This window comes from Heterocephalus glaber, unplaced genomic scaffold (genome assembly GCF_053883595.1).
Source record: "Heterocephalus glaber isolate CG9 unplaced genomic scaffold, H.glaber_assembly_v1.0 deba00001444, whole genome shotgun sequence".
NCBI classification, from domain to species: domain Eukaryota; kingdom Metazoa; phylum Chordata; class Mammalia; order Rodentia; family Bathyergidae; genus Heterocephalus; species Heterocephalus glaber.
The window spans coordinates 8,844,791-8,968,171 of NW_028258297.1; the positions used below are offsets into that span (position 1 = coordinate 8,844,791).

Here is a 123,381-nt window from a genome sequence, read left to right on the forward strand (position 1 = left end):
CTCCTTCAGCCTCTACTGCTAAACCTGCATTCCTTCAAGGCCTTGTCCTATTGGAAATAAAGATGGAAAAGGATGAAACCAGCATACACATGAGGCGCTGCCTTGTAGCCATTGTCCCTTCTTTACCTGGCAGCCACAGATGAGATGCAAACAGCATGCAGGCCTTCCACCGGGCCCTAGGAACCAACTCCTGGTCCCTCTGTGCACTCATTGATGACCACTAATAAATAAAAGCTCCAAATAACACTGCATCCTGTCATCCTGTGTAAGTTGGTAACAGTGTCCCCAGAGAAATATTCTTGGTGTTTATGAAGTTGGTTGAGAGGTGGGGGTGGGGGGAGCTTGTTTTCCAGGAACCAGGGTCAAAGACCAGCTCTTCCACCAGCCTCGCCCCTGGAAACCCTAAATACTGTCTCAGTGCTCACTCTGCACAGTTGGGCTTGCAAAGCTGTAATCACAGCGCTTCTGTGATATTTAACTGAAAGGCAACATCTTCATTAGGTAGTTATGCTCCAGGGACAAAACCCAAACAGAAGGCATGAAACAGAAGAGAGGAAGAGACAGGCACTGAATCGGAAGGGTTTTGCAAAAGGGCAGTGCAGGGCACACAAAGCAGGAAATGTGGGACAAAATGCAAAACAAGTGGTCTCAACAGCTCAGGCCAGCACTTTACCTTCTCAATTCATTCTAGAAAAATCAGCTTGGACTAAGAAGGGAGTAGGGAGCACAGTGTTTGGTAACAAAAATAGATAGGGCTGGCTAAGAAAACAGGGGACCAAAGAGATGTCATTCTAATCAGCATGAAGGGACCGGGACAATGACCAGTAAAACCAGGAGGCACCTAGGGACCCTGTGAGGCACCAACTACGTAGCCACGTGTTTCTAACGGAGAATCCGGGGCCTGACCACCGGACAGTTGCTTTGGCCTTCACCTCTTCTTAGGTCTGCAGCAGCATCTCTGGCTCAGACAAGGAGCAGTAGAGAGTGTATCCCAATTCGTCGATTTCCTCAGGGGTGAGCTCTGCAAATAAGTTCACCTTGGGGTTCAGGGCACTGGGCAGGACTCCAGCCTCTAAGTAGCGGATAAGTCCCCTCAGGGCCTGCAGGAAACGATCGGCCAGCACATCTGGAGACCAGTCAGCCTCCTCCTGGGCCAAGTGGAGGATGACATTGGTTAGCTGGCTGGCAGTGAGGTGGCCCAGAGCCGGGGTGGACTTGCATATGGCCTTGAGAATCTTGAGGCACAGAGATCGGCAGCCTGAGTCTGCCTGGTCCAAAGCCCACAAGCGTGCCGTCTCAGCTGGACGCAGGCTCAGCCGCCACAGGTTGTCATACTGGGCTAGCCTGTGTGGTCTGGCCACCAAGACAGTGTCACCAAGGGTCACCGATGGCAGGAAGTCAATGACAAGATGTTTGTCCCGCTCATACTGCACTTCTAGCGTCAGGGCCTCTGGGGGAGGTGCTGGTCGGATCACATAGTCCAAGAGGGACCCTATGGCTGGCCAATTGATAGAGCCAGCCACAACCTTCTCAAATGTGTCTGCCACTGTCTTTGGGGAGAGGTAGCCTCCTACTACACAGCGGTCCCAGTAACTGCTGCCACGAGGAAAGTACTCTGGGTTCTCACGACGAACCAGGAAGAAGCCAGGGACATTCATGATAGTATCCTCACCAGGTATGCAAGACCACAGGTTCTGCTCCAGCACAAGGGGCACGATGAGTTGGATATGGTCAGCTGTCACGACCTGCCAGGACAGAATTGAAAAGGTTATGAGGGGTTTATCCTGCTCAAGAGACATGCTCCCCACAAAAAACCTACCATCTTGCACTCTCCCAACAAGAATGGAAGCTAAGAATTCTTTCATGTCTCTGAAGCAATCTGCACAGAGGAAACCAAACAGGAGAGGGGGACAAGAATACAGGAAGGCCAGGTATGGTGGAGCACACCTGTAATCCCAGCACTTGGGAGGCTGAGGCAGAAGGATCCCTGAGAGAGTTCCCGGCCAGCCTGAACTACATAGCAACAGGGGCCGGGGATTTAGCTCAGTGGTTCTGCCACCTGCCTTGCAATTGCAAGGTCCTGAGTTCAAGCCCTGGTACCAAAAAAAAAAAAGTCTACATAGCAACTTCCTGTCTCAAACATTTTTTAAAAAGGAATACAGGAAGATTTCTTACAGCTTAAAAGTTGCATGACTCAACAATAAGAAAAGGATAAGGAAGACACCAGAGCAGAGTAACATGCTGCTGCCAGGTGCAGGATTCATAACAGGCAGGACCCCAGTTTTTCTGAGGCCGCGACACTGACTTCCTGGGCTGCATTTGGTCAGTCCCTACCCCACCCTTCATGAGAAGCATCTCATTACCTGTAGGTCATCATAGAGGCTGCCACTCAAGTACATCTCCCGAAGTGGCATGTCAGGCAGCTTGGCCCGTAGGAAGCTCCGGAGCTCAGCACATATGTCCACGGCAGCTTGCTTGGCCCGAGCCTGCTCTCCAGCAGGGATGGCTGCCCGGTTCCGGTAGTAAGTAAGAAGTTTCTCCTGCAGGGACATGCGGAGTCGTGACTTCTTCAAGTCTACCTGGCCCTTCCTGGCCAATGGCTTGGGCCGGGGTGGGCAGAATGTATCTGCCAAGGCAAGAGAGAGAAGCACGTGAGCTCTTCCCATGCTTGCTCAGTCCACAGCTGCCTCAGCCCCAGAAAGAAGGGCCTGGCACAAAGGGCAGTCCCTGCACAGCCTGGCATGTATGCACTCAGGAAATGCCTGTACAGTGCAAGGGTGGTACTGGAGACCAGGGTCCCAGGAGCTAACAGCCCTCCTCACCTGTGTCAAAGGCCGAAGAGTCTGTGGGAAGGGTCTGCAGGGACCGGCTCAGGCCTGTCTTCATGTCCCTGCTCAGCAATCGTGGGGAGCCCATCCAGTTTGGTTCTTCCCAGCTCCTTTTCCCTGAATGGCTCAGGCGAGTGGGGCTCGTAGGGGCACTGATTGCCCGATCGTACATCTGCGACGGCAGAGAGGACACAGGACATAGACCTACTTTCCTCCTCTCCTTCCTTCCAATTCCCTCCTCCCCAGCTTTGCCCTAGTAAGTTCAGCTACTGTTTCCTGGAACCCAGGGCCTTCACTCTTTATTAGATATCTAAATATTTTGAGACAGGGTCTTACTAAGTTGGCCTGGCTGGCTTCAAACTTGCAATCCTCGGGCCTTAGCCTCCCCAACTGCTGGGATTACAGGCATACACCACCATGCCCGGCCTCAAAAACAGTAAACAGTTATAGTTGTTTCCTTAGTATCCCAGGGGGAGGGCTTTCAGGACACCCTGAGGATACCCAAATCTGCTGCTCAAGCCCTTTAATAAAGGCTCAGTAGTTACATATAACCTATGCACATCTTCCTACTAAATGCTTTTTTTTTTTCTCTATTAAGGATTGAACCCAGGGCCACTCTACTATTGAGCTATACCCTCAACCCTTTTTTATTTTTTGAGACAGGGTTTTGCTAAGTTGCCCAAGTGGGACTCAAACTTACAATCCTCCTGCTTAGCCTCCCAAGTGCTGGGATTCCAGGTGTGCACCAACGCACCTAGCTCCTTTATATCTTAAGTCATTTCTAGATTACTTATAAAACCTAACACAGAATAAATGCTATGGAAATAGTTGCCATACTGCATTGTTTAAGAAAAATGACAAGAAAAAAGCCCCTACATGTTCAGTACTGATGTGTGTTTTAAAAAATAATTTCAATCTTCGGCTTTATTCAGAGGCTACAAGTATTGGGCATTGTTCTAGGTGCTAAGAATAAAGCAGCCAACTAAAGAAGCCCAAATCCTCACCCTCATGGAGTTTCTGGTCTATTAGGGAGACATAAACAATACATAATAAACAATATACACAGAGATAAATATTTTTTTAAAAATTGGGGCCGGGGATTTAGCTCAGTGGTTCTGGCGCCTGCCTTGCAAGCGCACAGTCCCAAGTTCAATCCCCAGTACCAAAATAAATAAATAAATAAAGCTGGAAAAGGAAATACAAGTTCATGTGTGGTGAGGTGCTGCTATTTTAAATAAAGTAGTTGCTGGGTGTGGTGACAAATGCCTGTATTCCCCACTACTTGGGAGGCTGTCAGGAGAACGGCAAATGTGAGGATACCCTGGGCAACTTAGTGAGACATTATGATTACAAAATAAAGAGTTGTTTCAAAATTTAAAAATAAGACTAGGGGCTGGAGATTTAGCTCAGTGGTTCTGCCTCCTGCCTTGCAAGTGGAAGGACCCAAGTTTGATCCCCAGTACCAAAAAAAAAGAAGACCATGGGATGTAGCTCAGTGGTAGCTCACCCCTGGATTCAATCTGTAGTACGAAACAAACACAGTAGTCAAAGAAGGCTATTTTGGTTACTTGACATTTTTTTGTTTGCTTGTATCCCCAGTGCTTTTTCAGGGTAGAGTCCTGGAAACAATCTCACTGAGTTCTCAGCATCTCGCCCAACAGTACCAAATCATCAAGTTACATGAGCAGCATCCAAGTCCTATTCCAGGGAGCTCCAGGCTGTAGAGGCTGCCCCACCCGCTCCTGGCCCTGCCCCTGGCTGCAACTTACCCGCTTAACTGCCAGCGTGGCGATGCCCAACATGGCTGCTCCACCCACCCCAAGCACCAGCCGGGCATTGGAGAGCACGAAATCAATGGCCGTGCCAATGCCATTGTCATCTTTCTTGCCTTTGCGCTCACCAGCGCCTGCCATCGCTCACCTGAGAATGAAGACAGAACATAGCCATCACCACCTGGGACTTCTGCCACCAAGGAGGGTAGCCCTCTGCCTTCACCTGTCTCTGCCGTCGAGGTCAGGGTACCCCTCTTGACTCTAGCACTGCGTACCCTCAGGGAGGTGGTATGGCCCATGATATATCTAGATACAAGGGGGAGGATACGATTGTATGCACTGTGGGAAAACCTCTCCATGGATCTACTGATACTCTACAAAGCTTTAAGTTCACCATCAGTCCTTTTTTTTGCATTACAGTGAAATACCTGCCCCACTAGGCAATGTCACCTTCTCTACCACTTCACAATGGCATAATGGCTGGTCAGGTTTCCCTCTGTTGGCCACTACTTTGTAACATGTTAGAACTGAGAAGGGCCTTGGGGCTTATCTAATCCAATCCCATTGTTCCTCAGTAAGAGGGTGACTTGCCAGAAGTCCTACAGAAAAGAAACAACACGTGTATCTCCAAAACTCAGCACTCCCAACTCCTTTTACAGTGTTTTCTCTACTGTATTATGCTTACCCTAACCCAAATCAAACTAGTCCTAAGTCTGTCTTCTGCAAACAAAACACAAAATAGAAGGGAACAAACACCCTGCAGATGGAGACATAACTGTAAGTCCACACAGGAGTATGGTGGAAGGGTCCTTTGTGGATGTCCCTACTGGGCAAATGCTTACTTCTTGGGGCAAGTGTGTAGGGAGACTACTAAAGCTCAGACAGAGGCCAAGAAAAAACACAAAGGATGCCACAGACTCAGTTGTGGACTGGAAAACAAAAACACCCAATGCTCAAATGTACTTTTTTTTTTGGTACCAGGGATCAAACTCAGGACCTTGCGCTTGGAAGGCAGGCATGGCACCAGTGAGCTAAATCCCCGGCCCCTCAAAGCACCTTTTTTTTTTTCTTTTTGTACCAGGGATCAAACTCGGGTCCTTGCATTTGCACAGCAGGCAGTGAAACCACTGAGCTAAATCCCCAGCCCCGCAAAAGCACTTTTAAGAACTCAAAATGTATACACCTAAAAGGTATACATGGGCACACCCAGAAGGGCAGTGTTCTGCCCAGCACTCCAGGGGGAACACCGTGCGCTCGCTCCCTCTCCCTCTCTCTCTCTCTCTCTCTCTCTCTCTCTCCCTGGCTATGAAGAAGTCATCCTACCATTTGACCCAGCTATACCTATACCTCTTCTTGGTATCTTCCCAAAAGAATTAAAAGCATCATACCACAGCAATATATGCACATCATGTTTATAGCAGCACAGTCTGTAATAGCTAAATCTTGGAAACAGCCCAAATGCCTATTAACAGATGAGTGGATAAAGATGTGGGTTTTTTATACAATGGAGGACTACTCTGCCACAAAGAAGGATGAGCTTCAGACATTTATAGCTAAATGGATGGACCTTGAGACCATACTTTTTTTTTTTGAGACCATACTATTAAGTAAAATAAATTTGACACACATGTTTAAATACCACATTGTTTCTCTGGTATGAGAAACCGAAAGTGGAAATACGGACTGAGATGTATAATGGATATTGGGAAATGGAAAGAAAGTGTTCAAATGGGAAGAGGAACAAGGGAGGAGGGAGGAGGAAAGGGACAAGAAAAAAGTGAAAATAGAAGGAAAAAATGGAAACAAAGCTTCTGTACAGAGGGGAGGGGGCTTGGGGGGGGATGGGATAAAATAAAATTTATTTTTTAAAAAAAAGAAAGATTCATCCCCCCCCACCCCCAAAAAGAAGTCAGTTTGATCAGAGCAGCCCTGGGCCTGACCAGATAATGAGGTCACGTGGGTCAGACCTGACTGCTGAGCTCAGCACTGCTACTCTCTCCCACCTCACATGTCCTCAGGAAATACATAGGAAGAACAAAGTTGAGTTGCACTTAGGGCCCCTGAATAGGACAACACAAGGGGATCTGTGACTGGAGGTATGGCTCAGTGGTAGAACCCTTGCTTAGCATACATGAGGCCCTAGGTTTAATCCCCAGCAGCCAAAAATAAAAATAAGACACAGAATCAGTGCAAATATCTTCCAGTATAAAATAATGTTCTTTCTCATATCCTGTGAGGACTGGGTATTGCTAGTTTCAAACTTCGTGCTCTCTGCCTACACTTCCCTACCTCCTCAAAAAATGAATGAATAAAAGAACAAATAAATGAAAAAGAAGTATTTCTGACCCTACTTATTCTAGCAACTGAGTTAACTAAGAGTCACTGCCAAGTCCAAAAAGTCTTTCTCTCGCACATGTTCACAACCTTGGTGGCATTTTCCTTTTCTTCACCTTTTGCAGTCCGCAGAAGCTTCAGGTTTAGGACCATAATGAGGGACTACCTGGCCAAACAAAATATATTTCTGCTTCAAATGCACAGAGCAGGCAAGGCCAAGAATATTTAAAATGGTACTTCCAAGTGGGATCAGGCAAGAGAGCCAGCCAGTCTTCTGCAGGGGCCATTGTGACAGATGGGACATCCAGACAGCAGAGGAAGAGCAGTCCAACCAGGAGAAAGCGGAACATTACACATTTCCCTACATAGAGTCATGACTTCTCTTTTTTTTCAGGAAATACAAAAGAACTGCACAAAGCTCTGGGTTCAATTTCCACCACAGAAAAAATAAAGCCACTTTTGCTGATGCATTTATAATAGGAAGAACCACTGCATACAGCATCCTTTAAATCATTCTTAAGGCCTTTTTTTTTTTTTTTTTTTTTTGGTACCGGGGATCAAACTCAGGTCCTTGCACTTGCACAGCAGGTGGTGAAACCACTGAGCGAAATCCCTGGCCCCTTTAAATCATTCTTGAATGAAGCAGCGGGACCAGAAGAGTACCCGCTCCTCCAAGCAAAAGCCAGAAGGGGCCTCCTGGGTCATTGAGCCCTTGGCCCTTCTGGGATGGCGTTAAGAACAAGGTGGTCCTGCATCTGCCTCCAAAGTGCAAGGTCCTGAGTTGGATCGCTGGTACTGCCAAAAAAAAAAAAAAAGAACAAGGTGGTGCCATGGCGCAATAGGAGAGAACATGGGCTTTAGGGTTGTAAGTCCTAAGACTGAGTAGTTGTCTTGAGCCCTGGCTAATCAGCTGCATGATCTCAAATGGGTTGCTTAACCCTTCAACTATGAAAAGGGGATAATCATAGGGTTGTGGTGAGGAAACATCTGCCACAATACTGTAAGCGAACACTTTATAAACTGTAAACATGCTCCACAAGTAAGGGCTATCATTAAGTCCTCTCAGATGTCCCTCCACTAGACAGAAGGCCAGCTTTCAGAAGGCAGTCGGAAACCCAGACTGTTCTCTGACCTACACTGCACCTTTAGGGACAGCTCAAATGCCTCTAAAACACTATGAAGCTCTCCTGGGCTTGAGATCAAAACTACCTAAGTAGAGCAGGCTTGGTAAAGGCTCTTCCTACTCTAACGCTACACTCCCACACCATCGAAGGATCAGGTGATATCACAGACCCGGTGATCTTGACAGAGCAGCCACAGGCTCCACCAGGGATACATCGTCCTTATTCTAAAACTTAATTGATCTTGTTCAGTGGAAACTGCCTCCCACCACATACCCTGCTCTCAGGCTCTGCTGCACTAGCCTGCGGCCTACTGGGAGACAAGAACACCACAGCTTAAGGAGGGAGGGGCCTGGCTCCTCAGGGCAACAAGAAGGACCACTTGTCTTTCTCAGTGGTGCACACCTACAATCCCAGCACTCAGGAGGCTGAGGCAGAAGGATCATGAGCCTAAGGCCAGTCTGGCCTGCCTAGACTATACTGTCTCAAAACCAAAAACACTGAAAAAAAAAAAGAGAGAACCACAATCGTTTAATAGGTAAAGTTTCAGATCTCCTAGGTAAAAAAAGTTTTGGAAATCCATTCCACAACAATGTGATTGTACTTAATACAACTGAACTGTACACCTGAAAATGCTTAAGATGGTAGCAGTGTGTCAGTGCACACCTCTGGAAGGCTGAGGTAGAGGATCCCAAGTTGTAGGTCCTAGGACTCCCACAGAAAGCACCCTGACCCACATCTGGCAGGAAGAAGTGCTACAACTGAAAAGCCAAAAAGAACATAAACAGGCCCTGCTGGGCTTCTCCTCTCAATCTATTACTATTAGATCCCACTCTGTCTAGTCATATTTCTACATGACTGTTTTCAATTCCTTGAACTGAAGAATAAAACAAGTAATCCACCCTGGGTTGGTGGGTCTTCATTTCTAAGGGCTTCCAGGAACTTATACTTGTGATGAAATAAATAAATCTGTCGAGCTTTTCTCTTGTTAACCTGTCTTGTTAGAGGAGTGTCGCCCATGGCCCTTTATGATGGGCAGAAAAAGGAGCCCTTGTGGTGGACATCTGACATACTCTCGCATCTTCATCACGACAATCCCATGAGGTCAGTAATATTGTGCTCTCCAATTTAAAGATGAAGGCTAGGAAGATATTAAATGACTAGCCCACAGCACTTACTACATCTATAAATTGTGCAGCCAGGATCTGAACCTAGGGCTTACGCTGCTGGGGAGAACTAATCTAGAGGAGTCCTAACAGTCTACAACTCCACCTCACCTGCTCTCCTCTCTAGTAACTACTGGACCACAAATTTCTAGAATTCCTCTTCCCCAATGAATGCATTGTGGTGCATTCACTGCTACATCCCCAGGGATCAATGTTTGACACAGTAAACATCTGTTGCATGAATGCATGATTAACCCTATGACATTTGACTTTTTTTTTTAGTGGATGGTGATGGCAAGATATAGCAACTCACAGTTACACAAATTAGGCATACAAAGATTTCAATAACTCAGCTTCCCTTTGAGGTGGGCTACCCTCCCAGGCCAGGCAGGCTCCTGCAGGCATCATTCGGCCCCTGGCTTTGTACTGCCAAAGTCAGGTCTGCTAATCAATGAAATTGGCCAGGGAGAATCAAAAGCCATTACAGAAGGCTCCTCTGCCTGCTTCCATCTTAGTCCAAAACAGCACCCTCTGCCCAAATAGCAACCACCACAGCTACCCTTCATCCTCTCGCCTCCTGCCTCAGCCAACTGGCCACCAAGCCCCCACTCCTATACATGTTGGGTTTATATGCAACCACTCTCACCATCCCAGGCCCTCGATCCATCTGTTCAGATTCACTGCCTCTCTTCTCTCACCAGTTTATTTTCCACACCACCATGGTATGCTCCAAGGCACAAATGTGGCCATGTCATTCCCTTCTTACAAAGCTAGGACAATCTTTGCAGACCTGGCCCAGCCTCAACTCCAGTCACTTGCCTTACAGGTGCACCATTCTAGCAATGCCAGGTTTCCAGACTACAAAATGCAGTTTCCACCTCCAGGCATTTGTTTATTCTTGTCCCCTTGCCCAGTGAGATTCTATTTCTCATTTGAGACATGCCTCAAATGCCTTCTTTTCTTTTTTTTTTGGTACCAAGGATCGAACTCTGGACCTTGCACTTGCGAGGCAGCCGGCAGAACCACTGAGCTAAATCCCCGGCCCAAATGTCCTTTTTCTACAGCCACCTATGATCCCCTCCTACCACAAAACCCAAAGCAGGGCCGGGGATTTAGCTCAGTGGCACCCTGCCTGTCTCACAAGCACAAAGTCCTGAGCTCAATTCCTGATACCAAAAAAAAACAAACCCCAAAGCAGAGCTATGTCTTCCTTCCTGCCCCCACAGCTCTCTACACAACCTTCTAGCACAGAGCTGCTCATACTGGGATTACTGCCCATTGATATCTTTGTAATACTGAGTTCTCTAATGGACACATCATCCATCTCTATCTCCAGAGCCTACCAGAAGCCAGGCCCATACAAGGCCCTCCAGGAAGGCTGCTGAATTAAATATAATCATTATGCTGCAGTGAGACTTCTTGCTGACACTGGCATCCAGAGTAAATAGAGCTAGCCTACCCCTTGCCAAGAACCATGCCCAGTCTGTGTGTGCACTCACTGTCTCACTGAATTCTCCTAATAACCCAAGAAGGTAGCTACTATTATTTGTATCTCACAAACAGGAAAATGAAGACCTGGAAAGGTTAGTGACTTGCCCTAATTTCCACAGCTATCTGTAGCAGTGCCAGGATCTGAACCCAACTCTGAAATCCGTACACTATGCTTGCTTTGTAGACTGTGTTATAACAGAACATAGTTGTTTAAGGAAACATATCTGACCCACACACAAGTACATGTACCTGAATCTACTAAAGAATGAGCTGGCTTGCAAGTGAATTCTAATGGCTTTAACCAATAGTTTTCTAACATTTTCATATATAAAATGTTCTATGAAATAAGATGGTGATACTAATCTGTTCTGGTGGGGCCTTAAATTCAGGGCCTATTTTTTTTTTTCCACAAAAGGACTCACTTCTTTTAATATGTCTGATTTCCTTCACTGAGAAAACTAAAGGAAAGATGCTGGTAACTAAAAGGTTCTCCCTTTCCTAGTTTTCCCTGCATCAGAAAAAAAGTGAAGCCTACAGAAACGAGGGCCTACTTACCTGAGGCTTCTTAATGCATCGGGGAGGTGGGGGTGGGAGAGAGCAGGAGTGTCCACAGAAGGCAACTTTGTTCTCTTTCCTTGCAGTCAGGGTGCAAATGTAAAGGAGAGGATCCTAAACAAGCCCCCCCAGTTTGCTGTGGAGGAAGACCAGGCCCTTCTCCAGCTGTTTCTCCCGGGCCTCAGGATCCTCTAGCCTCTGATTTTTCCGGAACTCACGGCGGATAGAAGCAAAGTAGAAGTCCCGATCAGTGTATCGAAGCTCTCGGCCCTGGCGCAGCAGAGCCCGGTAGAGATTCAGCACCGCCTCTCGGCTCCACGGGGCCATGGGGGACAGGCTGGGGCTGGTGTCACACTCTACACAGAAGAGAATGTACAAGGCTGGAATAAGAACTAACGACATGGAGAGAATGTACAGGTCAGGGGTTTTTAATCCAGTATTCAGACTTCCAAGGTTACACTTTGACTTCACTGCAGGGCTAAGACTGGATCTTAGTCTTCCAACACTCCCTCCTGGGAAAGTACAGGTTATGGCTCATCAGGGCTTGGAAGCTGGATTGCCAGGCTGGAATCCTGGCTGTGCCACTTACTTGCTAGATGACATTGGATAAAGTTCTTAATCTCTTAAGCATTAGCTTCCTCACTTATAAAACGGAAATAATGATGACATTACAGTAACAGCAACTACTATTTTGAGAACTTCCCACCTGTAAAGCACCTGTAATAGAACTTCATCACAAAGTATAGTCCAAAGTGGCTTAAGTCAAGAACTCAGCCATATTTGAATACTAGCACCACCACTCTCATGAGCAACATTACCCTGGGCAAGTTTCCTAACCTCTCTGTGCTTGGCTCATTTCCTCTGTGCAGTGAAAATAAATCATATTTTGTCCAAATGGTTGGTCTGACCATTAAAAGAGTTAAGACACATTTAGAACAGCACTTGGCACATACTGAGCACTCTAACAAAGAAAGCTATCATTAGTGCTACCTAGCCAGGTTTGTAAACGCTCAATAAATATCACATTTAGTTATACACAAACTTCTGCCTTTCTTCAGTAACAATAAACCCTTACACAAGCACAAATGTTATCTTATCATCTGTAAAGTGCTCTATCATAGATTATTACATTTTAACTAAAAATCTATGATGCAGTCAGGATTCATAATAATAACAGTGATTGCTTACTGAGGGCTTACTCATTACCAGGCATGTTCTAAGCATATTCCACTAATAACTCACTCTATCAACAACCCCAGTCTCATCATTAACTCCAAGTGGAGTTACTCCAAGTAACTTGCGGACAGGCACACAGCTCCTGACCCCCAACTCTGCGTGCACTGTACGTGAGTTACCGTGTGCTGGGGCCTTCCCAAGTGTGCAGCACTTCTGGGCGTCCCAGGAACTTTCCCAGCAGCATGGCTGGAACATAGGGACTCAAAACTGCTGAGTGAAAGAGGAAAAACTCACAATGGCCCTTTATGGAAGAAAGGATCACCCCAGCTTCACAAAGAAATGCGCCTGAATGGGGCAGGTATTTGGAGAAAAAGGATCTGACCCTTGGGCCCAAAGGCAACTCGCCACTGCGTCCGGCCTTGCTAACTTCCAGCACGAGTTTGGGCAAGCCTCGTCTCCGTCTCTAATGGCTTCCCGTGGATAGAGAAGCAGAAAACCAACAAAGGTGCTTGATGAGGTAGAAAGTGACCGTCACGGGAAGGCTGTTGCTACAAGGTCGCCGGGCGATGGGCGGCGGAGCCCGGGCGCCCCACCTTCCTCGACCCTAGGGGCGGGACCGAGCGGGGTGCGGCGAGCCCGAGGCCAGGACAGTCCTGCTTTGGAGCCCGGAGGCCTCTGGAGGCTAGGGCTGGGACACGAAGAGCCTTCCAGGGGAAAGCGCAGGGCCGGCCCGGGGAAGCCCGGCGCCGGCCGGTAGCCAGGACCTGGGCCGGGGGGGGCGGCCAGAAGCGTCCCTTAGAGACGACGCGCGAGCCCCCAGCCCTTGGCAGTCCCATTCCTCACTCACCCGCGGGCCGCGCGCGCTACCACTCCTCGGGATTCGCCTCTCGCCCAATTCCTCTCTCTGGGTCACCCATCAACATGGCCTCTTTACTTCCGGGACATGACCTAGCGCACGTACCCGAGGGCGGGACTGAAGGGAGCACGGAGAGGAGCGGAGGCGGAAGAACTTCCGGTCTTCTCCTTCTCAACCTCCCTCCTGAGGCGGGGCCAGAAGCTTCGTTGGCCCCGCCCTCGATCGGGCTCCGCCCATCAACATTACCACGCCTCCTGGTGAGACGTCACTAGGGCGGAGCTGTTGAGGCCATGCGGGCCACGCCCGCTGCGGAGTCTGGGGCAGAGGTCCGGCTGTGGGCACGTGGGGGTCCAGAGGGAGCAGAGAGGACCGGGTGAGCATTCTCGCTTTCCCTCCCAGTGCCACCAGCCGCCAGTCCCCGGACTGTCGTGGCAGTGTGCCCAGACCCCTGCCTTGACTGCTGAAGTCTTGTGGGTCCAGAGAAAATTCTAGCTTTCACAGCCTTTGCAAGTCCACTTTGACATTTTCGTTCCTCCAAGCCGTTCCACCCCTCAGGCCTCTTGGCTCCCAGCAGACTCCTACCCTTCCCTCAAGGTCTACCCCAAATGTCCCCGCCAGAAGTTCATTTCAGCCCCTTCCTCACCCTCCTCCGACATACTTAGGTTCTTCCTTTGGGCCCCATGGAATGTCTGTACCAACACATCTCTTAACCCTATCAACAGCAAAACCTACTTACTGGACCTGTAACATGCCAGGCACTGCTCATTATCCATTTGCTTCTGTGTCTCATTAGATTTGAGGATGGGGCAATATCTCTAGGAAATCTGAAACGACCCCGCCCCAAGCCTCAGGGTCTGGCTCAGTCAAGCCAGTGATGCCTGGGGCTTTGGAGTCTGGACAGCAGCTCTGTTCCACACTTCCTAACCTTCCCCAGTCCCAGGCTGCTGTGAAGACTAAATGGTCTCCAGCAGGAGGTAGGTGGCACTCACAGAGAACCTGTCCATCCATGCCTACATCAGGGCAAAAATCTGGGGCCTCTAAAGTCCAAGGCACTGCTGTAGACACCACAGAATGACCAAGGGCTTAGAAACCAGGAGGAACTGGTGAGAGGACTTGCAGTGGGGCCTGTCTCATAAAGAGACAGTTTTCCAGGGAAGAGTATTCTGAAGCAGCACTGATGGTGAGTCAGGTCCTTAACAGGGATGACTTCTAGAGCCCAGGAGCAATGCTATAACCTGAATGGTTAAAATGATCTTTAAAAATTAAGCTTCTACAATCAGGCATGGTGGTGCACACTTATCTTCTCAGCATTCAGGGAGGAAGAGGCAAGAGGATTGCAAGTTCAGGCCCAGCCTGGGCAATTTAGCAAGACTCTTGAGTCAACCTTTTTTTCAAAGACACAAGCTGGGCATGGTGGTGCATGCCTATAATCCCAGCACTCGGTAAAATGATCACTGCAAGTTCTGAGCCCAACCTGGGCTACATAGTGAGTTCAAGGACAGCCTGAACTACATAAGGTAAGGGCAGAGCCTAATTTAATTAACTTTTAAATTCTAGTCTTGGTCATCCCGAACTGTAGTCTCCAACCTCCCCCCCCACCACCACCAGGGATCAAACTCAGGACCTTGCACTTGCAAGGCAGAGGTAGCACCACTGAGCTAAATCCCCGGCCTTCAGCCTGAACTACATAGCAAGACGCTGTCTACAAAAAAAAAAAAAATTTTTTAAACTTAAAAAAGGCTGGAGATGTGGCTTAGTGCAAAGGCCCTAGGTTCAAGTACAGGGGGGAAAAAATGAAGATTTTAGTTTAAACATAAACTCCAATTTCCTCATGCTGAAAGCATAAACCTCTCCTGCCCCCAGCCCTCTGGGCCAAAGCTTGGCCAAATCTCCATATAAAAATGTAACGGCTGTTTGTTCTACTCTACCTATAGATTGTGATAAGGAAATAATGCCTAACCAGGCAGGCCTCTGCCCTTGACCCCTCCCCGATGTTTTTGCCATAAAATGTTCTGTTCAAGAAATGTAACTGTTTGTACTGCTACATATTTCTGCCCAATATATCAAAGTGTTCCGTTCCAACAGTTTAACTGTTTGTACGTGCTGGATGTTTCTACCTAAATTTCAAGAATGCTTTGTTAACGCCACCCCTCAGGTTGGAGCTTCTTTCCATATCTCTGCCCTAGAAGGCTCCTTTCAACTTCCTTTCTCCAACTATATATGAACTCACTCTCACTATAGCTTGGGGCCCAGAATTCTGAGTGCTTAAACTCCTCTGGGCCAGTCAGCTAATAAAGTTCGGTTTTTCTCAACTCTTTGAGCGACTTTGAGACTCTGCTGTCTTCAAATTGCTATAGCTGTAATAACACTGAGCTGTCTCATTTTCCCGCAATAATTAAGTGCTTCTGTGCCCTCCAAGAGAAGGTGCAGACTAGCTACCCTCCCAATTTGACCAAATTGTAAATAAACTCACTTTCCCATGTTTTATGGGGTTGTTTTGTTTTGTTTTTGCCATTTGAGACAGGGTCTCACTTTGTAGCTCAGGCTGGCCTTCAACTATGTAGCCAAGGCTGACCTTGAACTCAAGGCAGTCTTTCTGCCTCAGCCTCCTGAATGCTGGGCTTACAGCCTTGTGCCACCACACTTGGCTTGTTTTATGGGTTTTTCTCATAACTCTCCGTGCCTGGTAAGCAGCCAAACAAACCCAGACAGCACAGGCCCAGATCCAGGCCTTTGACCAGGCCACCACTATCAGTGGCTCCTGACTTCCCCAGTAACAGGATGTGTCTGGCTGGAATAATCATGGGAAGCAGGGTGGAAGCAGGGAGGCCAGGGAAGAAGCTGTGTCACACCTCAGGCCAGAGAGGACAGTGCTGAGACCAGGGAGGTGACTGTGGAGAGGAAAATGTGATGTCACCGGGTGGGCTCTGAAGAGTTTTCCCAAAGAAGAGATGAGGTCCTCATATAGTAGGCCCACATAGTATGACTCTTGTCACAAGAAAAGAATTTCAGGACAGATTAATAAGAGGCATAGACAGACTTTATTAGGCAGAGAAAAAGAAGTACATACTCACTGGGCATGCTGGCATATGCCTATAACCCCAGCACTTGGGAGGCTGAGGCACGATGGCCCCAAGTTCAAAAGGCCAGCCTTGGCTACATAGTTATTTCAAGGACAGTCTGAACTACATAGCAAGACCCTGTCTCAAAAACATAAATATAAACAAAAACAAATCAAACAAAACAAAGCCTTAAGGGCCAGGGATTTAGCTCAGTGACACCGCTGCCTACCTCACAAGCTCCAGGTCCCAAGTTCGATCCCCAGTATTAAAAAAAAAAACCCAAAAATGAAGCCTTAAGTGGCAAGACCAGGAGCTGAGCCTGGGTCTAGAGCTCTGAACCATCTGCAGGGCAAATAAATTCAGAACCAGGCCACACAAAGTGGATAAGAAGGGGTCATCCTAGAGATTGAAATCTAAGGCCAAAGAAGCAAAGGACACTGGGGAGGAAGAGTCAGAAGAGAGGGAGGGAGGGAGAAAGGGGATGGTTATTAAGAGGCATATTAAGTCACAAGGGTCAGTTTGACATTGTCCTTCCTATTTAGTAGCTGCTCGGTAGCTGGCTGGTTCAGTAAGAGGTGGGGATAGAAGTCAGAGACTGGGAAGTCAAAGTGGGAACAGTGATTTTGCTGAGAGGTGAAAGAAGACGCAAGGACAGTTAGAGGGGACAAAAGCCCACTGTGTTGCCTCTGCTTGGTTTGGTCTGGGGGGGGGGGCACTTGTTCCAGCAGGGCAGCAGGAAAGGGCAGCCCAAGCCGCTCATCAGGCAGAGAAGCCTGTGTCTTACCAGGCCTGTTCCTTTCCTTGGCCCAGCTGGACCCCTTAAAAAATTGAGAACCTTGGTAAATGCTTCTCACTCTGAGGTGGAGGAAAATTGCTAGTGGATGATACGACATTGCTCAGTCCAGCCCACTGCCACTGCTGGAGTCATGGAAGACTTGGCTATAACCAGAGCAGGGCTGTGCTAGGCTGAGAGCCAGCCGGGGAGCCAGAAATCACTGCCCCAGAGAGAGATGCAGCCCTCTTAACTTGTGCATAAAGTTAAATTCCCTGAAAAGGAGTGTAAGGTAGATGTCTAATACTCATATTTATTTTTAAGAAGGATTTCTACTAATTAATTTTATGAGTTTTATTACAAAATGTATACTTAACAGGAAAATAAAATACCAATAAAGTATTGAGTTGGGTTTTTTTTCAGTACCAGGGATCAAACTTAGGACCTTGTGCTTGCCAGGCAGGTGCAGTGCCACTGAGCTACATCCCCAGCTTGAATTTTTAGTATTTATTGAGAGTTTATAATAAACATTGACATTTTCTTTCTTTCTTTTTTTTTTTTTTGGTACCGGGGATTGAACTCAGGTCCTTGCACTTGTAGGGCAGGCGGCATAACCACTGAGCTAAATCCCCAGCCCTACATTGACATTTTCAACATCAACTGTTTATAAAATGTAAAAAAGATGGAAATAAATTTCCATATAAACTAAAATGAAAATAAAAATAAAACTCTACAACAAAAATCTTTAATTTGCTTCCATTCTGACACATAAGGCAGTCTTCACTCGTGAAAACAGCTTGTTCTATACACAAATATTGCTTATAGTGATAGCATGTTTTGTTTTCCTGACTTTTTGTAGGACGTACTTTACATCTCACTGGCATTACACTTCTTTTAGGAGGTTCTTATTATATTATACAATGTATACTTAACAGGAAAATAAAATATCAGTAAATTAGAGTATTAAATTTTTAGAGTGTTTATAATATACACATCAGCATTTTCAACTGGTTTTTGTTCACAAAAATCTAAAAAATAACAGAAATAAATTCCTATATGAACTAAAATGAAAATAAAACTCAACAAGAAAATTTATCTTTAGGGCCAAGGATTTAGCTTAGTGGTGCTGCGCCTGCCTCACAAGTGCAAGGTCCTGAGTTTGACTCCCCGTACCAAAAAAAAAAAAAGAAAAAGGAAAATTATCCTTAGTTCAATTATGATACCTAAGGCAGTCTTCACACATGCGAACAGCATGTTCCATACACAAATATCGCTTGCAGTGATAGCATGTGCGTTTTGTTTTTCTATCTTTTTTTGTAGGACACACTTGACATCTTGCTGGTCTTGCTGTTTGGTTAGGAGGTTCTTGTGATGTTTCACCTGTCTGTTCATCAGTCTGCTCCAGGATTCTTTTGCAATCTTTGGGCTGATACATAATGTTCTTCCACTGTTGTAATTGATCTTTTATCAATTCTAGTCCCAATTCTCTAAGAAAATCCCTCTGTGATATTTTGCACTTGTTATTTTCTTTGTAAACTATGATACTGTTTATGCCTGACATGTTTAGGATCAAGTAAAACACAACCATTGGCCAACGCTTTGTGTTTCGAGAGACATCATACTCACTGCATAGCTCGTCAACAACATTTACTCCACATTTTGTTTTTTTGTAAAATGTGACGATTTCTGGCTTCATTCGTGTTGAGGATTCACTATCAATCTTATCATCATGGTGTAACGTTGACAGTATCAACACTACTTTGTTTTTCTTTGCCATATAAGAGGCCAATGTTATGTCTTTTTGAAATCCAAAGATTGTACTATACATTTCTCTATTGTGAATTTGCAACATTTTTTCAGGAATCTCTGCTTGGTTCTTGTGAATAATTCCCGTGCTGGTCAATTGGTGTTCTTTTAGCAAATGCAACATCAATGAGTAGCTAGTGAACCAACTGTCAAATGTGACATTTCGGTTACTTTTGGAAATAGGTGCCACAAGTCTACTAACAACATCATACGGTTTATTACTGCATGAATAAAGACCTGGTGGCTGAGTTCCAGGATAAATTTCTAAATTCATGGTGTAAAATGTTTTTGCATCTACCAGGGCATATATTTTTATACCATATTTGGAAGGTTTATTTGGCATATATTGCCGAAAGCTACAACGACCATGAAATGATGCAAGTTGTTCATCAATTGTCATGTATTCAGATGGTGTATAAATTGCTTGACAATTCAAAACAAAGCTTTCAAAAAATGAGCGAATAGCAGCCAAATTGTCTGCGTTTTTTCTTTCTTGGCGGGTCTTTTTGTCATCAAAACGTAGGCAATTTCGAAGGAAAGAGAATCTCTGGAGTGTCATTGTTGTTCTAAAAATCTTAACACCACAGCCATCATTTCTCCATAAATCCTTTAGATTCTCACAATTATAAAGTCCTGCTATATACAACAGACCTATGAAGGCTTTTAGTTCAGATAGTGAGGTGTCATGATAAATATGTTTTTCAGTATTACTATTGTTGCATATAGAACGTTTTAGTTGTATTTCATTATTAGTGTACTTCACAATATCTTGTAGCATATCATCCGTTACAAACAATTTCCAACACTGAATCGCAGTGTTGGCATTCTGTCCAATAGGTTTCACCCCTGGCAAGAACCTAATAACATTTTCTGAACTAGTTCTAACGTCAGATTGTTCAGGTAGATGTGACCATTTTGTACCATTTCTACTAGTCAAATATTTGTCTTCCTCATCTGAATCAAGGCCTTCATTCTCTACTTCTCTATCTGTCATTTCTTGTTCCGTCTCACTGTCGAAACTTCTTTGGCTTACATGATCCAAGTCATCATCAGTAGCCGAATCACCTGATGACTCACTTTCAACCTCCCCCCAAAGTTGTAAAAGGGGATTTTTATGCGACATTGCACTGAATTGGGCTACTTCTACAAGAAAAATCAGAAGAAAACAATAAAACAAGTTATGAATGCACAAAAATATAACATGGAGCATAAAGTGGGTAAAAACTCACCTGTTGATAATTTGGCACACGTGCATACCCCTTGCAGTTCCTCTACTACCAAGTGGGCAAACACAAAGATTGCTTCCTGTACTCCCCCTGGAGCAGCTACCGTGATGTACATCCAGCTCCTCTTCGGCTAAAGTAAATATTTTCATTAGAAAGCTAAGGTCTAGGTGTATTTCATCCAACCTTAAGCACCAAGCGTTTACCGGCCACCCAGAGGAAGGCATTCCTCCTGCTACCAAATAGGGTCAAGCCTCAGCACCTCACCCCCGCGTGACTCCACCTCCACCGCCTTCCCATCTTGCTAATACCACATTTGCAGGGCGTTGGGCGGGACCCCCTCGTATTTGGGGTGCGGGGAGGGGAGACGTGAAGGAGCCCCCAAAGCCTGGTCAGGTGTGCAAACCCCATCCCGGGAGCGCCAGAGCCTAGGGGATGCCCGCACAGGGGCCACGCGTCCCGGCCTCCAACCCAGCCTAAGCCCTCGCCGACGCAGGACGCACAGCCCGGTGAGACACCGATACTCACGCCATGGCTTAACCACTGGGGATTGCCGCTGCAGAGCCTGATGCTGCCGCCGCCGCCGCTTCAAAGGTCAAGGCTGCCGCAGGCACTACTGCCTCTAACGCGCTAAGGTGGCCGCGCCCTGCGCGAGGGCCGAGGAGACACACTGGCTGGCAGAGAGATCTACGTCTGAGCCGCGCCGCGCGGCCCGCCACTGTGCCCCAGCGATGCGCAGCAGCTGCGCCACCGGACCGCAGCGGCCACCTGAGCTTTGCCGCAGGCCCACTCGCTCGCGTCCGTCTACCGCCCCAACTCTCGGCCTTTATGTCCAAGGCGTAGGTATAAAGGGAGAGGAGTTTATCTTCAATGTCTCACGAAAAGAAAAAGGTGCATTATTTTACAGGAGGCCTACGACCAAAGAATCACGTTTCTCCCTGTTCCGCCGTAGAGCCAGAGGGATCTGTCAGACACGCTTCGCTTCCGGTGTCAGTTCCGTGGGCGGGGAAAGTCTTTCATCGCCAGCGTTTTGGTTTTGATTTTTTTTCTTGGCACTGGGGATCTAAGGTTTGCTGGGTTTTTTTTTGGTACCGGCGATCGAACTCGGGTCCTTGCGCTTGCGCAGAAGGCAGCGAAACCACTGAGCTAAATCTCCGGCCCTATCGCCAGGCCAGCGTTTTATTGCGAAGGCCAAGGCCGCTTGGTTATCGCGCGAGACGCAGGAGGGAACGCGCGTCGAGCTCATTGGTCCAAGCGTGGTGAGACCTTATCAGGGACAAGTTCTGGAGGCCTGGAGCAGTGCCGTAACCTGAGAGGTTAAAATCAGGCATGGTGGTGGACGCCTGTCTTCTCAGCATTTTGGGAAGCAGAGGCAAGAGGGTTGCAAGTTCAAGCCCAGCCTGGGCAATTTAGCAAGACTCTAACTCAAACTTTAAAAAAAAAAACACACGCTTGGCGGGGTGGCACACGGCTGTAGTCCCAGCCATCCAGAGGCTGAGGCAGGAGGATCACTGCGAATTCAAGGTCAGCGTGGGATACATAGTGAGTTCAACGACACCCTGAACTATATAGCGAGACTGTCTCATAAATAAATACAAAGACATTCTAGGATATTTCAATACAACCAGTTCAAAATGATGTATTACCCAGAATTGAAGTGTAAAGTCCTTAAAAATGAGTAATAAAATCGAGAGTGTAATCTGTCAATGAAAGTAAATTGGAACCAAAATAAAATTCAGATTTTAAAATAAATAAATAAATAAATAAATAAATAAATAAATAAATAAAATGAAAATACTGGAGTTGTGGCTCAGGGCAAAGACCCTGGATTCAGTACAAGAAAAAAGTTTAAGATTTTTTAAAAACATAAACTCCAATTTCCACATGTTGAAGGCATAAGCCTCTACCCCCTAGCCCTGACACCCCAGCCCTTTAGGCCAAAGCTCTCACAATGACTGCTCTACTCTCTCTACAGAGTGGAGTGCTTACTGCCCTCCAAGCAGAAAAGATACAGAGCAGCTACCCTCCCAATTTGACCAAATTGTAAATAAACTCACTTTCCCATGTTTTATGGGGTTGTTTTGTTTTGTTTTTGCAGTTTGAGGCAGGGTCTCACTTTGTAGCCCAGGCTGGCCTTCAACTATGTAGCCAAAGCTGACCTTGAACTCAAGGCAGTCTTTCTGCCTCAGCCTCCTGAATGCTGGGCTTACAGCCTTGTGCCACCACACTTGGCTTGTTTTATGGGTTTTTCTCATAACTCTCCATGCCTGGTAAGCAGCCAAACAAACCCAGACAGCACAGGCCCAGATCCAGGCCTTTGACCAGGCCACCACTGTCAGTGGCTCCTGACTTCCCCAGTAACAGGATGTGTCTGGCTGGAGTAATCATGGGAAGCAGGGTGGAAGCAGGGAGGCCAGGGAAGAAACTATGTCACACCTCAGGCCAGAGAGGACAGTGCTGAGACCAGGGAGGTGACTGTGGAGAGGAAAATGTGATGTCACCAGGTGGGCTCTGAAGAGTTTCCCCAAAGAAGAGATGAGGTCCTCATATAGTAGGCCCACATAGTATGACTCTTGTCACAAGAAAAGAATTTCAGGACAGATTAATAAGAGGCATAGACAGACTTTATTAGGCAGAGAAAAAGAAGTACATACTCACTGGGCATGCTGGCATATGCCTATAACCCCAGCACTTGGGAGGCTGAGGCACGATGGCCCCAAGTTCAAAAGGCCAGCCTTGGCTACATAGTGATTTCAAGGACAGTCTGAACTACATAGCAAGACCCTGTCTCAAAAAAAAGGAAAAAAGAGGGCTGGGGATTTAGCTCAGTGTTTCCACTGCCTGCCTCACAAGGGCAAGGTCCCAAGTTTGATCCTCGGTACCAAAAAAAAAAAAGTAAAAAATAATAAAAGATATGGAGTGCAATCTGGGCATCATGATTGCCCAAACCTTTGATCCTAGCACTCTGGGAGACAAAGACAGGAAGATCACAAGTTCAAGGTTCATTGCATGAGCACTATGTAGGTTGGGCCTGAAAAGTCTGTAGTCTTCTATTAGGTAGAGATTATATTGCTTACACAACAGCCTGAGCTCCCTGCTAGACTCCTTAAACACCTCTAGACAAAGAGCCCTACTCAGAATCCCCTCCCAGCCAGCAGGAGCTTTACTTCCTTGCCTTTATATCTTTTACTCTCCTGCCTTATATCTTTTAAATAAATTTGCTGGCACCCTACCTCCTCCATCCAGTTTCATTTTTCATCACCATGGTACTCAACCCCTGCATTTCGGCATCGCTGCTGTATACCAGACAGTGGAGACAGTACTTTACAAATGTAGTGAGACAGTCAATTCCATAGAAGTCTGATAAACCTGAGCTCGTTTTCTTGTAAAGTTGAAGAATGAAATTGTGGACAAAAAGGAGGAGGCTAGGGGAGTGTTTATTAGAAATATTGGAAGTGAAGTAGCTCCCAGCTGAGAGGGGTCCCAAGTGGGTCACCAGGTGTCTCTGCAATCCAGAGCTTCTTTTGGATGAGTGGGGTACAGGAAATGCTCAGTTGTTTAGTAGCCACCTATTACAGCTGGCTCTGTGGATTTAAAATGACCCAATAGGAACTCAGGCTCTCTAACCCAGTTCTTATCAGTGCTGCTGATCACCCAACTCTCAGGCCCTTTTCCTAGATAGCTGCATATTCAAAAGCTAAGTAACTATTATTTACAGCAGTATCACTAATCCAGCATCCCTGTGTAGTAGGCATCATTATTCCAGTTGTACGGATGAAAAAGCCAAGATCCAGAGCGGTTCAGTCATTTCTCTGAGGCACTGAATTAAGCACCAGAGAGGCTTGCAGTGGAACCGAAATCTATCTTCCTCCAAACTGTTCTTTCCATTCTTCCAGATTGCCCTAGTTTGCTCTTTAAAGAGATAATTTTCTGACCCAAATAAATCTAATTGGTGATATTTCCAGCTAAAAGACCAAGTTACCATTCACATCCCTCCTGCCCTTCCTGATCCATAAAATGTTATTTTTAGGAAGGAGGGATGGAGGGAGCTCCTTTGGGGGGTGGATCTGCCCTTAAAATCAGGCCCCCAAGTCATCTTGACCTTCAGAATTCTCTTCTTTGTCTCAGAAGGCCACTTCCTGCCCCCAGTGCTCCCATGACAATGTGGAGTGGGCAGTAAAGGGGCATGTGGTGCCCAGCTGTGTCCACAGGGCCTTGTAGGCCAGAGGCCCCCCAGTCTCAGGACTCTGCTGGGTTTCATGGGACAAGCAGCGTTCTGGGGTCTCTTGGACTGATACTGCCATGAAGGACTCAACGGACAGGCTGAGCCCCAATCTGTCCTTAGGTCACTGCAGCACCCACTTGAGGGACTCAGCAGCTGACAGCAAGCTTTGACCCTTATTAAGCTCTTCCTGTGTGCCAGTGCTGAAATGTACCAATCCCCTAATCCTTGGCACACATCTATAGGGCTAAAAAGCCTGCCATGGTCCCTTTATTCCAGGAAGTGGGAGCTTTTTTTTTTTTTTTTGCATGCTTGCTAGCACGTTTGAGCAATGTCTGCCCTTCGTTTCCTTAAATCCTCGGTTAGCACAGACTGGGAAATGGAAGGGACCCCTCAGAGTGCCATTCAGCTCTGTGAGAGGAAAGGTAACACTCCAGTGACCACTCCTGGTGACCTCTTAGAATTAAATGAAGTAATCTATGTAGTATGCGATTTTTTTTAAAATGCAATAAATTTTTAAATAATTTATTTGGTTTTTTTTGTTTTGTTTTGTTTTTGGTACCGGGGATCGAACTCTGGTCCTTGGGCTTGCAGGGCAGGCAGCAGAACCATTGAGCTAAATCTCCGGCCAAAATAATTTATTATAGTAAAAGATACATTGCCATTAATCCCCTCAGAATACTGCCCCACACTTCAAACACACTTATCCCATTGTTCTTGCCACTTTCTGAAGTGGTTCTGGAAGTCTTCTTTTGTGTCTTTAATTGTGCTGTTATGGCTGCCTCAGTGTCCTAAATCCATTCAAAATGTTTACCTTTCACGGTCATTTTGACTTTGGGAAAGAGCCAGAAGTTGCAGGGTGCCATATCCAGTGAATAATGTGGATGAGGACACACCATGTTTTTAGGAGCCTGCGTTTCTGTTGAATGAAACGCAACAGCAGCATTCACCATATTTTTGACCACACTTCCTAAAGACACTCTGGAAAGACTTAGAGAACTGTTTCAGAAAGTGGCAAGAACAATGGGATAAGAGCATTCAAAGTGAGGCGGAGTATTTTGAGGAGGATTAAAGGCAATGTGTCATGTCTTTTATTGTGATTTTTTTTTTTATAGAGCCTTGCTATGTAGTTCAAACTAGGCTTGAACTCATGGTAATCCTCCTGCCTCATCCTCCCTAGTGCTAGGATTACATACATGTACCACCATGCCTTTATTGTGAATGTTTGTTTTTGAGACAGGCTTTCCCGGGATTATAGGTGTGTACGACCACACCCAGCTTGACATACATCCTTTAACACCCACGGCAGCCAACACTTCCAGGCAGGAGTTGTCATTCCCACTGACCAGATGCTAAGTCTCAGGGGCCCATCCAGGTCACATGATTAACAGCTGGGGACCTGGAGCTCCAGCACTGGGCTGCTCATCATACTCATCCCTGGCACACAGTAGGCATCCAACAGTGGTGGCTGCCATTAGTGTTCAAGGGTCCCTGCAGATTCCAGATGAGCTAAAGGGGTCAATGAGGTGTTATGGGGTGGAGAATACAGAAATGGGAGGGGAGCCTTGAAGGGGACACTGAGATCCATTCTGGCTCCACAGTGTCCAAGGTGACACTGGTATCTGGGGGGCCAGTCCAGAAGGCTGCTACATGCTCAGGAGAAATGACTTTCTGGAAAGAGGAAGGCAGCCTTATTGGTGAGAGGCAGGTGCTGGAACCACTGAGCCAAATCCCTGGCCCTTCTCTGGTGAGCACTGAGAAATACAGGCTGAGCAGTGGCCCAGGACCATGCCCTGGGGAGCCCCCTTATTGGTGGGGTGCAGGAGAGAAATAAGCCCAGGGAAGCAACTGGGAGGGAATGCCAGGGAGGGACAGAAAGACAATCACCATGGGACAGGTGAGTCACAGAGGGAAGAAGACTGAAGAAGGGGGCACGTGACTTGTGTCACATGTAACACATCAAAGGAGACAGAGTGAGCTGACACATTCACACAGCTGTCACCATCAAGCCTATCCAAGCCCTCAGCAGCCTCACAAACACCTGTGATGGTCTGAGCCATGAAGATCTCCATCCTCCAGTAGGGACCCAGGAGAGGAAGCTAGCCATGGCCCAGTACTTGGTGAAAGGCCTGATGGGAGCAGCTGAGATACCAAGGGTCACATTTGTGCCTTACATTTCTTTTGAGGAACCAGATTCTACTCCAATATGCCTCTAGTTTCACAGATGTCTTCAGAAATGTTCATATGACTCCATTAAAGTCAATGAGATCCAGGCCCAGGACTTTTAGGGAGAAGATATCTATTTCTTCTGTGCTGAGTATGAATCTGAGATGGCGTGGAGACCAGAGCTGCTGCAATCATCTTGTAGACAGGAGAGGTTCTACAGTTTGGATAAGTATCCCCAAAGGCCCATGCATGAAAGGTTTGTGACAATATTGGGAGATGAAACTTTTAGGAGGTGGAGCCTAGTGGAAGGAAGTTCGGTCATTGGGGATGGCCCCTGGAAGGGACTATTAGGACCCCAGCCCCTCCTCTCTCTTTCTCTCTTTGCTTCTTGGCCACCATCTCACCACAGGCCCAAAAGCAATGAAACAGCAATCGTGGACTGAAACCTCTGAGACCTTGAACCAAAATAAACCTTTCCACCCTAACCGTTGATTATCTCAGGTGTTTTGTTGCAGCAATGGAAAGTTGGCTAATGTAAAGGGTAAACCTTTGTGAGAACAGGGACATACAAGTTGGGAAGTGGAGCTGAATGAACCACAGAGAGAGGCAGATGACATTGTGACAATGAGCTCAGCCTCAAGCTGCAACAGAAGCCAGCCATTAGTCCTAAACTTTACTGATAGCAAGCCAGTAAATTCCTTCTCTGCCTTACTAGTTTGGGTTGGCTCTTTTGTCACTCACTAAAAGCAACATGTATCAGTTATGTATGACCACAATTCCGCTGTGTAACAAACTACTCCGCAGGTCAGGGGCTTAAAGTAATTGAGTTCATGAGCCTAGATCACTGTGCAGGCCAGACTTGACCTAGCAGTTCTGGTCTCAGATGGGCTACCACACACATTGGTCAGCTGGGAAGATAGGACAAGCTGGCCACACCTCAAAGCCACAGAGATTTGTGTTACTGTTAGCATTTTGTCTCTAGAAGCTCTTTGGAGTTTAGAACAGGTGCTTGAAAAGTGGTTTATGATACTGCTGCAGGGTTAGGCTGCCAATGCTGTGGAAGGATAGGGTTGCAAGGAATTAGGGGTGCAGGAGATAAGCCAGTTTTGTGCAGGTTGTCACTGGATTGGGTTTGCTTAAGTTTTCCTTGGGATTATGTGGGACTGCATAACCTTTGTTCCTTTTCTCCAGCCCCATTGTGATTAAATGTGAGTTAATGGATAAAGATGCTTGTTGGTTTGGGGACACTAGATAAAATCTGTAACAGACCTAAAGTCCCAAAGTAAACTACTCAACTCCTTGTTTGCCTGGAACTGATGTTCCGGAAACCACAATCTATAGAACAAGCTGCAAATGTCTGCTGACCATCAATATGTGACAGTCGACCACTAACCTTTGTCCCCTTTTCTTTAATTCTATATGTTAACTTCCCCCTCAACCCCCTATAAGAACAGCCTCGGACTCTGAGCCAGTTACTTCTCTAAGCTATTTTGCTTTGGGAGTGCCATCTGGCCGACTAATAAAGGTCTGTTTTATTTTCCAACTTGTCCGGTGTGTTCCTTCCTGGGTGTTCTTCGCTGCAGTCAGCTCCTCAGAGCGTTTGGTAAGGCCCTCGGTCTTACATTTAGACCCAGGCAACGCATTTTGGCAGCTGGTCTCTAATATTCTCGACCCTCATTTCAGTGAGATTGGAGTTCCTGTCTGCAGAGGTGTCTTTCCACGTTCTGGTTTGGATATGAAATGTCCCCAAGAGCTCATATGTTGAGGGTTTGGTCCCCATGGCAATAGGATTCAGAGGTAGGACCAGTGAAAGGTGATTGGATCTAGAGGGCTCTGACCTCATCGATGGACTAATCCACTGATGGATGGATAATTCAGTGGATTTTCGGGAGGTGGTAGAAGCCTGATTGGAGGAAGGAGGTCCTTGGTGTGCCCTTGAAGACTCTACTGGCATAAAATAAGCACTTAATGTATAATGTCTGTAAATATTGAAAGTGATTAGAATGATTCACCATAGCACATGACTTAAAAATTATAAACTTAGAAGGATAAACTTAAGTCATTTGTAGAAAAATGGACGCACCTTGAGACCATAATGTTAAGTGACATCAATCAGATACATAAGGCCGGGGATTTAGCTCAGCAGTTCTGCCGCCTGCCTGGAAAGCACAAGGTCCCAAGTTCGATCCCCCATACCAAAAAAAAAATCAATCAGACACATAAGCTTGAATATCACATGGTTTCTTACATGAGAAACTCAAGGTATAAAAACAAAACAAAAGATAGGTCATAGAAAGTAGGGTGACAGGGCCAGGGATTTAGCTCAGTGGTTTCGGCTGCCTGCTGCGCAAGCACAAGGACCTGAGTTCGATCCCTGGTAACAAAAAAAAAAAAAAAAAAAAGAAAGTAGGGCGACAGATCCTTCTCACATGGGAAGAGGACCAAGAGATGGAGAGAGGGAAGAAGGTGGGGAGAAAAGGATGGAAAATAAGTAATTTAGGGCTGGGGGTGTAGCTCAGTGGCACTGCGCCGGCCTTGCAAGTGCAAGGTCCTGAGATCAATCCCTGGTACCAAAAAAAAAAACTTAGATCCCCACAAGGAATGTAAACATTATGTACTGCAAACATGCACTAAGATTTTTTTAAAAAAGAAAAAGAAAAAGAAAACAAAATTTAAAAAAGGGCAACCCATGGGAAGAGGACCAAGAGATTGGGGGGGCAGGGCTTAAAAATTAAGATGTACTTGTACCAACTCCACACAATGAATGTAATCCTTGTGCGCTGCAAACATGTACTAATGTAAATACAAATGTTAGAGAGCTGTAAACTTGACCGAGTTTAAATGATGAGTAGGTCACCATCCCTCTTCTGGCTAGGTAGGAGTGTCTAATCTCCAATCCCTCCATTCTGTGGAATCCAATCCTGCTCCCTGTCCACCCCCAGCATCTACAGCAGCTTCTTCCTGGGCTTTGGGAGTGTGGCCAGCAGCCCAAGGTCCCTCCCAGCCCTCAGGTGATACCGTTAAGCACAGGAAGTGCTTGGCACTTGGCGACTGCTCAGGAGACATTAATCCCTGCCCGGGGCCAACACTGCTGACATTTCAGAGGTTCCCCAGCTACCCCACAGGGAACCCAGGCAGAGCTCAGAGTGCCTCTTCTGCCCACCTCTGAGGTGCTCCTCAGGACATACCTGGTGGCCCTAGAACAAATGAGTGCAACCAATTGGACAAGAGGAGGCCTCCAGGAAGCCCCTTAGATTCTAGGCTGGAGGCACAGTCATCGCACAAGTCCAAGGCCAGCTCCCTGGAAAGGAGATGGCTGCTCTTGGACAGGAAGCCACCTGCTCCTTCCCCTCCCTGTCCCTGAGCACCCACAAACCAGCCACACACACATCCCTCAGACTTCACAGCTGTTTTTATTATTAATATTATCTTCTCCTTTAAGCATCCCTTTAAGGGTGAAATGAAATCCAACCATTTACAGAGAAAATGATTTCAGAATGTACATATTGATTTTCCTTTACAAAAAAAATAATGCTATTATCATCTGTGTCCTTAAATTATACATTTCACAGGGCCCTGCCTTCTGCGTGGGCAAGTCCCATGTCCCCACGCTGACTCTCACCTCTGTCCCCAAGGCTCTCCTGTGCCCACCCTGGAACTGATGTGACCATATTTGGATGAGGCCAGCTGGATGCTTGGCATGGACAGGCCTCCTTGGGGCTAGAGGTTCCCAGGAAAGACATCTGGATACGGTGACAGGGCGGCAGTGTGCCAGTGTTCACATTCAGTTTGGTTTTCCTTCATGTGGGGGAGTGGCCCTGGCACCCCATCCCCACTTCCCAGTGTATGCTCTGGTTATATGGGAAACTCTTCCACCTCACAATGTGCCCCTCCTCCCTCCCCGCTGGGTCTAAACCCTGGTAGCCCTGAGCCTCTCTGTCTTCCTTCCCTGCTTCAGGCCTGCCCACTGCAGCTGCTCTAAGGCCAGCTCCCATCACGCCTGCACCAGACACATCCTCCAGCTCTCTTGACCCATCAGGAATCTCCCCAATGAGACCCTCAGAAAAAGTCCCGTTGGAGCTGGGGGAGGGGGGACAAAGCTGGGGCCCAAAGGGGCTGAGAAGGTAGAGGACTCTCAGTGGCACAGCCTCAGGGTGGGAGGATTCTCATTCCTCAGACTGAAAGACAGACAGACAGACAGACCCTGCGTCCCTTTTCATCTTGCTTTCTAGGCTCCCCAGTGGCTTCTTGCCTCAGTCACCTTGGGAAGTAGGCTCTAAGACCTGGGAAAAAGGACACCTGGGCCGGGGCTCCTAATCCCACAGGCAGGCATCTATGTACAGGGACACATAGATACAGACATGTACAAATACACACCAAGCATGCACCCATGCCCATAAATATACACGCACACACTCATAGAAATGGACCATTCCACAGGCAGCCTCCGCACACTGGCCTTGCAGGGAATGTCTGGGGGAAAACAGGGAGGGGCATTCTCTCCTGGTCACACACCTGCCACTGCCACAGCATCCGGCCCTGGGCAGACAGGGAGAGGAGCAAGAGCAGGATCGTACAACTATAGCAGCCATTTCTACCCCTCCCCCAGAAGTCTGCTTATTCCCCTCATCCACCCTCTTCTTCACTGATAGATCTCCCAAGTTGAGGTCTGGCACAAGGCAGTTTCCCAGTTTCCCTTGCAGCTATATTTATATGACCATGTGACTTAAGTTCTGGCCAATAAGAAGCCATCAGAAGTAATTGTGCCATTTCTAGCTCAGGCCACAACAAGAAAGGGTGTGCACTTCCTTGCCTTTCTCTGGTTTGGGATGCGTAAGTGGCTGGAGCAGACACTCTGTATCCAAAATTGGAAGGTGTGAATGAAGGGAAGTAGAGCTGCCCTACTAGTTCTAGATCACCTCCCTCTAGACAATTTAATTAGAACAAGCTTCTGTCTTACACAAACCTCCGTATTTCACGGTCTCTTAATTACAGCAGCTTAGAATCTACTCCAACAAATTACATTCCTTACCCCCACAAGGCAAACTAAGAGGAATGGGTTGACATATAACTGGCCTTAATGTCCCTTCTTGGGCCTAGGAGAGCCTCGTGGCTCCTTCCTGGCCCCTTCCCAGCCCCAAGGAGCGGCCTAAGTGATTCCTCCTGGGGTCGTGGTGAGCTTGGGGTGGTGGGTGCTGGCCACAGGGGGCGACAGGAAGGGAGAGGCAGAATGATGAAGGGTCTCAAGTCCATCTTCGCCTCCCCATGCCCCAGGGCACACCTGCCACACTGGCTGTCCATACAGTCTCCAGCGTCCACCACACCCTGAGGACTGACTCCTGCAAGCGGTTGGGCACGCAGCCCACACAACAGCAATGTACAGTAAAAAGGAACGTCAAGGCCAGTTTTGAAACCAGAAGGAGGCATCCCCAGGGTTTGCCTCATGCCTTTGTCAGCTTACAAGGGACAGAAGCCTGACAGCCTCGGGCACCGTCCTCCCAGCTGGGTGACATCCTGTAGGGCAGTGGGTGAGGCTTCCTCCCCCTCTGAGCCAGCACTTCTGAGGGCACCACAAGGTGTCCAGCAGCACCCCTTCCCTGCTAGGTGATCCCCTTACTCCCTCACCCAAATGCATCTATTGCAGAGCCAGACCTGACATGGCCCCTCCCCAGTGCAGGTCCAGAGCCCTGAGATGCCAAAGTAGACTTCCCTCCACCAGTCGCAGCCCCGCAGGGTGACCCTGGAGGTCAAACAGGCTTCCTTCCCTCCCCCTCCCCTCCCGGCTCCCAGGACCCATGGAGCACTCTCCAGTGGCACCTCCTGGCCACAGCACTCTTGGTAGCAAAAGGGCTGCATAGATGTCTGGGCTTGCTCCCTTCTCTTGGCAGCAAGGGAGGTGTTTTGTTTTGTTTTGTTTTGTTTTGTTTAGCTGAAAAACCTAATCCTTGATTCATAAGGGCTTGAGTAGGGAAAAGCCCACCCGAGCCCACCCACCCAGGCCTGGTCTCTCAAGATCCTCCGGCAGGAAGAGGCTAAAGGTAATGCCAAGGGTAGCCACCACCCCACCGGGCCAGGGACCCTGGAGATCCCGCAGCCTCAGCCTTCAACCGTGTCCAGTTTGTCCCTGGCTGCGGGTGGCCGGCCCTCAGTGCCCTTGTTCCTGCGCCCGCCCACCGCAGTGCTCTTGGGCGCCTGGTAGGGGTTGTCCAGCAGGTAACGGAACTGGTCGTAGTTCTTGAGCAGGTACTTGGGGGCATACATGTGCTCACTGGGGTCTGCGGGTGGGTACTCCTGTTGTGTGCCATCAAACCAGCCGCCGGTTCGGATCAAGCTCCGGATGTAATTGAGGTCCCGCTTGTCCTCATAGTCACCCCAGCGGGGAAAGTCACCGTTCTGGGCGGACACTAGTTTGAAGTAGATGCCCTCGGGCGTGAAGCACCAGGAGCAATGCCAGCCAGCAAAGTGCAGGGGGCTGCCCAGTGACCACTGCACCAGGATGTGGCCCGTGCGGTTTTCGTATTGGCGGAAGTTGGGCATGGTGTAGTATTGGCGGCGGCGCAGGCGGATGCCATCCAGCCCGTACACGGCCTGCAGCATATCCACCGTGCAGCCAGACACCACCTCCAGGGTGCCCGGCTGCTTCCAGAAGAAGCCGTAGAGCGACTTGCGCATGTGGAAGGCGAAGGGCTCCGTCCAGCCATCATAGAGCTTGAGGAAGAGCACACCGTCGCGTGCAGGGATCTCGTCGGCATCATCGATGATGAAGACGTCGTCTGGCCGAAGGTTGCGCAGGCGCGAGACCCCGTCCTGGGTCAGGAAAGTCCGCAGGTAGTCGTCAGCAATCCAGCCGTCCTGCCGGCCCCCGGGCGGGAAGTGGTCCAGGAAGACGTAGAGCACCTTGTGGCGGATGTACTCGAAGGTGCCGTTGGTCAGCATCTCGCGGAACTTGAGCGGCCGCGGCTCCCCGTAAGCCGTGAAGTTGGACTCGCACACCACGAAGGCGTCCACCACGTCGCCCAGCTCGTGGAAGCGCACATCGAGCAGGTCGAACTCGTGGTTGATGTTGATGGCGTTGATGACCCGCCGCGGCACCTCCCTGGGCACCAGGCGCTCCTTGGTGGGCAGGTTGGAGTACTGCACCACGGTGGGCACTCCGCAGCTGGGCCCGTGCCAGCCCGGGAGGCACACGCACTCCACCCACTTGCGCCGTGCACCCCGGCTGCTGCCCGCGTGCTCCCGGGCACTCAGCACGTGCCGCGGGGGGCGCCGTGCCGGACCCCGGGCTCCCGAGGAGCCGTCAGCGCCCTCAGGCTTCTCCTCTGGCCGCCCCGAGGGCGGCTTCTCCAGCATCTTGGTACCTGGTTTGAAACACACGCCGCCGGCTTTGGTGCGCACGAAATACTCGGTGGTGTCCTCGGGCAGCACGAAGTCCACCCGATGGAGCTCCTCGGTCGCCCTGCTGGGGGACAGCGGCTGGAGCAGGGGCGAGTGAGAGTACAGCGGGGTTCGCAGCAGGCCAGGGCCCCCCGGCTCGGGGCTGGCCTGGGGGGTGACAGGGGCATTGTTCCAGAAGAAGCTTGACACGAGGTTAGGGCTGAGGGAGGCCAGTTCCCGCGGAAAGGTGACATAGGACAGGGTCTTAAAGAAGTGTAGGAAGGAGATGAGGCAGAGACCGGCCATACAGAACACGAGAAAGAGCTTGTAGCGTCTCATCTTCATCCTGCGGGAGAGGGAGCGCAAAGGTCAGGGCAGCCTGAGGCGCTTCTCGAGGGTCATGGTGCCGGGTATGGTGGCACACACCTGTATTCCCGGCATTTGGGAGGCTGAGGCAGGAGTGACACCAGGAATCTGAGCCTAGCCTGGGCTAGTGAGTTCAGGGCCAGCCAGACACGGTCTCAAAAAAAAAAAGATAGATAGATAGATAGATAGATAGATAGATAGATATACACACATATATATAAATATATGTATATACACATATATATAAATATATGTATATGTATATGTATATACTTGAGGTTAGCGTTATGGGTGACACGGCCTCAGAAGCTTTGGTGCCACCACCCATCCTTTGTTGATATTTTTGTGGGGGGGTTTTGGTACTGGGGATTGAACTTGGGACCTTGCGCTTTCGAGGCAGGCGGTGGAACCACTGAGCTAAATCCTCAGCCCAACCACCCCTCCTTTGAGAAGCTCCTGCATGAAGTCCCTCACCTCCTGCTCCCACACCCCTTCCCCCAGAGACCTCCAGCCCCCATAAGCACCTCTGCAGCCTGAGACTCCACTTGGCCGCCCCCACCTGAAGGGACCAGCTGCATAGCTAGGCTTGAACCTAGGAGCAAAATGCCTTCCAGAAAAGCTCAATCCTCGCAGGCCCCAGGGAGCGGACCCCAGACACTGCCATGCAGGTTCTGTCCCTACACTGCAGTTGAGTCAGGGTGCTGTCTGTCTTATTTGTGGACACACTGACAAACATTGTCATTATGTTTTCACTGGGAAAAAAATTCACCGTTTTCAAGACAGCACATTTAATTGTAACGTATTTTAAAAATGAAATTAAGTAAAGGTTCCCCTTCATTACCCCTGCCTTGTACTAGACTGAGCTCCAGGCATAAACAACCCAAGGGGTGATACTCGATTTCCACACAGTTTTTGGCACACCAGACACGAAGTCCAATCAAGCTGTTTTCCTCAATCAATGACAGATTTCAAAGATTTTCCTATCAGTGCAAATAAATCTACCACTTCCTTTTAAATCCCACCTAATACCCCATGGTTATTTTGAATGAATCGCTATTCACGAGTATGCATGATATAAGCATTTCCTAGTCATTTATACAGTTTATTAATTAGTTTATGGCTGCACAGTAGAGATACTTGTATATTCCTTTTTTCCAATTTAAAGAAACTTTTAACTAGAATATTGGTGAGTTATTAGATAAGTTGCAAAGATAGTACAGAAGGTCCCTTGCATCCCTCTTCCAGCCTCCCATCCCCACCATGGTACATTGGTCACAAGGAAGCAGCTGAGCCTGCCAGTCACCGAGAGCCAAACTCCATGCTTTACTGGGATTTTTTTGCTTTGGTGGGGTTTTGGTGCTAGGGACGGAACCCAGGCCCTGGAAGATGTTAAAAAACACTGTACCACTGAGCCACACTGCCAGCCAAGGATGTGTTTACCTTGTGAAAAAGCTTGTGCAGGACCCAGTGCTTCTGACGGGGCAGGTGGGCCAGGTTACACGCATCTGACTAATGAAAGAGCCAGCAGGGCTGAGTGACATCAGCCATTTCTGGGGTCAGGGGAGACACACTGGGTTACAGAAGAGGCTAGAATAGAAAGCTGGCTTGTGCTTACTTCTCTGGGTCATTTGGGTGCCCTCCTGCCACACTGCCCCCTCTCTTCCTGAGGGCAGCAGGGGAGTGGATCCATATTGCCTTCAAACTGCCACACTCCTCACTCACCATGCAGAACCTCAGTTTCCACATCTGCGACATGGGTGCAGAGTCCCTGGTGTGCGAGAGTGCTCAGGAAGCTTTTGTTGCTTTCAGTGCTCAAAGCTGGAAGCCCACAACACAAATTCCTCTAGGCTACATGTCGTAAGGTGCAGAATCATGAAATGTTTGACCTAGAAGTCGGACACTGAGGACCACCTCATCCAACAATTTGGAGGTAACACTAGAGCTGAGGATGCTTCAGGGACCTATTTGCAGTTACAAAGCTGTGACCCTCATGGGATCACCATGGTGAGCAGGGGGTGTGGAAGAGTTGAGTTGCAAATCCTGAGGGTCAGGGCAGTGTCCAACTCTTCCAGTTATGCCCCACAAGTACCCAAGGGCAGCTGTTGAAGCTGACTGTGGGCAGGGAGGACAATGGGGGTGGGGTGGACCTCTGCTAAATGCCAGCTGTCCTGGGGCAGAGGTGGGGTTGGTCCCCATTGATTTGGGGTGCCAGAGTTGCTCGCTGGTGACATCAGAAAGTGGGTCCCCTGGGCTCCTTTCTCTAAGCTGGTAAGGGCCTGGTGAACTGAGACCAGTTACACCAGGCTGACAGGATGAGCAGACGGGCACTGGGACAGGCCACACCAGGAAGAAGGCAACTCAGCACCACAAGGTCTGCACAGCAGGAGCCTCCAGAGTGACACCCACCATAGACAAGGCAGGATCTGGGGCTGCCATTCAGACAAAATCCCCTGGCAACAGCAAATGCAAGAGGGGCAAGTGAATGCCCCGCTTGGTGTGTAGATCTGCAGTGGTCAGACCGGCCTAGCCATCCCTGGGCTCCCTGGCTTTCGGAATATCTGGTTACACGTGGCTAGCTGTGCCCTTCCAAGTACAGGCTCATCAGTGCCTGGAGCACTCCTCTGACTCACTAGGGCCTGCAGAGTGAGTTTCACGGAACTAAGCACATATCCCTTATTTTTCAGGCTGCTAGGAAACTAAAGAGCACATGGAGTGGGAGGGCCATGCAGTCAGACCAGCTGCTGAGATGAAAGCTTCACTGGGGCAGTCTCTGCATATCATGGGGAGATAGACGCTGCTGCCTTTAATTGGCCTTGGTCCTCACATCTCCAAAAAGAAACAAGATCTCGATAAGCTATATGAGCTGAAGTCCCAAGCTCGGCAGATTATGAACCAGTTTGGCCCCTCAGCACTTATCAACCTCTCCAATTTTTCATCCATAAAACCGGAACCAGCCAGCACCCCTCCACAGGGCCCCATGGCCAATAGCACCACTGTGGTAAAGATACTGGGCACTCCTGGGACAGGAGGTCGTCTTAGCCCTGAGAACAATCAGGTTTTGACCAAGCAGTTACGGGACTTAGTAAGAGAACTGGATCCTAATGGACAGCTGGATGAAGATATGGAGGAGATGCTGCTGCAGATCGCTGATGACTTCATCAAGAGCATGGTGACAGCTGCCTGCCAGCTCGCTTGGCATCGCAAGTCCAGTACCCTGGAGGTAAAGGATGTCCAGCTGCACCTAGAGTGCCAGTGGAACATGTGGATCCCAGGATTTGGCTCTGAAGAAATCCGGCCCTACAAAAAAGCTTGCACCACAGAAGTGCATAAGCAGAGAATGGCATTGATCTGGAAAACAACCAAGAAATAACACACAGAAAGGTCAGGGTATGGACCTGTCCAATGTATTTGGAGATACTTGAGCTGAGACCTCAGTCATCTCATCATTGGAGTTTTTTTTTAAATGCTTTACAGAGAAGCATATATTTTTTATGAACAGTGCAGCAATATCTATAATGACTGAGAGGATCTGCCAAAAGAATAAAGCCTCCTACCCTCCCACAAAAAAAAGAGGACATGGAAGTCAGCCCAGATTAAGTCACCAGCGCCTTGAAGTCCACATTTTCTTGGGCTCCTTCACTAATATCTCATATGTTTTTCTTATTTTGGTTTTTTGAAACAGGGTCTCACTATGTAGTTCATGCTGGCCTCGACCTCCAGGTGAGCCTCCTGCCTCAGCCTTCTGAGTGCTGGGATTACAGGCGTGCACCACCAGGCCCTGCTTCATGTGTTTTTTCAACTCTTATTCTCCTCAGCCAAATTCCTTTTACTTTGGTAAATGCTTCAGTACACTTTTTTTTTTCCAAGGGAGTGTACAAATAAAACGGAATAGATAAATTAGCACCAGTACCCAGGACCCATTTCTGCCTCCCAGCCCTCAGGTAGGCTATTAAACCACTCTGCTTTTCCAGTAAATGTCTCAGTAAAATGACAAGATTTTCCCTAAAAGACATCACGACAATGGCCGAGCCAGGACTTGCACACATGAGTCTGGTCTCCAAGCCAGAGCCTCTCCTGCATTAGGTCAGGTGGCCCAATTGTGGGTAACATGTCTGCTTTATTACACTGTGTCATTGAGAAACCCTCAGGTGTGACAATAACCATCACTGATGTTTACAAGCCAGCTAGTGTTCCGAGTGCATTAGGAGCATGAGCTCACAGGAAGCAGGTACCCTCTTTACCCCCATTTTACAGATGAGGAAACTGAGGCTAGAGGAAAGATGTAACTTGCATTTCAGATGCACCTTGTCAGGATCCGATTCAGTTCCACAGGGCCACTGAGGGGACTCCAGCCATTGGCAATGCTCCCCTGAGCCTCTCCATCTGCCACATTCAACACATCTGGGATGGCAGGGACCCCCTGAGGAGCCCACCTGTGACCAGAGCACCCCGGAACAGAAGAGTCACAGTTGTGTTTAATTCACACAGCACCCCACTGGAGCTCACCCAACCTGCATTGTTCACCTGCTCAGCAAGTGCTTCCCGAGTGCCCACTGTGTGGCGACACTTCGCCAGGCCCAGGGGACACCAGGAATCAAGCTGACCAAGCCCCCGCCCTTGGGAAGGCTGCGACAACCCAAACAGGATTGTACTTTAGAAAGAGTCCTGCAGCCAGGTGTAGCGGTGCATGCTCCTTGTTACTTCCCAGCCTGGCAGAGGACAGCGTGCCCACAGGCAGGACAAAGCAGCAGCAAAGGCTTGGAGTTGTGCCCTGCCAGGACCTTGGCTGGGCAGGTGCTGCCCTTCTCACAAGGAGCAGAGCTTAGGGCCCACAAGGGGACCTTGGCAGCAAGGAGCCTCTGAGGCAGACGAAAACTGGGAAGCAGCACCATGCTCCTCTGGGCTCCAGGAAGGGAGGATGGAGGCTCCCTAGGAGGCCCCCAAAGGACACAGCCCATACCCCAGTGAGTTGTACCCAAGGCCAGGGGCCTGAATCTGCTGTCTTGAGTGGGTGGAGGTGACGGGGACAGGACAGGCGCTGCCTGGAGACAGGTTCATCCTTGACACAGGAGGTGGAGGCTGAGTCAGGACCGCAGCAGCGTAACCCTACAGCTACACCCCAGAAGCTGAGCTGAGCTGAGTGACTGTCTCCCCTCTCCCCACCTCTGGAAAGAGACAGACAGACGAGAAGAGATGAGGGGAAGTGGCCCACGTGACTGTGAAGGTAAAGATGTCCCATGGCGGGCTGTCCATCAGCTGGAGACCCTGGGATGCCTGAAGCGTGGTTCAGTCCAAGGCCAAGGCATCAAGACCAGGGAACCTAGTGGTGTCATTCAAAGTCCCAAGCTAGAGGGCTGAGAACCCGGAGGGGGTCCCTGGTGTTAAGTCAGGAAATCCCAAGGCTAGAGAGCCTGGAGTCCTGATGTGCAAGGGCAGAAATGTCCCAGCTCCAGGTCCCAGGAGAAATTTGTACTTTCTCTGCCTTCTCGCACCCACAGTCCCCAGGCGGTTGGACTGCTCCCCATCGTGAGGGCGGACCACCCCCACTCCATCCGCCCCTCACGCCGTCTCCTCCCAGACATCCTCCCAGACACACTCAGAAGTAATGCATGGCTCCTGCTCTAGGTGTTCCTTAATCCAGCCAAGGTGACACCTAGATGTGACCATCACAATGACCCAGCCATGACCTCAGTCAAGAGTCAGGCTGAGTGCAGTCAGGTGCGGTCTGCAGGCTGATGGAGAGAAGTCAGCCAAGCAGGCAGCAGCCTTGGGGCTCAGACTCACAGTGACAGCTGTCACTGAGGTGACGGGAAGTGCCCATGGAGCTCTCCGTGGTCCTGAGCTCGCCTGCGCTGACCAGGGTCCTAGCTTGCCCTTGGGGTGCCCTGCCAGGGCCCTGCCAGCCTCCTCTGTGGTTCACATGGCTCATGTCCTAAGGGTCACTTCTGCTATCTGCTACCCAGTGGCCCCATCCCCCTGCTCTCACCCCAGACACCCAATCTCCAGAGTCCTTAGCTCTGGGATAGCAATGTGGCATTCAAATCCTCCAACCAGAAGAAGGGGCCTGTGGCCACCTGTGGATACAAGTGGACAGTCCAACACCCAGAGGTACTCAAGGCATCCTTGGGGTGTCCATGAGGGCTCTCCAGATCCCAGTCCACCTCAGCCTCCACTCCTGGCCAGGAGCTAGCCCATCTGCAGCCCCCAGCACAAGAGCACCTTTGGGGATGGACCCTCACTGACCCCCAGGAATCATTTTTTCTGACTGAAAGGGGACCTGACTTTGAGCTGACATCACCTGCCCCATGCTCACCCTCCAGCCCATACCAGGCCTATGCCAGGCCACCCGAGGGCTCTGCCCACCTCCAAGAACAAGCTGAGGAACAGTCTGTAGCAAATCCTGCTGTGTCCAGCAGCTCCTGAGGCACTAGGGAGGCTATGATGGCTACAGTGGCCAGATATGAACCCTGTGTATGCCCTTGAGAGATTACATCACCACCCCACGCCTCAGTTTCCCTTTTCATTAGTCTGTGCAATGGGCTGGGAAAACTTCCCAGGTACATAGTGGATGCTCAGGAAGCCCTGGCCTTCATTGTTTCTGGAAGTCCACAGGGTTTGGTTTAAACCCCAGTGCTGTGACTTAACTGTATCCCCTTGGTAAGTTACTTAGCATCTCTGGGCCTCAGTTTTCTCAGATGTAACAGGAAGCAGTCATCTCCTTTGCAGTCTCTGAGCCATGATGTCTAAGCATCCTGCAATGAGCCTGACACAGGTGGATGCTCTATAAATGTCTATTTTTTCTTTCCTTCCATTTGGGTTTCCTGCCAGTCAGATGCAGCTGGCTCTGCTGAGCATGCCTTGCCCCTAGATGGCTGTTAAAGAACTGAGCCAATTGGGGGCTGCTTACCACTGACTGGCATCCACCACCCTACACAACAGTTCTCAGAAACTCAGCAGGTTTGCAGGACCTTCGCTCAGACCTGGGGCATCTGGAACCGCACAGGGGGTCCAGGGTCCTCCCCAAGATCCTTGGGGCCCTCTGGTAAGAATACTGTCCTGGTGTCACCCAGGCTAGTGCCCCCATGCCACTCACATTGGTCTCTGCTTGTCCTGTATTTCTTTTTTCCTGATCTGCACCAGCCTCCCTGTAGCCTCTGTTACTGTTTCCTGTTCCTTCCTTGGAGTACAGCAGGGCAAGTTGGCATCTCAGGGCTCAGAGGACAGTACCACCTCCTCTGGTCTGTGAGACTGGACAAGGGTCACTCCAACTTGCGGTTTCATGACCCCGTGTGGAGTGACAGGCAGAGGGGGCAGGTACAGAACATGGCAGATTCTAGAGTTCCAGAAAGATGCAAGAAACAGCTGGTGCTGGGCTTCTTCCTTCAGCTTACCCCTTTTCACGATTCCTTTGGTTAATACCCAGCAGTTGGGCTCCACTAGGGCCACCCCTATGCACAGTGATCCACTCTACAGCCAGCAGGGTATCCAGGCTACTAGTGGACATTCCCAAGGCACTGCTGCTTTGAAGGCTGGGATCTCCAGGGCCCGGTTCATAGGCCAACCCTGGAGCACATATGTGTATCCGCTGAGTGACAGGAACACGTGAGGTCAGGTGACCCACTGAAGTCACATGAATTTATGGGACTGACACATGGAACTGAGACTCCCCGAGCTCCCTGCATCTGCTGCAGACAGACCTGAAATCCAGACGGGCTGCTGATTTGGGGATCCTGCCTCAGCTAAACACGAATGGGCTGGCTGAGGGAGAATTTGGGGTGCCATGATCCCAAGGCTCCAGGATCGAGGGAGGGAGTCTGGGAGGGAGGAGCAGTCTTAGTCAAGGACTGCATCTTCCCAGGATGGCCAGAGGGTCCTTGACAATCCTATTCACCAGAGGGCAGGTGCTACTGAGCCATCTACATATGATAAAACCAAGGCCACAGAGGAGAGGCAGAGCCACACTGGGAGCTGTTCTCCCTCCAGCCACTGGGAAGACCAGGTGTCCAAGCCACTGAAACACCCAACGTTCCTAGGTGAGAGTCTGGGCCCCATTGGGTCTGCCTGCTCAGCTCCAGGGTGGGAAATTTCTTCTCAGCCTCTTCCCCCACAGCGAGCTACACTCCTGCCCTCTCCTCCCTCTACACCCGTCCCTGCTCAGCCAGATCCCAGCACCTGCGGGCTGCCTCGGAACTTTCCCAGAGTGGCCAACAGATGCCTGGGAAAGTTGGTTCCCAGGCTTTGACCCACCCCCCTGGAACTCTGCCCCTCCCAAAACCACTCACTGGCCTACGCAGGATGTCAGCTTCTGTCCCCAGAGGCCCATGGGCAGTGTGGATATAGAACATTCCACCGGACAGTGCTGGAATCTAAATAGATTAATCACTCCAGGCACCAGGCAGTAGGACACTGTGCTCAGAAGCCTACAATGGATCCCACTGTCCAGCAACGAGACTCACGTCCATTTAGACCCCTGCCTTCCATGATATGCCCCTGCCTTGCCTTATTCCTGTTAATAGTGACAGATGTCACTTATGCTTGACACATTCCAGGCATCGGCTGGATGTATGACCTTTATGTATGCTTTACCCTCATAAGTACCCTTGGAGGTAAGAATTATCATCCCCATTTTAAACATGAAGAAACCAGGGTTCTGACTACTCCTCTCCTGATCTGTGCTAACCTACTGTTTTCCAGGGCCTGAGACCCACATAGCCCCATACCATCTGAGCAGGGTGGGGTGGGTGGAGAAGACACAGCACACTCCATCAGCCCATGTCTGCAGATGACCAATGCGTTCAGCTGTAGCACTTTGCAGGAGGTGGGGAAATGTGCCTGGCCTATGCTGTCCAATACAATAGCCACTAGCCACAAGTGGAGAGCGAGTCCTTGAACTTGGGGGCAGCAGCCAAGGAATTCATTTATGATATAACTTGTCACATGTACTGGCAGCTGCTGTATTGGACCACGCAGGTTTAGACTGTTCTAAATGGGAGAGAGAGAGAGCCAGCCCAGCCCATTGGAGGAGCCCCACCAGAGTGATGGGCCACAGGAGGGAAGAGCCAGGCCAGCAGGAAGGGGAGGGCCAGGTATGGGACAGTGCCGAGCTGATGACAAGGTCCCAGCACAAGGGTGCCCATGGAGCACCAAGTAACTAAGGCAGGGAGGGAAGCATCTCTGGGGAACCCTGAGGAGCCAGGCAGGAGGCCAGAAATGGCGCTTCCAACCTTGGGAGGGGAGGCAGGGCTGCAGTGGGGCCCAGGCAAAGTCTGAAAAGGAGGAAGAGGGAGTGGGGCCGAGGAGAAGCAGCAAGTCCAGGAGGTCAGCAGTGCGTAAGGCACAGTGAAGCAGGGAGAAAGCCAAGTGACCCGGGCTCTGGGCAGGACTGATGTACACTGCCAGGCCAGCTGGGTCACGAGGGGACGGGTAAGGGGTGGGACACAGAGGGAGCCTGCTTGTCAGGGGTTCTCAGTCCCTCCCCAGTCCAAAGGCACTCCATGGTGTCTGTGCCCCAGGCCTGTGATGAGGACTACAGGCACTATCTGTACAGGAGGAGGGAGGGCAGGGCATTTAAGGCGGAGCCAGGACTCTGGGTACAAAGTCTAACAAGAGACTGGTCGCACTGGAGCATGCCTGTAATTCCAAGCTATCAGGGGCTTAGGCAGGAGGACTCCAAGTTCGAAGTCTGTCTGAGCAGTTTAGCAAGATCCTACCCCAAAATTAAAAAAAAAAAAAAACATTTTTCAAAGGGCTGGGAGTGCTGCGCAGTGGTGGAGTGCTTGCCTAGCATGCATGAAGCCCTGGGTTCTGTCCCCAGTACTCACCCCAAAATAAAAAGTCTGACAAGCTTCACCATGACTGTATCCCTCACCATAAGGAGAAGAGGACTGAGTCCAGGGAGTGCAGTGACTTGGCCAAGGCCACAGAGTACGAAGTGCCATATGAGTATCAGAGGGCAGAGGACAGATAACAGATGCCTGCCTGGTCCAGGGCTGAATGGACATGGTTCAGAGAGGCCCTCAGAGTTTTGCCCACCTCAGCCACACATAGCCTGGAATGGAGAAGTGCAGACTTGTCCCAAGGGAACAGCATTCTAGACAGAAGGAGCAGCCAGGTCAGGAGTGGGAAGGGGCTCTTGCTGAGACCCCTTAGTACCCCAGAGAGGGAGCTGTGGGGTGGCCCAGCCCAGAGCAGGCAGAAGTGAACAGGATAAAGCAAAGCAAAGAGCCTGCTGCAGGGCTCAGGCACAGGGACTAGTGTCTCCCGGGGATGTGGCTCTCCCTCGTGGGGACAGTCCCCTCCAGTGCGGCCACACACAACACAGACTTGCCTGATGCTGAGCTGGAAGGCACTGAGAGCCCATGGAGACTGACAGGGTACAGGGAAGGTGCCCCAGGGCTGTGAGAAGGTCTAGGGGACACAGGTGTTTCTGCCTGATGGGGGGCGGACAGAGCAGAGTGACCTCTGAGCTGGAGTCTGGGGCACAGCAAGGAGCAAGACAGAAGGATGAGTCCCTTGCAAAGCTCGGCACAGCAGAGGGGATAAAGGACAAATGAAAAAACCAGCTCAGAGAGGGGACACCAGGTGTCAGGGAAGGTCCTTTGAACACAGGACCTTCAAGCAGAGGAGCCACTGTGCAGAGGGAGCAGGACCCTGAGGCACCCATAGGCACCAAAGCCAGCATCCTGGGAACCCAGAGGCCAGTGTTGCAGAAGCACAGCTGGGGGCACTTGGACCCTTGGGAAGTGTGGGAAGGACACGCCCCTTGCTTCTGAGGCTGCCTGGGCATCTGGATCACCACCCCACGCAGCTAAGCCTCTCCCCAGGCAGTGGGCAGGCTTGCAGTGGACAGGAACATTCCTCCCAGGAGATGCCTCCATCCTCCTCCCCTTCTCCATGACAGCTGGCACTCAGAGTGCCCTCTGCTGCCGGATGCCAGGTGCCCCTCATCTTCCTCCATTCATCCTGACAGACACAGAGGCCAGAGGACCTGCCTGACTTGCAGCTGGTGGCTGGCACAGCAGATTCACACCCATGCACCACCCAGGGACTTCTCACTCAGGGTTTCAGAGGCAAGGTCCCCTCTCACCCCAGGCATCGTCTGCCACACTGGCCGCAGGGATTTTCAAACCACTTCTCAAAAAGGCTAAAGTTTCCCAAAGCGCTGAGGGGTCCCTCTGAACAGCTCTTCCCACTCCTACCAAGCACCAACAGATCAGGTCACCCTCAACAGGGCCCTGTGTTAGGACACCAGCAGCCTGGCCTCAGGGACAGGCAGTCATGCCCAAAAGGATAGGTAAACACCCAGGCAGGCCCTGGGCTCAGGTGACTCTGGTTCCGCCCTGCAGTGCCCTGGATCTGGCACCTTTGCAGCAGATCTGCCCTTCCCCCTGTCACCACACCCATGCCCATCCTGGTGCCCTCCTTACCCACACCTTCCTCCTTCCTCATCCCACCCCCTCCCCCCGGCCCTGATCACCAGGAACTCAAGTGGACACACTGTCTACTCAGGTGGTTTCTGTTCAACTGCCATCTGCCTGACCTTGGCCTCCAGCTGGCCTAGCCCACCGAAGCCTGGGTGCGGATGCCCACCCAGGTCCCTGGGCCCACAGCTGCCCCCACCAACCTGCAACTAGCTGGGGGAAAATCATGGGACACTTCTGAGGCCTACACCAATGCTGCCCTCTGGCAGGTGTGCTCGCTGGCCCCATGGTCTGAATGCCCACCATTCCACCCTGCATCGGGCCACGCTCTGGGCCCCTCCTGGCATCACTGCCCACCCTCCTGTCACCTGATACCTTCCATGAGGCCCCTGGCAGCACCACCATATTTGGGGAAGTGGGCTGCATCTAGTCCCAGCTGCTGCGTGTTCCAGACTCTACCTGGCTTGTATGGCAGACATTTCCTCCCCGAAGGCTGTCCGCTGCCTTCCAGGCCAGTGCAGGTGTCAGTTAGGGACTACCTCCCAGCCCAAGGCTAGCCCGGCCCTGCACCTGGACTGGTTCCTGGCTCCACCTCTTCCCAGCTGGGTACCTTGCCCCATGCCTGAGCCTCAGTCTCTTCATTTGTGAAACTAGTAACTAAGCAGCAGGAGAGGTAGTCTCACCCTCGGAGCTGCTGCAGCCAGGTGGAGCACTTGCGTTTCCTGGTCAGGCACTGTAAACCACAAGTCTGCCTCCTCCTAGCCTCACCCTGCTGCCTCTCTGGGCAGAGGGAGTGTCAGGCAGATCTGTGCCTTGACTCCGGGGGGCACTGCTGGACCTTCTCAGTGGGATGTGGATGGGAATGGAGGGGCCCTTGCAGGCAGAAGAGCTCAGATATAAACTACCTCTGTGCAGAGGGACCCAGTGTTTCAAACAAAGCAGGGGAGCCACATGTGGTGGTGCATTCCTGTAATCCCAGCACTCTAGGAGGCTGAGGCAGGAAGATTGGAAGTTTGAGCCCCACATGGGCAACTTAGTTAGACCCTGACTCAAAATTTAAAAATTGTAATAAGGGCTAGGATGTAGCTCAGTGTGAAGGCCCTGGGTACAATCCCCAGTAGTGGGAAGAAAAAAAAAGCAGGAAGTAGAGACCTGAGAGGGACAAGGGGCCTGAGTCCATGCTGCCTCCCCTGAAAGCAACTAGTGTCCAACAACCTGCTGAGGCAGGTACTGGGGCTCTCCTTGAGCCACAGCAGAGGCTGAGCTCTGTGGCTGGTCATGGATGAGAAACTATGGTCTGGAGGAGCCCCCCGGAGAGTGATTGTACCGTCTGGCTCCAAGCCCCAGGGTCCACCCTTGGGAAGGAATCCATTGCTGGGATGAGAACACAAATCAGACCCCAGCCCAGAAGGCAGGTGAGCCCAAAGTGCTGAGCATTCATGCTGCAGGGAGGGGACCATGCACTGCAGGGAACGCTGCGCAGTGTGCTCCCAGGTTAGGCCTCCTCCCTCCTGCACACTTGGGCCCTTACCTGCTTTGGGGCTCCACCTTCACCCCTGCCTGCACAAGAGTTCCTGGACCTCCCCCACTTGCATCTGCCTGGAGAGACACTTCCCTTTGCTTGTCTGCCTCCAGCCCCAAATCCTGTTCCCAAGTGGTTGACAGGATCAAAGTCCAGGAAATGAATAGACAAATGGGGTCCCCTGGGGCAGACCAGCCTGCCCCTCTCTGCCTCAGTGTCTGCATCTACCAGAAGGGTTAGCATCTACTCAGATAGACTGCCGAGAGCCTCCCCCAGAGGAAGAGCTGAGAGGGCGCCTGATGAGAGGGAGACTTCCCAAGGTAAGGGCAAGGGCTGGTGTGACCAGAGAGGAAGGCAAAGAGGAACAAAGAGGTAGCCAGAGGGGCCCCAGGGTAATAGGGAGGCAGCTGGGCTTCCCACTGTTACTCAGAGGTGATTAATGATTAACAGCTTCTGATTAGAGTTAGGAGAACCCGGCTTCCACTCAACAAGGTCCACACAGCCAGTTCTTCAACAACACCCACTGAGCCACACCCCACCTGGGTTCTCACTGGGGCTCCCAGGAATCCAGAGGTCACCAGGGACCTCCCAGACCCCAACCAGTGGCCCTGCCTTGCCTGGAGTAACAATGAGAGAGAACAAAGCAATCCAGGGGGCCAAGACCATGACCAGCTCTGCCCTGCCTCAGTTTCCACATGAGTGAAATGGAGATCGGGTGCCCTCTCCTCCAGGCCCAAGGAGACGAGGCATCTCCCAGGCAGAGTGGAGGTGGGTAGTGGTCTGAGAGGGTGTGTTCCTGGACAGCTTACGGAGAAGACTGGAGACAGGCGAGGTCAGAGTACTGGGGTTGAGAGGCTCCCAGCCAGTGGTGGGGGAGATCGCTCTGCTCAGCCTCTCCTGAGAGAGCATGAGGGGTGCAGTTCAGGGGCAGCAGCCTCCGGGGCTCTGGACTCAATCCCCACCTTGTGTCACCTCATCTCCCGGGCCTTGGCACTGCCACCTGCAAAGTGAGGCCATCCAATCCTCAATGCAGACCTGTCCTCTGAGCTCCATGCTGGGCCTGTGCCTCCTCCACAGGGCCTGGCCATGTGCCTGGTGAGGCCCACGTGGTGCTGCCACCCCTCCAAAACCCTCCCTGGATCTGGCACCATTGCTCCTCTGCTGGCCCTAAGGTCCTGCTCCCTGGCCTCCTTCCTGCTCTGTAGCAGTCGGGGCACTGAAGCCCCTCATGCCCCGTCACACTCAGAATGAAACCCAGGCTCCTGTGGGTGCCCATGAGCCCTGTGAGCCTGGGCCCTGCATCTTCATTGACCTCAGCTTCTCTGTCCATGAGGCTCCCCTTGGGCCTGGGCTTAGCCTCACGCCGGGGGTTCTCACTGGCTGCAAGGCCCTTCCCTCTGATCTCCGAGGGCTGGCGCCTCCCATCTTTCTGATGTCACCGGTCCATCCTTCAGAGAGGCCTTCCTGGTCCCCCTCCTGTGCTCATCCCCGTGAGACTGCTACCTCCTGTCCTTGTTTAAGCTTCCCCCACCCCCAGCCTGGATACTCAGGGGAAATGTCAACCACAGGACAGAAAGGTCACTGCCATCCCCGTGACAGAGCCTGGTCTGGAGCAGGCACTTCCTAAACAGCCGCTGAATGAGGACCAAATAGTCCAAAGGCACAGAAACCCTGCTGAGAAAAAAGGGACCACACACTGGAGTGACAAGCACCATCTGGCTCGGGATGCCTGGGATGCAGGCCACTGAGAACCCATCCCTGACAGTGCGCCATCCCATGCCCTGGCAGCCCAGAGAAAGACCCCTGCCCCCAGCCAGCTAAGATCAATGCAATCCTGCCTAGCCGGCAGTGCCAGCCCCTGCTGCCCAGTCCAGGGACAATGCACAAAGGCCACTTCAGTGTGGAGTCTCAGCTCGTCTCCAGCCCAGAAGCTGGGGGTAGGGAGGAGGGAGTGCCCCTCCCCTCCCTTGTCTCTTGGGGGCTTCTCCAGAATGGAGGCAGCTGGTAGAATCACCCTATGGCCAGGGAACCCCTGTGCCAAGCGTTGTGGGGTGGGGCCATGCACTATGGCCGGGCAAGGGTCAGTCTAGGGTACAGGCCCAGGTGGAGGGTGTAAGATGCACCAAGGGGCTATGGAGGGGAGGCTGCAGACTTGGTGGAAATGACCCAGGCAGGGCAGCAAGAAGCACAGGGCGCAGGGGCTGTGGGTCACATGGAGTCCGGCTCCAGTCCTTCCGGGCACCTGGCATGGCCTCTAGAACTCCTCCTTAGCAGGCCAGACATACTCTCAATTGGTCATCCAACAACCTGAGCTGATAACCTCTGACCTGTGCCTGCCTCTGACAGCTTTGGCATTCCTGACATCCCTCCTGCTGGGACCAGTCAGAGATGTGACCAGCCAGCCACCCAGGCCAGGGCCACCCTCAACCATCCTGCACACTGACCCCCTCACCCATCACCCCCTGTCTATCCCACTGCCAGTGCTTCAAACAGTCCCCCATCCTGGAGCGCGGCCTAGACTGGCCCACCCCCTATCAGCACTCACCCAGATGACAACCACAGCCCACCTAAGGACACGTCCCCAGAAGCCCTGCAAGGCCAAGCTGCACTGCAGTCCCCTTGCACCCTGTGCCCTGGGGATAAAGTCCAAGCTCAGAGGAGGCCAAGCTCCTGCAAGCTCCTCTTCATACTTGTTCCTTCAGCACTCACCCAGGCCAGAGCTGTCCTGCTGCCTGCTCCTACAGCCCCTTTTCCCATACCCCTGCATCCCAAGGCCAACACTAAGGAAGGGCTCACCTCAGTGTGCTGAATGAATAAATGATCCTCCCCAAGTCTGCAACCCCAAAGGTTCCATCATGCTGCCAAGCTCTCAGGCCTCATCTGGGGTTCAGAAAAGTGGCCCCGGGTCCTCATCCCACATTCCAAAGAAGTAGCTCATCTGCATGGATCCTAAGGGTCCCTTTCCAATCCCATGGGGATGCTGGTGGTGCAGAGAAGAGACACAGGAAATAACTCTAGCCCTCAGGACACTCAGACGACTCCAAGAGGGCTGGTAGGAGTCATGGGAAGTGAGGAAGAAGGCTGAGTGGGTCAGGGTCCTCCTCACTGATGTCCACATCAAAGCTCACCACCATGATTCACTGCCCAGCAGGCCTAGAACACAGCAGGTGTTCAGAGTGGCTCCTGATTGAAGGACCAAGCTCAAAACCCCAGGGCCACCACGGGGAGGAGAGAGGGAGGGGTCAGGCCTGAGCATCGAAAGGAACTAGGATCCTGACAGAGCTCATGCACAGCTGGTCGGCTCTGGGGCTCTGGCACCTGGTGACCGCCTGCCACCCACAGGAAGCTGGAACAACGTGGCCTTTCTCTGCTCTCCTCCCAAGTACTCTACCCCACTGGGGCAGCTCTGCCCTGCGCCTGGGGCTGCAGCTGAGACCCAGGCTGGGTCTGGAAGAGTCTCTGTATAGACCCTGAGCCATCTGCAGGGCTGTGTTGAGGGTGTGCTGTCTCCCTGGAGGTGAAAGCCCAGCATGATGCTCCAGCTTCCACTGCCTCAGCCAGCCCACCTGCTCCCTCGGCCAACCCTGAGACTCAAACCACCTTCTCACCCCTTCAGAGCCTCTGATGGTGACAGTGAAGGTTGCCAGGCAATAGGGTGGCCATCTTGCTATCTTGGGAGGGTACTTCCGGTGATGGAGAGCACTGAGGGGAGGCCACAGCGTGGCAGGGGGAGGCTGATCTCTGTGAGGAGGCCTTGGCCCTCTCAGGTCAGGACCTGCCCATCTCCACAGGAAACACTCAGGAGGCCAGGACCAAATGACCGGGATGCCACGAAAGGCTGCACGGGTGAGGCCACTGTTCCTTAGCACCATGAGAACACCTGTCTGTTCTTACCCTGTCAACCAATTCACTTCTTCACCAGGAAGACTGGGAAAGTGCTACAAAACAGGCGCACAGAACACAAACCAGCCACCAACTCTGGGGAACAAGGAAAAGCAACAAAGGCATCGCCACCAGGTGAGAAGGAAATTCCAGGAGCCTGGTGGCCAGGAGGTCTTGGCAATGCCACTGACTTCCTGTGTGACCTTGGTTCCCAGAGCATGCACACCATCTCACTTCCTCCTTGCAGCCCATTTTACAGACGAGGAGGCTGAGGCCTGGGGAGAGAGGGGGGACTTGGCCACGATCAGGCCCCAGCTGGCAGTTGGGAGGGCTCACAGCATGGCTTCTCGGCAGAGACCAAGTGTGTGTGGGCCGCTGCTCATTGAGGGCCAGGGTCTGTCCCCTCTGAGCCTCAGTTTCCCCACTGACCAATGAGGGCTGACCTCAGTATTCTAGAAGATCCCACTCGAAGTCTGCTGCTCCGTGGTGCTGTTCTCCAGTTCTGTATTCCAGCTCGTCCACTGGAAGGCAGAGCATCCACATTTCAGGCATTGGGCCAGTGGGTGCTGTGTTCTAGTTGCTGGTCCCAGGTTCTCATCCCATAGAAAGTTCTGCATCTGGACTCAGCACTGTCTTCAGGTCCCATGTTCTGTGTCCTGCAGTCATCTGTTTCCTCTTGGGGCACACAACACAGGGCTGCTGTGCGCTCCTCCACACCCTAGCCCATCACCCTCCAAGGTACTTTAGAGCTGCAGAAGACACAGAGGCCAGGTAGGAACAGCCTCCCCACCTGTCCCGCCTCCCAGCTCTTCCCAGCCTGCATTGCAGCAGCCCAGGAGACAGGTGCTCTCTAGGATGCAGGCTGCTCACTGGATACTCAGAAAAACTGTGCTGAATAGGGCCGGGGATTTAGCTCAGTGGTTTCGCGGCCTGCTGCACAAGCGCAAGGACCCAAGTTCAATCCCTGGTACCAAAAAAAAAAAAAAATGTGCTGAATGAACCGGGTCAGCCTAAGGGACCCCCAAGATTACACACAGGCACAGCCTAAGAGACTGTGTTCCTGTGTGACAGAGGTGCTTACACACCATGACCATGTGCACACACAGGTGCAAAACACACACATACAACTGTGCATGCAGCCCCCTGAATCTGGCAGATCTGTGTCTCTGGCATACTTGCTGAGTAACTGCTGAGTGAAGGAATGGCTAAATGAGTGCTCTGTACCAGGCAGAGAGTCAGAAGTCAGGAGGGAGACAGAGATTGGGTCCACACCCAGGATCACGGCTGAGACATGATTATAAATGATGTGAGCACAATGTGGAGCCTGAGCCCGAGCCCTGTGCAGGACAGTGGGAAGACGCTCTGAGGCCAGAATCAGAGAAGACATCAGCCAACAGTGATGATCCCGCCCCCTTGGCACTGGGGTAGTGGTGAAACTGACAGCTCTGGCCCCTGCCCTGGGGGTCACCTGGCCAGAAGAAACAGAAATGGCTTCCCCAAGGTGGATGGTGGTGGCAGCACCAGGATGAGTGGCTGATTTTCCAGGAAGGGGGGATCCAGAACTAGCAACAGGCAGAAGGCAGGAAGGTGAGGGCAACACAGAGAACAGATGGCAATGACCTCAGAGCCTGGAATGTGGGGGTGGGAAGAAGGTACAGATGCCAGGTGGGGCCATGGAAAGGAGGTCAGAGGGGTCTGGATGGAATTCTTGGGCATCGCACCTCAGCAGCCTCCACCCTGGACACCCATGACCCAATTTCCCCAAATGAGGGAAACAAGGCTTCTGCTGCAGGTGCACATGCCTTGGACAACATGCCTGGTGCCAAGCAGCCCCTACTGGGGAAGCCCATGGCTGGTCACCCTAGAAGCTGCCCATAAGTAATGGCCCCAGATTCAGACAACATGGTGTTGGTGGGGGCTGGCTATACTTGAAGCACCTTTCTTCCCTCCTGCCTTTGGAATATAACTTCATTTTTTGGGTTATAAAGAAAATCTGGAGAACAGAGTGAAAGAAACAGGTGGTACCAGGTTCCTCCTGCTGTCCAGACTTGCTCCAGCCTGCGCTCTCGTGTCCTTTCTTGGCCCCTGTACCTGTGCTGGAACGAACCCTCTACATGGATTTCCTGCCAGCTTTGGGGCAACATGCATTTTTCTCTATCAAGCTCTGTCCTCCACATTACAGGGCAGGCGCTTGAGCCCTGGGAACTCTGCTGTCCTTGCTCCTTCTCATCCACCCCCAGAACTGACCTAGGTCCGATGGAGAAATGCCCCCAGCTTGGGAACAGGGGAAGAGGGTGGGGGGCACAGCATCATGAGAAGGACTCTCCCATATCCCTCCCAGGGGACTGCCAGCCTCTCTCTGAACCGCTCTGGGAACAAAATGTTTCTCTTGCAAAATGGGTGGGTTCAGCTAGCCAACAGGGTACCAGGGTTGGGTCCCCTCTCAGGGGTCAGCCGTGACTGGAGGACACTCTTGGGAGCTGCCCCAGCAAGATGCTGGTCATTCCCATCAATCCCTTCTACTGCCACTGAGAAATACAAGCAGTGAAGTGAGCCTTACTGCTGGCCTAGTGGCCACAACACCTGGCTCCTCCTGGCCAGCAGGATGCCCTAAGCATCTCCCCACTGTCATAGGCCTCAGAAGACCCATGCTCCCCAAGCACCCTCACCATCCCAAAGGAGCTAGGGATGGCTTCCCAGGGGCAGGACAAAGCTGAACCAGCACCATGCAGGAGAGAAGGAAGGGCACTTGGGACACAGGGACGGCAGCTGGAAAGGCTTGCAGGGAACCCAGCCCTTGAAGTTCCAGGGATGGGGGAGCTGGTGCCATCACCCCAAGAATGTGGGCACACTGCCCTCCATGCCCTACCACCTGGAGAACCATGATATCTGTCACTTTCCTCCAGTGCTGGGTGCAGGTCACCAGCTTGTGCTCATATGTGGCTAAAAACACTTCCACAGCAGTGACATGCAGGGCCCTAGTCAGCCTCAGGAGACCTGGTTTCGATGGCTGTCCTTTGGAGGAAAGGTCTGGCTAGGGCTTGTCCCAACAGGGGTCCCTTTACACAGCCATAACCCCCTGCTGAGTCCCCAACCTCTTCCAAGCCATCTCAGAGTCCCTCAGCCATGCCAGAGCTTCATACCCTGGGTATGCACACTATGACCTTAGACTGGTCACCTACACTTTCTGGGCTGTGTCAAGACTAAAGACTGAGCCAATGTGGTGGCGCGTGCCTATAATTCCAGCACTCGAGAGGCGGAGGCAGGAGAATCGTGGAGAGTTTGAGGCCAACTTGGGCTACATAGTGAGTTCAAGGCCAGCCTGAACTACACAGTGAGGCCCTGTCTCAAAAAGCCAAAAAGACTGAAGAGCGTCTTAGGTTGTTCTATGGAATTAATAATAAGCTGTCTAGATAGGGCCAAAGCATGCACCAGCTAGCACCAGGACTCCAGACCCACAGGACCTCATTACCTCTCCTATCAGCCTGGGAAGGGATCTCTTTTCCCCACCCCATCCCCAGATGGCTTCTGAACCCAGGACATGGGCACAAGTGAAAAGGTAGAGCTGTCCCCTTGTTCCCGTGAGAACGAGGTATCTGTGGAATGCTTTGTAAGCTTTAGAGAACCACACAGCTCATCCAGTCACTGGCCCTTCGGGCAGGCAAGTCACCTCCCCTGCCCGGGACTCAGTTTCCACAGTGGGATGAGCATCATTTTTGCACCACTGCCCATGGTTCCTGAGATACCAACACGAGATCACACTAGAAAACTCCGCATCTGAGTCCCGTTGAGGAGTTATGATCACAGTCCTGGGCGGAGGTCAGTTAGGTGTCTTCTGGATCCTTTGCCTCAATCAGCCAATCTATGTCCTTTCAGGAAATGGCCTTCCCCTCCCCCACCTGCAGTCACCATCCAACAAATGTTTAAGAAGCCTTTATGAAGCGCTGCCTACAAGCCAGGCACAGAGCCAGGCCCCAGCGCATGCCCAGCCCTTCCTGTCTTTGGCACACACCCCTCACAGACATGGTCTTTCTCCTGGGGTGCCCACCACCATTCACACCAACCAAGTGCTGCACCTCCAGGTAGCAAGAGAACCACCAGCCACAGGACTCTGCCAGGGGTCAAGTGCCGGGGGGTCACAGCTAACCCAGGACTGGCCCCCAGGAAGAAGCAGCACTGTGGTGCATGATAAAAGCTATGGGGGTTGTGGGAATAGCGTGGTGTGTGAACATCTGGTAACAAAGGTAGAAAATACGTAGAGGGTGGGGTCTCATGAGGCAGCTTGGACTTCATGAGACTGGGCAGTGGTTCTTGGAGTCCACAGGCCTTGGAATCTCCAGGGTAGCTTGTGTGTGTGTGTGTGTGTGTGTGTGTGTGTGTGTGTGCGCGCGCGCGTGCGTGCACGGTATTGGGGTCTCACCAAGTTGTTAAGTTGCCCAGGCTGGCCTTGAACTTGCAATCCTTCTCCCTCAGCCTCCCAGAGGGCTGTGATCACAGGTATGGGGCACCACGACTGGCTCAGAGCAGCATTTTTAAAGCCATGGGTTCCCAGCCCTGCCATGGTGGGATCCTGATGCAAAGGGGCTGAGGGGGTTGGGGGAGTATGCGTGTTCCCCACACTGCCCTGGTGAGGCCCAGTGTGGCTTCCAGAAACAGTGGAAAGGAAGGCAGTCCCTCAGGGGAGGACCAGGAAGCTAGGAGGTGGCTGTATTGGGGTGCTCAAGGTTCCAAGAGCACGCCCCCCAGGAACCCATGGGGAGAGAAGGGGTGGGTCTCAGTGACCCAGGGGCCCAGACAGGCAGCCCTGACAGGCTCGGGGGTCCTATGGGTTCAACACAATCCCAGCACCATACTTTCTGGCTGTGAGCCCCCAATTCTAGGCATCCCCAAACTGCCCAATGGGAATAAAAATAGCATCTATACTCAGGAAGTTACAAAATGCAGCTAGGCTAATGCACACAGTCCCTGGCCCTCGCCCAGCACATAGTAAGTGCTCCACAAACAGCACGATTTACTACAACTCCACTCTGAGGTGGAGGTGGGGAGAAACACCCAATAGCCATCCCTCAGGATCTGCAGCCAGAGGCTCAGAGAGGTGGGGGACGTCCTTCCTCACTCAGACCCCTGGCTCTGGGCTATTCCTTCTGGAAAGTTCCCAGCCTTCTGGGCAGTTCCCAGGCAGCGAGAACCAGGCCTGAGGAGGTCCACACATCTGCATGGGCTCCCACCTCTTATCCTGCCCCTTGCCCTCCCATCCCTGGGGATTTCCACTTCGGTGGGAACCAAAGATTTGAGCCAAATAAGCTCTAAGTTCTTAAAACAATGAAGAAATTTGGTGTGAATGATTTCTATTTTTCCAATTTTATTTTTATACAAAAGATGAAAATAAGGGCACCAACAGGGGGAATTTCCACTTCACGAAGCACAGGGAAAGTATTTTAGAATTCTGTGAACTTTCTGTGTTATGGAAAATACCCCCACAGGGGACAGAGGGTATTTCACGTCTTCTCCCAGCCAAAGCCTCCTGTCCCCTTGCTGGAGGTGGGAACAATAAACCCTACCAAGAAGGGTTCCTGTGACCTTCTCCCTCAGAAGGGCCACACCCCTCCTCTAGGATGGGAAAGGGTATAAAGGCAGGACAGCAAGGCTTGGCCTTGAGAATCACTCTCACTCACTCACTCACTCCTCACTCTTTCACTTATTTACCAAGGCTACCTGGGTACCTCTATCTCTATTGGAAGCACATGACAACAAACACACTAAAGAAACAGGCATCTATTCTGTGGGTCCATGGCTGGGAATCAGGACTCATGGGAGCCTCCCTGAGCCACTAGTGCTCAGTGCGAGCTGCATGTCCCCTCTGCAGAAGGGGTCATGGTCCTCTAGCATGGGCTTCTGTAGTGGACATACGTGCCCACTGAGGGCTGCACACAGACAGGGTGACAGCAGAGCAGGGAAGGTTTGTCTGATCTGGGGTGCAGGGGGCATCACGGAGCGGGTATACAAGGAAGCTTCTGATGGGTGACAGAGTTTCAGGGGACAGAGGAAGGGGTGGAAAAGAATAGATATTCAAGAAAAAGGAAGACTGTAAGCCTCGGACTGGAAGCTGAGGTTTAGATCCGTGTGGAGCACATCTCAGAGATTGGTAAGGCTAAAGCATGGGGTCCACCTGGGTCACTGCAAACTCTAGGCCAAGCTATGGCTGAGAGGAGCCCCTAGGGGAAGAGCATAGAGCAGAAGTGTGCCCTGTCCATGTGTGCCATAAAGGAGGTGTGTGCCATAAAGGAGGTGTGTGCCACCTCCCATTGGGAGAAGACTCCTATTAAGCATGGTGGGAAGATTTACACCACAGGAATCTGCCAACACTACTCATTGGGGATTTTATTTTCCCAGAGAGCCAGATGCCAGCATACCGGTGACCCCTGCCAGAGTGATGATTTTAGGGCCACAGTCAGGACACAACAGGTCTGTGACAACGCAGCTGCAGGGGCAGGCTCTTGAAAGGGGTCAGGAAAGGCCCGGAGGAAACCAAGCCAAGCATGTCCAATACTAACAGCATGCACCATTCCCTATTTCTTTATTTATTTATTTATTTTTGCAATACTGGGGATTGAACTCAGGACCTTGTGCTTTCGAGGCAGGCGCCAAGCCACTGAGCTAAATCTCCAGTCCACCATTCCCATTTTAGAGACAAGGAAACTGAGGCACAGAGCTGCAGAGTCACTAGTCCACAGTCACACATTAATGAAACCAGGTCGCTGGATCTGAATCTGCTTTTAATGACTCCTGCCCTTTCCCTGGCAGCCAGCTGGGCTTACAGAGGGTACCCAGTAGAATTTACTGCCCAACAGGGTTCTAAACTCCTGAGACCAAGGCCCGTGTCCTTGGTACCCAGCAGAAAACCCCTTTCATGAAGACATGGTGTTTCTTGGCCTGAATGTCTGAGGAAGCTTCTAGAAGGGAACCCTGGTCCCCATGTGGAAGGTAAAGCTGACCAGGAGGAGAGAGTACATTATGGGCAACTTCTTCAACTATGGGGCATTTATGGGCTTTGGCCTTGGGAAGCAGAGCAGTACACCCCAATATCTTGGCTGAGTGCAGGCAAAAGGTGGTGGCTGCCCACGAGGTAAGAGGAGACAGTGATGGAGACCACCCTTCCACCAGCCACTCCTCCCCACTTATCTAAGTCCCCCCAGCCTCAGCTCCCTCCAGTTCACACCCAGCCCTCCCATGATCCCTAGCACTGCCAGCCCTCAGTGATGCTCCCCAGGCCTCCCGCCAGGATGGTGTGTCCTCAATTTACAGGTAAATCTTGTGGAAGATTCTCCCCATTCGCCAGAGGTGGAAACTGAGGCTCAGAAGGCCAACTTCCTGCTGCTATGTAGAAAAGATAACCACCATGCCCAGAGTAGCCCTGCCCACATGAGGTGCCTGGGCTGACACTCTGCTCCCACGGTTGGCTGAGTCAGTCTGCTCACTCCCAGCCTTGTCCCCGCTTCCTGCTGTGCTCACGAGCTGGTGCCAGCTCCCTGGTGTGGACTGCCACCTTGCCTCCACCTGTCCCTCCTGCCCTTCAGCCTGGGCTCCTTTATCGCCTCACAGTGCCCGACCAGCCCCCACCTCATCTCTCAATAGGCACCAGCCACTCCCACATCCCAGTCCGTGATCCTGCCATTCCCTCTCCCTAGAATGCCCTTCCTGGCACTCTACCCAGCAAACTCTTCCACTCTCACTTCCAGTGAGTTCTCTCTCCCCCTTGGGCTGAGAGTCGCTCTTTCAAACTTTCCCACGACCCCTTCCTATCTCCTTAACCCCGGGTAGCATCAATAACTCGGGTTGCCAGCTTAGGGGGAGGTGGGGTATCTTGCCCTCCCGGGCATTCTCATGCTTGGCCCAGAGCCTGGGCCTTTAATAATAGAGCTTCTCTGGTTGACACAACAGTGCCCTCCACCAGCACCCCATGGAGGCTCATCTGGACTGGTGTCCCAGGAATGAAGGAGGGGACCATAGAGGAATCCCACTGGGGTAGCCTTCCTGCCCACACCTCTTGTGGTGTCATCCGACCTCCGGCCAACAGGGTTGGCTGGGCTGCACGCACCTCCTTGCTGCGCCCCTGTCAGGCACCCCCCACACACATACACACAACCATGCGCTCCCCTCCCCACCCCGGTTCCAGAACTCACTATTTGCAGATATTTATAGAGCCCTACCCCAGCCAGGATTCCTCCTCCACCCTGGGCAGTGCAGTACAAAGAACGGGAGGCCCCCCCCAGGAAAAGGTGCAGGACTCTCTCGGTATCTGCCTCCGCCTGGTCCCCACGGGCAGCTACAGTCCCAGCCCCCGCACCCGCCCAGAACCCCGACAGCGCCTGGGCCTCGCCGCCGCCTCAGCCCGGGGTCGGGGGTGGGGAAGGCGGGCGCTCAGGCCTCCCGCCCCCGGCCCCGCCGGCCCGAGTGCGAGGTGGGGGGCGGCGCACAAAGCAGGGCTCGGGCCCCGCGACTCGGGACGCCCTCCGCCCTACCAGGGAGGGGGGTCGGCGCGCCGCGGAGCTGCCCTGCGGGCCTGGGAGCAGCCAGTGGGGGAGGGGGCGCCGCTGAGCGGCTCCCCGCATCCCGCCCCCGCCCCCAAGGCCGCACTCCAGGAGGGCACTCGGAGCGGCGCGGGGGCTCCGCAGGCACCGGGATGCGGGGCTGCGGCGCGGCCCCCAGACGCGGGGGTCAACTCACCCATTGCCCGCTGGATTTCAGCAGCGGCGGTAGCAGCGGCGGCGGCGGCTCCGCGGTCCCCGGGGCCCCCGGCGGGGAGATGCTAGCGTCCGCCGCAGCCTCTCGCCCCATCCCGGGCTCCGGCGGTGGCGGCGGCGGCGGGCGCCGGGCATCGCAGGCGACGCGGCCCCGGCCCGGCCCCGATCCCCGCCCCCCACCCCACCTCCACCGTCCCGCGGGCCCGGCGCGGCCGCTCGGCTGCACCCCGGGGCGGCGGCGGTGGCGGGGGTGCGGCGAGCGGGCGGGCGCGGGGGGCGCGGCGGCGAGGCCGAGCGCTGCTCGCGGAGGCACCCGCTCCCGCTGGCCCCGGCGGCTCCGGCCCCCGCCCCGCCCCCTCGCAGCCCCCTCCCCTCCCCCGCCAGCCGGGCTCCGCAAGCCTAGCGGGGCTGGGCCGGGCTGAGCAGGGGGCACCTGGGACCGCAGGCTCGGGCCACCGCGCGCCGCGCCTCCCGCGTGTGCTCCGATCTAATGTGTGAGTGCGCGCGCGCCCTGCTTGTGACCGAGCGTGCGCCGGCCCACGGCCTGGGAGTCCTGTGCTGGGTATGTGCGGGGCGGGGGGAGGGTGCGTGTCGGGGGTGCGTGTGGGGCTGTGTGTGTCTACTCTCCGCGGTGTGCTTGGTGCTGCGTGAGTCGCAGCGTGTACCCGGGTCGTCCCCCGGTGTGCGTGGACATGCATATCTGTGTAGGGGTGTGCACCTGGACCAAGGGTGCGTGCACACCCCGTGGCTGAGCTTGCGGAGGACTCTCTGGGTCCTGGGCTGAGTGTGTGAGCGCCCCCGGGTGCTGTAATTCACTGAACAGGTCTGCAACCCTGCGCAGAGGCCTGGTCCTGTGGCCCGTGTGCGTGGTACCGAACTGTAACGGTGTCCACACACATCTGGGCGTCTGGTTGGATATGTGACTGCAGTACATCACCCTTATCCTTCCGACCAACACCCTCACCCCCCACCCCTCACGTGCCCAAAGCCGCTTGGCTCCCCTCTGGGTGGCTCCTGAGTAAACCAACCCGTCCCGCGCACAAGAGGCCTAGTCAGCCTTGCTCACCTCCTAAACCTCGGGTTCATACCCTGGTTCCACACGCCCTTGCTCCTGGCCACTTCTCTCTTGACTTGGAGGCAGCCTCCGTGTACTTCCCACTCTTCCCGCCCTTTACCATTTCCGGTCGCTCAGGGGTCTGGAGGCAGTCACATCCGCCGCGAGTGAACCACGCACTGGGTACGATCCTGGTGCCGTCGGAAGACATAGAGAGCTGAGAGACTTCTCAGAGGCTGTGCCCAGACTAATCTGCTTAAGGGCGTTGGTGCCGCCTCAGACTGGCCTTCCTGCTCTCTATACACCCACGAACCCTCCATGGCTTCCTCTTAGTTCAGTGCAGTTCTAGTGACTTGGCTCTGCCTCCTCCCACATCACCACCCATCCCTTCCTCTCCCTGAAGACTTCTTCTAAGCCATGGGTGGGCAAACTTTTCTGTAAAGGCCAGATGGTAAATATTTTAGGCTTTGTTGGCCACACATCTCTGGCGCAACTATTTGGCCTGCCCTTGTAATGTAAAATCAGCATGAGCCATATATAAAGGAATGAGCAGGGCTGTGTTCTAATAAAACTTTATTTATAAACACTAAAATTTGAATTTCATGTCATTTTCACATGTCCTAAAACATTTTTCTTTTAATCCCCCCAACCATTTGAAAATAAGGCCAGGGATTTAGCTCAGTCATGCTGCGCCTGCCTCGGAAGTGCAAGGTCCTGAGTTCAATCCCTGGTACCACAAAAAAATAATATTGAAAACAAAGCCATTCCTAGCTCACACAGCTTTGAACACATCCCTAAGTCCATTATAACATCACCCTCAAATCTAATTTGTCCTACTACCCCCCAAAAGTCAGCTTCCTATTCTCCCTACCTGCATCTCTAGGGCCCTCTGCCCTGCCCCCAGCCCTCACTCCTGCTCTCAGGGGCTCCTGGATACCCTCTGCCTGGGACTCCTGCCCACCTTGCCTCCTGCCTCTTGCAGCAACTTGGCATTCCTCTGCTTGGGAGGAAGTGCTGTTTCAACTCTGTGCTCCCCATTGGCCTTGTTCTGGGCATCATGTAAGCCCAGGTACTGGCCCCCACGTGCCCACCTAGGTACACACTACTGTGTCTCTCTATTTCCACTGCTCCCAGCAAAGGCATGAAAGTGAAGGGACAGGGACATGCCAGGCAACCTGGGAACCCAGGGTCTGGGGCTTACCCCCAGGTAGGAGACTTTCTCAGTCTATAGCACTCATCTGTCTCCTGGGTCTGGGTCAGCTTTTCCTTTACCTTATAAGCTCTGTTCCCCTCAGGACTATGTGCCCTACAGATCAGGAACAAGGTCTGAGCGCCAAATGTGCCTCTTTATCCTTTAATTTTTTTTTTTTTTTGTACTGAGGATTGAACTCAGGACCTTGTGCTTGCTTGGCAGGCACCAGAACCACTGAGCTAAATCCCTGGCCCTAATTTTTGTTGTTTTTGAGGCAGAGTCTAGCTAAATTGCTGAGGCCGGCCTCGAACTTGCCATCCTCCTGCCTAAGGCTCCCAACAAACTGGGATTACAGGTATGTGCCCCCACTCCTGGCTTATGTCTTTAATTAATGGTTTTAAGTGAATAAATTATGGCTATATATAGTGTAAATTTAAAAATTACCACAAGATGACCATTGGAAAGGAAGTAGACACCACAGTCCCAGCCACCCAGTCTCCCTCTAAGTATGTAACTGTCATGACATATGTGCTTCTCATCGCAAAGCCATTTTCTTATCCACTGTGCTTACATCTTGACACCCTTTGGGGTTATTTATCTGCAGTGCTGGGGATGGAACCCAGGGCCTTGTATGTGCCAGGCATACACTCTACCATGTAGCTAAACACTCATCTCTTTAGTTTTTAAAAATAAGATACAGAACATTCTTGCCAGTGCCAGGGTCCCAACCCCTCCTCAAAGGATGTACTAGGAGGTCCCTCTCCTGCCCCCACCATTGTGTGGGCGAGAAAGTGGGACTGTCCTGCCCTGCCCACAGCCGGTGCTGTGGAAGGCTTCTGAGGGGCTGCTCCTTGCTCTCTGTCCTCTCCCTACACAGGGCTTTGTTTTCTCGACCTTTCCAGATTCCCAAGCTTCTTGGGAGGCCTGGGAGGAAGGGGGGGCTGCCTTGGTTAGGGCCATACCAAAGTCCGCCTCCGCCTCCCCATGAGTGCTCTCAGTCTGTGGGGCTGTGTGAGTGGAGAAGACAAGCGACTTACTCTGTCACACATAGCCAGCCCCTGGCAGTCTCCCAGCACCGGCACTATGGTACCAGGATCCCCCTCTGAGATCTGTGACTTCCTCCTATGAGTTTCAGAAGCTGGCCTGGTAGACAGAAGGGGCTCAGCAATCTGAATCCCACAGTAATTGGGACCTGGGTTCTAATTCAGCTCTGTTGTCTGTCCTGGTCAGCCTCTATTTCCCCATCTGCAGAGTGGAAAGAATCACTGCCCTGGCATCCCGTGGGCGTCAGTGACACCTGGGTGTCTGTGATCTCCCTCTCCCTCTCACTTCCTCTCCTTAGAGAGGCTGTGGGGAACCAGGCTTGATAGGTGGTCCCCCGACCCAGCCCCTCCATAGATGCCGACAAGGAGTCTGCTGAGCCCTGCCTGGGAGAAGCCCAGATACAAGATTAGCCAGCCCCAGGCAGTGTCAACTTACAGCCCTTCTGTCCCCTTTTACCTGGGGCTAATTTGGCTCCAGGAACAATTGCTAGATCTGTTATCCCCTCAGTACCTGCTGCCTGGCCTGCCAGGGGAACTGCATTCCACCCTCTCTGGGTCTTTATACTCCAGGCCCCAGGCTTCCAGGTGGGGGCTTCCTGACCATGCCTCCAGGGCCACACATCAGCCTACCAGGGCTCCTGGAGCAGCCAGCAGGGTGGGGCAGTGGCAGAGTGAACTGGCTTCACTCCTTCAGGTTGGGCTGGGCTCTGTATCTAAAGTCTTGGCTGGAGCCAGCTGCAGGGCAGGGAGTGGGGAGGCCAGGGCAGGTGGACAATGCAAAAGGGCAGCACTGGGCAGGTGCCAGAGCATTCAGCAAATGTTTGGTCTCCTTTCTTCTCTGTTACCTATTAAGTGAAGTCAGCAAACCTCCTCACCCTTTCCCCCATACCATTCCATTCATTGGTCCATCCATTCTGGGCTGAGCCCCACCCAAGACCCAGCAGGCAGGCCTCCGAAAAGCCTGCACCTTCTCCAACTCTTCTCATCCCTGCACCTGGCTTATGTAAGCCCTGCCCAGAAAGCCTTTCTGGAAACACTGCTTATCCTTCAAGGTTTAGCCCAGGGACTGGGGGCACAACTCAGTGGTAGGCTACCAGCTTAGCATGCACAAGGTTTAATCCTGATATAGGAGAAATAATATAACCCCCAACCTGCAAGATGTCAGATACGTGGAGTTCAGGCTCTCCAAAATCAAAGAATGAATTCTAAGGAACAATGGAGGTTAAGAGTAGGAAGATTTTATTGAGAGAGATTGCTCCTGAGAGACAGGAGGGGACCTGAAAGTGGGTTGCCAATGAGCCCACTTCTCAGAGGAAGTTTTGTAGAGCAAAATCATGAGGTGGGTAAAACATGGGTCAAAACTATGATCAACCAATAAGATTACAAGCCCCAAGTTCAATCCCTGTTACCAACCCCCCCAAAAAACAATAAGATTACAGTATAGCCACTTAGATAATATTGATCCAATGGGGGAAGCAGGCTTCATAGCAAGTGTATGTGGAAAGAAAAAGACCTTTTAGGAAGGGATGGATCAGGAGGTCCTAGTCACCCACCTGGGTGACTGATGGCTATCTAGGCTTTATTGGATCAGGTCATACCACTTTATCTTATCCCTTGGGGAGGTATGCAGTCCCGGTCTTTCTGTCTTTATCTTGAGGCCTGACCTCCAACACTTGCACCTCCAGCCACATTTGTGATGTGTTCTCATCCTCTGCACTGACTCCCTCGAGGGCCTCGCCCTGTCTGACTGCCTAGAATATTTCTACCTAACTTAGCTGTCTATAATAATCCCAGCACCAAAAATAAAATAAAATGCCTAGAATCGTAGCAGGATTATAGGGGAAGCTGAGGCAGGAGGATTGGTGTGAAGTTCAAGGCCAGCCAGAGTTACATAATGAGTTCAAGGCCACCTTGAACTACATGAGACCTTGTCACAAAAATAACCCTAAATGAATAAATAAGGCAAAGTAAAATAAAATGGCTAGTGAGGCCTAACTAGTCTTAGTTCAGACCTAAGGCTCATTAAAGATAGATAGGTAGATGATACACAGATAGATAGACAAAAAGATCCACCCCAGATAGCCCACTTCCCTGAAGGTCCCTGAAGGGGCTTCAGCTTCTAGAGGCCTTCTGCTCAGCTCCATCAGAAGAATTCCAGCCTCAAGGCCTTTGTGCTCCTGGGCTTTGCCCAGAATGGCCTTCCCAGCCTGGTCTCAGAGTATCCACAACACCATCCCAGTCCCCATCCCAGCCTCCAGGGCCCAGCTCAAATGCCACCTCTCCAGTCTCCCCTCCTGAGCTACTTATTCTGCCCCCCCACCCCCCGTGGTGTGCAGAAACTGGGCTCACCTGGCCCTGGAGTGAGCTCTTAGGGCACTGAGATGAGAGCCCCCACACACACACCCTGGCTCCTAGTTGATACTTGGGGCGAGAGGCCCTAAGGCAGGGGTCCCTGGGGCTCCACATTGGGTGTCTAGGCCAAGTCCAGCTGATCAGCCCCTCTGTGCCGGGCTGACCTTGGGCAAGTCCCTTCCTCTGTGAGCCTCAGTTCCTGGCCTTTTCAAGTAGGGACAAGGGATTGGATAGGGATCCATTCCTTGAAGGGTCAGGGTGTCCAGGAAGCTCCTAAAATTCCTGGGAACATGATATGTATGTGTTTGTGAGTATGTGTATGTGTGAGCATGGGTGTGGTCTGTGTGTGGATGTGTGAGCAGGTACATGCATGTGTGAATGTGGTGGTGTGGGTGTGCATGTGCACTCTCACCTGTGTGCAAGGACGTGAGCATGCTCAGTGCATGTTCTCCAGGGGCTGGGGGAGGCCTTGGCGTCACCAGGTTCTCAGGGGCTCAGGAACCAGTTGAAGAATGGTGGGCAGCGTCTCTGCCAGGCCTGGAAGTTCAGGCAGACTTCGAAACACAGCAAAGGAGGGAAACAGTGTCCAGGCTGAGGAATAGGAAAACAAAGGCAGCGTGTGGGAGGGCGCTCTGTGCATTTAAGGGAGGGCTGGTCACAGCAGCTCGGTGGGGGAACACTCAGGGAAGTCCTTGAGGTGAGGACCCCTGCAGGCTCCGAGGGTGCCTAGGTCCGGGTCCCTAGGCAGAAGCTGAGCAAGTGGCCCCAACCTCAGCTGTGACTGGCCCAGGAGGATGGCCTGCTGGAGTAGTGCCTGAGGGGACCAGGCTGAGTCACACCGGTGGCCCCAACTGGCTTCAGGCTCTCAGTGCATACAGGTGGCCCCTGGCTGCGGTTCACCCACGGGGCTTCCCTGCCTCATGCATGCACACGCATGCCTGTCACACCCATGACCTTGCACACAGAGACACCCATGTGCACACAAGGGCACACCTTGGAACCCACAAAGCCCTGCTAAGCGCTCCCCGCAAACTTACAGGACCACATTCCTCAGAGTCACCTCGTGGAGGGCAGGCCTGGGAACTGTGAGGCCCAGGCAGGGTGGTGCCAGCTTCTTAGACCCTCTCCTGCCTCCCTGTCCCCTCTTCCATCCACACCCAGCACCGACTCTGGTGATGGTGCCTGTGACACAGAGTAGATGCCCCGCCAGTGCCACTGACTCCGCCCATCCACCCAACAGCAGCTCTGCGCCTGGGTAATGAAGATCAGGCTCCATCCTCACAGTCACTAGGCCAAGCCCACAGAGGGCAACCCAACGGCCCCAGGGAGAGCTGGGCCTGAAGGTGACCTTGGGACATTCAGTCTGTCTTTGCTTGTTGAACCCTAAAGCCCATGGCCCCAGAGGTGCCTGCAGAGGTCAGCAGCTTCTCTGCTGTGTCTGATAACCAGAAACTTTGGTAAAGCCAGGTTCTGCCAGGAGCCCTGGGCAGAGGTCTGGGGCCAGGCCAGTAGATGGAACTGAAAAAAAGAGCAAAATTCACCCACAAAATCTGGGCTGGACCACAGAAAAGGGCCGTGGGGTCACAGATGTGGCTCCCAGTGCTTGGCCTGTGAACAGGGAGGTCCTCAGAGTCATCTCGGGGCTCCTTGCACTCCCTTAGTGCCGTGAATCTCTGCTTACATACCTCCTGTGATGTGCCGCTTGCTCTTGCACAAGTGGGTCTCCTTATTGGAGGGCAGCTCTGGTGGCTAGAAGTCCTAGGGCCACTGCCTGGGACCCAGCAGGGCAAGGTGTTTCTTTATCTGCTCCATGGTCATCAGGAACTCGGCCAAGGTCTTTCACCATCTCCCCCAGGTTCTTGAGGCTTCGATGTGACTTGGTTTCCAGACCTTCCCATCCCAGCCATTCCCCCGTCTGCCCCCTCCCCCCACAGGGCTTGACACTGGCAGAGGGCTTCTTCCCCTGGCCTATCCTCTGTGGGTTGTGAATCCTCTGGTTCACACAGGCTGGCTGTGTGGCCAGGTTTCTGGCTGCTCCTGTGGACTTCAGAGAGCTGCTACATGAGTTTGAGGGGGCTGGCACTTGCAAGGGCTCAGGTGGCCCCCAAAATTCTGGTAGCTCCGGGAGGTATCATTAATACCAGCTACTCAGGAAGCTGAGGCAGGAAGATTCCAAGGTCCAGGACAGCCTGGGAAACTTAGTGATACTGTCTCAAAATAAAAATTAAAAAGCCAGGTATGATGGCACACACCTGTAATCTCAGCACTCTGGGAAGCCAAGGCATGAGGATCACACGTTTGACTCCAGTTTGGGCAACTTCTTGATTTAGCAAGATCTTGTCTCAAAATAAAATAATTTTTCTTTTAAAGCTGGGGGCGCAAGGACCCAAGTTTGATCCCCAGTACCAAAAAAAAGCTGGGGATATAGCTCAACAAGAAAACCCCAAGTTCATTCCTCAGTACACCCAAATAAATAAATAAATAAATAAAAGGGCTGGGGATGGAGCTCAGTGGCAGAGTGCCTACAACATCCCCAATAGCACAAAAATAATAAAAAATAAAAGGTGGCAGCGTTTCAATTCTGCTTTGGCTATGGCTTTGGGTCAGTCATTTAACCTCTGTGCCTCAGTTTCTCCACCTGTAGGATGGGAATAAGAACCATATCTCCTTCCAAGGGTAGTGCCAGCATTAGATAGACTTGTGCGTGCTGAAGCTTAGAGCAGTGTGGGCGTCGACTTTCCCCTCCCCTCTCCGCCTCCTCAAAGGCAGTGATGCCCAGAGACTCTGGCTGCCCCGGATCCTCTCCTTCTGGGTTCAGGTTGTGATGTTCCCTAGTCGTGAGGGTCTCTGGTGGCCACTGAGCTCCGGGCTGCCCTCATTACATCGGTGAGGACACAGTGCTTGGAGAGAGGACCGAAGGAGTCTGCCAGGATAGGGCCAGGAGTGTGACCTTCACCCGGGGCAGTGCACACAGCCCCAGGCCCAGGCCACTCTCTGGGTGCTGTGCGGCCACCTCGAGAATGCTGGACCTCGGTGCTGGAAGCAGCGGCCCACCTCTGGCACCTCTGGAGTGTGGGGTGCCACCCTCAGCCTGAAACAGGCGTGGACAGAGCCGGGGTGAGACCGGAGCTGGGGTTCTAGAGCCCTCGCCCCTTGGTTCACCAAGAGTTGCCCACACGCACAGTGAGCGGCTTGGCCTCGGGAATTCTTCCAAGGAGCTTGGCGTCTTCCAGTCCACAAGCCCTTCTCAGGACTTGTCCCTGCCACGGGCATCAGCCCTGGCAGGAGTGGAGGAGGCCAGGCAGCAAGGCAAGGAGGGGCCCAGGGAGCAGAGAGCCTCTGCCCCAGGGATTGACTGTCCCATACCCCGAACCTAAGGCCAACCTGACCCCAGCCTGGCCTGTCTCATCTCCTCTGTCCCTGGGGGCTCTGGGCCAGATGGAGCAAGGCTGGGGAAGGTCAAAGGACTGTAGCACTCTGCCAGGTACCCACCAGGGCTGCTGTGATAGCATTCTTGAGGATGGAGGATCCTCACAGCAGCACTCACAACACTCACTCAAAAAATGAAAGCAGCCCACATGTCCAGCATCCAGCGTGGATAAACACAATGTGGTTTACCCAGCAATGGGGTATTATGCAGTCTTAAACAGGAAGGAATTTCAAACACATCCTATATCATGATGGATCCTGAGGACATCATGTCAAGTAGGATAAGCCAGTCAGGAAAGAACAAATACTGTACAATTCCATTTATATGAAGTCCTTAAATTCATAGAAAGTAGCACAAGTGCTTGGGGGTAAGGGTTATTGCTTAGTGGGTGCAAAGTTTTCGTTTGAGATGATAACAAAGTTCGGAGGTGAATGGTGGTGATAACTGCACAAGAATATGACTGTACCTAATGCCCCTAAACTGTGCCCTGTGCCTAATGCCATTAAACTATGGTAAAAAATGAAGCTGTTCAGTTGGCATGTGCTTGTAGTCCCAGCTACATGGGAGGCTGAGCCAAGAGGAACACTTGTACCCAGAAGTTCAAGGCCAGCCTGAGCAACATAATGAGACTTTGTCTCAAAAAAAACCAAGTTAAAGGGCAGGAGATTTAGCTCAGTGGTTCTGCCGCTTGCCTCCCAAGCACAAGGTCCTGATCCCCAGTATCCAAAAAAAGGTAAAAATGAGAAATCAATCTTATATTTTACCATAATGGAGAGGGACGCAGAGAGAGAGAATTAGGGGGCATAGAGCAAGAACTGGGGTGATAATCATCATTGTCACCATCGCTTGGCACCAAACACATGGCAATGACCCATACTGAAACTCTGGGCAGGGACAGACCTGGGGCAGGGCAGCTACCAGCACAGACTTCGGCTACCTGGGCCCAAATCCCACACCTGTGGCCTCAGACACAGGCAAGTTACTTGACTTCCTCTGTGGAGCAAGGGACACGACAACATAGTAAAGGAGCCCACTTCATAGGAAGGATCAAACTCGTTGCCGGGGGGCGGGGATTTAGCTCAGTGGTTCGGCACCTGCCTTGCAAGCACAAGGTCCTGAGTTCGATCCCCGGTAAAAAAAAAAAAAAAAAAAATTTCTTTCTTTCGGGCCAGGGATTTAGCTCAGTGGTTTCTCAGCCCACTGTGCAAGCACAAGGACCCGAGTTTGATCTCCTGGTACCAAAAGAAAAACCAAAAACCAAAAAACGTTGCCGGATGGAAAAACTGAGAGCAGGGCCTGGTACAAGGTAATCACGTCTGTCCTTTTCTTCTCCCCACTTTTCAGATGAGGAGACTGAGGCACAGAGAGCTTAAGTGACCTTCCCAACGTCATTCACCTAACTCCAGAGCCTGCACTGCATACCACCGTGACATTCCTGAGGCTTCCTAAGGGAACAAGAAGGGGAAGGACCTGCCCTGCCTCCTCCCCACCAACCCCAGTGAATGTCATTATCTGGGACATTCTCCCAGAACCTAGAAGGCCAGGGCGGGGCCAGGGCGGAGCTGGCAGGAAGAAGTCTGTCACAATCAGGGAGTCAGGGCAGGGCAGGGCAGGGTGAAGGTGACAGCCATGGCCATGACATCACTTTCTTAGGGCCTCTCCACAAAGCCTAGATACAGTATTGTCAAAAATAGGAGAAGAAGGGGCTGGGGATTTAGCTCAGTGGTTCTGCTGCCTGCCTTGCAAGCTCAAGGTCCCGAGTTCAATGCCCAGTACCAAAAAAAAACCAAAACAAAAACAGTAAGAGAAGCAGGTCTGGCTTCATTCCCCAATGGGGCCTGGCACACCCCGCCCCACTCCAGCGGACTGGGAGCAGAGAGAACAGGCAAGGCCTAAAGAGAAAGGCCTTTATTACACTTAGGCCCAGCCAGGCCAGCTTATCCTCCTTGTCCCACTGCAGGTGGGCCCTCTGTTCTCAGCATTTTGTGGAACACCATCAAACCTTCCACCCTGTCCTACAGGAACCCTTTAGGAGCACACAGTTAGCTCCAAGGGCTGGAATCCATGGGTAGAAGATGGCCTGCCAAGATAACTGCCAAGATGGCTTCTTCCCTCCCAGCCATGGATCACAGTTCCAACAATTTCCCTTCTTTGGAATCTGGCTTTTATCAATAGGATAAGGTAGAATTGACTGGTGGAATTTCTCGGTCTAGGCTTCAAGAGGCCTTGCAGGTCCATTTTCTCCAGTGTGGATGCCAGAAGCCACGGAAGGACATCTGACCACCCTGCTCCTGCAGAGAGAGGCCAGGAGAAGAGAGCAACCCTGGAGACCGTGCAGGGAGTTTGGGGGCCCAGCCAGCCCTGCACAGGAGAGACACTGACGTGACATTCAGACCAGGTCTAAGTCCTGGGTGACCTAAGGCAAGCCACGTAGCCTCTCTGGGACTTGGTTTACCCAACAGGTATAATAAACAGCACAACATGGCTTGGGTGAGAGTGTAATGGTGGGATTGTGGTGAGTGAGGCTCAGGCTGGCTCAGGGTAGGGTTCAAGAATCACTACTGTTAGAGGTCTGGTGCTCATGGCTCCCGGAGGGTCCTGTCCCTTCCCACATGATGGAGGCCTCTTCCTATCCTTTTTTTCTGCTCCCCCATCTCAGGGAAGTTGCTGGGCTCCTGGGCTTGGGGTTCTCTGAGTTAAAAAATTTCTCCAGGCCTGTGCAGGCAGACCTGTGTCCCAAGCTGGACAAAGTCTCAGGTTGCTGGAGATACCAGGGTTCTAACAAGGACTATAGCAGAGACACTATTCTGTGCCACCTTTGCACACAAGTGAGGTCACTTTGAAGCCTCTCAACACTCTTGTGAGGTGTGTAATGCAAGCCCACAAAACCGGTTGAGGCTGAGGGACAAGGTGATGTCCCCAAGGCCATGGAACGTGTCTGAGCAGAGGTGGGTCCCAACCCAGACCTGGCTGAGGCTGACTGAGGGGCACAGGGCTGCCACCCCACCTCTGCTCATCCCAGCCATGTGAGCGTCCACCCCTGGGCTAGGAGCTGAGGAACTCAGCCAAAATGGCCGAGTGCTTGCTGTGTGAAAAGGTGACACCTTCCCTACCAGCGACATCCTTGACACGTTCCAGGTCCTCAGAAAGCCTCATCCGCAGAACCCAGAGAAGTGGGCGCTATGCCCGGGGTCACACAGGAAGAGAACGCCCACCACCAGGCCATGCTTTCCTCCTTGGCCAGATTCCTTTCTCTCTCCTGCCCCCTCATTCCAGGCTCTCCAGTTTAAGGAAACACTTGAAACGGGTGCTCAGCCCACCCAGAGGAGGTGTGGGACCAAATTTCTACAAAAGAGGGGTGGGGGTGGTCTAGGAGGATTTGATGCTCACTGCTTTGGGTAGTATGGACTTTTTTGTTTGTTTTCTTGGTACTGGGGATCGAACTCAGGACCTCGCTCTTGCAAAGCAGGATTTTTTTTTTTTTTTTTTTTTTTTGAGACAGGGTCTCATTCTGTAATTCAGGCTAGTCTTGAACTTACTATGTAGCCCAGGCTGGCCTTGAACTCACAGTGATCTTCCTGTCTCAGCCTCCCAAGTGCTGGGATCACAAGTGTGTGCTACCACACCTGGCTCCTACGGATGTCGTTTTTACTTAAGTGGTAGGTCAACTTGGGGTTGCTGGGACTAGGGGTCACCAAGACCTCCTGAAGACTCCATGACTGCTGTGTACCAGTTGGGGATCCACAGCTTCTCTGTTACCAGCTTTGTGCGCTGCATCACCCACCTCTTCGGGCAGCATTTGCTCCTCCCTGGATCTGGCGTAGCTTCCTTCCTGGTTGGCCTGGACACACGCTCTGCTCCTTGTTCACTGTCCCTCTTTATCTTGTTGGGGATCTCTGCTTTGGCAGAGCCTGTCATTCCCCTCCGGGTGACAGCTCCAGGGTGGGTATTAAAGCAGCCAAATCCTGGAGCTGACCCCAGGAAGTCAACCCCCCAGAGGGCTCTCCAGCCTCAGCCACCCAGTAATATACCCTGAAGAGTGGCAGAGTACTCCTTCCACAAAGGTGACATTTTAAGGATTATTTGTGGCTAACGACACTTAAAAAAAAAAAAAAAGTAGGTGTGAGAAATAAACTTGCTGGGAGACTGAGGCAGGAAAATCGAAAGTGCAAGCCCCCCACGCCCACCCCATGTAGTTTCTTCTCCACAGTGGCCTCTCTCATCCACTTACCATATAAGCACTTAGGTTTTGACACTTCTTTGGGTCTCTATTTCCTTTTGAGGGCTACTGTGTCCCATAAAACTTATGTTAAGTCCACAGTTATGCTTTTCTGCTGTTAATGTGCTTTCTGTCCATTTAATTCTCAGGCCCAGCCAACAAAATCTAAGAAGCCACAGATAAAATTTGCCTCTTCTACAGCCTCCACTGGCAGGCTCTAAATCTGAGGGCCATGCCCCTGAACGGAGCCCCCTTCAGGCCTGGCAAGCAGAGGCGGGGAGGAGGGTGTGATCTGCCCGGCCTCAAAGCAGGAGGGGCTGAGCCTGGAATCCCACCCAGCCCCAGGCTCCTCATGAGTTCTCAGCAGCTCACAGGAAACAGCCCCTCTGGGGCTGCAGGGAGGAGGTGAGGGGCCCCAGTTCCCTCACTGACAGTGACCACCATGCCTTGGCCACCAGGATTATCACCAGTTTTTGAAGGGCCTGTTTCCAGTAGGAAATGGTTTGTGGATCCCCCCCTCCCATCTGTCTCCTCCCAAGGGAACGTCTCCACTTTACAGAGGTGGGGACTGAGGCTTGGAATGCCCCCAACCCTCTGCTGGGGCCTGGGGTGGGCTCTGGTGTGCCTGCTCCCTGCCCCCAGGCTCTGGTAGCCAGTTTAGCACGTGCATGGTGGGGGTGGGGGGCCTGCAGGTGACAGCAGCCAGCCCTGCTGGGGGAGGCCAGGTCTCTCCTGTCCTGCCGGCCTCTCCAGGCTTGCAGACTACTGGCACTTGGGTCCTGGGGGAGGAGGCGGCACCAGTGGTCAGTGGCAGCCCCCAGCCTGTGGTGCTGGTTTGGGGTGGGACATCCAGCCACCTGGCCGGTTTATGTTCAGTCAAGTCCAGGAGCCAGTAGGGAGGGCAAGTCCTGTGAGAGCACGGCTGCCCTGGAGGACCTGGGGCTCTGCAGAGTCCTCCTGTGATGGTGCCCACCCAGCCTGAGCTGAGACTCAGGGCAGATCTTCTGGATGGCACCTGAGTTCCAGGTGTGACACTGCAGGGTAGAGCCAGGCGGCCTCTAACACCCCCCCATCCCTTGCCCAGCTCCGGCTCCCTCTTCATGGCTGCCTTCCCCACCTCACCCCTGAAGATTCTCCTGTCCCCCTCCCTCCCTGGGATCCTTCCTTCTATACCCATTCATTCATTCATTCATTCACTCATTCATTCATTCATCCTGTCATTCACTCGCTCAGGAAACAATTCTAAGAGCAGCCTGGGTGCCCCATGGGGACACAGAGATCACAGTGCTTCCAGAGAGACAACCAGAAGCCAAAGGGCAGGATCACTCAAAGCTGAGCAAGGAGTGAACTGTCCTCTAAAGAAAAACTTCTCCAGCAGGCCTAGTGGTGCACGCCTGTAATCCCAGCACTCGGGAGGTTGAGGCAGGAGAATCACAGTTCAAGCCCAGCCTGAGCAACTTGATGACTTAGTGAGACCCTGTTTTTAAAAAAAAGGAGTTGGGGGTGTGGCTCAGTTGGAAGGACCGGGATTCAATCCCTGGCACCGCAAAAAAACACAAGAAAACCTCAAACTCCCTACCTGTTAAAAGCTAACTACCACTCTCTCCCTCCCAGGCGGCGGCAGCCTCATTTACTCTCTGTCTCTATGAATTCACGAGTGTGGAGTCACAGTATTTGCCTTCTGTGACTGGCTTAGTTCACTCAGGACTTGGTTCTCAAGGTTCATCCTTGTGCAGCAAGCTCAGAATTCCCGGCCTCCGCTTAGCCAAGCTGTTCCGTCACGCCGAGATCCATCCATCTCAGGGCTTCCCACCTTTGGCTGTTGCAAGCCCCGCTGCTGTGAGCATTATGTGGAAGGATCTACTTGGCTCTTTCAGTTCTTCTGGTGGGCGCCTACGTAAGAGTGGAATTGCTCAGTCACAGGGAAGTTCTGTGTTTCCTTTTGTTCTTTTCCTCTCAGTACTGAGTACTGAGGATCAAATCCAGGGCCTTCACACTAAACTACATCCCCAGCCCTTTTTATTTTTTATTTTGAGATAAGGTCTCTCCGAGTTGCTAAGTTGCCCAGGCTGGGCTTGAATTTTCCATCTTCCTGCCTCAGCCTCCCAGAGTGCTGGGACTACAGGCATTCACTCCCAGCTAAGGACTCCTTTAAGGTGGTTGTTTAAATGATCTTAAATAGGATTATAGCCCATTTGTTTGTACTCATAAACTAAAAATTCCACGAAATTAAAAAACCCTCCTCCTCTTCGGATTGTGTCCAGAGACTCCAGTTAGAAACATTCTAGAGCTGCAGCATGCAGAGGGGTGACCTGGAGCCACAGGGCCCCCAGAGTGTAGCGGGTTGCAGGCAGATGTTCTGTGGGGGTGAAGTACAGCCAGATTCTGGAGACTCAGCAGGGGAGAGAATGAAGCGTATCTCACCCATAACTTCCATATTGATTACATCTTGGAATAATAACACTTTGGCTATCCTGGGTTTAAGATGCTATAGTGGTTGCCTGTAATCCCAGCACTTGGGAGGCAGAGGCAGGAGGATCGCCATGAGTTCGAGGCCAGCCTGAACTCAAAGTGAGACCTTGTCTCAAAAAAAAAAAAAAAAAGATGCTATAGTGGTTAATTAATTTCACCTATTTTTTCCTTATCTTTCTCATTTATTTATATTTATTTATTTATATTTTTTTCATTTCTTTGAGAGAGTTTAGCTATGTAAGTCCTGCCGACCTTGAACTTACTGTGTAGCCCAGGCTGGCCTTGAACTCCTGGTGGTCTTCCTGCCCTGGCCTCCTGAGTACTTGTTCTTCTTTGTCAAATGTGGCTGTAGCACATCTGGAGCAGCCCCTGGGGTTCCCATAGTCCTCTGCTGGGCTTTTAACCCCAGAGACCAGATCTAGGAACAGGGCCTCCACCCAGAGCTCTTTCTTCTAAGGGGGGCAGAGGTCTTGGGCTGCTTGTTTTTCTTTTCTAATTGCGGTAAAATTCCCACAATATAACAACAACCATTTGGAAGTGTACAATTCAGAGGCCTTTAGTGTATTTGTAATGCTGTGCAACCACCACCTCTTTGTGGTTTCAAATTTCTCACTGCCCTGGAAAAACACCCTGCGCCCATGAACAACCACAACCCTATCACCCACTCCCCCAGGCCCTGGTGACCACTGATCTCTGCCTTCCGTCTCTGCACACTGGTTGAAATGGAATCTTACAAAAAATGGCATTTTGTGCCTGGCTTCTTTCACTAGGCATGATGTTCATCCACATTCAAAGTTTGTAAAAGTTTGTTCCTTTTCATGACTGAATAATATTGCACAGCTATCTCACATTTTCTTCACCCCATTCATCTATCTGTTGATAGGGGTGTGGATTGTTTCTATCTTTTGGCTACTGTGATTAATGCTACCATGAACTTCGTTGTATAATTTCTGTCTGGATATATGTTTTCATTTCCCAGGAGTTAGAATCACTGGGTCACATGGTTATGGCTCGTTCCTTTTTGGTTTTGGTTTTTTGTGTGTGGTTTTTTTGTTGTTGTTGTTGTTTGTTTTGAGACAGGGTCTCACTTTGTAGCCCAGGCTGCCCTTGAACTCTCAGCAATCCTCCCCCAGCCTCCCCAATGCTTGGATTACAGGTCTGCACTACCACACCCCCCTCTCCTTCTGTCTTTTTGTTGTTTTGTATTTTTTTGAGACAATGTCTTGCTATGTAGTTCAGGCTGGCCTTGAACTCACTATGTAGCCCAGGCTGCCCTCAACTCAGGACAAGCCTCCTGCCTCAGCCTCCTCAGTGCTGGGATGACAGGTCTGTGGCACCATGCCTAATCTCCTCTCTGTCTTTTTAACACTTTGTTTACTGGGGTTCTAGAGATGCATTATTAAGGCCCACTGGCTCCTCAGTGTGGGGAAGACAGATGACTTCACTGAATAGCACTTGTCAGGGCTCCTCCTGCCCATGTTCCAGGTCTTTCTTCCTGGAAGGACCCCTTAGTGTTGCCTGGAGGGTAAAGGTCTGGCTGTCAATTGGTGGCTCAGCCTGCCACCCTGAAACATTTGGGGTGTGGCTTTTCTGTGTCCCTAAGTCACTTGCCTCTTTACATCTACTTTTTTTCCTTTTTTTTTTTTTTTTAATGTTTATCAAGAGAGCATCAATTTTAAGATTCACTTTGATCTGATTTTTTTTTTTCTGGTACCGGGGATCGAACCTGGGTCCTTGAGCTTGCACAGCAGGCGACGAAACCACTGAGCTAAATCCCTGGCCCCCATCTACTTTTTTTCTGTAGTGCTGGGGCTCAAACCCAGGGCCTTGCATATGCTAGGCAAGCACTCTATCACAAAGCTAACTCCCTAGCACTCCTGGCAGCTTTAGGCCAGGAAGGAGGGGAGGAAAAGAGAGACAGACAGGGACACTTCCTTTCTGCAGGTCTAGTAGGGTTTTAGGAAAGAGAGAAAGTCTACGCACAAGCGCAGTCTGCCATCTTTATAGCAAAGCTGTCCAGATGAGGTCAGCCTGACAGCCCCAGGAAGGCCCTGTCCTTCACAAATGCTCCCAGCCTGTCCAGAGCCCACCTGCTCTGGGAAGCTTCCCAGACCGGTAGCCTGGTCGGGTCTCCCCTCAGTCTGGTCCCTTGGCCATCAGTGGCTGAGCCTCTGGAAGCCTTGGTGGGAGACTGGGCTCCTCTGCTCAGGGCTCAGCTGAGTCATTTCTGACTTCCCCGCTCGCACCCTCCAATAGCTGCTGGAAGGTTGGCCAGCAGAGTCGGCACCCAACATGCTTTGTGCTAGATAGAGAAGGGCACACTGGGAAAGAAGATTCAGCCTGGGAAAAGGCTTGGTGGTGCAAGCCTATAATCCCAAGCACTCGGGGTGGCTGAGACAGGAGGATCATAAGTTCAAGTCCAGCCTGAGGAACAGAGGGCATAGTGAGACTGTTTCAAAATTAAAAAAAAATAAGGGCTGTAGATGTAGCTCAGTGTGAAGGCTCTCCCCAGTGCCGTGTGAACAGAAATAAATAAAAAGTGGCCCATTGTGAGGAGATGTCCCTCTGCTTCCACCTCTGGGTTTCTCTTAACTTGTTGTTGAATCACACTTAGGGGCCTACAGAAATGTTTACTTTCTTTTAAATCAAAAAAGAACTTTTAAAGAAGAGTTTTAGTACATGAATACATTAATCTTTACATCAACACAGAAAGCACAATCTTAAATATTTCTTGGTGGAAGAAAGGCCCTCAGAAGTCACAGAGCACCATGTCCCAGGTCAAGGCCAACCACCTTCTTGAGCTCCTGGTCGCTCTTGGGTCCTGCAGGGTGGGTAGGTCTCAGCCAGGAAAACATCTGCCAAGACCCAGGTGCACAAAAGGTCCTACCCGAGCCCATGTCCGCAAGGGTGGGTAGTGCTGGCTGGCTCAAGTGGGGTGCAGGGACCTAGGGTCAGAAAATGCACTTTCCCGGCACCCGTAGACAACAGACCTTCCCCCAGTCTTTGAAGCTGCTGTACGCATGTCACTTTCTGAGCTCAGTCCAAGGGCTTAGGACCTCTTGACAGAGACAACAGCACTCCCTGCATATCCGACTCCTCTCCCACCTGCCAGACCTGCCCAGCCCCTTGCTCCCTGATAAAAGCTTGCCCTGGCTCCCCCGGGCCTCCCAGCCCCACTGCCTGTCACCTGGCAGGGTCCCACCTCCCACCTGGGTCTGGGCCTTTGTCACCTCCCCCCTCTACCCAGCTGATCCCTGCTTTTCCTCCAGACATCTTCTGGGAGCCCCTTCTCCCATCTTGGCTAGGGCGCCCCAGTCTGCAGCTCCTCTGGGACAGGACCATGTTGGTTCCTGCTGTGTAGGGAAGGGCTTGGTGCCCTCCTGGCCCCCAGCCCCAGTGGGCAAGTCAAGTGAGGTGACAAAACCCTAGGACAGCTTCAGCCATCAAGAGGGACTCAGCATGAGAGCTTCCTCCTCACACTGGGGAGAGCAGGGATGCTTTAGCAGGTTCAACTGGCAACTGAGGGATTACATCAAGTCTACCTCTTGGGGCTGGAAAATCAGGAGGAAACTTCTTTTGCAACAGGTTCTCACTATGTAGCCCAGCCTGGCCTCCAATTCAAGACAGTCCTCCTGCCTCAGGCTCCCAAATGCTGGGGTTATAGGCAGATTTATTTTTGTTCTTAACATCTCCTTTTGGAGATGAAATGAGATCAGAGGAGTTCATGAGTCTCATCCAAGGTCACCCAGAGTTAGACCTCGTGCTAGCACTAAGTCAGAACAGGTCACATGGTGGAGCGAAGGAGGCAGGATTCAAAGTTGGAGGCCAGCCTGAGCAACTTAGTGAGACTCTGTCTCAAAACAAAAATTTAAAAAGGTCTGGGGGCCGGGGATTTAGCTCAGTGGTTCCAGGGCCTGCCTCACAAGCACAAGGTCCTGAGTTTGATCCCCGGCACAAAACAAAACAAAACAAAGGTCTGGGGGATAGAGCTTACCTCCAGTACCAGAAAACGAAAACACTGGGATATGGATTTGACTATAAAATCTATTTAAAATACATGAAAGGCTGGGTGTGTTGGCATACATCTATAATCCCAGCACTCTAAGAGGCTGAGGCAGGAGGACTGATGCAAGTTGGAGACCAGCCTGAGCTACAGAGTGAGTTCAAGGCCAGCCAAGAGTACATAATGAGACCCTGTCTCAAAACATCATCATCATCATCATCATCATCATCATCATCATCATCATCATCATCATCTTCATTAAATAAATGATGAAGCATTTAATTTCTTACCAACGCTGGGTGGCTGAGGCAGGCCAGTTTCTGTCCTGGATAATTCCTCCATTTGTCCATGCCATTTACCTGACATTTCCTAAACATTGCCTAGGGCTGGTGCTGGACTACGGTTGGGTTGGGTTGAGTGGTGACAGCCCAGGGCAGAGAGCTGACAAATGCTCACAGCCAGGAGGGAGGAGCTGCAGGCACAGAAGGCTCTCAGCTTGCCATTGTCTGAACCACAGGATGGCTGCTAAAGTGACAAGCCAGAGGCTTCCTTATAGTGTGTGCTGAGGGCCTGCTGTTATCTGGGAACAGGGTTCGAGAGGGCTGGAGTGGATAACTGGCCTGTAGTAGGGGGGGCTTCCAAGCCCCCTGGGGGTCTCTGCAGGCAGGGGTGCAGCCCGTGAAGCGGTGTCAATATGGTTCAGTGCTAGCTGCCAGTCTGTCTGACCTCCACCAGGCCTCCCAGGCTTGTGGAAATGTCAAGTGCCCGTCTGCTCTGAGCTGGTGTCACCTTTGTGTGGGAGCAAAGTGCATGCTCATGCTGAGCTCACTGGATAAGCAGTGATCTGTGTTCTTGGTCTCAAAATAGGGGGCCCAGAAGTAAAAGTCATGAGAGATGCTCTCGACTGAGGAAGTGTTGGGAGCCTGGCCAGAGGCCTCCATCTGGGCTTTGGCTCAGAAGAGGCGAGAACCACACCCACTGCCTCAACTGGGTTCCTAGATAAAGCCGAAGGTGGCGCTGGCCTGGCACCTGCTGCATGCCAGAGCTGGGGCTGCACCTCCATCAGACGACTTTTGAGTGTGTGCACAGACATGAGCGTGGTGGTGGATCTCAACCCTAACTCCTGTAACCTGTCCTCACCCCAAGCTCCCTCAGCAGGAAGGGGAGGTCTGACCTCACACCTCTGATGACAAGACTGCCCAGGACCTCAGCATAGTTTTATTAAATGGGTCATATCCTCATTTTGTAGATGAAAAAAATCAAGGCTCAGCCCAAGTACACTCCCCAAGGTTACATGCCAATTCCTCCTTTCATTCACTTACCATGCCTGCGAGGGACCCCGGCAGGCCCAGCACTTGGGGCTGGACCCTGCGGTGTGAGGGGCACATAAGTCCTTACAGATGAGCAGGCTCCCCCAGGTGGTGGCATCTGTGCTAAGACCTGAGTGACAAGAAACCAGCACTCAGAGAGCATAATTGGTACTTCAGTACCAGGTGGTCAGAGCCCTACAGAAGGGTCCCCCACCACTGCTACCAGGGACCGGCTGTGTCCCATCAAATGAGGGCCTCGCCTGCTCTACAGCCTGGTGAGGGTCAGGCTCATGAAGGAGTCAGAACCCAGATCAGGCCTGGAGGCTTAGTAAAGCCTGTGACAGCCCAAAGACACTGCGGAGTCTCCTTGCTGCTACCAGCCTCGCCACCACACACGTAGGCTCTGAGGGCCTGGACTCATCTGGTCTGATCCGGGCCAGGGGCTCAGTCAAGCCTGTGACTGGGTTCTGAGAGGGGACAGGATGTCTTCAAGGGACGAGAAGGCAGGGGCTGGGTGGGCTTCTCTGGTTGCCTGATCCAGCCCCATGGAACCGAGCGCTTTTCACACCCAGGTGGAGGGCAAAGGCTGGGGAGAACACATGTCCAATGTCAGCTATCTGCCCAGTGTGTCAGGCACCAGGGGTTTGGGGGAAGTGACCTGGCCGTGGCAGACTGCCTGGATGTCTTGGGTCACTGTCCATGTCTTGACTCATGCCCCCTCAAGTCTTCAAAGATTGTCTCTCCTCCACCAAGAGGAACCCAGAGGCTCACACAGAACAGGCTCACACAGAGCTAAGTGATACTAAGGCCAAGGACAAGGGACACAAAGCCAACAGGCCAGGTGCCCCCAATACCCAGGGCACAAGACACTGGGAGAAGCCAAGGGCCTAGAGGTTGGATGGTGGCCATCTGAGACCGGGACCATGCCTGAACCTGTCTGTGCCTCTGACATATCACAGAACGGTGTGTGCCCTTGTGGGGTGGCTGGGTGACATCATGGCTCCAGGAGTGTTTAGGGGCTGTTGTGGCTATCAAGACACTTGAGAGCACGGCTGGGTTAACTGGAGAGGGAACAGATCCTGAAAGGAAGTGTAGCAGGCGGAGCCCTCTACTGAGAGCCCTAGCCAGCCTAAGGGAGGGGGCGTCAGGGACCCTCTGACCACACCAGACAGAGCCTGGCTCCAGTCCTGAGGAGCAGTGCTTTGGTCTGACGTGATGATCTTAGCAGGGTAAGCCCAGGAAGGGCAGTGGCATGGACTAGTATTTATAGAACATCCTTCACTCCAACCCAGCCAAATAAAGCAAACCAGCCAGTGAGGGCAAAGGCCCTGCCCAGGGGACCTGAGCCCCAGGCGGTCATGGTACCACACACATGCTCAGGAAGCATGGGGGCAGCATGACAGTCCTGCCACCACCCACAGACAGAGGACCTGCCCCCTGTGAGCGTGAGGGCCACAAGCAGAATGCAGAGGGTGCGGGGTTCCTGTGGTGCCCCTTGGGAGGTAAGGGTGACAGCAGGGACCCTGCCAAAAGCCACCTACCAGCCTGGTGACATCGTTCCTCAACCTCCTGAGCAGAGGTGGCCCCCTCCCAGGACACATTTGTTACCAGAGACAGATGCCATAGCACTATTAATGTTACAAGGCATAACACGACCACGTATGACTTTACTGCATTAAAAACATGATTCTATTTTAGAGACCAAATAGCATTGGAGCCATTCCTGGGAGAGAATCCCCTCTGTTCTTGAGCCTTGGCAGCAAGACAAGGGTGGCTTCACAGTGGAGGGCATCTGGGGCCCAGTACGGGATCTGCTTTCCCGTTGCTCATGCTGTGACTTTGTCAGGAAACCCAGCCTCTCCCTGGAACCACACTAGGTCCGGCTCTGCGGCAGGGCAAGTAGATTCCAAAACCTCGGGGTGAGCAGGGGCCTCTGACCCCACAGAGAGGCGGCACAGGGGAGGCCTGATGGAGGCTGGTGCCTGGCCCACTTCAGCTAGACAGAGTAGGACAGGGAGGCTGGGGTGGGAGTGGCAGAACCCAGCAGCCACCAGTACTGACAAAAGGCCGTGGGTTTGGAGCATCTTGGCAACATGGCAAGACCTGAGCAAGGAGCAAGTTTCCTGGGTCTTCTTCCTCTGAAAATGGGAACAGCAAAACTGTCAGTGGCCCTGATGGCCCCTCCACACTGAGGGGAGAGGACATGTGAAATGTCCACTCAGGGCCTGGCCAGCCCAATCCTCGCCTTTGTAAACATGATGCATATCCTGAAGGGCAGCCTCGCTCCAGAAGCCTCTTCCCTCTTTCAGTTGAGCACCCACCTGACAAGCACTGACTGCCACCCGGAGCCGGGTTAGGGCCACATCGGTGCAAAGGCCTCGCACTGTGCCACTCCCACTGTGGCCTGCCCAGCACCAACAGGGAAGCAAGACAGGAGCTGGCTCACCAGCCCTGGGCCTCCCATTTCCCAGCAGAGCCTAGCAGAAGCAGCCCCAATGGCAGGTTGGTCACACAAGCTTCTCAGACCAGTTCCAGGACCAGTGCTTCTCAGGCCAGTTTTGTCTTGTCCTTTCCACCTGATCTGTTCATCTGTGGCCATCCCAGGGGCCATCTCACTCCCTGGCCTCCTGGACAGGTACAGGCCCCACCTGGGTTCACTGTGAAGCCAGGATTGTGGGACAGAGAGGCTGGAGGTGATGGCATTACACCGACGGAGGTGAGGCGTTACAGGCCACTTCAGGGGAGATGACAGCAGGCAGGGGCAGCCTTGAGAGAGCAGTGTCCATTGGGCTTGTGACACTTGGGTCCCCAGGTTGGCCTCTTCCACTCTGCTGCACATGGCTGGCAGGCCAGCCCGGCTTCCACGACTGGGCCCTGATCTGAGGAATGATGAGGGTCCTGCCTGAGTCCATCAGGGATGGCCTTCCCTCCTGTGCAGTGGCCAACTGTGGACAACAGGCCCACCAGCTCCACAGCACAAGCAGAGGTCAGGGGAGTGAGCCCATCCTGCCCTGGCCACCGGGCCTGCCCCTGCACAAGGTCCTGCTCGGGCTGCACTCCCTCCCCGAGGCTACGGAGCTGTCATCACACTCTGCTCGCCGTGGTCCACGCTCCAGAGGCGGTAGAACTCTGCGAAGTCGACGTAGGGCTCGACGCGGCCATCCTCGCCTGGTGGGAGTGAGTGGGCTGGCCGGGCGCGGAAGAGGCCCCCGTCTGAGCTGGAGCTGCTGCTCTGCGTGTGCGTATTGGTGGACTGTAGGGTCAGCGTGGGGCTCTGGCTGTGGGCAGAGTGGAAGGGTCAGGGCAGTGGGTCAAGGAGCCTCAGCTTTCAGCCTGGGGACAAAGGCCTCTCTGGCAAAGATGACCTAAAGCCAGCTGAGCCAGATGTTCTTAGGGATGGATAAAGTGTCAAAAGTACTTCTTAATCACTAGCTACACATGGCTGTTTAAACCGGCAAATAGGGCCGGGGATGTAGCTCAGTGGTTCCGCTGCCTGCCTCGGAAAGAGCAAGGTCCCCTGTTTGATGCCCGGTACCAAAAAAACCAAAAAAAAGTAAACGTTGTAAACTGCCAAACATTAAACAGAACACTCAGTTCTAATGCTGAACAGCCATCCATGGTGAGTGACTACTTTGTGGGACAGGCAGACCTGGGACATCCACCCTGTCAGGAAGTCCTGGGGGGCAGCACACAGCTACAGAGCACCCACCAGGCTCCCCCAAGCCAAGCACTGGTCACAGGCACGCAAGGTTGCTTTCTCCAGAAAACCTCCCTTTCCCCTCCCCCCACTCCCTTTCACTGGGCAGTGGGGGACACAGGTACTGTGTCCTCAGAGACCACTGGACACCTACCCTGTGCACAGCCTCTTAGCCTTCCCCTCTGCTCACTCTCAGGACAGCAATGCCCTGGGTGGGGGAGGGGCTCAAGAGAGTGAAGCAAAGGATGCTAGCTGTCCCGCCTCAGCCTGGACTACACAGGTCACATTTTGCTTTGTGGACACAGCTGGCGGCCTCCTGGGGCAGTCAGCAGGGGTGAGGAGAGGCCATCCTGTCTGTGAGCAAGGACTGTGCTTGAGGCGTCCTGGCCCTCAGCAGCTGGGCAGCTTCTTCCGTCTGGTGGCTGCAGCAGCCACACAAGTACCCGGCAGGAGAAGGAAGGCCCCTGGCTGCTCCCTCCCTGCCAGCCCTTCTAATTGGCCACATCCTGCTTGCTCTGCCCTCAGAGGGGCTGGGTGTGGCATCTCTATTATTCCACATGGGCTGGAATGTGGAAACCAGATCCTGGGCTTTGGTGGGGTGGGGGTGGGGTGGGGTGTGCATTCCACACAAGACGGGGGGGGGGGGGGGGGGGACATCGAGGACATGGACCTGTCACGCAGGTCTGCACCCAGAGAGGCCACCTGACCCACCCAGGCTGTGACTCCATTCCCTGACTGCCCTCAACTAGAAAGACCACTACGGAGCTGCAAATGGACACTGCAGCTGGAGAGCAGAGGCTCCGATGAACCAGTACAGCCCAGGTGATGTCCCCAAGCATGGATGCCTTGGGGGGGCCACCCTTCATCACACTGAGGGTGATAAAGGGAATAAAGAGAAAGAACAAGAGGACCTTCCTGCTGGATGAAAGCTAGGATACAGGCCCATGAGAAAACAGATCAGTGGGCTGCTGCCATCAGCTGCCGTCCCCCAAACAATGTGGCCCCCAAAACCTTTATCCACCCCAGGTCCAACCCCAGCAATGAGCTGCTGGGACCAACCCCTTCCTGGCCCCGCTTCTAGGGAGACCATCCTCAGCCAGGGGTGAGGTGGGGAGTTCGGGAGGTCTGAGATCCCAGGGTCTCTCACCCAACATCACCAAGCCCCAGGCTTAGCCAGTGCCCAGCACGCTGGGCCATCGCTAGCACAAAAGGACTTACTTGGTGAGCGTGGGGGTGGCTTCATCCAGGGTGGAAGCACTGTGGGCGCCGTTGACCATCTGGCCCTGGGAAGGCATGACGAGGGAGAGGGTCACACTGGTCTTGCTGGTGCTCTGGGTGCTTGAGTAGGGCACGGACACGGGGTACACACGGCCCCCGGCAGCTGGCATGGAAGAGGGCAGTAGGCATGAGGTGAGGGAGGAAAAGGACTCGGTGGGGGCAGGGCTGCTCCAGGGTCCAACCGGGGTGTCTGATAGGCTCCCCAAGCTGTGTGTGGCCCTGGTCCGGGAGACAGCCCAGCACTGTCCCTGGGCAGAAGAAGCCTGCTGGGACCACCCTTTGGTAGCAAAGCCCACTAGTGCTCAAGGCAAGAACAGAATCAAGGGCTGGAGCTGCCGCAATGAAAGGGTGCAGCTTGGCTTCCCACGGCCACCTTCATCCGAGGTCAGTCTACTCCTCGCTGAGGCTGACCCAATAAAAACATGGTTGCAATAATGAGCTGGAGAAACCCTGGAAACCCTGGCGTCCATGGGAGAACATGCCTATCTGCAATGCTCAACCCAAGGTTTGTTTGTTTGAAGAAGAAAAGGAAATGCAGCTCTGAGGAACTGAGGGTTTTAGCATTAAGCCATGTGGAGAGGGAGCACTGCAAAGGATGATCACTGATCACTGCTGCTCCCAGGCAACTTGATTTAAGGATGAAAAAGAAAGCCGACAAGGTGGTGGATGCCTGTATACTCTGGGAGGGTGAGGCAAGAAGACTCCAAGTTTAAGCCCAATTGGGCTCAACTTAGCAACTCAGTAAGCTCCTGTCTCAAAATAAAAAAAGGCTGTGAATGTAGCACAATACAAAGGCTCTGGGTTCAATCCTCAATACTGAAGAAGAAAAAAACAGGAAAAGAAAAAGTAAAACACATCTCCCCAGGCCACACTGGGCAGGTACTGGGGCCCGACCGCCATCCACATGGCAGACCTCACCCAGGCCCCTGCACGTTTCTTCTTCCAGTCTTTAGGGTTGCTAATGGGGACTCAAGGATGTAACTCCGGCCATGGCTGGGGAGCAGGCAACCAGCCAGGGTTCACCACATCTCTGTCAGGCCCTGTGGCTGCACACTGGTTGTTTGTGTCTCAGGAGGTGGTCCAGGGCAAGTAGTTCTGTCCTTATATTTCAGACAAAAGGAATAAAAACAGCACACAGCACAGGGAGACCAGAAGTCAGAGCCTGTGTGAAAAGAACTGGAAGCCAGGCCTCCTCCAGGCAGGAAAGCCACAACCCCAGACTCACTCTTGGGCGCTGCCTCTGCAGGGTGCTTATACCTGAGGCTGGGCTGGGAGTGGGCTGGCTCATTTCACCCAGTGGGTAGCCAAAGTTCCGCACCAGCAGGGTCATGTCCTCGTGCCGTAGGCAGAACTTGGCACGCTCCCCACCACTGGCAAAGGTGTCACCGTGGATGCGCTTCACCCGGTCCACCACGGCCTGGGCCACCGCATCCATGGAGGTCTGCTTGGCAAACTCAGTGTCAATCATCGCGGCAATCTCCTAGGGAAGGGAGGAGAACCTGGTGAGGAACGAGGGGTGGCCGAGGGATGGAAGCTTAACTCCAGAGCTCTGTTGGGGACTTAGGGGTCATTGGCTCAGCAAGTGAAGGAAGTTCCTGCCAGCCAAGTTGCAATCTGAGCTTTTCAAGATATTCAGGACAATCCTCTGGAATTTTCTCATGAGAAAAGGTGTATGACCTTGTGCTCTCCCTGATTGTTGGCTCAGACCTCTGAATGGATAATACCCACGACATCAGATTAGTACAAGGATTGTGTAACACATGGGCAGACTAAGAACCCAGTATAAATTGTTTTTAGTAAGCATTCTTTCCTGAAACAAACTTATTATAAGCTACGATATGTCAGGAATTTTGTCAGAGGTTGGGTAGTATATAGAATGAAGGCAGCATCCCTGCCCTCAGAGAAGTTACCTGCCCAGTATATTCTAGAACCTACTAGAACCCACCGGATAATTCTATTATGAAAACCAAAGGGGAAAGAAAGAAAATTATATTGATTAAAAGATCAGAAGCACAAACAATGTCCTCTATGTGAGGGCTGACCACAGGCTCTTGAGGCAGAGGTAGGGCAGGTAGGGGGAAAGGACCTATTCCTGTCCTGTGGGCTCAACTAAATCACTAACCAAGCCACATCACCTCAGCAAAGGCCCTGAACTCTGGTGCCCACATCTTCACTTCGTGTGGAAGTAAGCACTGGCCCTCTAAGCTGCAAGGCTGAACCTTGGGGCCCCTCTACACCACAAGGCTGCTTGGATGAATAACAGGATACAATGGGTGAAAACCCTGAACATCCATGAGGCATACCTTAGCCACCCAGCACCCCAAGGTCAGGTGGAGGCAGCTTCCCTTCCAAACCCTAAATGACTGCCTTAGAATCATGCTGGGTGACACTTGCCCTGTGTACTCCATGGTGTAGAAGAAACAAGCTGCTCCTACAGGCTGAGGACCTGGATGTGGCACACCTGACCCCAGTCCCTCAAGGGAAGATGTCACCATCTTTGCTACAGGGGTAAGGGTCAGAACAGGGACATGAAGGCCCTGAGAGCACTGGCAGGAATCAGGGGCCCAAGACCAGCCCCCAGTAGCACTCCGTGTAGCAGGCCACAGCCCTTTCTGGGCTCTCTGCCTTGGCCCAGGCCTCCTGTGTGGCCCCAGAGCAATGCTGCACTGGTGAACATTCACTTCTCTGGCACTCTCTTCCCTCTAGTCCTCACCCAGTCCTTGGCACCAACACTGCTACACTCCCAGAACGAACACGGCTTTTGGGATGGGTGTTCCTGGAGCTGTGGCTTTCCACTGCTCCAGCTTTGAACCCAGAGATGTCTGGTGACAACATGTGAGAATGACAGCTTTGGGTTGCTAGGGATGCACCTCACCCTGGAGTGTGCTCTACAGTCCCCTGCTCTCCCCAGCCTGGCTTACCTGGTTGGCCTGGCCCGGCCCGTGGGCAGCCTCCAGGGCCTTGTACAGCCCCTCGGACATTAGCACCAGGAAGCCAGTCACCCCGTCCAGAGGCTGTGCACCATGAATTTCTGGCTCCGCAATAATCGGCTTGGACTTGGCGGCACTGGGAAGAGAGGGGAAGGAAGGCTTTGGGTAAAAAGGCATCCAGGTAACACTGATTCTCCTGAGGGGAACAATCTACACTCAGAATACAGAATAAAACACATGACTTGGTAAGAGGAAAAGAAATAGAGGAAAGAGAAAATCAGACAGCCCTGCCTTCTAAGGACAGCTGCTAAAATGAAGCTGGGGGTAGAGGATGGAGGAGGCCAAGGGTCAGAATGGTGAAGGTCAAGTTTGATTCTGGCCCTGCTCTGTATCTCCGCCCCACAGAGTTGGGGCCATGGCAAGGTGGGGGTGGAAGAGCAAGAGGAAGGTTATCTTTTAGACGCCAACTCCTCTGCTGTCACTGGGCTCCACCCAAACAGGGATCCACACCAAGGCCCCAGTACACTGCCCAGGGACCATGTGCTGATATGCATCAGTCATTACTGACTGAAACCCTAGCAGCTGTTAGCAAGATAAAAGCAGGTGTGCAGGGACAGGCACCTTTGTGCCAACAGAGGCGCCTGTAAACGCAGCTCTAAGTTCACCCAGCTGTACACATTAAACACGCACATCTTTCGTACATCAGACCTCAAAAAAGCAGCTGAGAAAGAGGAGTAAGGGGCAGAACACGGCGGAGGGATGCCCACACTTGTGCATGTTTTAAAGGGATGCCAGTTCCTTGGCCCCCAGGAAACACACACACACACACATACACACACGCATACACGCACTGGAGGCAGGGTGCCTAAGAAACTAGCAGAATGGGGCAAGGGGCTTCTGGTCAGGGGAATGGAAGACTTACTCTCACTGCACATACCCTGGGCCCTGTTTGAAAACCACACATTCTTTCCAACAAAGCAAATGGAACCCCACAAATCAGGGGCAGAGGTTCCACACTCGACTGCCTAATCTTGGGTGGGTCAGGAGTTTCCTGCTGACAAGGTTATCAGCATGATTCCTACAGCTCTGGCTGTGACGTTAAATGCTATGACTGGCATCACACAAGTGTACATATGTATTTCCCCAGCCAATGTGTCCCACACAGGCCAGCCAGCCACTAAGGACAGCACTGCTTTGGTCCATCTCTCACTCTACTGCTGGGCAGATGACCTGCTGTCCCTGAGCCTGTTTCCTCTTATGAACATGCCTGTCCCCACCTCCTCATGAGGCCTGGGTGAGGAGTGAATAAAAGACGAGTGTGAACAGCGGCAGGGCTGGGCCAACACAGGCTCACCCCAACTACTGCAGCTCATCTCACTCCCATGAGTACTTGGGGGACATGCAGATGGGAAGCATTCTTGGAGGGAAGTGGTCAATTCCGTCTCACACCTCTGCCCTGGCCTTGGTCCCAGGCACCCACCAGCCGGGCTTCCATCTGGCCACTCTGTCCATGCCAGGACCTCATGTGTGTCAGCCTAGCTCCAAAGACCCCAACCCTGGCCTCCTGGCCCTGGCCCTGCCTCACCCATCTCTCTGAGAGGAAGAAAGCTCTGAACTATTTGGTCTCTGAACTGCTTCAACTGCACCCCATCACCGGAGCCTGAAGTCTGCTCCTGCCCCAGGCCTCCTGCAGCAGCTGTGCTAGCCACCTACCTGAGCAGGTCAATGTCGGTGTAGCCATATTTGACCTTGTAGTCCCCGATGCGCCGAGTGCTCTCCTGCCCACAGATGATCCCCACCTGCTTGATTTTTCCTGTGTCCAAACCTGCCAGAGGGAGAAGAATGCAACAGCCCAACCCTTGCTTGTGAAGAAAAAGGAAGGGATAGGCAAATCTATAAAACAAGCAACAAGAACCCACTGGACAGGATACAGAGACATGAGCAGGGTGCCAGGGAGCAGCTAACACCACATCTCCCCATCCTCAGTCTATCTCCATCAGAGACCCCCGAACTCCAGCACCACCCTGGACGCTCGACGATCCTGCATCACAGCAGCACGCTCACTGCCTCTGCCTATGTCTGGCCCACATCGGCTTCCACACTCGGGAAGGGAGGGAGCAGCCATGGCGGTGCTGGAATCTCTGGCCTCTCTCAGACTCTATCAGTGTCAGCGAGTACCTACCACGTGCTGGGTACTCCAGGAAGCAACGGGCACATATTAGCTCTTTTAATCGTCACAACACCCCAAGGTAGGGGTTACTGTTATTCTCATTACACAGATGTGGAAACTGAGGCACAGGGTAAGTTCCAAAGTCACCCACTAGTAAGTGGCTGGTCCCAGCCCCAACCTCACAGCTCCTCCACTACATGGGTCTCTGTCCTGGCCACCAAAGGAAGGCACAGGGGGAGCTCAGGGGTCAGAATCTCTACCCCGACTGACTCCTTGGCCAGGCTCCCCCTGCTCACCCAGCTGTGACAGGCGGAAGAGCTCATCCTCATTCTCGGTGGTGTGGTCCATGTTCAGCTGGGTCACCTGCAACCCGTCCACTGTAGACTTGCAGAGAAGTGCTCGGTTTGTACCTGCAGCAGAATTTCAGCAGCTGAGCAAAGACCAAGCAGAGAGGAATGGGATCTGCCGATTAGACTGGGAGGGAAGGCAGGTACCTCACATGTGAGCTGCACAAAAGCCACAAACCAGCCTGAGACCACTGGGCTAAGCCACAGCAGGGGACAGTTGATGAGACTAAGGAATTAACTGGGTTACACATTCACAGTGCAATCACAGGATTATGATTATAATAAAAGAAATCTTTCTCTAGAAATATATAATGAAATCTTTACAGATACTATACCACAATGTCTAGGGTTTGCTTTAGAATTATCTGGGGCCAAAGAGCCAAAGATACAAGACTGGCCATAACTGGGAAATGATTAGTGCCGGGAAGAGACGTGGTGCTTCACGGAACACCACTCATCTGTTTTTCTGTATTTGGGGAACTGTTCCCTAATGAAAGCCTAAGGCCAGGAGGAAGAGGGAGGGAGGCCATCAGTGGGGTCTCTACAGAAAACATGCACACTGTACAGCTGACTCTCTGGCTCCCAGATTAGCCCTCTTTTGCCAACAAATGCAAATGTCCCTGTCCCCGGCTTGCCACTCCTCATGGGGATGGAGCGGATCTTCCATGCCAATTACTTCTTCCAAAAGCAGCAGCTACTGGGGCCACTTAGAGATGGGATGTGACTCGCCCAAGGCCACAGCCAGGTAGGGCTAGAGTGGGACTTAAAACTGACACCTGTCTCTGTCTCATCTGTTCCTCCAACTGGGATGATACAGGCCATGGAGTGAGAAAGAACTAGGCTAAATGGTCTCAGGACACTCTGGGTCTAAAGTGCCCAGGGAGCTGGGTGTGGTGGCACATGGCTGTAATTCCAGCACTTGGGTGGCTGAGGCAAGAAGATTGCCATTAGTTTTTTTGAGGCCAGCCTGGCCTACACAGTGAGTTCAAGGCCAGTCTGGACTACATAGCCTTTCTCAAAAAAAAACAAACATAAAATAAAGTGTGAGGGGTCTGGAAAGCAGACTGTTGGTGAGCACACCGACACCAGGCTGATTTCCCTTCCTCCCCGGGCCATGGTGGGTGACTCACCGACATTGGCAACGTAGAGCTTGTTGTTGAGAAGGACCGCCACAACAGCCATAGCCCCTCCTGAGATCTCCCTCTCCAGCACCTTGAGTCTCTCCAGGATCTTCTGATACTGTGGAGGCAGCTGGTGCTGGGGGACACCCTGCAACCCAGCAGGAGGGGTCAGGGCAGGGCGGCCTGTGGGGACCATGGCAGCAACCCCCTCTCTCTCAGGAGCAAGGCTGAGGGCAGGATGGCAGTCCGGCTGTATCCCAGGAAAGCCAGTAATGACCTAACTCAGAGGGCCCTGAAAGTGCGGGTGGGTGATAGGGGCAGGAAGGTGATGAGGCTGCGACCAAATCAGCCCATAGGACCTGGAAAGGCCTCTCCTCTCACCTGTCACTGCCAGCCAAAGCTGAGTCTTGGAGTGAAGCTGCCCACAGTGGGCAGGGAGGCCCCTCAAGGACAAACCCATTACCACCCGCCAGCTGTACCCTTAGCTCTTCCTGAGGGTAGGCAGAGCAATTACCTCGGGCAGCTGAGACTGTAGGCTAGCTTTCTCAGCCAAGGCATCATCAATGGATTCCAGGAAGCTCCTCTCCACCACATCGAAAGCCTGGAGCAACAGAGGGTAGGACAAAGGCTGGCACTGGATGCTAAAACGCCCAGCACATTTTCCAGAGCCAACCCTGCCTAGCCCTGGACTCCTGGGGATGGGGAGCCACTGCTGCTGGGTGAAGAAGCCAGCAGTCTTCAGACCAACCAGTGGTCACATTTCATAGCCGCGGGGCTGAGTTCTGGGAGCAGGAGGAAGCACAGTCAGCCAGGTTGTGATCAGTGGCCTAAGCCCCTTACCTGCAGCAGGACCCGCCGTACGTCAGCCTCTGTGTGCTCAGCATTGAGCTGGCCCAGCAGGAGCTCTGCGGACAACCGCTGGGCCACGAAGTTGGTCACTCGGTTGCCATCATAGCCGTTGAAGACCCCATAGAGGAAACAATTGTTCTCACTCCTGGCAGAGGAGGCATAAGGAGGCCTGAGGCCAGGGCTCACAGAAGAGGGGGAGCCAGGGGAAGGAACTGAGGGAGACTAAATGTATAGCAGCTGTGGTTAAGGTGCCCATCTGGGACCTCTCACTTTGGCTGAGATTCACTGTAGCTGTAACCTTCTAGGATGCCCTCCCCTACACTGCAGCAGGTCCTGGACTGAATTAGATGTGGCCACAGCACAGGCCACTTCTCATGGGCCATGTCTCCCCAAAAGCCCCTTACAACAGTGGCAAGATCAGTGCCTTTCCTTGTGGGTGAACTGACTTCCTCTGCCCCAGACAGCGATGCTGGCATGCACACCTGAACTTAAGCCAGCTGTCCTCTGGAGGGTGGCTCTCGGTGCTCTTGCCATCAGCAGAGTAGCTGCGGTTGGAGGCTGAGCCAACCCCAGAGAGGTGGCAGAGGGGCAAGTCATCTGTCCAGCTCGGCTGCTGCTCCTGGAAAGGACACCAGGAAACCGTGAGGCCCCACCTTCTTCCCCAGGGCAGACCCCACCTCACCTCCTTCTCCAGCAAAAACTTATCAGGCTGGCAGCCTCACAGAGAGGGTTCCGTTTCTTTCTGTAAAACAATGATGTTTACGTGAACAGATACCTGTAGAAAGGCTTGCTGTTTTTATGGTACCCCAGGAAACTCAAAAGAGGGCAGCATTCCTAAGTGCAGGGCTCAGTGGCGGTTTTGAGGAGGGAGCTATGTTACGATACAAGTCAAACAAACAGAAAAATGAAACAAGTCCTGGCAGGAAACTCTGTGTGGCCCCACTGCTCCCCACAGAAGCTGGCTGCACAATGCAAAAGGATCTCTCAGGCACTGCTGACAACTGCAGGCTGCAGGCTCCACTTTGAGAACATCTGATCTGGGCCAGCCCGGGATGTCTGCATTGTAAGTGGCTCCCTGTCTGTGATTCTCAGTGAGGTGCCTGAGTCCTGGCCTTGGGACTGACTGCTAAGCTCTCAGTCACTCTCTCTGCCACTGTGTCCCTCTCCATCCTCCCTTGCCACACCCTTCTCAGCCAAGACCTCACCTTGCAGCTCTGGGCACACTCTGTTGTGTCCCTCCACACAGATCACCTGCTTCTTTTTGTATAGCAATTTCGCATTCTCTGAGACTCTCTGGCTCAGGAGTCACCACCTTGCACACTTAACATGCCCTGGTACCACCACTTGTGCCTGTCTATTCCCATTCTACCTCATGGGATCTGCAACCAGGCTGGTCGGCAGATCACTGCTGAGTTCTACACATAGCCAGCTGGCCAGGCCCAGCCCAGGCACTGACTCTAAAAGTCCTCAATCTCCTTGGGGGTGCACCTGAGGCCAGGCCCAGGTGTGGTCTCTGCCCCTCGCTGAAAGCCTCTCTGCACACCTGGCCTCCACCTGAGCGCCTCATTCACAAAGGTACTGGAACCATATGGAACTGGAGCAAACTAAGATAACTGGGAGAATCAAAGATCACTTTCAAGGAGATGATTAAAATGTGGATTGGAAACTATATTGAAACGTTAAATAAACACAACCACTGGGTGGAATTTCTTACAGGTTACTGGTAATGACCTTCAAAAACCAATATAAGATCCACTCTAGTGACTTTTACAATCAGATATGTAGATAGCCTGTGGCTAGCTTTTGTGGCATATTTCATCTTCTGTTTATCTGCATAACAACAGGGAGTCACTTTATGGACTTTATCCATTTTAATTGCTTGTACGTTGCATTTATCTATTTTAGCACTCTAAGTTCTGTTCTTAGCACCACAAAGCAACTTCTGCAGGATGGGAGAGTCTGTTTTATTTTTATTTTTTTTGTTGTTTTTTGTTTTTTTGGTACTAGGGATCGAACTCGGGTCCTTGTGCTTGTGGAGCAGGCGGCGAAACCACTGAGCTAAATTTCCGGCCCAGAGTCTGTTTTATTTTAAAATTAACAAATAGTAAATTTAAAAATTCTCTACACTTTTTTTGGTGTCCAATCCTATTAACACAGGTCAAGGTCTGTATAACTACCCCTACACTAAGGACACAGGGGGCCCCACCATCCCAAAACACTCCTTCAGGATACTTCCCTGGAGTCGCTCCCTACCCTAACTCCTGGCAACTGCTGGCCTGGCCTCTATTCCTGTGGTTTTGTCTTTTCAAGAAGGGCATACAAATGAAACTAGGCAGTATACAACCATTAGAGGTTGGCTTCTCTGACTCAGCACCATGCCCTTGCGTTGCTTGCCAACATCAATAGCTTGTTCCTCTTTATTGCAGAGCAGTTCCCCTCTTGCCTCCGTGGATGTGGCAGTCTGTTTACCCATTCATCCATGGAAGGACACTTGGACTATTTCCAGTTTCCAGTAATTATTATTATTATTACTACTTTTAAAGAGAGTTGTTACAATATTCCAGTGCAGGTTTTTTTGTTTTCTTTTTTTTTGACTGAAGGTACTTTCATTTCTCTAGGGTAAATACTTAGAAGTGAGACTGCTGACTCATACAGTAAATGTATGTTTATAAGAAACTGCCAAACTGTTTTCCAGAATGGCGCAGGACCACCTGCATTCCGACCAGCACTGCACAAGAGCTACAGCTGCTTGCATCCTTGCCACCATGTAGTACTGTTTCTTAATTCAGACATTCTAAGCAGTCGTCGTAACTCATGGCTTTAATCTGCACTTCCCTAACAGTTAATGATGGTGACGACTTTTTGTGTTCTTAATCACCATTCACAAACCCTCTTCATCAAGTATTTAAATCTTATGCCCCCTTTTTAATTGGGTTGTCTTAACTCTTGGGTTCTGAGAGTTGTTTACATATTTTGGTAAGAGTTCTTTGTCAAGTATGTGATTTGTAAATATTTTTCCAAGACTATAGCTTGTCATTTCATCCACTTTTCCAAGCATGGTGGCACATGTTTGTAATCCCGGCACTTAGGAGGCTGCGGGAGGATCCTGATTTTGAGGCCAGCCTGGGCCATAGCAAGACCATCTGAAAAAACCGCAGGTGTGTGGGTGGGGGTGATTTTACTCACTTCAGTGTCTTGTGTAGAGCAAATTTTTTAGTTTTGATGATATCTATTTTGCCCATTTCTTCCTCACACTGTTCATGATTTTGGAGTCATGTCTAAGAGCTCTGCACAGCCCCTGGTCACAAAGACCTTGTTTTCTTTTGTAAGTTGTATACATAGCTTCACATTTTACATTTAGATCTATGATCCATTCTAAATTAATTTCTGCAGAAGATAGAAGATTTAGGTCAATTTTTTCTTACCTATGGACTGTTCCAATTGTTCCAACATCATCTGTTAAAAAGATTAGCTTTTCTCCATTGAATTAGCACTGTACCTTTGCAAAAATTAACTGGGCGTATCGTGGGGGACTGTTTCCACATTCTATCCTTTTCTACTTATCTAGGTGTCTATTTCCTCACCAAAACCACATTTTATTACTTTAGCTTTATAGTAAGTCTTAAAATCAGCTAATATGATTCTTGTAACTATAATTTTTTAACTCTAACAACTTTTCGAAATTGTTTTGGCTATTTCTGTTCACCTTTCCATATAAATTTTAGAATCAGTTTGTCTATAGCTGCAAAACAAGTCTGTTGGGATTTTGATTGGGATTGTTTCCTTTTTATTAGTGCACATTAATTATACAGAATAATGGGTTTCACTGTAACAGTTTTATACATGCAGATAACATTTTTATCATTTCCTCTTCTCCCTTACCCTTTCCTCCTTCCAGTTCCCTTTCTTTAATAGTTTCCTTTCTATTTTTGTGTCATGTTTTTCTCCTAGATTTCACATATGGGAGAAAGCATGCAATACTTGTCTTCTTGAGTCTTATTTGAGGCTTATTTCACTTAACACGATGATCTTCAGTCCTATCCATTTTCCTGCAAATAACATGACTTTATTCTTCATTACAGCTGACTAATACTCCATTGTGTATATACACTACATTTTCTTTATCTACCTTGGCTGATTTCATAATTTGACTATTGTGAATAGTGCCTCAATACACACAGGTATGCAGGTATCTGCATGTATTATATTTTGTAGTCTTGATGAGAGCCATTCTGATTGGTATGAGATGGAATCTTGATGTGGTTTTGATTTGCACTCCTCTGGTGGCTAAAGATGTTGAATACTTTTGTATATTGGCCATTTGTACTTCTGAGAAATGTCTGTTCAGTTCAGTTGTTCAATCCAGTGACTGGATTCTTTTGGTGTTATATTTTTCAAGTTCTTTATATATTTGGGATATGACCCCTCTATTAGAACAACGACTGGCAGTGATTCTCTCCCATTCTACAGGCTGTCTCTTTGTTATTTTCTTTGCTGTGCAGAAGCTTTTTAATTTGAGTAGTCCCATCTCTCCATTCTTGCTATTATTTCCTGAGCTACGAGAGTCCTATTCAGGAAGTCATTTTCTGTGTCTATATATTCAAGTGTTTCCCTTGTTTTCTGTAATAGTTTCAAAGTTTTAGGTCTTATAGTTAGGTCTTAGATTCACTTGGAGTTGAATTTGGTACAGGGCAAGATAGGATCTTCTCCATGTGGACATCCAGCTTCCTCCCACAGTGTTGTACTTATTACAATGGCTCTAATATATATATTTTTTTCTTTCTTTCTTGAGACAGAGTTGCACCATGTAATTCAGGCTGGCCTTGAACTCACTTATGTGCCATAGGCTAGCCTTGAAATCATAGCAACTCTCCTACCTCACCCTCCCAAGTGCTGGGATTACAGGCATGTGCTACCATGCCCAGCTTCTAGAGTATATTTGAAATTGGGTATTGTGATGCCTCCAACGTTGCTCTTTTTGTTCAGGATTTGTTGTTTTTTGGGGTTTTTTTGGTACCAGGGATCGAACTTGGGACCTTGTGCTTGGGAGGCAGGGGGTAGAACCACTGAGCTAAATCCCCGGCCCTGTTCAGGATTTGATTTGACCTGTTTTAAACCTATAGACCAACATGGGTATGTTGATTTTTCCAATGTACCAACATGGTATGTTGCTACATTTATGTCTTCTTTACAGAACTTTTACTTTAAAAAAAAATATTTCACAGAATTTCACCACAGGGTTGAAAAGACACTAATGTCTTTGAGAAAAGAAAATACGACTAAAAGCTACCAATGGAAATGAAGTGGCAGTAAGAGCTTAAATTCATCAGTTCCAATGATACCAGGCATTTAACACTTCTGGGTCAAACTGATTCTAATGGAAAACTTCCTCCAAGTAATACAACATAGTTTCTAGCTCGAATTTTTTTTTTTAATTCTTGACCTGTCATATTTTAAAACAAAATCAATGTCTCTCTTAATATAGTAAATGGGAACACAACACCTTCAGAACCACATATGGTAAATGAGTATAGTAAACTCAATACACACATCCATTTGACAAACATTTGCTGAGCATTCACAACAGGCTGACATTATCTAGGTCTGAGGATGACACATTGCAATGCAGAGGGAAAACAACAGAAAGGCTCATTATTTGAGGCCTGCCTTCAAGGGGGAAAGGCTCCAAGTGTGTAAGACAATAAATGGACAAGGCAGTTTTGGCCAGGGATTCGTGCTCTGGTGAACAGCCCAGAGAAAGAGGACACAGAGTGACGGGCGGGCTGTTGGTGGGGTGGTCAGAAGAGCAGACCTCTCCAGGGAGGTGACCTTGGGGCCAGACCTGAATGGCAAAGAGAGCAGGAAAGGAGCTGCCAGGCAGACAGAACACCATGTGCCGAAGACTCAAAATGTAAAGTTTGCTGGCCTGAAGGAAACACAAGACAGACAACCTGGCACATAAACTTCCCAAGGAAACTCTCTTTCCAGGATCTGCCTCCCATCTATAGCTGGAATGAAACTAACCCTAACACTGAGCAGACACACAAAAACTTCTCCTTAGCCAAGAGTATCCCAGGTCCTCCTGAGAAGTTGGGCCAAGAAGTCACTATTTAGCACCCTTAAGTGTTGTAGGTGCTTTAAAGCATGGGAGGGGAAGACATGCATTTCCTAGAGTCCTGTCTGTACTATGGAAGAGATTAAGATGGTCTGGACTCGTCTCCTCGCACGAGGCGAACAATACAAAGTTTGCCCATGATGCAAAGCCTGCCATTGATGCTGCAGCACCATACTTCCTCTGCCATTATCTAACTCCCACAGTGGGCAGGCAGGGGCTTCCAGGCACTGGCATCTTTCTAACAAATCTATACTTTCCAAAAAAACAAACATTACCCAAGCAACATATGGGCCTACTCCATATTAGAGACATACTATTAAAAAAGCTATAGAAGAGGTGCTGCACAAGAAGCAAACACACTCAATCAACCTGTCTGTGTGTTGTGGGTCAGGGACAATTTATGTGAAAGCATTTCATGGGGGAATCCAGGGCACTGCTATCAGGGTAGGCAGATGCCGTACGTACACTTCGGCCATATGGACAGATAACAAAACCTCCCAAGTTACAAAACCTGTGAATGTGACAGCAGTCAATCTACTTATAAAGTGCCTTGTTCTTCAGTGAGTAATTGTGGCTAATCTGGATACTTCTATACTGAGTGCTTTTTAAAAAAGATCTGATTTTCATAATATTGATCTAGTAATATTTTGAAAATGTATTATTTTATTAACTGGCAAACAGTGTTTGAGTCAATGAACACAAACTCCAGCACCACTGTTTAAGGACAGTTTGTGCATCTTGATAAAACACACTCAAGAAAAAGGAAACTAGGGCCAGGGATTTAGCTCAGTGGTTCCGGCGCCTGCCTCGCAAGCGCAAGGTCCCGAGTTTGATCCCCAGTACCAAAAAAAAAAAAGAAAAAAGAAAAAGGAAACTGATCAATAGTGTCTTTCTTTCTTTGTTTCTCTGTTTCTCCCAGTAGTGGGGGTTAAACTCAGGGTCTTTTGCATGCTAGGCAAGAACTCTACCACTGAACTATACCCCCACACCCTTTAAATTTTTCTGAGACACAGTCTCATTAAGTTGTCAGGCTGGGCTTGAATTTGCAATCCTTCTGCCTCAACCTGCCAAGTAGCTTGAATTACAAGTGTGTCCCACCATGCCTGGGTCAATTCTTAACATGATATAGGTATATACAGGCTATTGATACATATAGTGCCAGCATCTTACTTAGTGAGAAAGACAAGAAAAAAGATGGGCTGGGGATTTAGCTCAGTGGTGCTGCCACCTGCCTCGGAAGCGTGGGGTCCTGAGTTCAATCCCTGATACCAAAAAAAAGAGAGAGAGATATTCTCAGTATAATCAGGAACAAAGCATTACTTAATATTCAACTAAGTCAGGTATGGTGGCTCATGCCTGTAATCCCAGCACTGTGGAAGGCTGAGGCAGGAGCACTGTAAGTTTGAAACCAGCCTGGGCAACTTATCAAGACCCTGTCTCAAAAAAAAATAAAAAGGGTTGGAGCTGTACCTCACCCAGAACCCCCTAGGTTCAATCCCTAGTACTAAAAATGAAATAAAACAATAACAAAGGAAAAAACCACACAATTCAACTGGAGGTGTTAGTCTGGGCAATTAGGCAAGAGAAAAGAATGAAAACATTTAAGAATTAGAAAAGAAGGGCCGGGGGTTTAGCTCAGTGGTTCTGGCGCCTGCCTCACAAGCACAAGGTCCCGAGTTCAATCCCCAGTACCAAAAAACAAACAAACAAACAAAAAACAAAAACAAAAACAAAAAAGAATTAGAAAAGAAGAAAAGCAACTCTATTTGCAGTTGATATGACAGTGTACCTGGAAACCCTAAAGAATAAAACTAAAATCAAACAAAAGAAATCAGGTAGCACGATAAAAAAAAATGAACACATGAAAACCTACAGCCTTCAAGTATTTAAATAAAAGATGGGCAGCTAGCTCACCTCCCCCTGGAAACTCCTACTTGCTGTCAACTAAAATACCTGTGAAGTCTGGTGTGTCAGTCCCCCCCACCCCGAAAAAGGACTTTCAAACCTAAATTTACACAGGTCGGCTTCTACCTTAGTGCTTTTATCCCAGCCTTCCAGACCGCTGACACAGTTTTGAATCTCACCCTTGACAAATGAACAATCTCCTGCTGCTGCATAGCTCATACAGATAAAGCCTTTCACACAGCATTCCCAGTGACTTCCAAAAATGGTGACCAGAACAAAAGGCACAGGAAGCTAACCCACTTCTGGCAGGAGGGGTTCACTGCAAAAGCAGAAGGGAAGTGACATCTCCATGGAACATGTGCCCTCCTTGAAAAGCCAGACACACTTTGGGGGTCTCAAATGAAGAGGCTTCTGACCCTAGGGGTACAGTCACAGAGACCAGCACATTCTTAGACAAACCAACTATTTATACACACGCACCCTGTTGAGCAAAAAGTCCTACTTATTGTACATTGGCCCTTTTTAAACATTAAGTTCCCAGCCAGTTTGTCTCGGTTTGCTCTCAAGAAGAGAAAAAAAAAATTACCAAAGAGAATAAAGATCTCCCCTTTTCTGTCTTTCTCAGTCCTATCTACCCTCAAAGTCCCTGCTCAAACCCAGCTGGTGCCAGGGGTCTGCATTCCCCAAACCTCGATTATCCACACCCCACCTTCAGTGAATTACCCACTTATTTTATCTTTAAATTGTCACATTTTTTTCTCACATAATTTCATTTTGAAAGTAAACCTTTTCAGTACTGTAATTGGAAAGCCAGTTACTATTTGCTATACCTACAAGATGAAAAACAAAAGCAAAACTAGATTATTCAATTCTAGCCGAACCTACTGCCTGCTATAGACTCTGAGCTGGAGTCCTGGTCTATGTTTTTAAAAAGAGGGAGACTAGCAAGTGTCAGGAAAGCATTAAGAACACAGTAGGATTGGGCCGGGGATTTAGCTCAGTGGTTTCACCGCCTGCTACACAAGCGCAAGGACCCGAGTTTGATCCCCAGTACCAAAAAAAAACCAACACAGTAGGATCAAACCAAGTTTTGAGGGCATCGCAAAGTCTGAAGAGGAACTGAAAGGGAACTGTCTTCCAGATTGGTAATGACGGATTTTATTCACTGTCCTCCAGAACAGTGAACACATCTAGAGATGATGTGTGTGACAAGTAGCAGTGCAATTTTTTTTTTTAGTAGTATACAAAATACTGATATATCCTTTATGATAATGGTGTCTCGGATCAAATGACGAGTAGGTAGTTTCTCATGACTCTGGGTGTTCCTTTAGTGGCAGGGCCCGCCCAGAATGTGGTCCCCACAGCACCTCAGACACTGATTCAATAACAAGAGGCCAGAGGGCCAGGGATAGAGCTCAGTGGTTTGGTTGCCTGCTGAGCAAGCGCAAGGACCCAAATTCGATCCCTGGTACCAAAAAAAAAACCAACAAAAAAAACAAGTGGCCAGAGAATGCAGGAGGTTCCACCAGAGGGAAAGCAGGAGAGTATTTGGTCCTCCTGGATTTCCCAGGGAACCCAAATTTATCACACTGCTGTGGCTGGGTGAGCGTCTAGCTGGTGTGTTCGCCCCCTCTCTCCCTCTCCATCGGGATTATCCTACCAGGGTGGGTTCCACAAACAAGTCTGCCAAGTTTCCTCCTCCCCCACATTGGGAACAATTTTCTGAAAGGTCACGTATTTTCGAGTCACACAAATCGCCCTCGCATGCACTGATGTATAAGTCCGCCCACAACCCCAAATGCCAGGCCCGTGAGCGCAGGGGGCATGAGTCTTTAGGAAGCTGATAAGGGGGCGACTCACACTTGGCTCCTTTAGCCAGAGCCGCTCACACAAGACAGCGAGCACAGGGACTGTCACTCCTCCACTGTGCAAAGGGACTGCACGCAAGAAGTATCAAGAAATCTGGGGAGAAGGAAGGCTGCTCCACAGGGCCTCCTCTGCTTGCCCGCGTGAAGGAGTTTTCCACAGGCCTCCTTTGGTAGGAAGGCTTCGCTGGGGACCCACTGTGTTTAGGCCAGGAGGGGCCCATAGACACCATGTACGTTTATTCCAACACAAGCTCCTCTACACCTTTGTGCCTGGGTCACATCAACAGAGTTCACAAACGTCCCCACACAGACTTGTCCCAAAAGCCTGGCCAGCTTAAGTGGACAAAGCAAGTTCCCAGTGCAGGCCACACCTTGAATATCAAATTATGGTATGAAAAGGCCGAGTGTTTGTGTAGTGAAAGCAACCGAATGCCTGTGAGGCCAAGGCCAAAAGGAAGCTCAGAAAGGGAGGAGAATGCCTCAGGAAGATGGCTCAGGGCAGGGGGAGCAGTTTCTCCTCTCTGAAAAGCCTCCTGCCATCTCCACCCCACTGGATGACCCACTTCTCGGAGGCCAACTCACTCCTGGCCCCCAATCCCTGCCTGGGTTTCCATTAGGGGCTCTCCACTGTCATCAGTCTCTAATACTTGCTGGAAGGGCACTAATGGCTGGGGCAGCCCAGTAGCAGGGCTAAGGGAAAGGGCTTCGGTGATGGCCTAATAGAATTTTTAAATGGATGTTTTTATTTTAGCCAATATATATTTATTTTAATGTGCACTAAAAAAACCACATAGCCAGCACTTGTGACTTCATAGATACAATTATTCAGGAGATCCCTAAGTAAAAAATAAATAAAATAAATAAATAAATCCATATATATATATTGGTTTCATGTTGATTTTCTTTTCCTTTTTTATTTATTTATTTATTTATTTTATTTTCCTTTAAGGGTCTCGCTATGTTGCCCAGGATGGGCAACAAACTCCTGTGCTTAAATGATCCTCCTGCCTCAGCCTCTGGAGTGGTGCGGGCAACAGGTATGCACCACCACTGGGCCTGGCTGATTTTCTTTTTTCCAGGGTACTGGGCATTGATTCCAGGAGTGTGCTACCACTGAGCTACTTCCCCAGCCTGATTTGTTCTGAGACAGAGAATAAACTCTTACTAAGTTGCCCAACTGGTCTCAAAACTTTCCACCCTCTTTGCCTCAGTCTCCCATAGCAGGGATTGCAGATGTGTACCACTGTGTGCAGCTGATTTTCATTTCATACTCAAGTAACAGCCCGGGCAAAAGCAATCTCTTCATTCTCTGTGCCCACAAGGTGCTCATCTTCCAGGCCTGCCCAACCCATAAAAGGCACTGCCATTATTCATATGCAGCCTTGGGCTCTTTCTTGGCTCTTCTCCTTCTGCCACGAACCCCACACCCAATCCAGCTCCTTCAAAATACCATCAGACCCAGATACTTCCCACCACTCCCTGCTAGCTCCTGGCCAAGGCCCTATCCTCCTGCACCTGGACGATTCTAGCAGTCACTCAGCAGGTTCCAGGCTCTTCCATTCTTGCCACTCAAAAGCATGAGGGGGGCCAGGGATTTAGCTCAGTGGTACCACTGGCTGCCTTGAAAGCACAAGGTCCTGGGTTCAATCCCCAGTACCAAAAAAAAGAAAAAGCATGAGGGCTGCTTAGTATGTGTGACAACAACACACCAGGTTCAATCCCCACCACTGCCAAACAAAACAGAAACCAAGAGATCTTTCTCCAATCATAAATCAGATAACATCAGGCCCCTACTCAAAACCACCTAGAAGCTTCTTATCACATTTGGGATAGAATCCAAAGGCCATATTAGCAAGGCCAGCCTGGGAAACTTGGTGAATGTCCCTGCCTTCCCCTGCCTGGCAAATTCCAACTCATCCTTTAAAGCCTCTGCAGAGCTGGGCACAATGGCCCATGCCTGTAATCAGAGCATGGGGGAGGGTGAGACGGATTGCAAATTAAGAGCCTGGCCAGGCCGACTCAGTGACTTAGTATGACTTTGTCACAAAATTTAAAAAGGCAGGGAACGTAGCTTAATCCAAAGGCCCTGATTCAATCCCCAGTACTAGAGAAAAAAAACCAACAACACCTAGGAACAATAAAACCTTCTGTAGTTCTCTACTGCGTCCCCTGGGTGCCCAATGCAGGTCCTCAGGACGCACGAGTGCCTTACACACTGTGGTAGTGCTGTGCTCCTCTGCCCACACCGACTGCAAACACAGTGAGGGCAGACACCACGCTTCATTAATCTTCATATCCCCAGCCCGGTAGAGAGATCAGCAGCCTTCACAGCCACCTGCTGAACACGGGTATCTATGCTACTCTCACCAGACCTGTGTGAAGGGGCCAGGTCACCCTGCCTGGAGTGGACACCCAGACACCTCATGAGAAGGGATGTCTTGCTCAATCTGAGGGAAGGAGGGGCCATGTGTAGACACCCCTCCCACTCCCTTGCCCTGCATCAAGATGCTATGTGTTTAAAGTATTCTTTCTCTATAATAGAGTCTACCACCACCAGGCAGGTGGCACACACTTGCCACTTGGGAGGCAGAGGCAGAAGGATGTCAAGTTCAAGGTCAGCCTGGGCAACTTAGTGAGACCCTGCCTCAATATTTCAAAAAGGGATAGGATGTAGCTCAGTGCAAAGGCCCCGTGTTCCATCTCCAAAATCAAAACAAACAAACAAGTCTACCACCACTCAGCAAACACATTCTAGAGCTAGTAAAGTCCAGCTTCTAATAAAGCCCTCGGGCTTTGCCACACCTAGGAGCAATGGAAGCTGACAGCCATCTTGCTCTGCATCACCCAGGTGGTCACTCTCTCCTCAGTAGGCCAACAAGCCCACACCATCTACCATTTCTTCCCAGCCCCTTTCTCTCTATGCCACAACCAAGCTTGTGTTTCCTGGGTGCATCCTAAAATGGAGACAATGATACAAGGGTTCTGTCCTCCAGGAAGCAGAAGGACAGACCTCTCTACTTCAAGTCTTCGCCAAGCCTGGATAAGCATGCAGCAGTAAAGGGCATCCCTCACCCTCCAATTCCGATGCTTCAAGACCCTCAAAGGCAGAAGGGCCCATGTCTGTCTGTAAGGCAAGGCCTTTGCTGGACCTGGCTACCAACACTACTCCTATCTCACAAATACTGAGTGCCTTGCACAGAAGTGGTAGGTGCTGGGGACACAACAGTAAGCAGGGGATCACAAGTCCCTATCTCTGAGGAGTTCACTTTCTAGTTTAGGAGGCTGAAAAGTCCACAAGCAATCCCCAGTGCTATGACAGGGGAGGAGCCAGAGGACACCCTAGCCCTAGCAGGGTAAAAGAGACCAAGGGATCAACATGGGTGTGTGTCTCTGCACACAAGCACCTTTTGAGGATGTAGGCAGTGTAAGATCAAGATCCGGGCCATCTGGAGCCAATCCTCCCACTCCCCACTCTCACTTCAGGGAAAGGAAACTGAGGCCAAAGGAGACACAGTGAGTTAGAGCCAGGATCAAAACCCAGGTCATCGCCACTTGTCATTCCTTCAGTAAAGCCCAGAGGTTAACGGGGTTTCTGGAATGAGACTATCTGGTTTTAATCCTGCCTCTGCCACTTACCAGCTGTGTGGCCTGGGGCAAATGACCGCCTCTCTGTGCCTCAGTTTCCTCATCTGTAAAATAGGAATAACTATAGTATATATTTCCTGGGGCTGTTATGAAAATTAAATACACAATGTAAACCAGTACCATGCCTGGGACACAGTGCGCCTTATATGAGGTGATGCTGTAATTGTTACAACAAGTGCTCGTGCCCAGGTTGGCGCCACGTTCTCTTCCGGCTCCAGCACGCTCCCATGGCGCAGGACCCCGGCGCCCTGGACCCGCAGCCGGCCGGCCGGCCGGCCGGCGCGCCTCGGGGGGCCGACCCCGCTCCGGTTCTCGCGCGCTCTGCACGCGCCCCAGGCCTTGGGAATGAGGGGAGGACGGTGGTCACACTCCGCCTCGGAAAGGGAGCAGCTACAGCACCCGACAGTCCCCTCCACCCCCGGGCTCCCAGCCCCCAGCCCGGAGAGCGGGTCGGTTCCTCACACTCTGCAGCAGGCTCCTCCTCTGCGCCGCCATCTTGGAGGGACCCCCGCGGCGCGACAGCGTCCTGGCGGAGCAGCGAGAAAAGCGGCTAGAGCGGCCAAAAGAACTGGGCTGACTGCGCTGGCAGTGTGCGTGCGCACAGCGCCACCCTGGGGCCGAGGAGGCGTCGGGCCTCCCGGAGGGTGTGCGCAGGCGCGCTCTTCCACTTTTTTTCTCTCGTGTCAGGGAGGATGCGGGGTGCTTGACTCCTTTATAGTTCTCACGCTGTTGCCCCTCATCTCTCCCGTTTTTGGTTCTGGGGATTGAGGTTAGGGCCTTTCCACTGAGCTACATCCCCAGGCTTTTAAATTTATTTTAATTTTTGAGACAGTATCTTGCTTAGTCTCCTAAATTGCCCAGGCTATGCTTGAATTTGCGATCCTCCTGCCTCAGCCTCTCAGAATGCTGGATTACAAGCGTGCGCCACCGCGCCCGGAGGCCTCGCCCGTCTTTAGGTGTGCTCTTTCTCTAGGATGTCTTTCAGGTGCAATTCCTAAAGCCCAGGATTAGTGCTCTTTATGAACGCAATGGGAGCAGAGAGCAAATTATTCACTTACTCAACAGATGTTCATTGGATGTCTGCACCTGTGCGTGGAGTGATGGTGCAGTGGGCAAAAGAGGCCTGCAAAACCTAACGTTGGAGAGTATTGGCTAGCAACACGAAGATCAGGCCGGGTAGGCTGGTGCAGAGGAGCCAAGGAAAGAGCAGGTGGGTCCTAAAAGCACATGGGTCACAGAAGGCCATATGGCTGGGGCAGAGACAGAGGAGGAAAGAGTGAAGGGCTGTGGGCCCCAGGCAGGAGTTTGGCTGTCCATCTGGAGGGCAAAGGGAAGTTGTTGGCCTCTAAGCAAGCCATGGACAAGGCCCTCTTGGTAGATTCCTTTGACTACTGGTGTGGACAAAACAGATTTTGGGCCCGGGATTTAGCTCACTGGTGCTGCCACCACCCTCTGCCTCGAAAGCGTAAGGTCCTGAGTTTGATCCCCGGTTCCAAAACAAACAAAAAAACCAAACAAACAGATTTTTAGGGTGATTGAATGGGGACAGGAACATCATTTAAAGGACTGTTCTAGGTGAGAGATGACAGTGGCTGAGTTGGCTGGTGGTAGTGGCTGGATTTTATTTAGGAGATGAAATCGACATGGCTTGATCATGCTCTGGTTGTGGTGTGGATGGTTGCGAAGGTTAGATTGTGTCTCCCAGAAGTTTGTTGTTGGGAACACATGCTGATGCTAATTGGAGGCGAGGCCTTTGGGAGGCCATTTGGGTTAGATGAAGTCATGGGGCGGGGCATGCTGGCATTAGTGACTTTCTGAGAAGAGGGAGAGACCTGAAGTCCTGCACTTGCTTTGTCTTGCCATGTGGTATCCTCTGCCCTGTCATGATGGAGCAGGAAGGTGCTCACTCACCAGACACCAGTGCCAGGCTCTTCCCAACCTCAGATACATGAGCCAAGTAGACCTCTATTCCTTACAATGTCCCAGTCTCTGTTACTTGTTATTGCCACAGAAAATGGACTAAGGTAGTGGTGATGGGACTAGATGTATCAAAGATTCTCCCAGGGGCTGGGGATTTAGCTCAGTGGTTTCACCTCCTGCTGCGCAAGCGCAAGAGTTTGATTCCTGGTACCAAACAAAAAGAAAAAAAAAAAGATTCTCCCAGATTTCTGGCAAAGACAGGTAAGTTTGGAGGAAAGGAGGAAGGTATGACCATGAGTTCAGTTTAAACTAGTTGAGTTTGAAGTGTTTTTGAGACAAGAAGTCGTGAGTAGTTACAGGGGACCAGGGCTCAAAACAGAAGCTGAGCCAGACATGGTGGCACATGCTTGTAATCCCAGCACTTGGGAGGCTAAGGCAGGAGGATTGCTGCAAGTTTGAGGCCAGCCTGGACTACATAGTGAGTGCAAGGCCCTGAACTATGAGACCTTGTCTCAGAAAACAAAACAAAACAGAAGCTGAATGTGCATCAGACATCAGAAAATGAGCAGCTGAGAGGCAGAGGGCAGAAATGAGGCTCATACAGCCCAAGGTGAGAGGTAGTAAGATGCTTTGGAAAGATCTACTTAGCAGATAGCAGAGGGAAACCCACTAGATTTAGAGATCTAGAGGGCCCTCAGCCCACGACATTCAGTAGAATAGGAGGACAGAGTCCTCATGCAGGCAGCTGAGGAATGGCTAGAGGTGGAGACATGGAGAACTTGTTAAAAGACAGCCCTTCACAGTTGGTGTTCTTTGAAGAGACAGAGACAGGAATTTGGAATGGAGGAAGGATTTTTTCCTTTTAGGTTGGAAGGAACTTGAGCCTGAACAACTACTGAAAGGAAGGCTAATAGAGAAGAGCTTGTGATTCAGAAGGAGTGTGGGAGGAAAGTCTAGAGCTCATCATGTTGCTCTTACCAACATAGCTTCACATGGCCCAAAATGACTGCTTGGGCTGCAGCCATTTTGCCAAAGTCCAGTCAGCAGGAAAGAGGAAGGTAGGAAGATGGCACCTCTCTTTTTTCTTCATCCCTTTTTAATTAAACAAACATTTATTTGCAGGCACTTTCCCTTTCCTTTTAAGGAGACCTTCGTATGTTCCACACGATGCTTCTACTGACATTTCATTGGCTATAACTGAGCCCCATGATCACGTCTAGCTGTAAGGGAGGCTGGAAATGCAGGCTTTAGACTGAGCTACATAACACTCAAGTGTAAGCAGGCTTTGCTATTAATGAAGGATTGGCAACTGTGGATCAGGAAGCTGTGAGCAGTCTTTGCCCTGAAGGAGGCAGAAGGGCCCAGATAATTTGTCAGGTGAAAGTCTGGAATCAGGACAGGGAACCCACCCTACCTGCTAGGATTAAATGAGGTGCTGTGGAAATCTTGACTTGGGGTAGGAGCTGATGTTTGTTACATTCAGATCATAACTTGATTTTTTTGTCCAGTGCTGAAGATTGAACCCAGGACCTTGTGCTAGGCAAGGGCTCTACTGCTGAGGCACACCTCTAGATCAACAATTTAGTTTCACCGCATGCTGCGCAAGCTCAAGGACCCGAGTTCGATCCCTGGTACCAAAAAAAAAACAAAAACAATTTAGTGTTTTTTGTTTTTTGGGTTTTTTTGTTTTTTGGTACTGGGGATCAAACTCAGGACCTTGCACTTGTGAGGCAGCATTGGTGCCACTGAGCTAAATCCTCAGCCTGATGATTTAGTTTTTTAGAAAGATAATAAATACATACAGAACACCTACTGTATTCAGGGCACTGTTGGATGCTTCTTCATCCATGGACTTATTTCTTTCACTCTCCAACCTTGTGAGATGTGTATTATCCTTTTGTAAAGTAGGAGACCTTAATTCAGTAAGTCACTCCACAAATAGATGTCAGGATGGGAACCCAGGTCTGACTGCAGCCTTTCCCATCAACCTTATGAGGTGAGCAGACCCTTCGAGGCTCTTCCCAGCAGAGGCTCCTGTGATTACTTGCAGTTTCCCAAACAGCCTTTTCCTTTCCTGCCTCTACCTTTGGACACATTGTTCCCCCAACCTGGAATGCTTTTCCTGTGTTCCTAGTGCCTCCTCTGTGAACTTCGGGCTCACTGTTCCTGTCTCTTATCTAATGAAATCCCTTCTCAGAAATGTTTCTTGATTCATATCCCGAAAATGACACCTTTGGTTGCTTTTGATTACTTAAAACCATAGTTATTGTTTGTAATGAACTTCCTAGAGGCTGATCTCTGGCAGTTCTGCCCTGGGTTTCCTTGTGGGCTTCAGGAAGCCGCTCAGCAAATACTTGCAATATCAAACTAGTTAAAGAGCCAGACAGAGATTAATGGACACATTGGTTAATGAGGAAACAGGCACAGCAGTCCTAAGGTCCCCAAGTGATTTAGTGAGGAGCTGGGACTATAGCTTGGGCTTCCAAACTCCCCTCATCCCTCTTTCCACACTGAACCCCCTAAACAATTCACAGTGGCAGGCTCTTCCTCTGAATGTCCTGGGGTCTGGTTTTCCACGGATCAAGAAGAGGATACTGGGCCCCACCTAGCAATGGGAGAACGAGCATTAAGTCAGCACCTCCTGTATGTAGGGCTCTGAGCTCTAGAGCTCCAAAGTGGAGACAAGGAAGTCTGGTGAGGATGGGCCCCTTCCCCTCCGGGGACACTGTGCCTGGAAACCTAGCTGGAAGGTGGGTCCTGTTTTCCCTGGGACATGAGTATGTGTCACAGTGGGGCCTTCAGTCTGTTCAAAACGTGTCTGCCAGAGGAACAAAGACAACCACCATCACCAGCCTTGATAACCAGTTAACAGCCATCCTGAGCTCTGGGGCCTGTCATGGGCACCCAGATAAGGGTGTTGCCTGGCATGGACAAAGGTCCCTGATGCATCCTGGAACCCACACATGGCTGAGAACATCAAAGAAGCACACCGTGGCCTTTCCAAACCCCAGACACTGCAGCTGTGTGGTGTGTCCTCAGGGCCCCTCCTGGGGGCTAAGAAGGCCCTTGCCGGGTGGGGAACATTGGACACTCCCTCTTGCCATAGATCTGGAGTGTGACTCTCTACCCTCCACATCTCTGTAAGGCACCAGATTCCATTCAACCCCTTGGTCTGATAAACAGCAGCAGCAGTGAGCCTGGCTTGCAAATACTGGCTTGCAGGGTGCCCTGAGGATACAGAAGAGTGTCGGGAAGGGAAAATAGGAGATTTGCTTCCAGCTGCAATTTCTGGTCACCAGTGTCTGAGAGGACCTGTCCCCCTACCTCCTTCCTGCACCAGGTCCTCAAATTCTCCCTCCCTGCTCTTTAACATCAAGTGGAAACAGCCTGAGCCAGGATAACAGGCTTCATGAGGTTGCCTTCCTCTGTTGATGTCCCAGGACCCCCAGAGGAGTGCTTCCTGTTTGCTGCCTTGGGTTGCCTATGGGTTGTCACCTGGGTCACCTCTTGATCACTGCCCTCCTCCCCAGACATGGGCATCTGGTGATATGTCCAGGACTCAGCTCCCAGGATGATGCCTATAGACTCAGCATCTTCCCCAAATTCCCTAAAACACTGCTACAATCACCCTGACAAAACTTCCTGCTGCCTTGGAGTGAATAGGGCAGATTTGAACTGGAGGAGCTGGCAGTCTGGGATCCTCCATTGGGAACGCAGGGGTCACCTCCCTTCACAGCCCCCACTGGTTTCAGTGCAGGGGGTGGCTGACCTACCACAGCACGAATGACCTTGACTTTGTCCCCACTGCCCACCATACAGGTCCTGTCCTGTCCCCCAACAGGAGAAATCTGGCCTTTGCCCCAAAGCCTGCTTCAGCTCCTGCTCCTGAAGGACTCATTGTGAGCACATCTATTTTCACGGAGCTGCTCAGTTCCCCCAGCCTGGCCAGACCATCAGGACAAATGACTGCATCTTCTGAGGTCAGGCAGGCTGTCACTGAGAGCCCCACAGCCCAGTGCAACAGGTCCTTGCTGAAATGAGTTCCCTGCATGTGGGAGCCTGGTACGGCCTGCCTTCTCCAGCCATCCTCCTGATGCAAATGGCCACATGCACGCGCGCACGCGTGCGCACACACACACTCTTCTCACATACTGTCAAAATCTAAAAATTCTTTAACATGCCCAGTTTATATAACTAAATTTCTAACACCTTAGTCCAAACAGCTGGCTTCGGGCTTCCCTGAGAGCCAGGGAGGCTTTTATTTCACAGCTGTCTCCCCACGAGGGCCTGTCAAGGTGGCTTTTTTTTTTTTTTTTTTGGTACCAGGAGTCAAACTCAGGACCTTGCACTTGTGAGGCAGGCGGTGGAACCACTGAGCTAGATCCTTGGCCCTCAAGTAGCTTTTTGAGAACAAAGGGACAGAAGGCAGATTCCCTCTCCTGACCTTTAATGCCAAAACTGCCATCGCCTTTGCAATAGCAGTTTCCAATTTAGCAATTTTAAGAGGCAACCACCTCTGGCACCCCATGACAGGGTTATTTCATTTAAACTGACTGTGGATAATTTGTAGATTGAAAATGGCATTTCAGCAGGGGATTTAGCTCAGTGGTGCTGCCACCTGTCTCACAAGCGCAAGGACCTGAGTTCGACTCCTGATACCCAAAAAAAAGAAAGAAAAAAGAAAAAGAAAATGGCATTTCAGTTCGGCATGGTGGTGCATGCCTATAATCTCAGCTACTCAGGAGGCTGAAGCAGGAAGATGACAAGTTTAAGTGAGACTCTGGGCAAGTTAGTGAGACTCTGTCTCAAAATAAAGACTAGAAAAGGGTGGAGCTATAGCTCATGCCTAGCATGTGCAAGGCCCTGGGTTCAATCGCCAAGACTGAAAATTTTTTTAAAATTTCTTTTCATTTGAATTTCTCTGGTTACTAGAAAAATTGAAGTTTTAGGGATCCATATATTGCCCCATTCATATTTCTGTGGGGCCAAAATGACTCCATTTTGGAGCCGTCTCCTTTGTTCTCTCAAATTTGTGCTTAAACTAGGAATTCACCACTTGAAATTCCTGAGTTTATTACCCAACCACCTGTGTGCCCGGGGAAAGAGCGTTCCAGGCACACTATCTGTAGGATAAGCAGTTAATGAGCTGACTGTCCACACAAGATAGATGCGGCCATTAGTGGGTCTGCTAACAATCAGTATGCGACAATCGGCCGTTAATCTTTGCCCCTTTCTCCCTTACAGAAACCAATACGTAATCCCCTTCGACCCCCAAAGCCTAGCCAACCAAAACCCTACACTTCATATGTATTAAGTATTAACCAATCACCTGGCTACTAATAACCAAAGCTTGTTGTATTCTCAATAAAAACCCTGCTAGTTTGGGACTCAGGGCTCTCAATCTCGATCCGCTGCGTCGGTGACAATTGAGAGTCCCTGCTTAAGCTTGAATAAACGACCCTCGTGTGCTTACATCGGAAACGGCCTCCTGGTGGTCTTTGGGACTTCACAATCTGGGCACAACATTTCTTCCTATGCAAATTGTCTGTTTCAGTGCTGAAACTATATTTCCATCTGGTAATATGTTAGAACTATTTTTCCCAGTTTTTATTTTCATTTTATTTACTTTTGCTCATATTAAACCTTTGTATTTTTACATGGCCAAATCAATATTTTCCTTTAAGATCCCTGCCTTCTGTGCTATGCTGAGAAAAACTTTCCCTATCTCAAATTTGTATAAATGTTCACTTAAGTGATAATCTCCATATGGAATTCTTATGCATTGTCAGGGATCCAACTTGATTATTTCCAAATACAGAGCCAAGGTCTTATTAAATTCATTTATCGAATAATCAATCCCTCCCCTTGCCTTGGAAACGATACCTTTATATGTTTTGCTAATCTTATGCACGGGTGTCTTTGTTTCTAAATCCCTGCCTCACAGGCTTGTTCAGCGATTAAATGGAGTGATCCAGCCAGAGCCTTAGCCTAGGGACACAGGACCTGCTCCAAAATATTGACTCCTGTCCCGCGCCCCCTCACACCATATGCTTCTGAAGCTTGACCTTGGGCTACTGGTGTTGATTCCGGATACACAGAAGGTGTTTCAAAGGCCTCACTGTCAGGCCCCAAAGTGCTTTCTAGCCTGCGATCCCCTTGGCCAAGGTGACCTTGCTCATCAGGGCTGAGAGGAGCAGGGTGGGCAGCAGCAATGAATTCTCCTAGGGGAGATGAGAGATTTTAAGGGAGCTGACCTTTGAGTGGGTCTGGCAGAGGAGAGGAACAGGTCAGGCTCGGAAAGAATAAAGGAATAAAGGACGTCCCAAGGACACATGATCACTGCTGGGATGGGAACTGGGCAATGGCAGAAGTCGAATGTGGTGGGAGCTGGGGAGTATCCAGGAGGAGGAGGTGAAGTTAGCTGTTCAGGAACCGGGGTTCACATGGTCAGATTTGCGATTTAGGAAGAGCATCCCGGGCCAGATGGGAGGCAGAGAGACCAGGTGGCTGCCGAGTCAACTCAGATGAGAGGGGCTGGTGGCCCAGACTGGGTGGCAGCCGTCAAATAAAAGGAAACAGTTTTCAAAAATACCACAGTCGGTCCAAGACTGGGGGAGCAGATTGGGAGTGGACAGCTGGGTGGACAGTGGAGGTGTGCAGGGATGAGAGCACTTGAGGAGGAGCAGTCTGAGTCCTGGGAAGTGCTAGGGAACAGACAGAGAAAAGGACCCCAAGAGGGAGGAAAGGACACTGAGTCTAAGACGTGTGGAGACACAGGGTATGCGCTCCAGTCCTGCTCTGTGGAGCAAAGAACCCAGGCAGAGGCAGCAGGGAGCAGGGGAGGTTGAGCCAAATGATCTGGCAGATGCTTGGACGTGTGAGAGTGTGTGTGTGTTGAGTGTGTGTGTGTGTGACCGAGGATTGAACCTAACCTTCATACTGAGCTACATCCCAGCTTTTTTAAAAATTTAATTTTTTTTTTTTTTGGTACCAGGGATGGAACTTGGGTCCTTGTGCTTGCGAGGTGTGGCGCAATCACTGAGCTAAATCCCCGGCCCTAAAAAGTTAATTTTGAGACAGGGTCTTACTAAGTCACTGAGTTGCCCAAGCTGGGTTCAAACTTGTGATTCTCCTGCCTCAGCCTCCCAGAGTGCTGGGTGTAGGGGACAGGGGAAGGGGACGTTACCAGAACCTCTGCAGTTAGTCCTGGTCTCCTGCGAGCCACGGCACACGGCGAATTACAGGAAAGGTAGAAAAATGAGACTGAGAAGAAGCTGAGCTTTGGGTCTGATCAGTGCTGCTTTGGGCAGCAAAGACAAAAGCCCCCAGCTTACCACACCTTTTATTCAGTACATCGGGAGAAACAAATGTAACAGATGACTTGCAGAGAGTTCAATAGTTCACATTGGGATAAACAAGGTGTAACGGAAGGCTTGCAGAGAGTTCAGTACATCTCCGGCAAACAAGATGTTAATCAGTCCAAGAACAATGAGGAACTGAGCAGATGTTTGTTCTCCCAGGATGTTTCTTGTCCTGGAGAATCACAGCATCACTGGATCACTGAAGTCTCAGTTGTGACCGGAGGCCAAACTGGAGTTATTCTGTAGCTGGGCTGTAGGCAAGAGAACTAGGCTAACCAAATGATTTATCCCTAGAATTATGTAGCATTGCTCCCAACAGCTGGGATTGCAGGAATGAGCCCACCACACAATGGTTTAGGAGATGCTAATATCCTTGAAGAAAGGAGCGATCTTGGATCAGATTGTGCTCAGGAAAATTAGTTGGGAGGTGTCTTTTATTTTGTGAAAAAATAAAATTTCATAACAAAATAGTGAGAATAACAATAGCTAATATACCATGTATCATTATCTTTAGAGCAGTTACTTGTCAGTTTTTCTTTTTCTTTTTTTTTTTTTGGTACTGGGGATCAAACTCAGGACCTTGCGCTTTCGAGGCAAGAGGCAGAACACTGAGCTAAATCCCCAGCCCTCAGAGCAGTTACTTATGAGACAAAAAAAGATTCTTACAAAGAAGAAACAAACAGATAATAGCACAAAACTTTCTTTTCAATGAACTAAGGGGAAGTGCTTTTTGTTTTTTTGGACCAGGGATTGAACTCAGGGCCTTGTGCTTGTGAGGCAGGCACAGTGCCACCAAGCTAAATCCCCAGCCCAAAGGGGGAGTGCTTTTTAGCAAGAGGGTGAATCCAAGGAAAGGAGGAAGTTTAGGGAGATTCATTCATCTATCCATCAGCCCTCAATTAAGCACTTTTATATGTGAGGTCTGTTGTATCTGGAGAGAGTAATGATAAAATCCCTGTCCTGGTGAGATGTACTTTTGTTATAGGCAGTTAAATTAGACAGAAATGAATACACAGTCAGAGAGGGACTGGGCTCTCAAGAAAGTCAGTGGAAAAATAAAGACCTCAAAATTGTGGCTGGAGGTGCATCTGAAGAAAGCCAGGCCCCAAGGTAAAGATGCAGTGGCCAGGACTCTGTGCCTTCCTGAGGGAGAAGCAGTGACTTGAGATTGGTTTTTTGGGGGGTTTTTTTGGTGCCAGGGATCAAACTTGGGACCTTGGGCTTTTGAGGCAGGTAGCAGAAGCACTGAACTAAATCCCTGGCCCTAGATTATATTGTCATTAGCACCACCTGGTCCAGGAAGCCCAGATAGGCATCAGTTGCCCAGGTGGGGCAACAAAATGCCTTTGTTCTTTCCATGTACCTTTGCTACGTGACTGGTTTCCCTACTGGATCAGTATTAGCTAGGTGGCTACACTTGTAATCCTATAGGTTGATTGGAGTTTGATCCACATTGTACACACGTTGTGATTTTGCTGTATGAATTACCCCTGACAAAGGGCCTTGGTGGACACCCCACTTGGGACCCAGGAGCTATTCTTCTCTGCTTATTTCCAATAAAACTCTCCTAACTTCTTCTTTTGGATTACAACTTTCTCCCTTGATGTTGTGGGACAACAGACTCAGCACATTTGATGTCCAACAGGTTGGGAGTTACATTTCTGCTATGTCACCTTCAGTGAGGAGATGGACATTAAAGAAATAAGCAAGTAAATATGTGTCAGGTGACGGAGGTGGGCCATGAGCTGATTTTTATTTTAAATGCTCAATGATTAAGACTTCCTTGGCCTTTGGATTCCAATTCTACCACTCTAGCTGGGTGACCTTGGATCAGTTATTTTTCTGTACCTGACTTTCATTACCTGTAAAACTAGGATGGGAGCCGGGGATTTAGCTCAGTGGTTCTGCCTCCTGCCTCACAAGTGCAAGGTCCAGAGTTCGATCCCTGGTACCAAAAAAAAAAAAGAAAGAAAAACTGGGATGATAACAGTATTCACTTTGTATGGTTATTTGAAGATTACATAAAGTTAATATAAACCGGGCTTAGTGATTACACTGTAATCTCAGCCTGAGTCAGAAGGATCACAAATTCCAGCCCAGCTGGGGCTACTTTGTGAAAACAATGAATGAATGAAGAAAGTTAATATTAATATAAGGAAAGATCGTAGGACAGTATCTGGCAATACCAAAGCTGTATGTGTGAGGAGCTATTATGATAATAATCATCACTGAAGCTGCTGGTGCTGTGAACAAACTGGAGGGGACCAGGGTGGAAGGAGGGCTGTCACTTGCTGGCTCCTCAGAGGTCCGGGACAATGACAGGAGTGGCCTGGGGTGGCCACAGTGGGAGAGAAGTGGTCAGAATTAGAAAGAACTGACAGGACTTGATGATACATCAGATATGGAAAAGGAAAGGGCAGCTAAGTGTGGCTTCAACGGTGCCTCCCCCTAGTCTGTGCAAAACGGAGCTGCCATTTGCCGAGCTGGGGAGGTGGGGGAGCAAGTTCGGAGAAGAGCATCTGGACTCTGGCTTTGAGCACATTCGCTGGGAGATGAGGACCAGACACCTCAGAGTAAAGCACCTGGAATGTACAGAAGACAGTTAAAGCTGTGGGACCAAATGGATGCGATGGCTCAGGCCTGTAATCCCAGGCTATTCGGGAGGCTAAGGCAAGAGGACCTCAAGTTGGAGGTCAGCCTGGGCAACTTAGCAAGACCTTGTCTCAAAAATATGAAAAGTGTAGGGCTGCAGCTCAGTGCAAAGGCCCGGGCTTCAGTCCCCAGTACCACAAAACAAAAACAAACCAACAAGCAAAATAAAACAAAAGCCACGATGAACTTGCAAGTGCACGTGGATGGAGAAGAGGCCCAGGGATGGGCCTGGGGTGCACGTGCTTGCAGCAAAGCTCCCCCTCCCCAGCCTCAAGGAGGACAGGTGTGAAAAGCCTGCAGAGCCCAGCGGGCTGGAAGGAAAGGGCTTCCATTCTGCCTGAAGTCTTGAAACCTCCGAAGTGGCATTTCTAGGACACGTGATTGGGACAGGACTTAAGAAGACACTAGAGCTTGGGAAGCACAGGGGACAGAGGGCAACCAAAGTGAAAGCCTTGGCTGATGGAGAGACATGCAGGGCTGAGGCATTTTCGTAGTAGAACAGACTTCGCAGGTGTGTGTGGCACCGAGCACATGCCATGAACTTAACAAAAGGACCAGAGTGAGTGGCTAAGAGCATGGTTGTCAGTGCTGACACATGGCCACTGAGTCAGGCTCTGCCCAGTGTGACCACAGCTGTGCCATGTGCCCTCTCTGGCCCAGAGCCTCATCTGTAAAATAGGATCATCTTGAGCCAGCGTGGCAGCACGTGCCTATAATGCCACCACTCTGGGAGGCTGAGGCAGGAGGATCACAAATTTGAGCCTAGCCCAGGCAACCTAGTGACATAGCAAGACCCTGTCTTAGAAAAATAAAAAGAGTTGGGAATGTAGTTCAGTGTGATGGCCCTGGGTTCAATCTCTAGTCCCATGAAACAAAACAAAATGAAACAAAACGGAAAGCTCTGCCTTTGGCCTTGAAATGCTGTGAACTGAAACTCTTAATGATTTTATCTCTGAACCTGTGTTTTGTAAGCAAATCCAGAGAACAGAAAAGACACGGCAGGGGGCACTGGGTGGGCTCAGGTCAGCAGGAAAGTCAAGTGGTGGGCAGCACGGGTGCCTAGCTGTTGGCCTGGCCGTCCGGTGGACACCACATGGCTGGATAGTCTGGGACACTGTGGGGCTGCGAGGGGACAGTGAGGGCTGGGACGTGTGCCCAGATGGCAGCAGCAGAACAAATTGGCAATGGCAGCAGCCCACTGGGGCCATGGCAAGGGAAGGGACGCCACACAGAGTGCGTGTCCCTGAGGCAGGTGCACAGGTAAGCTCCCCAGCAGATTGTTACAGAATGAAAGTGTACACCTGGGCATTGCAAGAAAGGCCACTGGGGAACTGTTAGAATCCTTCAAGGTGTTTAGAATCTCTGGTTTTGAAAAGTACTGCAACAGGACAAAGCAAATTATCTGCAGGCTTAGGCAGAAATTAAATGGAAAAAGCAGCACATTCTATGGAAAATAATTGCACGTTTCTGTGAAGCTTCATCGTTAACAGGGAAGGCAATTTCAAGATGAAGTTTTCCTTGTAATTGAAGATACAGCACTCAAATCACATGAACATGTTATTCAAATTATATGCAAATCACGAGGTCATGTTCAGTTCCTTGTACAACCTCCACAAATTGCAGAAAATGTCAGAGGAAGCATTGAACAGCACCATACAAATTTACATGTGAAATTGAATTCAGACTTCAAAGAGACTGACTGGTATGGGCAATCAAACCCTTTTGAAAAATTTGTTTCATAAGAATCAGCAGCTTTTGTGGCACTAAAATTTATATATAAAATAATTTGTCAGAAATTTCATCTGACATGACAGCTTATAAATTTTTTTTTTTTTCGATACTGGGGATCAAACTCAGGACCTTGTGCTTGCAAGGCAGGAGCAGTGCCACTGAGCTAAATCCCTGGCTCTGTTTGGTTTGAGACAGGGTCTTGCTGTGGAGTCCAGGCTGGACTTGAACTCCTGGAGATCTTCCTGCCCCAGACTCCTGAGTGCTTGGCTTATAGGTGTCTACCATGACACCAGGCTTCTGTGAGATATTCTTGGTGGCTACAGTCACAGTGCCATTGCCAGAAAGGTCCTTCTCAATATTTACAATTATTTTAAAAAGTGCTCTTGCATTTGCTAAGAATAACTACTGTAGTTTCCAACTGAAAATGAAGTTGTCAGAAGTGTGAGATTTGATTACTTCAATTTGCAGAAAAATGAGCCAGAGAAATCTTATGATTAGCCATGCTCTCATATTCATATGGTACTGTTATTTATTGTTTTATATAAAATTATGACAGCAAAGTATTTTTGTAATTATAAATTTGTGGTGTTACTCATTACATTGTTTTTTTTTTTTTTTTTGTACCAGGGATCAAACTCCGGATCTTGTGTTTGCAAGGCAGGTGTTGGAACCATTGAGCTAAATCCCCAGCCTACTCATTACATTTTTATAATAAAATATGTTGAAAGGAAAATGTTCTATTTTCACACTAATTTCTACTGCTTTTTTAACAATAGGCTCTGCATTTTCATTTTTCATTTGGCCCTGCCAGTTATGCAGCAGCACTGATTTTGAAACTAGTATTTTTTTTTGGTACCAGGAATTGAACTCAGGACCTCGCACTTGACAGGAAGGTGTGGCACCGCTGAGCTAAATATCCAGCCTGAAAAATTAGTTTTTTGTGTTTTGTTTTGTTTTTTGTGGTACCGGGGATCGAACTCGAGTCCTTGCGCTTGCGCAGCAGGCGGCGAAACCACTGAGCTAAATCCCCAGCCCCTAAATTAGTATTTTTTTTTAAAGGGTTTTATATTTTTTCTTTTTTGGTACTGAGGATCGAACTCAGGTCATTGCACTTGCACAGCAGGTGGCAGAACCACTGAGCTAAATCCCCGGACCACAATACACTTTTTTTTTTTTTTGGTACCGGGGATCGAACTTGGGATCTTGCGCTCTCGAGGCAGGCGCTGGAACCACTGAACTAAATCCCCGGGTCTTCTTTTTTTTTTCAGACAGAGTCTCACTTTGTAGTTCAGGCTGGCCCTGAACTCACTATGTAGCCCAGGTTGAGCTCGAACTCAGGGCAATCCTCCTCCCTCAGCCTCCCCAAGTGCTAGGATTCCAGGCATGTGCCACCATGCCCAGTGGGTTTTATATTTTCTTAAATTGCCCTGACTTAGTGAAAACTCTTTCAGGCCTTGAGTAACTCTCCTCAAGCCTAAAGGTTGACCATCACATTATAACGTTTTTGTTTTGTTTTGTTTTTTGTTTTGTTTTTTTGGTACCGGGGATCCAACTCGGGTCCTTGTGCTTGTGAGGCAGGCGGCGGAACCACTGAGCTAAATCCCAGCCCACATTATAACATTTTTAAAACTACATCAGGGGCCAGGGATTTAGCTCAGTGGTTCCGCCACCTGCCTCGAAATCGCAAGGTCCTAAATTCAATCCCCGGTACAAAAAAACCAAAACAAAACTACATCACGCTGGGCATGGTGGCACAAGCCTGTAATCCCAGCTACTCAGGAAGCTGAGGCAGGAAGATGGCAAGTTGGAGGCCAGCCTGGGCAATTTAGTGAGATGCTGTCTTCAAATAAAACATAGAAAGATCTAGCAAAGTAGTTCAGCGGTAGAACACTTGCCTAGAATGCGCGAGGCCCCAAGTTTAATCACCAGTATTGCAAAACAAAACAAAACAACAAATCCACATCACAGTGAGGACAGCTGGTCACCTTAGAAAGCTGTCACGCCCCACTGAGGCTCCATCGTTCCCAATTCGTCCTCCCCATCATCCCCTTTGGGAGAATCTTCTCGTGCTGACTCCTCTGTTTCTCAGTCACCCCGCAGGTGGCAGAGCAGATCCGGGTGAGTAATGAGGCAGGTAAAGTAGGGGACTGAAGAGTGCAGATGGTGGGAGAACATGCGCGCTGGGCGGGTAGTGTGACTACTAAGCAATGATAGTAATCACCCCACGCACGACCTGCTGTGTGTGTGGGAAGGCAGGATTCTGCTTGGCCTTGAAGCCTTTGGGGAGAGGGGCTGTCAGATGTGAGCTCCGGCCCGGTGGGTATTTAGAACCACACCCCGAGTTGGAACCCGCTCCAGCTGTTTCTCCGTGGCTTGCTGCAGCCTCGAGGTCAGGCCTTCCAGGGGTGGTTGGGCTCTTCTGATTAGGAGCTGCAGTGGAAGCCTCCTTCCGCTGTGGGGGACTGGGGGCGGTCGGGGTCCAGGACATGGATAAGTGGAACTGGACCCTGACACCCGCCCATCTTGCTCTTTCCACTTTCTCTGGTCACTGGCCCTTCTCATTCCGGACTGACCGATCCTGATCCCCCATCCTGGAGGGAGACAAACTGATTGACTTATTCATCCACTCTCCGGGCGTGTGTGGGCGTGGCCAGCACTGTGACTGACAGCCCCGTAGAAGACAGCTCACAGATTTCTCCACTAGACCTGAGCTCCAGTGCCACCCTGGACCAGAGCTGTCACATCTGACTTGCCTTAGTTCATTATTTGCTGACTGGCTGCTTCTCCAAGTCTATCTTGTGTGCCACTCTTATCTCGTCATGGTGATCACTCTGTACAGCCGGCCGCAGCCTCTTGACT

General features: G+C 50.9%; 5 protein-coding genes, 1 long non-coding RNA gene and 1 pseudogene across 14 annotated transcripts in view; 2 read left to right on the forward strand and 5 right to left on the reverse strand.

Moving 5' to 3' along the window:
- Positions 1–646, reverse strand: part of Atf4 (activating transcription factor 4) — a 7,520-nt gene extending 6,874 nt beyond the window's left edge. Inside the window, exon 1 of the mRNA XM_004845567.4 lies at positions 1–646. This exon is cut by the window's left edge and continues 5,014 nt beyond it. The gene's annotated coding sequence lies outside the window, so the exon portion shown is untranslated.
- Positions 1–4,904, reverse strand: part of Mief1 (mitochondrial elongation factor 1) — a 7,527-nt gene extending 2,623 nt beyond the window's left edge. The window contains exons 1-4 of one of the 3 annotated variants that reach the window (XM_004845570.4): positions 4,749–4,904; positions 2,823–3,000; positions 2,364–2,626; positions 1–1,745 (exon numbers count right to left, since the gene is read on the reverse strand). The exon at positions 1–1,745 is cut by the window's left edge and continues 2,623 nt beyond it. In XM_004845570.4, coding sequence (XP_004845627.1) covers positions 939–1,745; positions 2,364–2,626; positions 2,823–3,000; positions 4,749–4,775 — 1,275 coding nt within the window. In that variant the 5' untranslated portion in view covers positions 4,776–4,904 and the 3' untranslated portion in view covers positions 1–938. The other 2 variants (XM_004845568.4, XM_087213860.1) reach the window with 2 other exon arrangements.
- Positions 4,905–11,381: 6,477 nt separating this feature from the next.
- Positions 11,382–21,823, reverse strand: Miurf (mitochondrial elongation factor 1 upstream open reading frame). Of its 4 annotated transcripts, XM_087213861.1 has the most exons (3): positions 20,691–21,823; positions 20,169–20,295; positions 11,382–11,623 (listed from the first exon to the last, which is right to left on the reverse strand). In XM_087213861.1, exons 2-3 carry the CDS (start codon positions 20,278–20,280, stop codon positions 11,382–11,384), a joined length of 354 nt encoding a protein of 117 aa, XP_087069987.1. In that variant the 5' UTR covers positions 20,281–20,295; positions 20,691–21,823. The 4 variants fall into 4 exon arrangements, with proteins under 4 accessions (XP_087069987.1, XP_087069988.1, XP_087069990.1 ...); XM_087213862.1 differs by lacking the exons at positions 20,169–20,295; positions 20,691–21,823 and adding an exon at positions 13,291–13,526; XM_087213864.1 differs by lacking the exons at positions 20,169–20,295; positions 20,691–21,823 and adding an exon at positions 12,826–13,260.
- Positions 21,824–22,768: 945 nt separating this feature from the next.
- On the reverse strand, positions 22,769–61,310 carry Mgat3 (beta-1,4-mannosyl-glycoprotein 4-beta-N-acetylglucosaminyltransferase). Of its 3 annotated transcripts, none has more exons than XM_021258974.2 (2): positions 60,925–61,310; positions 22,769–34,270 (listed from the first exon to the last, which is right to left on the reverse strand). In XM_021258974.2, exons 1-2 carry the CDS (start codon positions 60,942–60,944, stop codon positions 32,647–32,649), a joined length of 1,644 nt encoding a protein of 547 aa, XP_021114633.1. In that variant the 5' UTR covers positions 60,945–61,310; the 3' UTR covers positions 22,769–32,646. The 3 variants fall into 3 exon arrangements, with proteins under 3 accessions (XP_021114633.1, XP_004845630.1, XP_004845629.1); XM_004845573.4 differs by lacking the exon at positions 60,925–61,310 and adding an exon at positions 59,842–60,004; XM_004845572.3 differs by lacking the exon at positions 60,925–61,310 and adding an exon at positions 46,170–46,766.
- On the forward strand, positions 35,451–37,840 carry LOC101725776 (transcription initiation factor TFIID subunit 12 pseudogene; annotated as a pseudogene). Its single transcript, XR_015452281.1, has one exon. The product of XR_015452281.1 is annotated as a transcription initiation factor TFIID subunit 12 pseudogene (transcript).
- LOC147827462 (uncharacterized) lies at positions 60,257–70,727 on the forward strand. The gene is made up of 2 exons (XR_015452283.1): positions 60,257–60,420; positions 70,274–70,727. It is a non-coding gene; the product is annotated as an uncharacterized LOC147827462 (long non-coding RNA).
- An 11,853-nt stretch (positions 70,728–82,580) lies between these two features.
- Positions 82,581–107,452, reverse strand: Tab1 (TGF-beta activated kinase 1 (MAP3K7) binding protein 1). Its single transcript, XM_004845575.4, has 11 exons — positions 107,321–107,452; positions 93,808–93,944; positions 93,317–93,470; positions 92,991–93,077; positions 92,486–92,624; positions 91,305–91,418; positions 90,552–90,663; positions 88,830–88,974; positions 87,166–87,388; positions 85,849–86,011; positions 82,581–84,211 (listed from the first exon to the last, which is right to left on the reverse strand). The coding sequence occupies exons 1-11, from the start codon at positions 107,351–107,353 to the stop codon at positions 84,004–84,006; spliced, it is 1,515 nt and encodes a 504-aa protein (XP_004845632.1). The 5' UTR covers positions 107,354–107,452; the 3' UTR covers positions 82,581–84,003.
- Positions 107,453–123,381: the final 15,929 nt, after the last annotated feature.

Bases quoted from the DNA above. Each gene is read 5' to 3' on its own strand.
- Miurf (XM_087213861.1), bottom strand. From the start codon at position 20,280: ATGTACATCACGGTAGCTGCTCCAGGGGGAGTACAGGAAGCAATCTTT. The intron at 11,624-20,168 runs GTGAGTTTTTAC...TCTTCTGTGTAG, and splicing joins GTGTGCCAAATTATCAACAG to AGTGTGACACCAGCCCCAGC.
- Tab1 (XM_004845575.4), bottom strand. From the start codon at position 107,353: ATGGCGGCGCAGAGGAGGAGCCTGCTGCAGAGT. The intron at 93,078-93,316 runs GTAAGGGGCTTA...CTGTTGCTCCAG, and splicing joins TACGGCGGGTCCTGCTGCAG to GCTTTCGATGTGGTGGAGAG. The intron at 86,012-87,165 runs GTATAAGCACCC...CTTCCATGCCAG, and splicing joins CACTCCCAGCCCAGCCTCAG to CTGCCGGGGGCCGTGTGTAC.
- Mgat3 (XM_021258974.2), bottom strand. From the start codon at position 60,944: ATGAACCCGAGGTTTAGGAG. The intron at 34,271-60,924 runs GTGAGCAAGGCT...CCTCTCCCGCAG, and splicing joins ATGAACCCGAGGTTTAGGAG to GATGAAGATGAGACGCTACA.